The 144,179-nt window shown below is 43.7% G+C and overlaps 2 protein-coding genes across 5 annotated transcripts; one reads left to right on the top strand and one right to left on the bottom strand.

Moving 5' to 3' along the window:
- The first annotated feature begins 15,795 nt into the window (after positions 1 to 15,795).
- GNG12 (G protein subunit gamma 12) lies at positions 15,796 to 78,028 on the top strand. 4 transcript variants are annotated; one of them, XM_034779178.1, is made up of 6 exons: positions 15,796 to 15,849; positions 24,432 to 24,500; positions 37,846 to 37,904; positions 40,955 to 41,077; positions 72,953 to 73,070; positions 74,247 to 78,028. In XM_034779178.1, the coding sequence occupies exons 5-6, from the start codon at positions 72,975 to 72,977 to the stop codon at positions 74,370 to 74,372; spliced, it is 222 nt and encodes a 73-aa protein (XP_034635069.1). In that variant the 5' UTR covers positions 15,796 to 15,849; positions 24,432 to 24,500; positions 37,846 to 37,904; positions 40,955 to 41,077; positions 72,953 to 72,974; the 3' UTR covers positions 74,373 to 78,028. The 4 variants fall into 4 exon arrangements, with proteins under 4 accessions (XP_034635069.1, XP_034635070.1, XP_034635067.1 ...); XM_034779179.1 differs by lacking the exon at positions 24,432 to 24,500 and adding an exon at positions 52,957 to 53,000; XM_034779176.1 differs by lacking the exon at positions 24,432 to 24,500.
- Positions 78,029 to 91,523: 13,495 nt separating this feature from the next.
- On the bottom strand, positions 91,524 to 95,229 carry GADD45A (growth arrest and DNA damage inducible alpha). The gene is made up of 4 exons (XM_034780114.1): positions 94,913 to 95,229; positions 94,642 to 94,743; positions 93,723 to 93,942; positions 91,524 to 92,282 (listed from the first exon to the last, which is right to left on the bottom strand). The coding sequence occupies exons 1-4, from the start codon at positions 94,954 to 94,956 to the stop codon at positions 92,169 to 92,171; spliced, it is 480 nt and encodes a 159-aa protein (XP_034636005.1). The 5' UTR covers positions 94,957 to 95,229; the 3' UTR covers positions 91,524 to 92,168.
- Positions 95,230 to 144,179: the final 48,950 nt, after the last annotated feature.

Here is a 144,179-nt window from a genome sequence, read left to right on the forward strand (position 1 = left end):
ACATCCATACCACGAATGCATTTGTACTGGTATAAAAATGCCTCATACCAGTATATCTTATTTTCCTTCCTTGAAGGGAATATAAGCACCGTTCTACTGGTATGAGCTGTCAACACTAGGAGAGTTGTATCACTTTAGCTAGACTGGTCTAATTAAAAGCAGTACAACTTTTATGTGTAGATAAGAATTAAATCACGTAGGCACTTTTAAAAACTTTAATTGTGGGCACCTGTCCAGTAGGAATTGCACTGAGGCCACCAGCCAAGCTTTCAGTCAATTGTCTGCTTCCACTTTGTGGAGAAGTGGGACTGAGGGATGCATAACTGTACTTCTCACTGCAGAGGCCACAAATGGTCTTAGGAATAAGGGTTAAATTTTTTATTTCTTAAATCCTGAATATTAGTGATCACCCTGCCTGTTTGCTACCCTCCTTCCTGAAGTTCCAGACAGCCTCCAATGGAAACCTATGTGGGTTTTGTGTCTGAGGCTAACACCTGAGTAAGAGTTTTGGGTTGCCCCATCCCAGCTTCCAGCCACACACGCAAACCTCTGAATGCTTTCAACCTGGGCTAGCTGGCTTGCCTGGGGCTATAGACTAGGGCTGGGTTCCGCTTTAATTCAGGCTGGTAACCCACCCACTTTGCAGTGAGGATGCAGGTTAAACCACTCAAGTGCTGATAATCCTACCATGCCTTCCCACAAATCCCTCTGTGAGCCCAGAAAGAGACACAGGTTCTCCCACCACTTACGTGAGAGAATCATGGAGCGGCTCATCTTACTGCAACACAAAGAGTACATAGGCTATGTCTCCACAGGTCTTAGTGACACACACATGGGAATGCAGCACTGCTCACACTGTGGCTAAGCTAATGTGGGTACTGTGACCCAGGAATCTCTAGGTACCAACTAGAAGAGCGCATGGGGTGCCTAAAGTTTACCAGGGATCCCGTGGGTCACTATATGCATAATAATTCATTATATGGTGGCAGGTGAGGTCTCTACCAAGAGCCCACTGTGAATGTATGTCTGGATAATATGTAAGGAGTTATGTCTATATTGAAAATTATGTTCTTAAATTCAGGTAACCAGGAGGGGACATGTCTCATACAGGTTCCTTTCACTCAGGAGGTAACAGAGCTTCTCTCTGTGTCTGTTCATGTGCATAGTGTATGTCTCACAATGGATGCCTGTTTGCATACTGAGTTGAATGCTAATCAAGAGATTGTGAAATCTTTAAGAGGAAATGTACAGGAAGAAATAAACACAGGAGGGGATCCTCTTTATGAATAAAGACAATGGCTGGGGTATATCGGGCAGGAGGAAGGGGTGCAGAGGTATACCCTGGATCCTTCACTGAGGAGGCACGCTAACAGTGTGTTTGTCTTAGGAATGGAGAGTCACAGCCATGACTGGCTGTAAAACACTGGAAGAAGGTTGAGTTAGCATTGCTCTATAAGACATGAAAGTATCTAGTTAAGTAAGTCTAGGTTCTAGAATGCACTTTATGATTTTATTTTATATGTAACCATTTGTTTCCAATACTTCTACATTAAGTAATTTGAATCGCTATACTTTGTTTAAAAACATTTTTTTACTACTTTTCACTACATGCTGTGTGTTAAGCAGAGTGGTGATCTGAGATGGAACTGCTTCTTTGGAAGCAGCGAACCTGTGAATTCTGTGAGTGTCCAGTGGAACAGGGGTTGGGCACTTCAGTGAGATGCTTAGGAGTTGGAGCGTGCCTATAGCTAACCTGCAGAGAGAGAGAGTAGGGCCTGTGTAGGCCTAGAGTGGAGAGTTTGTGTTGCCCATGGCCGGTGGAGTCAGGGAGCTGACCCCTGACAGGCATGGACAAGGCTTCCTCACGCTAAGGGCAGATGGTAGCAAGGTGTTTCACAACCCTAGGTACCCCTGGAAGTGTCATAGGTGCCAATCACCCACATTAACTCTGCAGTGAAGATATATCTTGAAGATATACCTTGATTTTGGGGGCCAGGAATCCCTGCACTCACTAACTTTGGTCTTGAGCAAATTGCTTATTTGCTTCATTTCCCCATCTGTATAATAGAGGTGATAAATACCACTCTCCCAGGCATGTTGTAAGGATGACTAATTGTTTATGTAGGCAAAGCCCAGGTGCTGTTAAGCATTTCTAACTATTCATTAATAGCAAATCTGTAGAAAAACTCCACATTCAGAAATCCTCTGCTTTGCACTTGTTTCCTGCACTCACTGTCCCCAGAAATCTTCTGTAGGGGAACCTGTGAGCCCTGCTTATTTCATAGGTGATTTTCCCCCTGCCTCGTCTCCTCTCTCCCATGCCCTCCTGCACTGTCTGCCTGGGATACTTCAGCAGGGCTGTGAAAACAGTTCAGCAATCAAACCTCAACCCCACTGAGGAGGTGGAGCAGGAATGGTCATTTGTCCTCAACTTGTCTGAAACCTTTATATAGACCAGATTCAGATTAATTTGCTGAGCTCTGCTCTATTTCACTGACTCAACTACTGTAAATGATAGGTGTAACTGTGGTCATGAATAACACAAGCGAAGCTGTTACTGTCAGGTCAAACGGAATGGGAGACCAGACATGGATTTCCAATGCAGTAGTAGCAGCAAACCCATAATTAAATAAAGCAACAGGTGGTGTATTTTTAATTTTTTAAAACAATTACTTTTTCATGGCTATTGGTTATGTCAGAAGGAAACCTCCCTTGTTCTCCTTCCAGACCTGTCTGAATTCTTTGTGCCAGAACAGTCTCATTTCCCCAGACACTCCACCTACGCCAGTTTTATTTCATGCCTGACTCGCAGAGAATGTTAAAGACTTTGGAACGTCCTGCAGTAAAACAAAGCATCTGATTAACATGCCAAGCTGTACAATCCAGGAAAGAACTTTCACAAGTCTCCAGTAAGAGGCAGTGATGCTTACGAAGGGGAGAGGACACAAGGACTTCCATTTAGTGTGAGCATCCACAATTTGCCCAACTGATGGCAGCACTAGTAATTGGCAGGAGGCCAAGGGCTCTTCATAACTTAAAATGGAGTAGATTGTGGCTGTTCACACCTTTCTAATAAGGAGCAGGCTGCTTGGATTAAAACAGACCTCACTGTAGGCTGAGGGTCTATTGTCTCTGTAGTCAGGCCATCCCTTTTAAAAAATGAGTGATTGCTCTTGACCAAACATTTCTACACTTGAGCCATCTCACTGAGGGATGTCATGATTAGAAATGAGTGTAGCTGGATCTGAAACTCATACACAATCTCAATCCTATTTAGGGTTCAAAAGAGTTTGATTAGCTTTAAAACAATAATTGTACAGCTGAGAGGTCTTTTTCTTGTGTTAGTTCTGAACCTATTAAAACCATGACCTTCTGGGGCTCTCCTCAATGGGGCTGATTTTTTTTTTAAGAGCCTGATGCAGCCTTCTCAACTCCACTTGAATTCAGTGGGAGACTAAGGGCACTTAACATCCCATGGAATTGGATCCTAAAGCAGTTCAGCTATGTTCAAATAAGAATCTTAACCTGGGAATGTCCTAACTAAACTGAATCAGCAAATCTTTTCAGGCTCATTGACTGAATGCACTGTTGCATTGGAATTCATTATAATGCCGACGAAAGGTGACTTAATAGGAAGGGAAGGGGTGAGAATATTGTTGTGTCTGGTGCCCCTCCAACCTGTAAGGCTGGCTTCAAAATAACATTTTTAAAAACTATTTGTATTACGGTAGCTCCTGGTCCCAATCCTAGCTGAGATCCTTGCTCCATTGTGCTAAGTACTGTACCAAAATATAGGAGACAGTGCCTGTCCCAAAATGCTTACCGTCTAAATAGACAAGACTGACGACAGGTGGGAGAAAGGTATAGTAGTGTCCCCATCACTCAGCTAATCCAATCAATCTGTGCTGCTAATCAAAGAACATAGTGTTTTGCAGTGTGGTCATTCTCACTCAAGCTAGTCGAGTTCTAGTGGAGTATCTCAAGTGTAGTGGAACAGCTCAACAGAAGAGACTAACTCTGCCCCAGAATATTAGTCTGGTGGTTAGGTATTCATCATGGAGTCCCAGGTTCAAATTCCCACTCTGGAGCATGGACTTTACTCCCCCTCCAAGTGAGTGCCCTAACCACTAGCTGTTGGGCAGGCTGCCACCACTCCTTTGTGAATCTAGCCTTTCACTTCCAAATTTCCTTTTGCTTTTATTTATTTATTTTTCAAGTTAAAGATGCCCAAAGCTGAAACAAAGAATCTTATAGTGAGTAGAATGAAACACCTTGTTTGACCTGATACTTTATGTCTGAAAAAGTTATTTTGTAACTTTTCAGTTGCTGGAATATTTCCCGCCCCCCCAAAAAAATTATTTTCAGGTTGACCCAAAATTATTATTATTTTTATTTCTTTGGAATTACCAGAGAACTAAAAAAACCCAACTATTAGCATCATATTAGAATTGTATGATCTTTGTATTTCTATTTTTCAGGTTGAGAATACACTTAAAATTAATTCTGCTCTCTATTTTAAAACCGTTGAATCACCTTATTTGTTTGGTTTTCTAGCTAAGGCTGACAGTGAAATCAAATGAAACTATCACCTCCTTCATTAAATAAGAACATAAAAATGGCCATACTGGGTCAGACCAAAGCTCCATCTAGCCCAGGATCCTTTCTTCTGACAGTGGCCAATGCCAGGTGCCCCAGAGGGAATGAACAGAACAAGTAATCATCAAGTGATCCATTCCCTGTCACTCATTCCCAGCTTCTGGCAAACAGAGGCTAGGACACCATCCCTGCCCATCCTGGCTAATAGCCATTGATGCACCTATCCTCCATGAATTTATCTAGTTCTCTTTTGAACCCTATTATAGTCTTGGCCTTCACAACATCCTCTGGCAAAGACTTCCACACATTGACACTGTGTTGTATGAAGAAATACTTCCTTTTGTTTGTTTTAAACCTGCTGCCTATTAATTTCATTTGGTGACCCCTAGTTCTTGTGTTACGATGAGGAAATAATGCTTCCTTATTTACTTTCTCCACACCAGTCATGATTTTATAGACCTCAATCATATCCCCCCCTTAGTTATCTCTTTTCCAAGTTTAAAAGTCCAAGTCTTATTAATCTCTCCTCATACGGAAGCAGTTCTGTACCCCTAATAATTTTTTTGCCCTTTTCTGAATCTTTTCCATTCCAATATATCTTTTTTGAAATGGGGCAACCACATCTGCATGCAGTATTCAAGATGTGGGCATACCATGGATTTATATAGAGGCAATATAATATTTTCTGTCTTATTATCTATCCCTTTCTTAATGATGCCCAACATTCTGTTAGCTTTTTTGACTGCCGCACACATAAAGTAGATGTTTTTAAAGAATTATCCACAATGACTCCACATTTCTTTCTTGAGTGGTAACAGCTAATTTAGACCCTCATCATTTTATATGTATAGTTGGGATTATATTTTGATGTTTGGTGAAGTTTTGATGTTTGCACTAGTGATAAATAGAAAGAATCACTCAGAGATGGAAGTGATGCTATTACAGTACTTTTTGGGAGTTAATGCTGATGCCTTAGTCTTTATTAATATTATAGTAGTGCCCAAAGGCCATGATTAGGATCCTATTGAGCTATGTATTGTACAAACAGTTAGATACTGTCTTAGTCATCTTTTCAAACATCTGGGTTTTATTTCATTTTACCTTTCCAAAAACCATTAACTACCTACTTAGATCATTTGTCAGAAGATATATATTAGAACTGGTCAAACACTGGAAAAAATAGTTGTTCAATACATTTTATTGTTGCTCATCATATTATCCAACTGGTCAGTACTGTATAATTTTTAAAATATTGAATAATATTTGGTCAAGTTTAATAAAATCAGACTTTGACTACAGTTTCCTAAACTTAGAAAATAGTTGGCTCATAGAGGATTTTCCACTTGCCTGTTATGAAACTGGGAATGAGATCATTATCCTCTCATTCCAGTGCTATCCTGTGTAGATTGTTGGCTTTCTATGAGTTCACTGATTTATACTTGGAAATCGTACTGCAAGAGTTGAAGGGAATGGAGCTGGGGAGATTATCACATGTGGGACAATAGATAACACATGCATCTCAGTCTGACTAACAGCCCTGTTTTTTCAGCAGACACAGATTGGGTGCTGGGGACAGATTAATGACAGTGTCATAACCAAGACTTGGAAATGATGTACTGAGAAAGGCAGGCTGGAGGACAACATATTGGGGGGGATAAAGGTAGCCAATTAAGCTGACTTCAGTAGTAAGGTAGCTTGGTGCTGCAATAATTGGAGAAGGTCTAGAAGGTTGGCAGAAGTGGCTGTGCATCTTCCCAAGCCACAATCCCATTTATGGTAAGATCTGTGGAGTACTGTTTTCACTGGCTATGGACAATACTGCAATACTCCCTCCTCTGCTGGAGTGAGTGTCATTGTGACTAAGGGGCTGACTTTAATTGATACACAAGGAATACAGTATCAGTCCCATGTCTCAAGCATAGTAATCTTGGAACACATTTGTGTTCTCCTTACTACTAAAGGGGACTATTGCTTATGAGAGTCCCAGCCAACTACACAGAGAGCCAGCCATGTTTTTCTGTAATTCACCTAAAAACTTTGAGGCACATCTTCAAAGAAAGTAACAGAGACAAATGTGTCAGCAAAAAGTCCTATGAACTTGTTCCAAAAAGAGAGAGATCCAGATTCTCAGATGGTGTCAATGGAGCTAAGCTGATTTACATTAATAGGGTTCAGTTTGGGATGATTGTGATTTATGGAGTCCCAAACTTAATGTTGGGTCTTCTCTAATTTTGTATCTGCGGGTGTGGTGAAGAAGTCAAACTTGAACCTTAAATATATACATAGAGCTTATTACGTTTTAACATTAAGGAGTAAATCTTGTCTTCTGCAAACAACTTAAGTAACAGAGGAGGGAGGAATCTTTCCCTCATGTTACTGATCAGTACCAGCAGAGCTGCTTCAAAGCCACTAATTCAGCCTAATGGATTCAATTACCTCAGTAGATGCTATGCTCTGCCTCTGCAGGATGTAATGGCTAGTGTGTCCACACGGTCAATGTAAGCAATCTGTTGCAGGGGTTGTATGTTTGTAGAGTGCCTACAGAATGGGACACCAACCTGGTTGACACCTCTAGGAGCTTATAACAATTTGAATGTTTTAACAATCCTCAGCCTTCCAACCACCTCCCGAAGCCAGGAGAGCACTGGGACCAAATGCCTGTGATTCACAAGGGAGACCACAGACCTGGAAATCTACTTTCTCATGGACAGTGGAACTGTACAATATCTTCTGTATCCAAAATCCTCTAGATTTGAGGATTTGGCCCCAAATGGCATCTGGCATGTTTTTAGGATATAATTATGTTTTCAGTCTCAGAATAATAATGCATTATTATTTAAATAGCACTATTTAGTTTTGATTAAAAAATTCAAGACTGACATTTTCTGGAAATTGTATTTATTAGCTTTGAAAAACACTCAAGGCAGACAAAAAGACATTCACGGTCTACCTATAAAAACTATCAACCACAGTCTAAACCAGACATAAGTAAAACAATTGATCAGTTTCATTATTTTTACATGAACATGAAGACCTGATGAAACTACATTTTACCTTTTGCGTTTCCCATAAAACTTTCATGGCAACATTTATAATGCAAGGATATGAAACGGAAACAGAAGCATTTTATGCAGAATGTAAAATAGGAGTGGAATCTGGTTTACATATAACCACAAATGTAGAGAAATGTTATGATATCCCTGAAGGAGAGAAACAGACTACACAGTACAGAATCATACTGTAAGCAAAGGTTTGTCTGCTTGTGGACAGAATAACAGATTTCATGTAAGATCTTGTACTGAGACTCCCTCATATTTGGGCTTATGTATTTGTATTACATAATAAAGTCATAATCAGCTCCCAATGTGCTAGGTGCTGTAAAGACACACAGGAGGAATTTACAGTCTAAAAAGATGAATACGGATGGGTGAAAGGAAATATTAATATCCCCATTTTGCAAATAGAGAGCTGAGGTACAGAGAGATGAAGTGACCACCCTCCCCTCTCAACCTTGTGTAATGGGATTGCTAACAAATGTAATTACCAATGTTCATGTTTGCAGGATTAGGGCCTATGCGCTGATCCTGAACTGACTGAGTAGGTGAAATCCTGGCCCACTCGAGTCAACAGCAAAATTCCCATTGGCTTCACCGTCACTTTATTTTCAGACATTCTCTTCAAAATTATATTATGTTGAAAGATTTAGTGACACAGAATGCATGTCATAATAAATCAGCCCATAAATATAAATAGATAATTGGGTATCTGTTTTGTCCACTAGAGAGCAATGCACCTTTCAACCCAAGTGACTAGTTGCTTGAGCTGGTTGGAAAAATGCCAGTTTTTGTGGGAAATTTAGGGGTGGGGATGGGGAAGGGATTCTTCAGAATGTTAAGATTTTTGATGAAACACCTAAGCTAAAAATAAGTGTGTCAACAATTGAAAACCATTTTTTGGCTTAAAAAAAAGTTCAGTTTGTGTAAAACCAAACCCTGAAAAATTTTACTGAAAATATTTCACTTTCTGGTTTTTCATTAAAATCTGAGAATTCTGACCCAAATGGAAGTTTTGTGTGGAAACTTTAATGGAAGTTGAAAGCTATGTTTTTGTTGTTGTTTTTCTGATGGAAAAAACTTCAACCAGCTCCACTAGTTACCCAGTTAGGCTCTGATCTCACAATACTTGAGGGTTTGCTTAATTTTAAGCATGGGGAATTGTCCCATGGAAGGCAGGACTAATGTTATGGCCATTTAAGGGTAACTCAAGTTATTGTGACAAAGAGACAATCAAATCTTTACTTTTTCAAATATTTCCACGCACACATCTCTCTCTCTCCTCCACCCCCACCCCCCAAAATCTTGATACTTTCCATCTGATAAGCATTGCCTCCTGTATTTTAAAAGAGTAAAAAGTAACATGGCTGGCTTTTAGCGATAACTACTTTTAACTGTTCAAAAGATCCTTGTTTGTACATTTGCTAAACTAACCTCCCGTCGGTGGAACAAGCCCTTAGAGATATGGGGACTAAAATGTACTGAAGTTGATCTAGCTGTGGGTGCTCGCAACCTGTGAAAGTTAGGCCAACAGTGTCTGGCATTAACCTTCCAAGGGGGATACAGGCGCTGTCTAGACTAGGCAAAGAGGCTGGGGGTAGAGGACCCAGCAGCTAAAACCTGGGAGGCGTCTGAAAGGGATTGTCTGGAGCACAGAATAGCAGCCCTCAAAACATCTTAAGGGGGCAACTAGGGTTGCCAATTTTGGTTGGATGTATTCCTGGAGATTTCATCACATGACATAATCTTTACTTAAAGGTGAATCTTTAATTCCTGAAGACTCCAGGCCAATCGTGGAGGATTGGCAACCCTAACCTAGACTTAATTGCTATCAGAAGGATGAACTAGAAGAGGCATCACAGTACGAGGTCTAAGAACCCCATAAGGTAAATTTGCCCTTGTACCCCTCTATGGGACTGCTCAGTAGGGGGCTGAGTTAGAAATTACAGGGTTTGTCTTTACTTGTTATTGGCTGAGACTGTACCAAGTGTATCTGCTACCCCTAGCAAATCCTTTCATTTGGGAGGTTAATTTCAATTATTTAAAGAATATGCCCTGGACACGGAATTAGAAATGAATGTGATGGCAGAGTAACCAAAAGAAAACAGCAGTAACTAAAACTAGTAACTTGGTCTGATATTTTTTTTTATCAAATTAAGACTACATTGTATTTGTACTGTACATTTTGTCTTATTATAGAATGCAGCTGCGACTGAATTGCTTCAATATTTGCTGTCAATGTATCTAAAAGCACAAGTGAAGACAGTGCAGACCAAACTTGACAAATATTTGGCACATAGACAATAGAGCCTTGTCTACTCTAGGGTTTTTGGTTTGATCTTTGTTTTTAAATCTCCCATTGGTGCAGTTTTCAGGGTGGTGGTAACAGTAGGAGTGTTAGTGTTGAAAAGCACAGGCAATTTTACCATCATGACATACTCTGAGCAGGGTTAGATGGCATGATAGTAATAATGCTTGTGCCCTCTCTATGCTGGCAATATTATCCATGGAGCTGTACTGGTGAGAGATTTCCTGAGAAATGCTTATATAGACATAGCATTAAGGGCTTGATCCTGCAAATCCTTCATGCATAGAACGCCCTTCGGCTTTAACTGGACTTCTGAACAACAGTCCACAGGACTGGGCTCTAAGCAGGAAATTGCCAAAATTACCTGGTGACAGCTACTAAATTGATCATACTGTTGATCTTGGTCAAAAGGTTCAGAAGAAAAGATCACCTCAGGCCTAGATTCAGCATTCAGGTTTGAGGTAGTCCCCTAATCTCAGGGCTTTTCTACACTGGCAATTTACAGCACGGCTACTTTCTCGCTCAGGGGTGTGAAAAAACACCCCCCCCCCCAAGCGCAGCAAGTTTCAGTACTGTAAATTGCCAGTGTAGACAGTGCACCAGCGCTGGGAACCACACCCCTCGTGGAGGTGGGGTTTTTTTAGAGAGCTGGGAGAGCTCTCCCCCAGTGCTGCGCCGTGACCATGCAAGCCATGTTAAAGTGCCGCGGCAGTGCTTTAGCGTTGCCAGTGTAGACTAGCCCTAACTCTCTAAAGCATCAGTTTTCAGTGTCTGCTGAGCCATTCCCTTAAAGCCCATCACTGCACTCTGACACTTGATCCTATGTTGTTTCACAACTGTCAAACAAATGTTCCCAAGGGTGATTTTTCATGATGACAGTGCCTTCTGGTGGCCAGATGTGTTTATTCCTGATAGCCCTTATCCAGAGAGAAATCTGGTGCCTCTGGGATTCTATTCTTTTCAGAACAGAATAATATTGGAGTGCCTTCCAGTAGTGCAACATGTCTAGCATCTGTCACATGTGGTTCATTCTCTCCCTCTCAAATTCTCCCCAGAAGGAGAATTATGGGTTTTGTAGGGCTTTCTTTTGTTTTGTTTTTTTAATATACACATTGCTGTGTGTTTGTGAGACAAGGCAGATCAATGAAGTTTGCCTTGCACTTGAAGCTGAAGGTGGTGAAGTTTATGATGGTCATTACTTCATGTGGGAGTTCACTCCACAGTCGTGGATCAGTCCCCAAGAAAACTGTCTCTCGTACAATTGAGCTTTACCCTTATGGTAGAAATTTCCATTGTGTCTGAAAAGTGGAGTGTCACGGATTCCCCGGGTGATGCTCTGGAACTGCTCCCCACAAAGCCAGTCAGGACTTTGGGGAGCCTCCTCTCCCTTGGAGCAGACTGTCTTCAGGGCAAGAAGCTTACATGGCTTCACCTCCTGGGTCTCTCCTTGGAGCATTCAGCATATGCCCCTCCGTGCACTTCCCACAGCGAGTCCACCCAGGCGGGGTCCTGGGAAAGCCAGAGGGTCCTGCACGCACCCCCTCTTCGCAGTCAGACGTGACTCTTAGCCAGCCAGTAAAACAGAGGTTTATTAGATGACAGGAACACGGTCTAAAACAGAGCTTGTAGGTACCGAGAACGGGACCCCTCAGCCGGGTCCATTCTGGGGCCCAGTGAGGCAGACATCCCCGTCTGCCCTCACTTCCTGTCCCCAGCCAGCTCCAAACTGAAACCCTCTCCGGCCACTCCTTTCTGGCCTTTGTCTCTTTCCCGGGCCAGGAGGTCACCTGATCTCTTTGTTCACCTTTAGTTATTCCCTTGCAAGGGGGAAGGGCCCTGTCCATTTGTTGCTAGGAGACAGATTGTCAGCCATTTATGCACACTGGAAACTTAAGAAATGCATAGGGGAAACTGAGGCACCCACACAGTATTCAGAGGAAACATTATGAACAGTCCGACTTCGTCATATGGAGTTGTCATCCTTCATTCAGCACCTTGAAGATAAGGCCCAAGATCTTGAATTTGATTCACTGTTCTATGGGAAGTGTGGAGAGCAGAGCATGGGTTTGATGTAGTGGCTGAGGAAACATGCTGCAGCATTCTAGCTGGTGTTTCCTTAGAGCTGATGACTTCATGCCCGAATGCACTGCACTGCTTGTGACACACAGGCCCACTTATGGTTCACTGCTCCATGTTAGCAACTCTTGTCAGGCCTGACATACTCATTACACCTCACGCACTGGTGTCACGATATTTAGTTAAAAGGTGACATGTAATATAATATGTCTAGCTAATGAAATCTAATAACACACTGGCCATTAATGTCACTGTAAAATGTTTGTAACACCTCAGTAGGTGAAATCATGGATACTCTCTGATGATATGTCCAGGAGACTGTAAGCAGACAAAGGTGACAAACAGGTTTTTTCTATATAAAGGGAAAAGAAACTATGGTGGCAGATGCCCTGTCTAGGAAAGAGGGCTCTGACCTACTGCCTCGAAGTCAGTGGATGGCTCCTAGGCTGGGAGCTACAGTGGCAAAGCATTGTGGGGTACTCAGGGTTACAGGGTAAGAAGTAACACAACCCCTCACTGGTCTGGATTGCACCCTGAACTCTCTGACACAGCTGTAGTCCAGACTGGACATGACAAAAATATGAATAACCAAGGTCAGGATGAGCTGGTGTCTCCTAGCCAGCTGAAAATGATAGCATCTATGAGTAATACTTTCTATTACATGAGATCTTAGCATCAGTGAGGAATCCAAGAACAATCCTAAACTACAAACTGAATTGACAAATTATAGGGTGCGTACCTTCAAGCTAAGTGTACTGCACCATAGCTGCAAACTCAAAGTGCTTTCTTCTGCCCACCACAACTAAGGAGTCTATTGATGGATTCATTCTCAGGCAGGTTAGGGACACATTCTGCATTAATTTCATATTTGCCTTTTGGCTAAAATATCTATTTATGTTCTCTAGTGGCAGAGTCTATCCTGCACATGATGTTGTTTTGTAACTACAGGAGCCATTTGTAGTAAAACAAGCTTTTTCTCCTTCACAACTTGTCTGCTCTTTCATCTTACCCATAGTGCCAAATTCCTCCCAATGAAGTTTCATGGGTGCAAATCAGGGCAGAATTTGGCCTATTATACTGAATTTGTGACATCACAATACATTCTGTATGTGGCGATTTCAACTTTAACGTTAGGGACTGTGACATCCCTGCAGGATCTAGCAAAAGGCTTAGTTAGGCCATGAGAGAGCAGCCCTCTTTCAAAACATAAATATCTTTACTAATAGCAAAGTGTAAAAATCAAACTATACATGTTTGGGTGTTCTTTTCAAACTTTTTTTTTTTTTTTCAATTTTGATATAGTATTAAGGAAGGTCCACCTTTAAATACAAAGTTGAATGTGATGTGTTATAACATGTGCCTGCATCTGGCTTGCAAGTGATAACTTTTTGTAAAACTTTAATCAGATGTTCTTTGCTTCTGGAAACAAATGCATTTTTGAGTAACTCATAGCGTCAAAGTAGCTAATCACAAGTAAAGGCAAGTTTTACCAGAATCGGCATAGACAAGTCCTTGCACATTTCAGGCCTAATCTTTAAGGTGCTGATCACTTCCTGTAGGGTGCTGAATTCCATCAACTTTCCTTTAAATTAGTGGGAGTCAGGAGTGCTGAGCGTCTCCTCAGAATTAGGTCCTTCCAAGACAGAGACAAAGACTAATTTGGACTGTGGTTAGTGATTTGGTCGAAAACTAAATTAAAAGCAGCAACTGGATATTTTCCCTTCTGTATTGCTCAACCCTAAATTTGTTTGAACATATGGGGGAAAATAATCCTTGTTCTAACTGCATTGAAAACAATTGAGTTACAGCTCCAATTAATTTGGCTTTATTGAGTGACAGGATTTAGGAAAAGCGCGCTCACTCTCTCTCTCTCTCTCTCTCTCACACACACACACATACACACACACTGGCGGGCAGTCTGACACCCTGGCACCAGGGTGATGTGAGGGCGTGGAGGGGGGTAGAGTGACACCCTGGCATAGGGGTGGTTTGTGTGTGTGTGGGGGAGTGGAGTGACATCCTGGCACTATTATTATTTGGTGTATATAATCTGGTCAAGCCAAGCCACAGCATTCTTATGAACTATGTTCAAGACACAAAGACCTCCAGGAAGTTGAGTCATTTTGTAGTCCTCATGTGTGTCATGGTTTGGGGCTGGCCACATTGACATAGTGGACTGTCTCTGAAACATCACCGAAATTCCGCTGCAGCACAAATTCCATGTCCAGTATGAAACTGGCTCAGAAGGCTCCATTGCCTTAGTGGTAAATCAACCCTGGATTGACATTGAGTGGGGTCTCAGAAAAGATAATTGTCATTTTCTCTGTGGACCAGGAAGCTCACCACTCATCCTCTATCGTAAATCCCTCACCCGGTAAACTTATCCACAATGGGCAACGTGAGGACAGATGCCCATTTGGTGGATTAAACAAGTCTTTATTTAACAGTAGATGTGGCCTATCATGCAATTTCGTCACAAGCTTTGCTATGCTTTCCTCTCTGTAAACACTGGGCAGAGCAATATTGCAGAGAACTGGTAACCATGGTAGAGGAGTAATGCCCCTAGCACTGGGGCAGTGTGAGGGTATAGGGGAGTGGGATGCGTGCTGGCACTGGGGTGGTATGATGGCGTTGGGTGGGACACTTTTATGCCTTGGCATTGGGGCAGTGTGAAGGCATGGTGGTGGGGCTGGTATGACCCCCTGACACTGGGGCAGGGCGTGGGGTGTGGTGGGAGCGGTGGGATGCCCTGGCACAAGAATGGTCTGAGGGTGTGGGGGAGTGGCATGAATCCTGGCACTGAGGCAGTGTGATGGTGCAGTGGGGGTGGTGTGAGGGCATGGTGGAGGGTGGTGGGATGCCCTGGCATTGGGGTGATGTGAGAGGATTGCTGGGGGCAGTGTGACCCACTGGCGCAGTGTATGGGCGTGATGAGAGGCAATGTGCTGTCCTGACACTGGGGTTGTGAGAGCATGTTGTGGGGGAGGTGGAGTGATGCTCCAGCACTGGGGCAGTATGAGGGTATGATGCAGGGCAGTGTGTGGGTGTGGCGGGGGGTGGTGATGGGAAGGGGTGGGGGGGGGCAGAGTGATGCTCAGGGCCGCCTGGGGGGGGGGCAAGTGGGGCAATTTGCTCCAGGCCCCGCAGGGGTCCCCACGAGAATATAGTATTCTATAGTATTGCAACTTTCTTTTAATGGAAGGGGCCCCTGAAATTGCTTTGCCCCAGCCCCCCTGAATCCTCTGGGCAGCCCTGGTGATGCTTTGGCACTGCGGCTGTGTGGGGGCGTGGGAGGGTATGCCCTGGCAGGGGGGGTAGGAGACTTTGGGACGGGGGGCACAATGTGAGGGTGGGGAAGGGGATGACCCCATGGGGCGATCCCTGACACTGGGGCGATGTGAAGGAGTGGGGGAAAGTGCCGTGTGACGCCGCGGGGTATGACGCTGTGGGTGGGATTCCTTGGCCCGGGGGCAGTGCGAGGCTGTGGTGGGGGGCGGTGTGAGCGGTAGGATCTCTGGTACTGGGGCGGTGTGAGGCGGCGGGCAGCGCAGTGTCACCCGGTGACGCTCCCACCCCAGGCTGCCCCAGGGGACCAGCAGGCCGAGCCCCGCCCCCTTGGGCGAGGGGCACAGAGAGGGCGTCCCTCTGCCTGGCTCGGGCGCCGGCAAACTCTGGGTCCTGTGGCGGGCGGGAGAGCTCCGGGCCCGGCCTCCCCCGCCCGGGGCCAGGCGGAGCCAGCAGCGGGAGGAGGAGCGGGTGAGAGGTCGCCCACAGAGGCTGAGTCCCGGGCAGAGAGGGCGGCGGCGGCGCCCGGCGGTGAGTGCGGCGGCCCAGCGGGGCGGAGGGGGGGGAGGCAGCCCCCGCGCCCGCACGCGCTGGGGGGAAATCGCGGCTGGCGGCGCCCAGCAGAACAGTGGCCCGTGCGGCCGCTCTCCGCTGTGGCCCTCCCCGGCGTGCCTGGCTCCTCGGGTGTGGTGACTGAGACCCCGCACCTCCCTCCCGTCCCCACCACTCCTCTGCTGAGGCCGGCCCTGGGGGAAGGTGGCTCCTGAGACCCCAGCGTAGCTGGCCTTGGGGGAGAGCCGAGGTGACTCCTGAGACACCCCCCCCCCCCCCACACACACACACACACGACACGCCTGTCCGCCCGGGCGTGGCTGGCAGTGGGAGAGCGAGGAGTGATATTCACATGCTCCTCCAGTGTGGTTAGCACAGGGCAAATGGTGATTGAACTCCTCTCCCTGCATGGAGTGTGCGCCTGCTTATATGCGTGCCAGAGCTGGAAGTGATGGCAGGGTTCTGGGAGTGACTTATTACAGGAACTTCCCAGCAGGTGTGGACATAGCACCTATCCTGGCTGGCTAGTCTAGTTTTCCACTTGCTGCTACCCCTTCAGCCTCTTCCTTAGATTTGAATCAACCCTGCGCAAACACCTTCTGCCCCATCTTGGTGATACTGCTAAATGTATCAGGTAATAATCTTTGTATCAGAGGGGGTCGCCGTGTTAGTCTGTATCCACAAAAACAACTAGGAGTCCGGTGGCACCTTAAGGTGAGTCCGGTGGCACCTTAAGGTGAGTCCGGTGGCACCTTAAGGTGCCTCCGAATTCCTCGTTGTTTTTGTAATAGTCCTTGATACTGTTACAAATAGGAAAAGGAAATAATTGTTCCCATCAAGGACCAAGATATGACAGGACTTAAAACTATGGTAAAACACATTGTCTAGGGATTGTCTGGTGATAGTTGCCACTTTATTACTGAATATTTACTATTTTTCCCCAGGTGAATAGACTGGCAAAACTAGTCTTAAGGGAAATGTGGTAACAGAAAGAAAGAAGGGAGTTAATTAACGTGTCCTGTCATGTTTAGTGTTTGCCTGTTTGGCTTGTTTGCTGCTGGGAAGGAAACATGCAACTTGTTGAAAATTCCATCTGTTTCTAAACTCTATCATCTTTCTTCTCATCCTTATTACCTCTTTTCCCCTATGCCCCGTGCTGCTTTTGAGGACAGAATGTTTACATTCACTAGTGTAATGACAGTTGTTTCAGAGGCTGGTATACTGCCTACAGAGAATCTTTTAGCTGATGTCAAAAAGTGTATTTGTTTTAAGAAAGAGTTTGGCTCTGCCTTTAACTTGTATTAAACCTTCGAAATATTGCACATCGTCTTATGCTTGTGGGTAGCAGTCTCTGGTGTTTCAGCTGCAGAAGTGAATGGATAAATCAGATGATGACAGATCTAAATCAGCAAACATTTTAGTTAGCAAGTTTGTGTTTTTTTTAACTTCCCCCACAAATTTCATTAAAACAATTTTGCATTAAAGCCACTGATTTTATTTAATTTCAGTTAGTTACATATCCCTACTAAAAACCCCACTCATTTATTAAAAAAATACACTGAGTATGTAGCTATAAAAGTTCTTATTAAACAAAAACATATTTGGAATAAGTATCCTTGTCCATCCATTGTGAATACTGATTAATTTTTATTCAGTATGTCTTTATAGTGTTTGTTAGTGATCTGAGCATGAGGCTGGAGTCAGAAACTGCTGCAATCTAATCCTAGCGTTGACACTGATTTGCTGTATGGCCATGAACAAATCACTTAAAGCTGTGTGTCATTTTCCACATCTGTAAAGTGGGAATCACAAAATTCCACAAAGGAAAGTTTGTGTTGATTAAGGCCCCTATTTGTGTAGGCAGACAAGGACTTCATTGGGGCTCTGTGCTGGTTGAGTAGTCTGTCTTCATGCAACAAGTTGCAGATTGGGTCTAATTAGTGCATTGAAGTAGAAACATGTTATATTATTAACATTATTAATCAAAATGTGTCTCACCAAAATTTGTTACTTGTCTTATATATAAAATTCATTTTAGTCATTCTTAAACTGCAATATCATATGCCAGGCTAATATTCACGATGTTTCTAATGAGAGAAATTCTTTAACATCCATCTAGATGATGTTTGAATTATATTTTTAGCATTATGTATAGAATAATATTTAAAGTGATTTGTCACATTTTCCCCAATATTGCAATTAATTTAGAGCTAATCATAATAGGTTATTAGCTTGTATTTATGCTAATTGTAGATTAGCTTGAAATAAAACTCCATGAGTAAGTGACCAGTACTGAATAGTAGTAGTATTTTGTGCTGGTCCAACACAAACTAAATGAGATTAAAGGATTAGTATACAGTTAATGACTTCTAAATCCCCTATTTCATCTCTTCCCTCCCCCTGCATTGTATATATTAGAGCAATTTGGGAGCTCTTTAATCAAGTGATAAAGTGTCAGAATACATTTTATGAATTGCTTTCCCTTAGAAATTAAGTAGTGTAATAAAGCAATCTTATCTGGATAATTATAAAGCTAATCAAGGTACATGCATTTAGTAATGAAACACTTCAAAATTGTTTTGAGACTTCTAACTTCAACTCTTTTTTTAGGATACATTGCTGTCTCAGAAATATACATACTTTAATTCTATTTTAGTCTTTTAGCACAGATACTGAGTTATACAAATATACATTTCAGCTACTTGTTTCATTTTAAATAATATGTATAATTCAAATCTGTAATTATGTAGTAACTAATTCTGTGGATACTAAAGGTCTGAATTCTTGGGCCCTGATCCTGCAAAAGCTCAGGACCTTGGAGCCTAACTCATAAACAATGTGTCTGTGGCTCTAAGAGTACAACCTGTGGAATATCTTGGGTGCTGGCTCCACAGCAGGCGTATGTGTTCTTGGGATATTGGGTCTGACTTGAAAGATATTAAACAACATAAGTTTTACAAAAGGCAGTAGCTCAGTTGCTGTACAGGCAAAGCTCCCCAAGTCCTGATTCTTGGTCTGTTGGTTAGGCCCTGCAGTGGAAGCAAACCAATAGGAATTATTCCAGCAGCCTGGTTCTAATGAATTGACCTACCCTATCCCATAATACAAGAACAAACACAGACTAAATGAAATTGACAAATTTTAAAATGAATAAAAAGTACTTTTCATGCAATATAAAATTAACTTGTGAAATTTGCTGCCACTGAAATAAGCAAGTAATTTAAGGATTAGAGCCATCTAGAAATGAAATTAGCATCTGCATTTATAAAATAAAGAATAAAAATGACAATCAGCCCTCTTGCTTTAATGTATAAAGGACCAATGGCCTGAACCTGCTTAAACTGAAATCAATAATAAAATGTATTAACTTCAATGAGAGCAAGGAGCAGGATCTTTCCCCATATCCTGAGTTGGGCTGAGGACTTGCAATTCCCAGTGAAACCAAACTGGCAGGTTGTTTGGTGTCTCTCTGGATTTGGTCCAGTTTTATTACTGCTGGACTCAGGCAGCTTTTTTCCCTCAATGTGGTGATATTGCATGGACTAGACCTAATCTCTCTAAGGACTTGTCTACACATGAAAATTAATCCAGAATAATTTAGGAATTTAAAGTGGATTAACTATCCATGTGAGGATGATTTTATTCTAGAATAAATCAGAAATAGCTATACTGGAATAACTCCCTATGTAGACAAGTCCTAGCCTGAGTAGCAAAATGGTATTTCAGATGAACCATAGGATAATTCTGCAACTGATGTGGCAATTCCTCTGTTCCTAACTATAAACCAGTGTGTACATGTGACTGGATGTGTAAATCAGTGGGGGAAGGTTTGTTTGAGAAGTGAACATTTTTAGTGTCTGGCTTCCAAGGATTAATAAGAACGATCAGTGAGTTTAAAAGAGGATTAATGAAAATTACCTCGAGTGACTTTCAATAGTAGTAGTAGGGGTGTGTGTGTGTGTGTGTGTGTGTATATATATATATATATATATATATATATATAAGGGTTTCAGGATTTATTTTTTTCCCACAGAAGAGCAACTATGTTAGTTGGAGGGGACAGTGTAGTTTCTTTTCTAAGTGTGAACAAATTGCTTTGTTTCATGATGACAGTTGGAAACGAAATGGCAAATTTAGGCAGCCCACTTCCAAACTTCGGGGTATAAAATTCTCACTGGAAAAACAATATCAAGAAAGTGGTGAAGGGAGGCAATGCTTATAGACTGTTGTTATGGTCTGTCTTTCCATGTCTGTCTCTGCTTTCCTCTATAATAGGCAGATTTCCCCCCCCTCCGTTTTGGATGTGCAGAAGATCCAGAATGCAGTGGAACCCTGTGCAGTCCGCAGTGCCTACCTGTTGCACTTACAGCTCTTTGGGGCTCTATGCTTTCTAGTGCAGGGGTAGGTTTTAAAGATGGGAGAGACAGGTGGACTCATAAATGTTTGGATCCACCTGTCAAACTTGCTAATAGGGATGCTTCATCTTTGAGGCTGCAAAGTCTTGGCTGTGGAGCACTTCCCATTTTGACCCTGTGGAAGGACTACTCTTCCTGATCAGTGTGGACGTACCCAGTTTGGCATGCACACCCATTGGCTGTGCAGTGCCATATGTACTTACTAAAAATGGCAAACTGCGAGAGAGGGAATGTTGCAGGTTCCTGTGCCTCTTCGCTCCATTGTTTACCGAAGACCTCATCTTTGCTTTCAATATATTGTATTAAATCCAGTATGAAACTAATATAATTGTTACATGAATCACTGAATTTTCTTTGTGGATCAGCAGATTTCTCCATCTTGTTTTGTCTTCCAAATGTATAGTCACCACCAACCTGTACCTGTTGAGTGTCTTGCTGAACCAGAGGCGCTGGAACACTTTTTACAGTGGGGGTGCTGAAAGCCAGTGGTCCCCAAACTTTTTACTTTGCACCTCCCTTACCCCATCCGTGCCCCCTCTCCCCAGAGCTGGGGCCAGGACTGGGCCATGGCTCCGGGAGGGTGGGGGGACGCGGACAGGGTAAGGGGCCTGAGGCTGGGACCACAGCTGGGGCTGGGGCCCTGCATAAAACCTGCCGTGCCTATTGGCTGAAGTGGCCTCTCCCTGGGTTTGGTAATCTGTGAATGGTTTCATTATTCACATTAATAGGGGGAATGGTAGGATCATCCACAATCACAGTGGGAAAGGAAACACGGTGACAGTTATTGTTTGGTGGGAATAGAGTCTCTCTAGATCTGCTATTGAAAAGTCCAGAGTTCTTGAAAATTGTAAAATGTCCTAACATTTCAATGTATATGTGCACAGCTGCTCATTTCACATGATAGGCACATATGACTTAGTCCTAAGTAATTACTTTTTCACCACCATGACAATTATTTGTATTATAATAGTGTCTAGGGGCCCCAATTGAAATCAGTGCTCCATGGTGCTAGGTGCTGTATCTACACCTAGTAATAGATTGCATTTAGGGCTGGGTGAACATTTTTGGAAAATGGTAAATTTGCTTAAAAACTGCAGTTTCAGCTGAGTAAAAAATTGAGGATTTTTTTTTAAAGTCAAATTGACAGATTTTTTTTTTTTTTTTATGTTGAGTTAAATTGACCTGAATGATTTCTCCCTTCCCCTCCCCCACCCATTTTCGTGAGGGGAAAAAATGAAAACAAAGCAATTTAGTTTGAAAACTAACACCATTTTTTTGGATTTTTCAGTTCAGCCATTGAACCAAAAAATTATTATTTAGTCTGCTCTAATCATGTTCTAATGTAATAGATATTTGCTTAGGCTATGTCTACACTACACAGCTTTTAATGACATGGCTGTGTCGCTACAGCCGTGCCACTAAAAGTTGTGCAGTGTAGCTGATGTTCATCAGCAGGAGAGAGCTCTCTTGCCGATTTAAACAAAAAAATCCCAAAACAAAACAAAAACTCCAACAAGCGACATTTGTGTTTTCGGCAGGAGAGTGCTCCTGCTGACAATGCACTGTTCACACTGGCATTTGTCACAGCAAAACTTTTGTCTTTTTTTGGGGTAGGGGAAATGGCGTTTTAACCCTCTGAAAGACACAAGTTTTGTAGTTCAATTGCCAGTGTAGACATAACCTTAGTAACATTACATCAATAGGTGATGATATTGTGTCCCTTGGACACAACACCACATATTTCTGCATGTTCCAGGCAGGAATAATAAGTTTAGAAAGGGGACTGTGGAGGGCTGCTGGTAGTCAGAACACAATTGTGCTACTTTGGTAGTGTATACTACTAGTATGCAATGTATGTGTAGGTCAAGAATTTTGTCCCTGCTATTTAGACGTCAGCTTGGCTGCTGTGCAATAGAAAGCAAATTTGTTCTGTTTATACCATCTTTCTTTCCATCCCTTTTCCATATTTTTTAAAACTTGCAGTACAAACATTTCACTTTGACATGATTTAGTTTTAGTCATAAACTTGTTCGTAGCATTATTTTTTTCACTCTGCTTAATGTACAACTGTTCTGTCATACAACATCTGGTAAAAGTTGACAGTTAAAGTGAAGGGTGAGATCCTTGGATGTTTGGAGAATGTAAAACTGAATTTTATCTTGGTGGGTAATGTTTATAGAAAGCCCATTCATTCATATGGGCTGGTATTTAAACATTGACTTCACAGATGCAGAGACTAGTATTTTCAGTTCCTTGCTGAATCGGCCTGTTGCTGTTTGTGACCCACCCTTGTTAAACAGGGAGTTGTAACATGTTAAATGAAGTCCTGCTGGATCTTGCATTCTTAATAGATAGTTATCTGTGAATGCTCATGCAGGTAGGTGTTCTTAGGAAAACAATGTCTGGAACAACTTTTCTCACATGGGTGGAGATTGGGCAGTTTGTATTGAGGCTCAAAGGCAACTGTAAATTTCATTTAACTATTTGAGATTAAATACTCAATGTAATGCAAAATAGCAAAGGTGAGTTTTTCTATTCCTAGTGTTGATATAGGATTAACTACAAACAATAAACCTTAATTAGCCTCTCACTGCTAGAAACTCTACAGAGATGGGGTGGGGGGCACAATTATTATGGTTCTAGAGGAATTGATTTCCTCCAAGCCAGATTCTGATACCTTCACTCCTGCTGAGTAGCACCTTGCTCTGCAAGTAGTCTGATTGAATTGAATAGGACTGCTTGCAGAGTAAATGACTACTCAACATGAGTGAGGGTGTCAGAATCAGGCACGAATGAGGAAATACTAAAATGGTTAAATCAGGGGTCGGCAACCTCTGGCACACGGCTCGCCAGGGTAAGCACCCTGGCGGGCTGGGCCAGTTTGTTTACCTGCCGCGTCGGCAGGTTTGGCCGATTGTGTCTCCCACTGGCCGCGGTTCGCCATCCCAGGCCAATGGGGGCGGTGGGAAACCGCGGCCAGCACATCCCTCGCCGCTTCCCGCAGCCCCCATTGGCCTGGGATGGTGAACCGCGATCAGCGGGAGCCGCGATCGGCTGAACCTGCCGATGCGGCAGGTAAACCAACTGGCCCGGCCCGCCAGGGTGCTTACCCTGGCGAGCAGAGGTTGCCGGCCCCTGGGTTAAATGTAGGCCTTGGCTAAGCGGCAGCTTAGGGGATGTGGAGTCATAACTATCTGCAAGTATTTGAAGGATGTCAATACCAAGGAGGGAAAAGAATTGTTTATTATCATTCAAGGGGCTATAATTAGGAGTAATTGGGTATCATTAGAAAGGGAAAATGCAACCTGAATATCAGGTGGAATTTTATGACCATGAGACTTGTTGCTATATAGAATAGTCATCCAGTGGGAGTGGTAGAAAGCCCGCTTTACAATTAAATTGAACAAAACCAGAAGAAACTGTATTGTGCAATGCATAAGTGTTCTTGTGGGGAAGTATAAAAGTTATATCATCTAGTCTTACTCAATGACTCTTTCTAATTTGGTCCAGGTTGACATTCATCTTTGTGCTTTAATAAAATGGTGGGAGCTAATTGCTTATAAATGAACACTAGTCCACTTCCACCATCCCACATCAATTACATATTCATCTGAGAAGCCAAAAGTGCTTTTCTGGGAGGGTGTGTTATTTTATGAGTATTTTTTGTGTGTGGTTAAGGCACAGAACTGTGCACCTCTTTGCATCTCAGTTTCCTCTCCTGCAAATGAGACCTCCCTAACTCAAAGGAGTGTAGTGCGGCTTGGTTCATTGGTATTCATAGTGCATTGAGGTTCCTGGGTGGAAGTCTCTCTAAAAGTGTAAAGAGTATCCTATCTATTTCTTCCTGGAGGTAACTTTTTTCTTTTTTTAAAGGAACACTGTCAATATCTATAGACTTAAAGATCTAGCAATTTAAAAACATTCACTCCCATCAGAACCTCCTGGTGTCTTACATATAATCACATTTCTTTTAAAAAGTATAAAAATTTTTTGGGTCCACAGCGGCCAAAACAGCCCCCATTTTTTGCTGTGCCCAGTGTTCCCTGCATGAAATAATATAAGACTTGTATGTTATCTTTCATCAAAAGATCTCAACGTGCACTAAGTTTGTGAGGTGTATAAGTTTTATTTTTGTCTGATTTAAAGGTGGAGAAGCTGAGAGATGGGGAAGCTTTGATTTGACCACAAGGTCACCCAGTGAGTTGCAGAGCCAAGGTTAGAATCCAAAATTACTCTGTTCTTTGCCAAAATAGGCGATGCTCCCTTCCTACACAGCACACCGTTGCTGCATATTTATATTTAAAGGGTTGGATCATCTAAAAGTGTTGGTTGGCCTGCAACATCTAGATAAATAGTAGCTGGGAGGCGAGCAATGGTGCAGGGATTGGTTTCCAAAGTACTGTGTACTGTAGCTAATAGCTGAGTCGGAGGGAGAAGGTGACTTGGTGGATAGGTTTTTTTTTTCCTGTTTAAATAGTTTCTTCTTTATTGTAGGATCTGGGGGTGGGTGGGTCACCCCTCCCCCACCTCTGAGGGTGGGGGCCAGCAGGTCGGTCATGGCGTGCACGCCTGGAGTGTCGTCTGTCACCAGAAGGGGGGAGCGGAAGCTGAGACACACACAGCCACGACAGCAGGGGAAGGGGGGCCTGGGCTCCTGGGTTCTTCACGCCCCTCCAGAGGGAGCTCAGCTCTTCTGCAGGCCAGAAGCCTGTAGGCATTGGTGGGAGACAAAACACTGCAGGCCATATCCTGTGAACAAGTTAAATGGAGGCACTATTAGTTGGCAGGTAGTGTTTACAGGATCTTATCCTAATGTGGAACAAACTATCATTTATTTATTTCCCGTTCATGACATCTTGCCTTGCAATCCTAGGCAGGAGACCATCAATCGAATTAGATGTTAGAAATTTTCTTTTTTGCCAAATGCCTATTTGTTTTTAATAGCAGACAGGAATTCAGTCATTTAAATCAATTGTAAATTTTATATTTAAAAATTAAATGCACTGTAGGAAGTCTCCAGAAATGTTTTCCGTAAACTGCCTATCCCTAATAGGATATGTTTAGATTTCTGTTCTGTGTAGTTATGTTTTCATGCTTAAATTTTCTTAACAGTTGGTTGAATATACAGTTACATGCTATTTGAACTGTCTGTGTTTATGAATTTAAATCCTTAAAACTGGCTTGTTGCTTTAAGTCATTAATCATTTCAATAAGTAATGAAGCTTTTCAGGAAGAAAATTTCCATTCTGTATTTTTTTTTTAAAGTCAAGTTTACATAAACAGGAATTCACAATTTATTAGACTTCAGTGTCTCAGTGGAATAAATTAAATTCTATTGCAGAGCAATCCATATCAGTTTGAATTGAAAGAATAAGCATTTGTGGAAGATGATCTTTTGCAATGATATTGTGTATGTTTTTAGGATGTTTGCAAAGAAACTTTAGCTATAGTAAGTGTGGCAGGTATTTTATCCTGATATATGCTATCAGTTTGTATGTCTCTTAACTTCTCAAACATAACTATGTTAACTGCGATTGACAGCCCTAATAAATATATAGACTGAATTCATATGCGTAAACTTACCTTGTACGTATGTATATGAATTTTTGTTATAAAATTTCACACATACAACAGCAGTTCAATAATTTGCATTAATGATTGGGAAGACCATTGCAAATCCCTGAATTTTATGAATCAGGAAAGGAACAAATGATATAAAGGAAGGCTAATGCTAAAGACACAATGTGCTTTATTCATTTATTTTGACAATTATAGTTTAAGGTACATCTACACAGAAAAATAAATAAAACACTGCCGCAAGTCTCACATGAATATGTACACTGCTATTTTTAGCCCTGTGACCCTGAGTCAGTTGACTCGAACTCTGAGGGTAGTTCTGACTGCAGCTAGACACCTGCGGCTGGCCTGTGCCAGCTGGCTCGTACTCGTGAGGATCGGGCTCGGGCTGTTTAATTGTGGTGTAGATGTTCAGGCTTGGGCTTTCAAGCTTTGCAAGGTCCTAGAGCCCAGCCTGAGCCAGAATGTCTACACCGCAATTAAACAACTTTTTAGCCTGAGCCACATGCGCCTAAGTCAGCTGGCATGGGCCAGCAGCGGGTTTTTAATTGCAGTGTAGACATATCCTGAGACTTTGCACCACAGGTATTTTGCAGCATAGACATACCTCTAGAGTACCATTTTAAAATGGTAGTGCAGTATAGTTCTTAAAGATAATAAAGATTTAGCAAAATAAGAATTCACTTTATTATAGGGCTTGAACATTTAACCTTTAAGCTAGGAGATATTAGGTAAGTCTAGCCAGGGTGAAAAATACGCTGCTAAACACCCTGCAACTAATATCAGTCAACTCTCTATTTAAAACATTAAAAAAAAAAAATGAAAAAAAACCCTTGCTCTGTCCCTCTTGCTTTTGTTATGCCTGCTTTCCTTTCCTGTCTTGATGGCACTTTTTCTTTCTTTAAGTTGGTCTCTTCCTTAAAACTGCCAACAAGATTGATACAAGCTTGTCTTCACTAGAATATTTGGTTGTACCAGGATACAACCTTGAGGAGCCTAGGCATGATTTTGCTGTCCGTGTAGATGAGGACACATGATTTTGCTGTCAGTGTAGATGAGGACAAGTAGTGTTTAACACTTGACTCACAATCAAGCGACAATTTTAAACATTGTTTGCCCCCATTGTTAATGAATGCAAAGTCAAATTTACCATTGCAGTGTTGCCTGCTCTATTATTTGAGTCTTGTGATATTTGGTGTTTTTCTTTAAGCTACAGCTGCTTCAACTAAAGGTATGTTTACTATGGCAGAGTAACATCACTGGCAGTTATAGCGCTGCTCAAAAAGCGCCGAAGAGAAACCGCTGTTGTGTGTTCACACTGTGAGCTGCCTGCGCAATAGCATGTTCACACTTGCGGCCCTTGCAGCAATATTCAGAGCAGTGCACTCCGGGCAGCTATCCCGCATAGCACCTCTTCCGCCACTAAGAGTTGTGGGAAAGTGGAGGGAGTCGCGGGGCATCCTGGGTCCTGTTCCAGTACCCTGTGATCCATTGCTTCGCATCCCAGCAATCCCTGTGCTTGTGTCCGCATTTGATGCCATCTTTCAATGGTTTGTGTACTGTGCGCTCTGTCTCTTTGGTCTGCAAGAATGGATCCCACGCTGCTGACCAATATGCTGCTCGCTTTCACTAACACTTCATGAGTGGCAGTGGAATTATTCCTTAAACTACAAAGGCAAGAGAAGTTTGACATTGATCTTGCCACACATAGTAGCTATGACACGAGATTGCTTGTGGCATTCACGGAGGAGCTGACCACAGTGGAACGCCGCTTTTGGGCTCGGGAAACAAGCACTGAGTGGTGAGATCACATTGTGATGCACGTCTGGGATGACAAGCAGTGGCTGCGGAACTTTTGGATGAGGAAAGCCAGATTCACGGGATTGTGTGGTGAGCTCGCTACAGCCTTGTGGCACAAGGACACAAGAATGAGAGCTGCCCTGCCATTGGAGAAGCATGTGACGATTACACAGTAGAAGCTGACTACTCCAGACTGCTATCGATTGGTCGCTAACCAGTTCAGAGTGGGAAAGTCGACCGATGGACTTGTGTTGATAGAAGTGTGCAGGGCCATTAATCGCATCCTGCTCTGAAAGACCATGACTCTGGGCAACATGTGTGACATTGTGCACAAATGGGCTTCCTTAACTGCAGAGGGGTGATAGATGGCACACATGTTCCAATTCTGGCACCAGATCACCTACCTACAGAGTACATTAATCGGAAGGGGTATTTCTCTATGGTTCTCCAGACGCTTGTGGATTACCGTGGGCATTTCACGGACATTTACGCAAGCTGGTCCGGAAAGGTGCATGATGCACGCATCTTTTGGAACACTGGCCTGTTCAGAAAGCTTCAAGCAGGGACTTTCTTCCTGGACCCAAAGATCACTGTAGGGGAAGTCAAAATGCCCATCGTGATCCTGGGAGACCTCGCCTACCCGTTAATGCCATGGCTTATGAAGCCAGGCATGGGGAACCTTGAGAGCAGCAAGGAGTGATTCAACAACAGGCTGAGCAAGTGCAGAATGACTGAGTGTGCTTTTGGACATTTAAAGGCCCGCTGGCGCTGTCTATGACAATACTCCTATGCTTATAGCCGTGTACTGTACGCTCCATAATATTTGTGAAGGGAAGGGTGAAAGTTTCACTCAGGGCTGGACCACTGAGGCTCAGCACCTGGAGCCTGAATTTGAACAGCCAGAGACCAGGGCTACTAGAGGGATGCCTTGAGGCAGCAATTTTAAGCTGAAAGCCACTAATATTTGTTGCTGTGCTTGGGATGTTAGGAGGTGATTGTGATTGGTGCAGACAGTGCACTATGAAGGTTTAAGAAAATTGCCTGTTGCTTTGCAGGGGTCTTTTTGCTTTCAATTAAGGGACTAAAGATTGCTTTCAAACCAAAACAATTCTTTTATTTAAAAAACAACAACCAGAGGAGAGAGACAAACAAAAAAACACATCAGCACTGTGGATGATATGTGGGGGAGGGAGAGTCCCAGGAGGAGGTGAGGCCCTGGGACGGTTAAAGATTTGTGTTTGTCCAGGAATCATATCCAACATTGTCCTTTGGAGTACAGTGCAGCGGTTACTGTACTTCAGCAGGGCCAAACTGCAGAGGGATGGGTGTTGAGTGCAGTGAATAGTGGGAGTCTGCAGGGCTGGACTGTGACGGGGCACGAGTGGAATGCAGCGGGTACAGACTGGAGCCAGGAGGTTGATAAGAGTGTGTTGGCGGTGTCTGGGGGGGTGCATGGGAAAGAATTGTGCGACAGTGGCTGCAGAGGAGGCCGGACATGGAGCTGCTCGGTTTGCAGTGCTTGGAACATGTCCGCTTGGCGCTCCATAATATTTAAGAGACGCTCCGTGGCTTCATTCTGGCGAGCTCCGTTCTCCTTTTGGTCCCTCTTCTTGCTGTCCTGCTACTCCTTCAATTCCTGTTTTTTGGCTGCAGCGTCATCATGACATCACACAGAAAGTCCTCTTTAGTTCTTCGTGTCCGCTTTATAATTCTGCGCAGCTGTTCAGCCAGCGATAAAGAGGGAGGCTGGGCTCCCGAGATCATATTTGTGAAGCCAAAATGCAACATTTTACAGAAGCAGTATTGTTTGAATCAGTGGTCTGTGTGTTGCAGTGATTTAAAACACTGCCACTATTCACATACCTGTCACTAACTGGCTGATCCCAGGCAAGCACACATGAGCCACAAGACCCCCAAAATGGTGAGTAACCGCAGGGGAAATCAGTGTTCCAGGACCATATGTACACTGGGCATGTGGCTCTTGGGGAGAGCCAGCACTGTAGGGGAGGCCTTATAATCCTTACTGTCCCCACATTTTCCAAAGGCTGTGTTCATTATGGAAGATATCTCTTTGCTGAGGGTGAGCAGGGAATCAAGGGAGGGTCTTCTCCAAGGCTGAGGCGTCCGCCCTGGCCCTTTTTTTGCAGGTCGCCTATGTGCAGTGACGGCAGAGGGGCGCGGGGAAGTTAAATCATGTGGTGGTTTTAAACAAGTAAACAAAACAAAAAAAACCTTTTAGTCACTAGAAACTTGGGCTGGTTTTGAACTGCTGACTTAAAGGCAAAAAGTTTTGTGCACCATTAATCAATTCCTCAGTCAATCCCTTTTAATTCATTTTAAGTTAAAATTTTCACCTGTGATGTGAAACACGACAGACATACTTTCCATTTAATTGTTCTCACTGTTTCTCTTTCCCATTTACTTTATATATTCCTTTCTTTCTTTTTCTGTTTGTGTTCTCTACCTCCTTCCCTGTATTTTCTGTTCCACTCTTCCCCGTCTCCAAAATAATCTCTGTGCTCTACTTCTCTTTTCTTTCTTATCCCATTAATCTATACCATCTACAATCATCCCATGTACTCAATCATCAACCTCTTTTATGCAAAGGACTTTCAAAATGTAGCAGAACACCTAACAGCACAACAGCGCGAGGACTAAACTGAGGGGTGAGGGGCTATTATCCAGGGACAAAGCTCAGGTGAGAAGCCAAGGGTAGTTAGATTCATACCAAGGTGCTATCCCTGAGTCCTCTGAACAGAATCCTGTTTTGTAGCTTCTGACTAGCAAGTGTTGAATAAATAGATTCAAAACCCTTCCCTATGCACAAACCTGGCTGCTGAAAAAAAGAGAAAATGCTTATATTCGTATTTTTCCCCCTTCCACTTACTCCAGAAGTTCCTGGGTACAACATAGGTGGAGGGAAATAAAGAGAAATCTCTTCTTCCTCTCTGACTGCATTTTTAAGTCCTTCTTGCCAGTGAATAGATCCAGTGTCTGTCTCTGCTATTGCTCATAGCCTTCTTCAGCAGCAGCAGCATGAAATTCACTGCGCTGGGTAAAGGAGTCTTTTGTTCCCATTTTCCGTTTTACTCCTGCTAAGTTTTTGTTTGTTTTTTGTTTTAAACCAGTTCCCCTTCCACTTATTTGCAATGAAACCCTCTCTCGTTATGGGAAGGTGGTTTCTGCCATTAGGATGATCCAGTTGGCTGTCAGTCAGGGCATGAGGCATGTCATGTCATTCTGATGCCAGGCTAATGTGGTTTAAAATAACCCTGACCAGCCCTTTAAACCTGGTTCTGAAGTACCATATTGATGGGATGTAGGGCAGCAATTTGGCTAATACAGACATGCAAGTAACAGAGCAAGATAAATATTGGATTATATGATGTTTGCCACCACTTACAGTATTTAATGTTTGTGTGGTGAGCCAGGTCATTTGAGGGCATCTTGCTCATGTACCACTACATCTGGGGACACGGTAAGAATATGGGGCCCAAAAATAGAAGGGAGGAGGCTGGAGCATTACAGGGACAACAGAAGCCCATGCCTGCACCTCTGGGATCTGCATTGCCTCATTGCCCTAGATGATGTGCTGTTCAGGGGTCAGCCCCCTGTTGTGACCTGATAGTTTTTGCTTGATAGGAAACAAGTCCCAGACACTGAGGAGTGCCTCTTTGTGAAACAAACAGCTACAAATCCTGATCCGCCTGGGACAGTTTTTAAAATGGCTAAGCTTTTGGGAGGCCCCTGAGTTACTGGCTGTGGCGGCTGATAGAGCCGTGCAGGCTCCTGGGGAACAGGTTTGTGCAGTGCCAGGTAGCAGCTCCATACCTGGGGTTCCCAGTGGTGCCCTGCTTCCCCCAAGTGAGGTGAGTCCACTGGCTTCAGATCCCGCATTCCATGGTGGTGATACTGAGTCTCAGCCTCAGGCTGTTCCACTGCCTACTCCTCTGAGGATGGATCTGATTGATGTGCCCGCTACTTCTCCTATGCCTCATCCCTTTTTGAATGGGGATGCTGCAGCAGGAGCCCAATATTCTTCTGTGTTAGTGGAGTCCAAGGGAGATGAAGAAGATGATGATGTCTCTGACTTCTTGCTGGTCCCTGATGTTCTCACCAGTCAGCTGGACAGGAAGGGTGGTACAGCATGCAGGAGGTGAGTGACTTTTGAGATGACACTGAAGGGAAATGGGGAATTGAGGTTGAGGCCTGTTTCCTTGATCTGCAGTGCTTTGTTCATCTGGCCGCTCTTGTTTTGAGCGATACCTCATTTGATAGCAGGAAATGTTTCCATCTCAAGAAGTAGGTAGGCAAGGTCAGAAAGCCGGGACTGTTCAGGGCGATAAAACTCCCTTGTGGCTCACGTATCTCTGGGTCCTCCCACTCTGCATTGTTTCTCTCTGCTCTCTATCTTTATCCTTCTAACTTCTATGGTGCTGCTCAACCCCAGCTCTCTGAATATTAATGGGTACCAGGGTGGTTGTTGAAGGGCACAAGTTCTTGAGCTTCTCTGATAAAACCTGGCCAGTCTTTTTTGCAAGAGATTTGTTTTGATCCTGATGACCAGAAAGCTATCTGAATGAAGGGGAAGGTTGTTTGAGCCATGGCTGTGATGTCAGTGCTAGGGTGTCTGTACTTTTCTCCCAGAGTGCAGCTTTCCTTTGTGAAGGAGATTGTGCAAGGTCAGATCCTCCAGATGGAGGTGTGCATTGGTGCTGTGGTGCTTAGTTTTTTTTACTGTCTGTGCCCATACTATGGGGCAGGACCATGTTTCCTTTTTGCAGGTACCCAGTTCCTACTTGGCTGTGGTCCTCAATGCTACTATTGTCTGCAGGGGTGGGGATGATGACTTCATCTGTACTGTATATTGTTTTAGACAGGAGCCCTCCGGAGCCACATCCTCAGCTGGCCAAGGAGCTGTATTGTCTCGTGTAGAATTTTGGGTTAGTGGATGACTGGAGGTTCTCTCATGCCACTGTTAGGCAATACTTAGGCTCAAAGGCCACCCCAACCACATCTCTGGGGCTAGGCTGGATTTCTTTTATGCTGTAAAGTCCAGCATGATTGTTCGTTCAGTTCTGCTTGTCTCCCACTCACTTGGCTGACCATCACTATGTCTCTGTCAGTGTTTCTCTCCCCTATCCTGCCTGTGCTTCCTGCTGGTGTTTTTATCACCAAATTGTTTCAGGGCCTGAATTTCACCCAGGCATTAGCTGTGTTTTGGGAGCATTGGCGGCAGTAGCAGAAGTCCTTCTAGGAGTCCTTGAGACAGCGGCAGAACATGAGAGGTCCAAATGCAATTGTTTTGCCAATGTTACACCCAGGCTGCTGTAAGGGCCTTGTGTCATGCTGAGTACCCTGGAATGGGACATCGTGGATCTTCATGGCAGCCTTGATGTTGGGAACCTGATATCAAATATGAGCCTCCAGAGCGCTTGCTGGAGGAGAACATTGCAGGGAGCTCTGGTTTGGGCCCATTTCCCTCAGCTGCATGACATGAGAAATTTCTTTGGTTTGGAGAGGAACACTGTGGACTGTCAGCAGATTCACTGTCTCCAGCTGCCCAGGGCATGTCCAACATCTGATTCTGTGGAAATCCAGAAAGCATCTGTATCCTTCTGTAGTGCTTTGTACTCACTTGAGTCCTGTGACATGCTGGCAGTGGTGGAGCTGCACCATGGGTTGCCCTGTCTCGCTAGTGAGGAACAACAATGTCTGGAGCCCTTCTGTCCTTGCAGGAGCTCTATTGTGGTCCAGCAGCTCTCTACAGGCAAAGCCTCAGGAATAGATGGGCTGTTGTCTACATTTTAGGATCTTATTGGTCCTGATATTTTTCTGAGTGGTTTCTGGAGTGCTTCCAGAGGAAGGAGCTGTCCCTCAGTTGTCACGGGGCAGTGATTACCCTGCTGCCCAAGAAATGGGACCTCTATGATGTGCGGAACTGGAGACCTATTTCCCTTCTCTGTCCCAATTACAAGATCCTATTCTATCCTATTTGGATGCAGTGTTTCATTTTTTTCCTCAATTGTTCCCATTTGATTAATCTCTTTGGGTTTTTGCGGTAGCTTTTCAGTTGCTGGGAACTGTTTTCCTCCAAACTTGAGTTTATTCTGGGAGTGCAATACACAGCCTGTTTGTGTGTGTGTGTGTGCTGGTGTTACTGTATCAGGCCAAACTGGTCATTCTGAACTTTCCCAAGGACAAAGTGACAAGGGTAAAGGGGTGTGATGTGCTGGAGTTGTTCTGCATGCTGATCGTTGCCTGGCTGTGGGTTTACTTCTTTTTATAAGCTCACTTTGAAGCCTGGATATGTTTTGATTCACCTGATGTATTAATAATGTCTTGAGCAAACTTGATTCTGGTGACGCCATAGTGATCCATCTGTAATGTTTGTTCGGGGTGGGTTTATTGCTATTTATTCCTTTCTTTATGTATATTTAACGTATTTAATGACATTTTGAATATATTTAAATGTAATTTTTTTTTTTTACAGTGAATAAAGGTGTTGTTCACATCTCTCCTCCCCCTCTCCCCTACCCTTCCCGTGCCCCAGACCTAAAGACCTTCCTGAATCCTGACAAACATTTCTTGGAAACTGATTTATGGAGATTAAACTGATACATCTGCACAAAACATTCTGGTTTCAACGAAAACCTATTTTGCTGAAATGACAGTTCTGATTGGCTCTAAGTTCTGAATAGGCACAGAACCTGCCCAGAGGTCTTTCTCACTGGTGCAGTTTATGTGCAGATTTGGCAAAAAAAAAAGCACTGCATTGGTTCACACTCACTTCACATTTGGAAGGTTTTGTTCTTTGCCATAAGTGCTAGGAACTTAATTAAAAAACAATATAAGCTTTCATTTTTTATGAATTGACACTAGCAGTTCATGGGAGAGGTCCTAAACAAGCCATTGTTTCTCTTGGAAGTACAGCAAGACTTCTTGGCAGAGTGAAAAGCACCAGTCATCAATTACATAACTGAGTGGCACAGGGCACATTTTCTTCCTTTTCTTTTAACCATTTCTGAAAACATATTGAAGACGACGGGGGGAAAACCTCTAACCAATCAAAAGGACATAAATGTAGTGGTCAGAATGTGTCCTTCAACCCATGTAAATTTGTTGTATCAACTATCTGATGCCACATCACAGTGAGAACTAAGGTGGCTGCATGAGCTAGAAACGCAGAGCATCGCTTAACATCGTGTCGCTTAAAGTCGCATTTTTCAGGAGCATCACTACAATGTTAAGCGAGGAGTTACTGTATAGATGTCTGGACTTGGGCTGGAGCTTGAGCTCTGGGACCCTCCCCCCCTCACAGGGTCCCACTACCCAGGCTTGGCTGGAGCCCAGACATCTACACTGCAGTTCTATAGCCCCTCAGCCCCGTGAGCTTGCTGATAAGGGCCAGCTGCAGGTGTTTTATTGCAGCATAGACATACCCTAAGGCTTTGTCTACAGTCCAACATTTCTCAAATATGGCTGCATGTGGCCTCCAGGGGCTTTTTGTGTGGCCAAAGATTCCTAGGCAATGATGGGGAGGGAGGCAAAGCAATGTTAACAAACATACAGATATCATTTTTCACAGAAACAGACTTGCTAGCTAGCAAGTTTATAAAAAAAAAAAAAAAAGCATAAGAAGCAACAACAACAAAACAAGAACGTGCAAATCACATTTGTTTCTATTCTGTTTAGATCCAGTAAAGAATAGAGACAACTGTACATTATTTTTATTATTGAGTCTGCAATAATAACCTACATAAATAAATTATGATTTGGATGTGTATATGTGCAAATTTATTTGTTTTTTTTCTTTAAAGTTAATTAAGTATTTTAAGAAAAATTGTCAGAATGGCCACCAGCAAGAGTTGGTGGCTGCACTCTGAGGCCACCAAACAATTTCTTGTGAGACCCCCTGGTCTAGATGAGGATTTAAGGGAACATTGTTAGAAGGTGTTAGCCAGCACCTTTTAATGAACATATTTGAAAGTCTCTAGCATAGACAAAGCATTGCATACTCCTAATATGGGTTAAAATGGCATTAAAACATAGGTTCCCCACTTCAACCTGACCGGTTTAGCATGTGTTACAGGCAGTGTGCCTTGTTTACACTAGGCAGCTAGAATGTGATAGCTAACACCGTCTAACAATGTACTTTTAAATCCTAGGTTAGACAAAGCCAGTAAACCTTCCACCTTCACTAGGAACTCAGCTTTGGGAGCAGTGAGTTTCAGAAAGGACAAATTTTTATGCATCTAAAAATTATGATTTCCTTAAAACGTTGATAGAGGGTTACTACAACTACTACTACTCCTTTAAAAAAATAAAAATAAAAAGTGATAGTGAGTGCAGCAACTTGCCAAAAACATTACACCAAAAGCAAAGGGGGAAGAATTATACCCATGATCCTTAGTTATGATGTGAGAAAACAAAAAATATGTAGAACACTCTAAAAAGGTTTCCCTCCCAATTATTTAAATCATGGTTTTCTCACTGATGATGCCTGAAACCAACCTGTCCCTCTTCCCTGGGATGCCTGAAACTGACCTTTCCCTCTTCCATTGCTTGTGCACTGAGGTTTATTGGCTCTGCTCTGATAGTGCAGAAAAATTATTTCTAGGCTTCTAGCTAGAAGTGTTTCTACTCTGTTCTAGCATACACTTTTATTGTGCACTTATGCATTTTTCTTTGATTTAAAAATAATCTCTCCCAAAATGAAAAATTAATATAATTTTTTTGTTCTACACATTAAACCTTATCAAAATCTTTTAGCTAAAAGCTTAAATTTTTCGCTCATTTTTATCATAATATTTAAAGTGAGACAGAATATGTAAAATGTCAATAATTGTGGTAGGGGAGTGAGTAGCTTGATTGTTGCTAAAGGCCTGATGCTGGGAGGGGCTGAGACTCTCTTTACAATCAGGTTCAATAGTCAATAAATAGGAGCAGGAACAGGGATGAAATCCTGACCCTGTTGTAGTGAATGGGAGTTCGGCCATTGACTTCAATGGGGACCAGGGTTTCAGACACTGAGGCTACGTGTACAACACAGAGCCTATGCTTGCATAGCTGTGTTGGTTAATCCCCTAATATAGATGCAGTGTACACTCAAAGAAGGACTATTTCTACTAGTGCAGGAACACCACTGCCTCAAATGATGTTAGCTACCTTGACAGAAGCAGGGGCGGCTCTATGTATTTTGCCTCCCCAAGCACGACAGTCAGTCGGCTTTCGGTGGCATGCCTACGGGAGGTCCGCCGGTCCTGTGCCTTCGGCGTATCTGCTGCTGAAACCGCGGGACTGGCGGACCTCCCGCAGGCATGCTGCCGAAGGTAGCCTGACTGCTGCCCTCACGGCAACTGGCACGCCGCCCCCCGCGGCTTGCCGCCCAGGCACGCACTTGCTGTGCTGGTGCCTGGAGCCGCCCCTGGACAGAAGCACTCTTCTGTCAACAGAGCTGTGTCTACACTGTGTGTTTTGTGAGCATAGCTGTCAGACAGGGATGTGACTTTTTTCACAACCCTGACTGATGTAGCTATGCCGATATAAATTTTAAAAGTAGACCAAGCTCCAGTTGACTTTTCAAAGAGGCCTGGGTTCAGATCATTTTTCAGAATTATAGAAGTAGTATTATTTTTTATGATTGCTTTAGTGTCTCCTATATGCTAGGCACTTCCCAAACACAAGATGCTGTTCCTGCCCCATAGGGCTCTCAGTTGGAAAAGACAAGGAAAGTATGAAGAGTTGGGAGATAGATAAAACATACGAAGGATTATTTGTTAAGTAGATACCATGTGTGCTCACTGGCCCTCTATTTAGCTATTATCTGTTGGCTAGATAAATCTGTTCTGGTTTCTTGTAGACATAACAGTAGAAGTTGGACTGAAGGAGAGATGTAAAACTGTTCCTCTTGGCGGGTTCTTTGGGAACTTCCTGATTTTTTTCCACTCATCTTTGAGAAAACTTCCTGTGCTGTGGCCATAGCCACATAGGTTTATGCTTTGGGAGGTGAATACAGCGTGTGGTTGTTTGATTTTTGTGTGTTTGTTTTTTATTTTGCCTGTATATAAGGAAACTTTCAAAATATTGTAGTCTTTGTAATAAGAAATGTCAGTGTTTGATTCTAATCTTTGGCTCTCTTATACTATGGGTATATCTATATTTTAATTTTACTGTGTTACAGATTTACTACGCTGATTAAACCTGAACAAGCTGGGACAAGTGGAAAGACCGCTTGTCTAGGTAAGTTTTCAGCACACACCCTTTTCTGTCTTTGATAGCAAAATAGAAAAAGGCACGATATTCAATTTCTCAAACCAAGTTGCCTTAATTTTGCTCTGGAGTAAAATAAAATCAGCATCTATATTTGGCTCTGAATTTGAACATTCTTGTTGCTCTGGAATAGTTTGCATATCCTACTTGGTTGGGAGGCAATAGTAGCGACTGAATCTCTTTTTATTATGAAGAACCTATTATGAGTCATCAGTGTGATGCTGTTGCAAAGAAAGCAAACATGATTCCGGGATGTATTAACAGGTGTGTTGTGAGCAAGACACGAGAAGTCATTCTTCCGCTCTACTCTGCACTGGTTAGGCCTCAACTGGAGTATTGTGCCCAGTTCTGGGCACCGCATTTCAAGAAAGATGTGGAGAAATTGGAGAGGGTCCAGAGAAGAGCAACAAGAATGATTAAAGGTCTGGAGAACATGACCTATGAAGGAAGGCTGAAAGAACTGGGTTTGTTTAGTTTGGAAAAGAGAAGACTGAGAGGGGACATGACAGCAGTTTTCAGGTATCTAAAAGGGTGTCATAAGGAGGAGGGAGAAAACTTGCTCACCTTAGCCTCGAAGGATAGAACAAGAAGCAATGGGCTTAAACTGCAGCAAGGAAGATTTAGGTTGGACATTAGGAAAAAGTTCCTAACTGTCAGGGTGGTTAAACACTGGAATAAATTGCCTAGGGAGGTTGTGGAATCTCCATCTCTGGAGATATTTAAGAGTAGGTTAGATAAATGTCTATCAGGGATGGTCTAGACAGTATTTGGTCCTGCCATGAGGGCAGGGGACTGGACTCGATGACCTCTCGAGGTCCCTTCCAGTCCTAGAATCTATGAATCTATGAAAACCTACTAAACAAATTAAATGTATTGGATGTTCATTCTTTCCTCATATTTTCCATGCTTTTATCTTCTCTAATTTTTCCATTTTCTTCTGTTCATTTCTCATCTGTCTTTTCCCTTGCTTCAGCCTTTTTCATTTTCCTTCTTTAGTTATTCCCTCATGTCTTCCCCCTGCAAAATATCCTCTCACACATCCACTCTCAATCCTTTTTCTCCCTTTTGCTCTGCCACAATCATTCCTAATGCCCAGCAACAGTCCAGTGCTTACAAGGTGCAGGAGAGGTGGTGCAGGGGAGGAGGACAGAAATATGGATGGCACTTCCAAGTCTAGGTCAGTAACTGCCTGCATATGGTAGCATGACAGCCAAGCTTCCTGTAGACTTGCCACTTGCAGCAGCACTCAGAGTCTCAGACTCTGCTCACATCTGATTGTACAGCCTTGTCGGTGCTATGCAAACTTTCTAAAAACTTTCCACTTTAATTAACACTTGTTTAGCTTCACTGGTGTTAGCATATTAGGAGACTTGGTATAGGTGGGCTGCTGGCATCTTTAACATAGTGTCATAACTCTTCTCAGAGCAGCTCTAATCAACACTTGTTTGTTAATAATAATTAATAATAAAAGAATCAGCAGCAGCTGGTATCCCATCATACTAAGACTTCCAGTGATGCTAACACTAGTGGAGCTGAACAGATGTCAGCAATGATGGGAAACTTTAAGAAGATTTCCATAGAATAGGCAAGGGCCTATGTCTGAGGAAGAGCTGGCTCATAGGGTTGCGGATTGTGAGATTTAATTGAGTGGGGATATGATCACTCGGTAAATCTGTGGCTGGTCCCTGAGGTGCGCACATGCTTCCCAGCTCACTGTCAGTTCCAAAAATTCAGTTATCCATCCAGTCTACTGGGGTTTACAAAAATCAAGACTAAACAATGTCTTCTGTAAAACCGACAGGAACTTTGTCAGTTTTCAGGGATACTTGGTTGCTCATTTATTTATAAAACCCTGAAACTGTGTGTTGTTAATTCACATAATTACAGGGTGGGTGTGATCATGGTGGACAAGAGTCAGTTTGTCTGGCTTTCCTAAGGGGAAGTGGGTAGGCAGAAGTTGGCAAACGGTTTTTATAGGTATTATTTTTATTAGGGTACTATCTCGTGTGAAATCAAGCACTCAGATAATACAGTGATGAAGGCCATATAAAAACCTAGATACATTACGCATTATGGACCATACCTCCAAAACCAGCAGTGATGGCTGTTCTGGGGAGGCGGATGAGAGAGAGTAAGAGAGCATGCGCAGAATCAGGCATGTCAGACATCTGATCAATACCAGTTCAGCTTGAATAAAAATGTAGTGACCTGGACCATACTTCATTTTTCTGTGTGCTGCTCTGATGCGTGAATTTCAGGAAACAACGTCCCTGTTCCAGTGTTCTTAATGGTAATTTCTGAGCGTCATCTGCTACTTTGGATGGAGTTCTTCTCCCAATCCGACAAATGATGCTCCTTCTGGTCATAGGCGCCAACTTCTCCTGGCGCTGGTGGGTGCTCGCACCCCCACTCCACACCTGCCCTGCCCCCTTCTGCCCCACCCCCATTCCAATCCCTTCCCCAAAGTCCCCACCCCAACTCTGCCCCTTCCCTGCCCCTATTGGACCCCTTCCCCAAATCCCCCTCACTTCCCCCGAGTGCGCCACATTCCCGCTACTCCCCCCTCCCTCCCACAGCTTGTTACGGCAAGCCTGGGAGGAGAAGCAGGGACGTGGCGCGCTCAGGGGAGGAGGCGGAGGGAGGAAGGGCGGGGAGCTTGGCTGCTGGTCCACCAATTTTTCCCCGTGGGTGCTCCAGCCACGGAGCACCCACGGAGTTGGTGCCTATGCTTCTGGTTTGCTCATTCAGTTTTCTGGCAGTCAGTCAGTTGCAGATGACTTCCTGATTTGTCTGCTAAAATAAATTTATTTTGTTTGACAGTCTTGAAATACAACACTTCTTTCTATATGGGTTTCTCTTCCTTGTCACAGCACCAATAAAATGGTCAAAAGTAAAAGCTTTGATAAATTCATAAAACCTGGACTTTGCATTTATGTAGTGCCTTCCAAACAAGGACCTTGAATACTTGACAAATAGCTTCCCGTCAGCCCTTTCAAGTGGATGTTATCCCTGTTTTACAGGTTAAAGAATTTGCCCAAGGTAACACACCCACAGTGTGGCGGAGCTGGAAACCGAACACAGATCTCCTGACTCCTACTCTGGTGTTTTTTCCACAGGACCATCTCTGCCCTACATGTTGTAAGGTAAGCTATTTTTGATAGAGAGAGAGAGAGACTTATTTATAAATTAAAGTTGTTTATAGGTACTTTTAGAAGACCGGAAAACTTTCCAATTGTCGATTAGGCTGACAGCACCATCTGGAGGTTTAATTGGTATGTTCCTTAGAGAAAGATTTAGAGAAATCTCACTACAATTTGAGGAGTACGAATTGTTCTTATAAATGACATTTTGTTGATATTACCTGAATGAGATAATTTACAGTGGTTTCAAAGTAACCAGGTCTAGGGGTCAACTTTCACTTTGATACTTTTATTTACTGTAATGGTCTGAGTTTTCGGAATGAGATCAGTAAAAATGGAGGGGGAAAAAGACCTAATTTTCTCCACTATTTGCACCTCCACCAAACAGTTGTGCTTGACAGAATTGCACATGCCATTCATCCCCCAGATGTGCTAAAGGACAGCTTGACCTTAAAAAGCCTAAATCACAGAAGTAGCTCCATTAGTCAGTGAGACTACTTGCATAAGAGCTACTCTTGGGAGTAAGGCTTTGAAGAATCCAGTCCTTAACTGAGTATCCAGTATGCTGAATCTTGTTGAGAAAATTGGAAGTAAATACCTTATTCTTTCCTTCACTTCCTTACACCTGAGTAGGGTTTTTTATGCTATTCAGGAATACCGCCAAACTAAAAGACAGGTAAAAATGATGCTTAATTTTTTCAAATGAATAATCACTCTGAATAATCTCTTGAAAGCAAGAATCTGAAATCTGTTTCCTTATAAAAAGGGATCTCTCTCATTGTGCACATGCACTGAACTGATTGACTTTGGAAAAGTTACTGTACCTCTGTGTGCCTCAGATTTTTCAATCTATAACATGGGGAACATGATACTTTTCCTTCATAAGTGTTTTGAGGTCCACAAATGAAAAATGCGATACAAGAGTTAAGTATTGTTGTACTATTTATTATGGAAGTGGTTGTGAAATGTATTAATATACATCAGAATCTAAGCAAGACGTAAACAGGGGTATTCCAGTCCCATGCTTAAACCACTGATTTCAACTCTCTTTTGTATAAAACCATATCTCAGTGCATTTATTTCCATTTCACATTGCATACTGAAATTTACAGTCTCTTATACTGTACAGTACATATTAGACTCAAAATCCTTTTGGGATAATCATAGGACATATGAAAAATATTTTGTGCATTTAAAATTTTTCTATGAAACAGAAAATGGAAAATCTTTAAAAGGTGCAAAACAGCAGGGATTTTGTAGAGCTTTTTTTATTTGACTATAAAAGCTTTACGTTGAAAAGCGTGCATTCAAAAAAAATCGGTCTACTCAATCCCCACTAGTAAACCATTGGCATTATTATTAATAATCCATTGTATTGGTGTAGCACCAAGAGTCTGGGAGGAGGGGTGAGGACAGCCCTGCTCTCACCCTGTTATATGGGGTAAAACAGCTGGAGTGACATGAAGGGGCTGTAGAAGTCCTGGCACAGGCAATGCAGAAGACAGCCAGAAGGCTACCTTCTGAAGACTCCACTGCAAGCTCTGTGTTAGGGTGGGATCACAACATGCAGTGTAGTAGATTCTAGACAGCACTTAAGACAACTAGGGAGGCTTCTGAAACTTAGTCCCTAAGGGCTGTCTTAAATTACTCTCTAGGACCTGTTTCAGAGTAGCAGCCAGGTTAGTCTGTATCCGCAAAAAGAAGAGGAGTACTTGTGGCACCTTAGAGAATTTGTTAGTCTCTAGGGTGCCACAAGTACTTCTGTTCTTTTTTCTCTAGGACCTCTGTCCCCCAAAACAATGCAGGATCAGGAGGGCAGAAAGGTGGCTCAAGGCCACCTTAACTATTCCCTTCCCCAGGGCTGCGTGTTCTGGCACAGCACAGAATCTCACCCTTAAGCTCCATTGTGCTAGGAGCTGTACATTCATATAACAGACAATCCCCTCTCAAATAGCTCATAATCCAAGTGATTGTAAGGCATCTTGTTTTTTAATCCATGTTTTATTTTAGCATCATATCCTGTATTTCTCAATGAGGACAAAACTTTAAGGTTTCTTCTCAACACACAGTTTTTCTATTACACTAATCTCTTTAATGTAACTCAAAATAAAAATATAAAATAAAAGACTACAAATTCCAAGTATCAGTTTTGTTGATAGTCTGATACATCTGACTTATTTGCTATCCACTAGGTGTCACTCTTGTTCTAATATTAGGAAGGCAGTGAAAACCCTTGAGTTTACAAGGAAGTGAAAGAAGTAGAAGCCTATGTACGAGAGAAACTATGTTTTAAGATTTTCTGTCTGCATTCAATATTAGAAATGAGGCTAGCTATGTGACAGCTGAGCAAGCCTGAATCTGATGTTCAACTCTGAAATAACAGAGGTTTCTTTGAGAAGATGCAAGAGATCTGTTAGCTGGGCGGGGAGTCATTATCAAACGTCCATAGCCTACTAAAGACTGTTACACTGGTGACAGCGACTACGGTGGATGATGTCACACCAGGCGTGTGGTGAAGTTGCCAGATAGGAGTCAATCCTGTGAATCCATGAATCTCTGGGGTGGCCCCGTGGGTGGCGCCAGGAAATGTCAGGGCATGCACCACTTCACGTGTTGATGGAGAGTGTGAAAGCATGGTATGCTGGGGTATTTTTGTCCATCCTGGCAACGTGGCTGAAGAGCAAGCAATGCTGCTTTTGGATATAACGAGGGCTTGAAGGAAGGCCAGATATTTGCAAAACTGTGACATTTCACACAAGTTCCAACTACTTTATGCTCAGGATTTGGTGCTGACAGCACATATGGAATGCCTCTAGCTGCTCCAAGTGTGCTTGTAGGAAGTGTGACACTGGAAGACCAGATGTCAGCTCATGCCAAGGCCCCTAGGCCTCACTGAATATTGACAAATGTATAGCTGGAAACCAGTCTGCTCAGCTGTGTGTGAGTACTGTTAAAATAGATTTTAGAGTTATAAGAATGTGGTTAGTCTTTATAAAATGCTTGTAGGATGCTGTATGTAGTTATCTTATAACTGGGATGCAGATATAAGTAAGATAACATTTAAGTGTTCGCAATTGTAAAAATGTTTGCTCAGGCTGTAAACCCCCACAGTCAAGTGAGATACTAGTTTACCACATGAGGTGTCCAGGGCCACCCGGGGGAGGGGGGGGGCAAGTGGGGCAATTTGCCCCAGGCCCTGCAGGGGCCCTCATGAGAATATAGTATTCTATAGTATTGCAACTTTTTTTAATGGAAGGGGCCCCTGAAATTGCTTTGTCCCAGGCCCCCTGAATCCTCTGGGCGGCCCCGGAGGTGTCATCTTCTCCCCAACAAAAGAAGGTCAAACAGACAAGCCATTGTGGAACATCAGTAGACAAAAGACTTTGTTGATTGCTTCCCCCACACCCATGAAGAGGGTATGTGTGTACAAGCCCTCATCCCATCTCTGCTTGAACGCTGGGTGAGGGAATAAAGATCCCTGTCTAGGAGTAATTGTGATGACTATACTGCTTGTAATTTGGAGACAGCAAAATTTTTAAGCATAAGCAAGGGATCCCCAAGCTGCTTGGCTTGGCTGGCCCTAAAGGACATACAGAGCTTGCATATTATACCAGCTAGTATAACCTTTTGGAACTTAAGACTTTATCTTATTTGTGTATATATGTTTACCTGCTTTAACTTTATAAATAATTATCTTACTACTTTTTCTTAATAAATCATTAGTATTATAGGATTGGCTACAAGAGTTGTCTTTGGTTTGAGATCTGAGGTACAATTGACCTTGAGTAACCTGAATATTTTTTTGGAGTAGGAGTCACCTGACTATTATTGTGATTTTTGTTGTAAGGGGCCATCTATCACAACAGCAGACTTGCCTGGGTGGCAAGATAGACCAGAGTGCCCAGGAGGATTGTCTATGACTCCATGTTAAGGGATTATAGTGCTTTAGGAGTTCACGCTTATTACTGGGTTGATGAAATCTAATTATAGAATTTAAAACCAGTTTGGGGTTTGCACCTTGTTCCTTGACAGTCTGCCCTGAGATTGGCATTCATGCTTGTGAGCTACTCAAGATAGCTTGACAGGAAGGTCCAGGGTTCTGACCCATATTGCAATACTGATAATACACAGGTTTGATAGATCCTGGACTTTGTTTCAGTGGAAAGACATTTTTTGCACCCATCTCTCTCACCTCTGCAGAGCAACAGTCTATAGATGCAGTTGTTTGTCCATAAGCCATATCAAGGCCTCCTCTGTTGCACTGTGGATCTCATCCAATTCACCTTTCAATTCATATTTGGGTCACTGCATTATGATGTATTTGATGCTTTGGATGTTCTCACCGCAGTCACACAAAGGGGATTTTCCACTTGTGTATCAAGTAGCCTCATCTTCCATGTTTGTTCAGATGCAGTTCAGTGTGGTCCAAAGTCTGTGAGGCATGTCAAAACCGGGAGGGTGGCTTTGCTGGGTAAGTAGCAATGTGTTTGTTTGAAATGGTTGATGAGGTTCCAGACACTTTGCCATTCCCTGGCCAGATCTAGAGACATGAGGTGGTCATGTGTGGTGCATAGTGGTTTTCATGATTTCAGGTGTTTTGGGGGCATGTTATCCATAACCAGTCGGATCGGAAGTTCTGGGTAGTCTTTGGCACATTTAAGTTCTCATGCTGTGGCTATATCTCAGCAGATAGCTGGATGTTCAATGTTTGCTAATACAGAAAGTCACAGTAGAGGTGTTGATTTTAAAGTTCCCATGATGATTTTGCATGGTCTGATTCAGCTGCTCATTCACAAGTTGGGTATGGCAACTTCTTGTCTACACTTGTGCACAGTACTCTGCAACTCTGCCGAGACCAATGTTCATAGCACTGAGGCAGTTGATTCCCAGCTTGTTCCCACTAACTTCTAAATAATATTGATGCAAGTCTTACCTTTAGAGTCTACTTTCTTGAGGTGGTCATGAAAGGTCAGTGAGCAGTCAAGAATGACACGGAGATATGTTAGTTTTGGGTCATAACAGTTTCACAACAAAACTCAACAGTTAGTGTTTTGTGTGATTGTATTGTCAAGTGGGGAAATAGAAACTACTGATTTGCTTGGATTTGATCTCATCTTCCACCTTTGGAAGTACTCCATTATCTTATCGTCAAATGTTAAGGTCACTTCAAGCTCTTTAAAGCTATGGGCCTAAGTTGCAAGTGCCAAATCATCAGCATACTCAAACTTCTAAGCTATCATTTCAGGTAAATTGCTCGTGTATACATTGAAGAGTGTCGGAGCATGAACGGAGCCTTTTGGTAAATACATATGCTAATTGTTGTGTCTTCAATAAATGCAGCATACTGCCTTTTTCACTTAAAAACAAAAACAAAAAAAAATCTGGTATGCTTTTTATAAGCATAGCACAGGACTTGTTTGCAGCTACGTCTGTGCAGTCAAAAACTAGCTTGCTACTTGGGTAGGCTGGCATCCAGAGGGGCCCAATTCATTTCAGAATTATACACTCCATGTGGTGGTCAAGAAGGAGATTGGCCTATTAACTAGAAGAGTGATCTGCAGGTTTTCCAGGCTTTAGGATTGCAATGACCTTGGCTTCTCTCCACATGTGAGGAATTTCACCAGTCTCCAGGATGTTGGTAAAAAGCTGCATCATCCATTTCCATGTGTGGAACTCCGGATATATACTATCTTTTCCTACTGCTTTTCCTAATTCTATGGCTGCAATGGCTGTGTCAATTTTCTTACTTGTGGATGATCCAGACCGTTGGGATGACAGAGCACATGTGGACATCACCTGCTGAAATTGATGCTGGACTTGTTTACTATGTTTGTCACTGCGTCCGTAAGTGAGAGATGCAGGAGGCAGTGAGACTTATTTGTCAAAGAACGTCCTGTTTGCTGTGACTATTTGAACTATGCTTGCAGCCTAGGTAGATGAACTAGTTGACGGTCTCCACAGTACTTGACCCCTCTTGAATTGTGTGAGGGGAGGAGGGGTCTGATGGCCCACTTCGAGATTCTGGGAAGCGACTGTTAAATTGAAGGAGGAGTTTTTAAATTGGCTAAGTCTACAGGAAAGAAGCAGATAGTCAGTTGAAGGGGGAAATACTGAATTTGGGGTTGTCATCTTAGAATTTTCCAATTCTAAGACTATGCATAGGGCATTGGACTGTCTTTAATAAGGCTGAGATGGATAATTTTGACATTTTTGACTAAACTGGGTATGATAAACTTTGTGACCAGTAGGGTGACCTGACCAGATACAGTAACTCCTTGCTTAACGTTGTAGTTATGTTCCTGAAAAATGCTACTTTAAGCAAAATGATGTTAAGTGAATCCAATTTCCCCATAAGAATTAATGTAAAAAGGGGGGTTAGGTTCCAGGGAAATTTTTTTTCCACCAGATAAGACTATATTATATAATGCACAGTACGCTTTAAACAAACAGTTGAAAACTGTACACAGCAATGATGATTGTGAAGCTTGGTTGAGGTGAGAGTGTCAGAGGGTGGGATATTTCCCAGGGAATGCCTTACTGCTAAATGATGAACTAGCACTCGGCTGAGCTCTCAAGAGTTAACACATTGTTAATGTAGCCTCACACTCTACAAGGCAGCACGACTGGAGGGAGGGGAGACAGCATGGCAGAGAAAGACAGACACAGACACCCTGTGTGTGAGAGAGACGCGCATTGCCCCTTTAAGTATGCTGACACCACTCTAAGTACATTGCCTTTTTAAGTAGATCAGCAAGTTGAGACAGCAGCTGTTGCCAGCAAGCTCCTTCCATCCTGAGCCCTGTTATGTCCCCCAGCTCTGTGGAGATGGGGTTGTGACGGGTTAGATCACAGAACCCCCACTTGGGAGCTGCCACCTGATGTGCCAGGACTACTACTGCTCCTGCTTTCCTGCCCCGTCAGCTTAGGACTTCAGTGCCTTGCCTGGTTTTAGCTAAACTTGCTAGCCTGCTGCAAACCCAGACCCAGGTCTGAATCATGTCCCCTAACAGCTGTAGGCTTACCTGAAAGCAGCTTACAGAAGTGTTCCTGCCTTTAACACTCAGATGCTCAACTCCCAATGGGGTCAAAACCCTAAATAACTTCGTTTTACACTGTATAAAGTTTATACAGGGTAAACTCTAAATTGTTCACCCTCTATAACACTGATTAAGAGATATGCACAGCTGTTTGCCCACCCAGGTATTAACACATACTCCGAGTTAATTAATAAGTAAAGAGTGATTTTATTAAATACAGAAAGTAGGCTATAAGTGGTTCCAAGTAGTAACAGACAGAACAAAGTAAGTCACCAAGCAAAATAAAATAAAACATGCAAATCAATGTCTAATCAAACTGAATACAGATAATCTCACCCTTAGAGATGTTTCAGTAAGTTCCTCAGACTGGACACCTTCCAGGCCTGGGCACATTTCTTTCCCTGGGTACAGCTCTTGTTCCAGCTCAGGTGGTAGCTAGGGGATTCCTCATGATGGCTTCCCCTTTGTTCTGTCCCACCCATTTATATATCTTTTGCATAAGGCGGGAATCCTTTGTCCCTCTCTGGGTTCCCACCCCCTCCTTCTCAATGGAAAGACACCAGTTTAAAGACGGATTCCAGTTCAGGTGACATGATCACATGTCACTGTATGGGCTCGGCTACACTGGTGCTTTTCTGCGCTGCAACTTTCTTGCTCAGGGGTGTGAAAAAACACCCCCATGAGCACAACAAGTTACAGCGCTGTAAAGCGCCAGTGTAAACAGTGCTCCAGCGCTGGGAGCATGCCCAGCGCTGTAAATTAATCCCCTCGTGAAGGTGGAGTACCTGCACTTCAAAGCGCTGTCGTGGGAGCGCTCCCGTGGCAGCGCTCTGAAGTTTTGAGTGTAGCCACGGCCTAAGACTTCAAGCCTTCATTCCTTCCAGCCTGACTCACAGGAAGGCTTGCCTGCAAACAGAGCCATCCACAGTCAATTGTCCTGGTTGATGGGAGCCATCAAGATTCCAAACCACCATTAATGGCCCACACTTTGCATAATTACAATAGGCCCTCAGAGTTATATTTCATATTTCTAGTTTCAGATACAAGAGTGATACATTTATACAAATAGGATGACCACACTCAGTAGATTATAAGCTTTGTAAGGATACCTTACAAGAGACCTTTTGCATGAAGCATATTCCAGTTACATTATATTCACTCATTAGCATATATTTATAAAATCATATAGAGTGCAACGTCACAGGGGTAAAGTAGTGGGGGGCAGCAGCAGGAAGGAGGGGGACATTCTGACATTAGCATCCCTCTTCCCCCTCCCCCCGCACAGCAAGCAAGAGGCTCCCGGGAGCAGCTCCAAGGCAGAGGGCAGGAGCAGCACACGGCAGTGGCGGGAGGGCCGCTGAACTGCCGGGCAATTGATAAGCCTTCTGGGCATCTGCTGCACAGGGAACTTAAGGGAGCGGGGAGCTGATAGTGGGGCTGCTGCTCCACCCTGGTGTAGAGCTGGGGGTGAGCAGTGGGTTTTGATAGCATAGGCAGGTGCCATCCCCTTAGCTCTGCTGTCTTTGTTAGGTCCTGGTGCTGCTTCAACTATGGCAATTACTTTTCTTCCCCTCACTTGTGCTGCTAAGTGTCGTTGTGCCTATTCTGGGCCTAATTACCCCACCTCTCTTTGTTCCTATACATTAGATTATGAAACCTCTTATATTGCAGTGCCTGGGTAGCTAGACTATTTTGTTAAGGAAGCAGACAGCAGTGAGGAGCCTGCCCTCCAGAACCCCAGCCATCCAAAGCAGTGATGATGAGACTGGCTCAGGTAGCTAGCAGTAGGATGCTTGCCCTGTGGATCTCCAGCCCTGGAGCACGGAGAAGGGGAGAGCTAATCATTTGATTGGTATTACAGAGCTTGCATCCCTACCCTAGGGACGGCTGGCATCTTGGCCGACACACCAGGGAGCAAACTGAAGACCTCCAGAACTAAAAGCATGAACTGCTATAGTTTGAGCCAAAAAGCTAAGGCTCTCTAACTGCATCTGTAAATTGACTTGTGTCCTCTGCAGATTGCACTCAGTACGGCAGTGGGTTACACTTGTCAGCAGTGTTCCTCTTCTCCTTAAGGTAGCTGATGTTAAACAAACAAAAAATCAAAGCAATACCATGGAAAAGGCGGGAGTGATTATATCAGATCAGGAAAAATCACATTTTCCATAACCTTCATGACTGCCTGAGACTTTACACAGAGCAAAATAACTTGAACTCTTGTAGTATTTTAATTCTTGTCAATGTTTAAGTGAAACAGAAAAAAGAGCAATCATTTTAATGCATCAAAATGCCATTCACAAATGCACAAAATACTGTGTATCATAGAAGATAATGTATCACACTTTTACTCTCCTTTGTGCTGTAAGTATTTACTAGCTTTGCAATATGCATTATATTTAGTGACATTTTATTTTTGCAGAAATCCTTTAGATAAGTCCTTTTCAATTAGGTCATCAACTTGACCTCACACTATTGTGTTTAAATCCTCAGTGACTTTGAAATTTTAAATAGACCATAAACAAATAAAACCCTTTTTATTCCCATCATTGGAGTTCCTGGTGCATGTTTTTATTTAGTAGGTCTCTTTTAAGGCATGATCCTGCAAACCTGAACATGCTTAACTTTGTGCATATTAGTAGTACCACCAACTTCCCTGGGAGTACTTGTGCATAAAGTTAGGTACATGCATATGTTTTTTCAGTCTTGGGGCCTGCAAACTCAGGGCCTATGACCTCATCTGGCAAGGATTAACTCGGTTTTTGTGTATTGCACAGCATTGAGTCCAGTGTTGGTGTTAAACAAATAAACTCATTCAGAGTTTAGGACCCTTAAGGGAGGATCTGCAGAAGGACTATCACTTCAGGAAGAGCCTCACTGGATCACCACAGGCTGCCTGTATGGAAGCTTATCCATAAAGATGTGTTTTGGGCTTCGAAAGTTCAAGGAGTCTAAACATAGTCCTTTAGGCAAATTTCAGTGCCGGGAACCAGGCAATTCAGTAGGGTGGCAATGTCAGGAATTCTTACAAGTTCCTTCAATGGGTAATTCCCTCAGGAACCTGAAAACAGTCATACTGGATTGTGAAATTTCAGTTATAGAGACATTTAAATACCTGTACATAGCACAGGTTTTATAGGCTGACCAGTTTTGTTGGGTGCTCAATCGCTTTGAAAATCAGGCCATTTATTTTAGGTGCCTAACCGTGGACTTTAGTGCCTAACTTTAGCCGCTCAAGTTTGAAAATTTTGGCTGAGGCCCATTTTTTAAAATAGCAAACCTGGTCTAGAACAACCAGAACCCCCATAGCTAAATTAACCAACCAGCACTCAAGTAACATTTCTCCCTCCCTCCCAACAAACCCCATACCTTTTAAGCCCCCAAATGCCTGAAAAAATAGTTGTCTTGAAGCATGCCTTCCAGGGAATAAACTTGAGCTGTTTCAGACCCAGAGGCTCAGGTGAATTCCAAAGTCCAGGTCCTTTCATAAAAAACATATCGAAGCCCTTCCCATTTTAATCAAGATCCCAGCTCAAGTGCCTCCAACAATTGTAACTGTGGCAGACCCTCAAGAGAAGCAGGTGGCTTTATAGCTCAAAACCAGCATCTGAAAGGAGAAGATGTATTGTAAAACATAGCTTATAAAAATGACACCTCCTAACTCAACAGATCTGCTTTCTCTCAGTATTCAGAAGAAAAACGGATTATTTAAGTGACAGTAAGTTCACTGCTTTTTACTCCTGTTAGCTCTGAAGAGTCAAAGCAGCGAAGGAGTGACTGAGCTAGATTCTGTTCCTCCTTGTGTATCATCTACCAATTTGTCTACAAATTTCCATGTAAGAGAAGTGCGGTTCACATGAGTCACTGAGAGCATAATTAAAAGATAAGGTCATTGCACAGGTATCCCTGAGGGTGCAACTTAAAAATGATGAGGTGGTACATATGTAATTTGCCTGCAGAACCTTTGTTGCTGGTGGTGATAACCATCTGAACCCATACTGGGGAGTTTGCAGAGCTGGCAGTTTGAAAAAACGTTCACTTGTAAAGTGAGCACATTTAATATGAAATCAGAGACCATAAACATGGAACTCTACAATGTCATTTATATAGTCAGTTTTCAGATCAGAAATAGAATGTAATTATCACCTAAAAACTAATAAAGAACTGATGCAGAATTCAGAGTATTGGTGTAATATGCTGCTGATACACTAGGCGGCAGGCAGGTCTACCTGATCTAACTTTGGTTTCTGAATAGTTGCTAGGTACAGTACTATGTAAAGCATAACAATAGTCTAATCTTGAGGTGACAAAGGCAGAGCAGGTGGTAGTGAAATCCACATTCAACAGAAAAGGTGTCTGATTGGATGTGGAGTTCCAAAGTTGTGGTGTTACACACACACACACACAGAGAGAAATGCCATCAAAGAAACAAGAGATACTTTTAAACATCACATCCAATCAATTCCAAAGCTGTCATGTTACAGACAAACAGAGAAATGCCGTTGAGTGTAATGCCAGTCATCTTCATATGGGTATTGTGAGAGTTAATTTAATCATGTTTGCAAAGCACTATGAAATTCTCAGAAGATATTAGTTAAATGCAAAGATTATTATAATTTAGTAGTAGTATAATAAACGTATGCAGTTGTAGGAACCACTAAATATGTCCAAAATATTAGAGGCCATGTTGAGGCCTGTTTAAAAATTGGGTTCTTAAATTCTAACAAAGGTTTGTTTTCATTTGTTTTAATCTTAATTGTATGAATGTTGAAAATGTACTGTGAAAGGTCACTAAATGCATTAAAGAACTGTGGGAAACATCACCTGCTTTGTTGACTTTATTTTCAGGTGAATCACCTTGATGCAGGTGAATCGTTTATGGAAAATCCTACGTAAGTGTGGGGAAAGTGTTATGGCAAAGTGATATTTACATTTAGCTGCCTTGATGGTATGATTAGTAGTTGATAATGCAAAAATGTCAACATTCTGCAAAGCATGTAGCCATATTCAGGCTTAATATTTTTCTATGGAACGGTTAAGAATCATTTCTCTTCTGTTTATGCTTTCATTAGCTCAGAGTGGCTACAGCAGTGAGTACATGCCAGACGATCACATCATGCTGAATAATTTAAGACCTAAAATGGCATGTGGATTACCTTATATGGCATGGCTCAGAGGATGGTTTTAGGTGGGTTTTTGGTTTAAGTTAAAGGTGATCTTCTAATCTAGACTGTAGTTTCTCTCTGGAAAGTTAGATAAGATACATTAAAGATGCATCAGTATATTAGTAAATTCATCCTGTTTGAGATATACTAAAGGTTCACATCCTCACCTCAGTAGCAGGAAAAAATGGACTGTACACATTTTATAAGATGAAGAATTAACAGAAATATGTACTCTGAGAAAGTATGAACAAAGGGAATATATAATACTTTACTGCAGCTCTGTATTTAAAATAGATCTTAAATCCATGTTTCTATGGTAAATCTCCTTTTGAAAGGCTTTTAGTTCAGCTGTTTAATTTACTTTTGACTCCAACAAAGTGGTTTAGCAGGATTGTTTTCTGTGTTACAAAAAAAAAAAAAAGTCTGGCAAGGAACATCATTTGCCTCAGCATTTCTCCCTCTGGTGGTGGGGGCCTGGAGTAAATCAATTCTACTCCAGAGGTTTTTAATTCTTCACTTTGGTTTATTTTTCAGTATTTGCAAGGTGGGCCTCAGGGTAGGCCTGAGTAGTTCTCTTAAGCAAAAAACAAATTCACAACACACAAAAAATACGTATGTGTCCCTGCCTCCTCTCCAGGGCGTTGCCTTATTGTGCTGGCTTCTGGTCACCAATCCTTTCCCCAACAGACATTAACTTGATTGTTTCCCCTATAGAAAGAACAGCCTTCCACCTAGGAGTAGCCTTTTCTCCCTCCTGCAGCTTGTTTTCTCATCCCTCCTCCTCTCTCACCAGAAGAGAGATTTTTAAAGGTCACTCCTGGTGGCCATTAAATTGAACTCAGGTGTGTCTAATTAACCTGAGATGATCTCATTTCAGCTCATGGGGAAAAGGGCCTTCACCATTCAAGGCCTGATATACCAACCTTCCACCATGCTTATAGCTGTCAGTTCTGACTTTGTCACACAGAACAAGTGAAGTATATTGGAATTCCAGTGTTTGGTGTTTTTTCCATTGGTTTTCATTATTGTGATTTAAAGAGAAACTTATTTATGATGTATTAGTATTTATGATGATTGCTCGAATAAATTTGTTAGTCTCTAAGGTGCCACAAGTACTTCTGTTCTTTTTTGCGGATACAGACTAACGAAGCTGCTACTCTGAAACCTATGATGATTGTGTATATAGTATTGAGTGGGTGCATATTTATAAATAAAATGTAAAGTTAATTAAAATATGCTCCCCTTCATTAACATAAACAGCACAATGATGCTTTTTTGCATGCAGAAGGAGACTGTGGGCTCCATAGTTTGTTCCCCATGTCCCATAGAAGCTGCACCACCCTGATTCCACAAGACTGAGGCTCTGTTGTTCAGAAGGTGGTGAATTGGGGGAGCAGCCACTCTTTGGGGCTTGCTCCCTGTAGAAGTGCATAGATCTCTGAGCAAAAGTTAATACTACTCCAATATCACTAACTCCTGTTTTAGGCCTACACCTTTCTCAGTGAGGAGGGATTGCCTACACTTGGGTAGGGGAGCCAACAGCGGCAAGGCCAACTAAGGTTGTGCACTGTCATGGGGAGCCCTGCAGTATCATTGAGGGTTCAGTACACCATGTGGGCATCTTCTTTTTCCCACAGTTCCTGGGATTTGCACAATTTGAAGGCAGTATCCCCTTCCACCGTGCAGTCCCCCAAGTCTCAGTGTATTCAAGGGTGTACTCAAAGGACACCTTCATCCCAGAGCTTCCTTGGCAATTCTGCTGCCCCTGTGGTGCTTCTATAGGAGTGTAGGGTATGGCCTTTAGTTTTACTTTGGGCTGGTATTACTTTTTGTATAAAAACATTACTTAGAAACTTGCGACCACACATAGACTGTGACTTTGGATACCTGTTACAGTTGGCCTCATACTGTGGATTGACACAGTGCATGGTGATAAAATCACCATTAATTGGTGTATTAAGATTACACATGTTAAGTACTGTAATGCTCACTGTGGTTCTATGTTCAGTCTGGTTTATTGCTGGATCCACATTGTTAAGTTAGTCAATTTAAAAGCAGTTCTCTGTCAAAAGAAATAGTGGCAAAATACTCAATATTTTATTCTTAATCTTTATTTAGGTCTTTGTTAGACTAGAATTTTTGATGTATTCTTTTAAAACTAGAGCATCAGCTGAATTTATGCAACTGTAGTGAATAGCAAATTATCTACAAAGGAATGCTGAGATGGAATTCCCTTGTGTACTTTTACAGGAGTGAGTTAATTACACTTCACTCAGCAGGTTGTTCATAAATCCTAGATCTAAGAGTCAGTAAAAAAAAGATAGATTGGCCTTTAACTATCCCAGCTGGAACTCGGCTTTAAGACTGAGCCATATACCTGCTCAGACTGTTGTTTTAAACACTTATAGCACTGTATGTTCGGCATTTAAAGTCTGCAGAAAGAAGCAGGATGATGTATTGAAAATAGTTGTGTGCGTTCTACTTTGGGAGAAAAGTTTTAACTTTGTGTATGTGTTTTTCTGTTATCGCTTGTAAAAGGGAGAATATGCAGAACACACTAAATGCACGTTAAGACACATTTTCCCCCTGTTTGTTAAACCTTTCCTTACCAGGGTAGTGCTCTCCTGGTAGAGGTCATTGTAGATGTGTTTGTTTATTCTCTTGCTAAATGAAGAGCTTTAGCACAGTGGATACTATAGTTTTGAAATATGTAGAAGAGGGCAGGTGATTTTGCTGGTTTCTAGTGCTGATTAATTTTCCTCCACAAATTTTGTTTCTTTTCTGGTTTAGACAATTTATTTTATTTTTCAAAAGTTCTTATTTTTTTAAGGGAAGAACTTTTTTATGGCGGATTGATGCAGATAACTGCAGTGCAAATATGTGACTGTTGTGTGCTGCTTTCTGAACTCATCCATTGATTTGGTTTGTACTCAATCGCTGAGTATGGCTTCATACAAAATCTGTGTGACCAGTATGTCTGTACAGATGTTTCCTGGTGTCCAGGTTTGACCTTAAACATCCAACTGTATGCTCAAAAGGGATTAATATTTCTGTAAATCATGAGCCCTAGGGCAGGTTCTTTTGGAGCAGGGCACTTTTAAAAAAAGGCATTTTCCCAGTGGGTAGTTGATTCCATCGTTCAGCCATAAAGCGAGTGTGGAGGCAATAAGAGAAAACAACTGAGCTGAAGAGACAGCAGGGTAAAAAAGGACAAAAGATGATAGAGAGCGCACAACAAAATAGAAGATGCTGCTCTGGGGAGTAGCTGGAGGATTAAGGCTGTTTAGGATCCATGGCTCAGAAGTAATGGGAGCATCAATTCAACAGAGTGGTGTGAGGGTTCAGATTGTGGGTATATGGTAGTCACAGTTTAAAGAGGCCAACTTGAACGATTTCATTGCTGATTGGTTTGATGTCGATTTGCCCCCCAAAAAGAAATGTTCATCGTCAAATTGGAAGATGAATTGTCTCTAGAGCCCTTTCAGATATCTGAAATGTGCTCTGTCTTTAACACATTTGACAGAAAAGGTTAGACAAACTACAAATAGGCATAAGATAATCAGGTTTATAAGTAAGGCCTGGTCAACGCTAAAAAGTTAGGTTGACCCAGCTACATTTCTCAGGGGTGTGAAAAATTCACACCCCTGAGCGACATAGGTTAGCTGATCTAACCCCTGGTGGTGACCGCACCAGGTCAATAGAAGAATTCTTCAATCAAGTTAGCTACCGCCTCTGAGAGAGGTGGATTACAGCCCTTCACTGATGGGAGAACCCCTCCTATTGCAGTAGTGTGTGTCTACACTGAAGTGCTACAGTGGCGCAGACAAACCCTAAGACAGTTGAGTGTCATGGTAGTGGTTAGCCTGGATTTTTAGGCGGAGCAGGAAGGGGAGGGATGCTTGCACTCCACATCGCCTTCTCCTTGAATCCTTTCTTCTGCTTCCTGTCTCATCACATACGTTCAAGCTCCTCTTCCACAAGGCTCTACGTAATCTTGGCCCTACCTACATCTCTGCTCTCTCTTCCTATTATCCCCATCTCACTCCCTATGCTCTTCCCAAACCTCTCCCTACTCCTCCCTCTGTTCCTGTCTCCCAATCCCAGCTTCATGCCTTCTCTCTTGCAGCCCCAGGAGTGCAACAGTCTCTTTGTTCCCTGCCACCAAGAGTCCTCACTCTCCTTCAAATTCCTCTTTAAATTCCACTTCTTCAGAAAATCCTTCATCTCATCATTAGTAAATACCAGACCCTCCCTCTCTTCAATTGTTGTCCTTAACCTATGGTTAAATAGGTGGCTACTTGGATTACTGCTCCTGACTGGCTAAAACTTGCCCGCATCGTATCATTTTTGTTAACCCCACTCACTTCTTTATCTCATCTGCTTCTTATGCCTAATATTTTAGGTTATGTCTACACTACAGCCTATGTCAGCAAAACTTATGTTGCTCGGGGTGTGAATATTCCACCCCCCTGTGTGATATAAGCTTGTGTGCACAGTGTTATGTCGGCAGGAGAGCTTCTCCCGCTGGCATAGCTTATGCCACTCGTGGAAGTGGGTTTTTTAATGCTGACGGGAGAGCTCTCTCCCATTGGTATAAAACATCTTCACCAGATGTGCTGCAGCTGTATCTGTACAGCTGTGCTGCTGCAGTGATGTATGTATAGACATGGCCTTAAATTGCAAGCTGTTTGGGGCAGGGGCTGTCATTTGCTATATGTTTGCGCAGCATCTAGCAGAATGGGGCTTTACGTGGCTGACATCTAGGTATGAACACAATATTATGTTAAACAATACCTGTCTTGTGTAGTTTGTATACCATGAGGTCTTTGGGCTAGGAAATGTGCCCTACCTATGGTCTGTAAAGTTCTCTCTAATTTTACAGTTGCATGCAGATGTTTTATAATACAGTGATGCCAAAGTTTTCTTGATGAGTAGAAAACAATATGTCCATATTGAAGCAAGCTTTTGAGAATATATTTAACACACCCATTCTTTCCAGTTACACCACGTGCAACCCAAACCACTACCAAGTGCAATACTTAAAATGGGGATCAACTCCCTCCCCCCACTGTAAGGCGAATCTAAGTGTAGCAGGAAATGACAGATCAATGGGTATCCTACTGAGAAAATTACTAGGAAGACTTGGAATCTCCTGATGTTTTTGTCCTTGTACTGTAATGCTCTACCTGCTGATGGGAGTATATGACTGGTAATTGGAAGCATGACCTATTTCTACCTCTTTGAGGAGCTTTTTAAAGAATCATTTGCTTAATAGCCCATTAAGAAAATCCTTCTCCTAAACTTTGAGCACAAATAAATATATAAATTCTTCAGAGTTGTGTTCAAAATGTATATAAAGTTGCGGACAGCTCATCACCATAATCTGAAGTAGAGTGCAAATACTACCATTGAGAATTTTTGTGACCATTTGTGTAGTGTAGATTCCCCTTGACTCTGAAGGAAAAGAAGATTATTGGGTAGTATTTTGGTTGTTTAAAACGCCTCTTAAAATTAGGAATTTATGTAGGCAGCCAGCCCGTCTTTAGAATCACATAGCCAGTCTGTATTCTGTTCAAAAAATCTGCAGAAGAGATCTACTCAGTTTTGGGAGGACTATGTAAAGTAGTGCTGCTTCTTATGTTTATTTGAAGATGAGGGAAGAAATAGTATAGGTTCAGTACCAAATTTGGCAATTTAATTTCCAAAGGGCATGAATGTCTTGTATGTCTGAATTACCAAAAAGCCTAACTATTTAAGAAAATGGACACTGGAACTTATTAATAAGGTCATTATTAGAATTTTCTTTTGTCCAGTACTTTTTAAGGTCAAATTTTACAATGTAAATCCAGCGTAACTCCATTGATTTAAATGGGAGAAACTAGTTTTCAATGAAGCTAATCTGGATTTACATCAGTGAAGCTGAGAGAAAAATTTAGCTCTTAAACTTTTTAGTAGCTGCTCTTTGACATTTTTCTTTTGGCCAAGAAAGATTTAATACAAAAGGTAGAAAAATCATTGTGTGTATTCCATTTTAAGAGAAAATATTTTCCTTTTTTTTCCCCCCTGCAACTTTTTTATTATTTGTATTGTTGTAGCACCTTCGAGCACTAGTCATGGATCAGGATACCATTGTGCTATGCACTGTACAAACACAGGACAAAATTTTATAGTATATTAAGTAAAAATTGAGATGCATGGAACCAAAGTTCGGATTGTATTTATTGGAGTGGATCCGGGCTCTCTGGGAAAGGACTTCACACCACTTAGCAAATACCTCTTTGTTACTCCAAACATTTTTTAAAAAATATACAACCAATTTGCTCTGTTGATAGCCAATAAATCTTTGAATATGAATATAATGTACTTAATATCAAATTCAGTGGCTGTATTGCTTGTCCTATCTAACAGCATGTGTTGCAGGTTAGCAGCTGGAAGTTTTGTCTTAAACAAAAAACAGCATGTTCAAACAAGCACATTGTATTCTTGCAACAAGGGACCATGTTTTGGCTAGGCATTTGCATGGTGCCTAGGACAATGGGGCTGTGGCCCGTGACTGGGACTCCTAGGTGCTATTGTAATACAATTAATAAATAACTGACCTAGAGAATACAACTCTCAATCTGGCTAGATTCTTTAAATTGTTGGGGGAAAAAATCTGCGAGAAGTCCAGTTAGGACCTGAGTTCTCAACCTCAGGCAATGTAGTTGGACCACATTTGAATAGAGGCACACTCCCCTGCCCTTTTACAATCACATAATATCCTTGTGGCAACAACAGCAATTGTTTGTGTAAAAGTTTTATGTTTAACTTGTCCTCAGCAGTATTTCAGTACAGTCCTTACCTTAGGCCTTAGTTCCTCCTGTGCCACTGACACATTGGGTAGTCCAGTTCCTTCACTGATTAGTCACTTGCTAATTGTGGTACTTCCCAAGTGATGCCAGCACACTCAATATCCTATCTCATTGACTTCTGCCAGTTCTTTCTTGGCCTTCCTTGATTTCTCTTTCCTCCCTCGGTACCCAGTTGAGTGCTTGTTTAGCATGTACGCCATATGGAAGATGGAAGACATGTCCCAAATACCTGAGCCTTCTTTCTGTGATGATTTTTTCGAACGTCCTGCTCTCTTAGCCCCCTTACTCTCCCATTTGTTATGTTGTCGTTCAATGAAATGTGTAGCCTCTTCCTCAGCCATCTGTGACGGGCAGCCTCCAATCTCTTTTTGTTAGCGATTGTCATTGGCCAAGTCCCTGCTCCGTACAGTAGCATGCTCAGTACAATGCATTGTATAATCTGACTTTTAGTTTGGTGTGGAGACCTCTGTCTGACCAGATATTGTTTATCCTCCAAAAGTGTTGCTTGCTTTCCCTACTCTCGTATGCCTATTCTTTATCACAGCCACCTTCGAATGTCATCACACTCTCCAGATAGCAGAACTCTTCTACCTGTTCAATTTCTGTTCCACTCACATACACCTTTGCATCTGTTGTCCTACCTTCGTAAATCGGTTTCCTTTACATTTATTTTCAATCCAATTTTTGCTGCTTCCTGTTCTACCTCTGATGCAAGGACAGTCATTCTGTTCCATTTTAGACTTAGTAAAGTAATGTCATCAGCAAAGTCAAGGTTATCTAGTGCATCTCCGTTAACCCAGGTTATAGCATCCATGATGCCTTTTGTTGCCTGCTTCATTATCCAGTCTACTGCTAATCCAAAGAGGATTGGTGGTAACTCATGCCCTCGTCTAACTCCTAGTCATAATATCAAACTACTTTCCAAAGCCTGTGTCCAGTCTTACAGCACAGTTGCTGATTTTATGTGTGCACGCATATTTTTGTTAACCATTCAGCCATTGCATTCTTCACTTCCTTTACAACTTTTGGTTGTACACCAGGTGGTTCTAGTGCTCTTAAATTTATCTGTTTGCTCCAGAGATTTATCTTGAACACCTCAATCTCCATTCAGTTCAAAACATCCACATATGATGTGTATGTTGGGTTTTTTGATTTGCAGACATAGTAGCACATAAAAAATGCATTCTCTGCAATAATTACACTGGTATTGGCCTGTATGACTAGTAATATCAATTGATCTTTTTTAAATGCATTGAGATTGCCTGAAGTGTGAAATACATTTATCCAAATAAATATGTTCTTTGTTAATATTAACTTTTCCCACTTTCTCTTACTGTATGACTTTTACGTTTTCTGATTAAAAACTAAAACCTGGAGAAAATGGCCTTTAATATTCCTTATCATACTTTTTTGCTGAGTTAATTTTCAATGTTGGTCTATTTTTATTTCTACTATCTTCTATGGGTATTATTTCTCTTATTAATAGTATTAACATAAGAGAATCTATTGAATGGGAGTTGGTGGCTTTAAAATTGTCTTACTAATTGATTGCCCTGCAATTAAAGTATTATTTTGAAATTGCACGTGACTACCTCTTGCAGAAAACAGCCTTACTTTCCAGCACAAGAGCTGAGTCATATCTCTCTAGTGCTTCTTTTCTTTCTCTGATTGTCTCACAGTAAGATGAAATAATCTATGTAATGAAGGGGAACACGGCCCTGTAGCAAAAATTTCTATAAAAAATTAATAATGTAAACTCTCCACCCACATAAAAGGAAAATTGATATAATAGCTGTGCCTTTTTGTTCTGCTATGGTTAAGGTTCTGTCAGTATTTCCATGATAAAGTCCTAGTTTTAGGGGCTTCGTCTAAATATAAAAATTCACTGTCAAATTTTACTTGTAACATTTCTAGTGAAGGAGGAATGATTTGTGTAAATTAAAATAAAAGCTTGTTGAGCTCTTTATAACTGCAGAACCAGTAGAAGTGAACAGTTTAAGATTCTTTTTATATTTATAGAAGAAAAATTGCTTTAATTTATAAATAAAAGTCTCATCCTGTGGTCCTTAGGCAAAACTCCTCTTTGAACTCTTTGGGAACTTTGACTCAGTAAAGAATGTAGGTTTAGGCCTGTAAAAGTAAAGCAAGACCTGACAAAAATTGAAAGAAAATTTCAATGCAAACAGTTTTTTTTGATAGCAAAAGTCAGGCTAACTGTAACCCTAATAACGCAAAACTTGTAAAAGCAAAAATTATATAAAACAAATTAAAAAAAACTGTATAAAAAGTTGTTGCGACCTTATCTAAATAAAATAAAATATAAACTAAAGTCTAAATAAATAAATCAATAAAATGTTATCAAAATAACCTATATATAAACAAAATGCAGCTGTTGCTCATTATTGTTTGTAACAAAAGGTATAAATGCTTGCTGTAATTGTTTACCTGTAGAGAGACCTGTCTAAAAGAGGAAGACCCTGTGTCCTAGTGCACTCTCTCCCTCTATGCAATTGCTTAATAAAGTATCTGACTTTGTTGCAAACAACCAAACAGTAAGAACTGTTTTTTTCTCTGACAGGCCTTGATTCGTGTAGTATAAGTTCTAATTGCTTTTTATATGGGGGAAAGAGATATGTATGGGTTTTTGAGCAAGACCTTAACAGAAGTCTTTTCTCTATTTCTTTAAAATTGCATTTTATTTTTAAATTATGTTTTTAAACTTAAACTTGCTGCTGTAAAACCAAAGCAGTTTGTTATTGTACGTGAGTTCTGGCTTTCTAACTCCTCTTTTTTTTAAATAGTTGCGAGTCACTGTCCAGTAATGTTCCAGTCTCCTGGCTCAGTTCACTGGACAGTGGTGTAGCTATGTCATGTGAGTAGTTTTACTGGCAGAGCTGTAAACATGTCAGCTCAGGTGCTGTCTGGAAGATAGTGTCATAAGAACTTTGGTTTGGGCATTGTTGTAAGTTTCTGGTAAGCAATCTCTTAAAGATCATATTGCTCACACATGTCTGGTACAAAACAGCCAGTGCTCTCATGGGACTGGTTTCCCTTTTGTAGTTGCACAACAGGAAATCTGAACTATTATGAGTTCTTTAGACTGCTAACTACAGCTTATTTTGTGATTGTGTGGAACTAAAACGTTTTCACTTAGGCATCAGTAAGTGTAAGATTTTAAACTAGACTAAGCTGTTTTCAGTGTTAAATTATTACTTCCCATTTTAAAAACTCTTCTTCCATATTTGTGATAGACTATATAATACATTCCTGGATGACCAATGTCACTTAAAAATATCCCTTATTGAGCTGGCTATGACTATCTTGTATGTGAAAAATAGCCTGTTTGCTGTGTAAGCCTTTAAATATGGTGAGTCAGCAGATGGTTAATTCACCGCATAATAAACCAAAACAGAAAGTCTCTTGACTTTTTAATTCTCAGCAGTTTTCAGTTAGGATGTATTTTCCAAAAATAAAAAGTGCACCTGAAAACACTTGACCACCACCAAAACCAGACATCCTGCTCAAATAATAGCATGCTGTTTCCCAGCCAAAAAGAAAAAAATATCTACCTTGTGAATATTTTTCATATGCGAATTGTCACTGTGACAGTGTACCCCATAAGGTTTTATGGGGGGGTGCTCATAAATGTATGTTTGATATAACTGGACTAGGGTTTTGCTACAAATGCCATGTAACATATCTATGTAAAGGTTATGATCTACTGGTTATGTTCATCCTAGTTGTATGCAGGCGCCATTTGTGTGTTCAAAGTTATGAACATTGGCTGTATCATTGCTTGATTTCTAAGGAGCCTTAGTTAGAACATTTGGTCACTTCTTGGGAAAGGAATGTGCAAATTAGGTGCTCAATCAGGAAGCACTTCTAGATGCTATTGTATTACAAAAAATAACACGTTTAAACCCTTGAAAACAAACTGTTCCAAAGGAAGCATTATCGCTATTTGGGTTTTTGTCTTGGAAAGATTTTGTGTTGAGGACAGTCAGAGCTGAATAGGTTTCTGTAAAATGGAGTGTTGTAAATTTGAAAAAAGTCTAGGGTCAGGTCAGTGATACAGTAAACTTTGGAGATGAGGGAGCAGCCTGTACTGCAACTAATCAGTTAATAAGTTTTTTTTCCTATCACAGAATTTGGATGACTTCCTTCTGGTAGTGATCTGTGTTTGAAAGGACTGGTAGTGTGTGCTGTCTGCTCTGCCTTCCAACATACAACTGTGAGAGATGCATTTTCTTTCCAAATTGCACCATCTTTTCTCCAGCTCTGCTAAGGAAAGCTGAAATACAGAAACCCTTGATGGAAATACTTTGTGAATTGGATAGTACGCAACCCATGGCCAGTTCAATTCTGAAAATACTGCATGCAGTGTCTGCACTAGAGACTATCCTAATCTTTGAACTGGCATGATGGTTTATAGAAGAACTCCTTCAGTCATATTTGCTGAAAGTCAGCCATTTGGAGTGGTAGCATTGTTTAAATTTATTCTGTTTCATTCTTCTCTAGTCTCCTTTTCCCTGATGGAAATAAGGGAGTTACTAGAAAAGTAGGTCAGTGTTGTGAAAGCAGGTGATTATTTAAATGGCTAGATTCATCTAGATCTGAGAGATTTATGAATGTGTTTATTTTTTAACATGCATGATCCAGGAAATAAGTTTGAAATGATACTTGGAAATCTGTTATTTAATGTCCCTTCTGCCTGCTTTTCAATAGGCAACACTGTCTGTCATTTTCTAATTAAGCTAACCACCAGCATGCTAAGTAGAGTCCTTCCACATTGTGCATTTGGCTTTCTTCCAGCTGGAAAAGCTTTTGTATTGTGTGTAGCTTGTTGAAGGGTGACAGCATTCATTCTAAAGCTCTATACTCTGCTGTTTCGCTTTTCTATCTTCTGCTTATGTGCAGCATACTCCTGCTCCCACTGAAGTTGATGAGAGTTCTGCTACTGACTTCAGTGGGAATGGCAGCAGGCTTTTGATGATCTTTGCATTGTCTCCTGATTCATCATTGTGATTATACAGTAAACGCTGTGTTATCCGGCACTTTACCAGCCGGAAAGCTCTATAAACTGGCATTTCTGATCTTCAATAGGGTTGCCAAGTGTTCTGTTTTCGACTAGAATTCCTGGTTGAAAAAGAACCCTGGCGGATTCGGTCAGCACCTCTGACTGGGCCATTAAAAGTCCAGTTGGCACAGGGTCGGTAGGCTCCCTACCTGACTCCACGTGGCTCCCCGGAAGCGGCGACATCCCTACTGCTCCTAGGCAGAGGAATGGCTCCGGGGGCTCCAATACGCTGCCCCCGCCCTGAGAGCTGGCAGCCGCGGCCAATGGGAGACTCAAGTGAGTCACTGTGTGTAGTCCTTCTCTCAGGTTAGCAAGAGGAGATAGTGAGACCAAGTTTTGAAAAGTCAATTGAAATAGCGATCCCAAGGGAGAAGGGAATCCTGCAAACTCCAAGACCTTATGTACGGTAATGAACCTGATCTCTGAGATGTCAAGTATCTTTCGTCTCCTTTGAATCAATGGAAGTTGAGGGTATTCCTTACTCAGCAGGATCCATCCCAATGTGAGTAACTGTGGGGAGTAGGAATCTATCATCCATATTTGTCAGAGCATTCCTCATTTTAGTGTCTAATTCTACACTTTTTTTCTCCAAACCAGCAGCATAAGAAGCAACCCCTGTTATCCCACATATACACACAACTCCCCCAAGGGTGCAGAGAATAAATTCTAAATAACCAAGCCAAATACAAAATTGGGGGAGTGGTCTGCCAGGTAGATGTGTATGACACAGATAATGTAAGATTCCACTTTGTTCAATCCTCTGAAGTGCACTGCTCCTGATTCATGTATATTTGGCAGAGTGCCAACCATAAGTGCTGACCAAGCAGACCCATCAGTGTGATAGCAAGGGCAATGCCATTACACTGCAGGTGGGAATCCAATGAAATAGCCTCTTCACCTGGCCCATAAAAACAGAGGGACTGGACAAGTTATAAAAAAGTGCCCTGGTCAGAAACCAGGCTGCTTAATCTTGTACCTGATTCAACCAGCGTTCATGGCATTACTGAGTCAAACTGGTAATGGACAGTAGCTTGATTATAAAGACAGCTGTTACCCACAGATATTAGTGCTTATCAGTGATACAGCAGTTCAGGTGGGTGGTAGTAAAACATACTTTTCTAAAGTATATTTAAATGTGATGCATCCTAATGCTGTTAAATGTCTGTTCTCCCCAGCACACACCCAGAACCCCCTTGTCACAGGGTAACTGACCCTCTGATGGGGGTCAGGTCTCCAGCTACCTGTGACAGGCTCCACTAAGGAGAATGAGCCAATCCAGATCCACCTTTGAATAGTTAATTGCCGAGGTGGTGGCAGCGGTTAATAAGCTAAGGAACAGCTGGGCTTAATAAAGGGTTGTGAGGGCTCAGTTAGGAGGTCCCAGAACACAAGAAGCTCTTGAGGAGAGGGATACTTGGGGAAGCTGGTTAGGGAGCTCACCATGAAAGGGAACCTAGGAAAGATACTCTTAGAAGGAAGAAGTTCTGAAGGGGAGAGTTGAGTGCCACACCCTAGAGAGAACTGGCCCCGAGTGCAAGGAACTTACCAGATGTTGGCAGGTGGTCCAGATCACAACAGAACTAACTACACATCACTCCAGAGAAGAGTAGCAGTGGTCTGGGGAGGCTGAGAGTCCAGAGAGGGAACCCTTCCCCAAGTGATAACAGTTAGACTGCTGGTGTGCAGAGGCCACTGCCTGTCATGCTGACCAACGTTGTCTCTGTGTTTCCTTGTAATCCCCATCTGTCTGTATTCATCTGTTGTCTCGTGTCTTATACTCCTTAGAGTACGTCTAACACCTCAAGCAGGACAGCACATGCATAGGTGCCAACTTCTCCTGGCGCCGGTGGGTGCTTGACCCGCCTTCACCCCGCTCTGCCTCCTCCCGCCCCCATTCCAACCCCTTCCTCAAAGTCCCTGCCCCAACTCTGTCCCCTCCCTACCCGTATTGGACTCCTTCTCCAAATCCTCACCCCAGCCCTGCCTCTTCCCTGCCTCCTCCCCTGAGCGTGCTGCATTCCTGCTCCTCCCCCATTTCCCCCCTCTGCTTGTTATGCCGCGAAACAACTGTTTCGCGGCGGCAAGCACTGGGAGGAGAAGCGGGGACACGGCACGCTCAGGGGAGGAGGTGGAAGTGAACTGGGGCGGGGTGGGGAGCTTGGCTGCTGGTGGGTGCAGAGCACCCACCCATTTTCCACCGTGGGTGCTCCAGCCCTAGAGCACCCACGGAGTCGGCGCCTATGAGCATGTGTGTGCATAGTCAAGATAGCTTTGATTGAGAGAACTCACTAAAGATAGCAGAGTAGCTGCTGCAGCGTGGGTTAGCTGACAGAGCACATACCTGGGGTCTGGGCATAATTGTAGTCTGGAGGCTAGCCTGTACTGCTACCACGCTATTTTTAATGAGCTAGGTTGATCAAAGCTAGTTTGGGTATGCCTACATGTGCTGCAGTCATGCCTCCTGAGTGCAGTGCAGACATACCCTTAGATCAGTGGTCCCCAAACTGTGGGGTGTGCCCCCTAAGGTGTTGCGGAGGAATGTTCGGGGGATGCGTGATGGGGCCCAGGCCAGCCCCCACAGGGGGCAGGTAGGGAACACCACCCAGCCCATCTCCGATCCCAGCCAGAGCTCCACTCCACCCCCTGCTCTGCCCCCAACTCATCTCTGCCCTCATTCCCTTTCCACCTCTCGCCCCAGCTCCTCCCCCAGCTGCAGTTCTGTCCCAAGCTCCGCCTTCAGCCCTAGCTCCTCTGTTGAGCCAATTGTGCAGTAATGGAGGGGAGGTGTGGACAGATTCCATTACTGGTAAGGAGTGGGGGGTGCAACAGGAAAAGTTTGGGCATCACTGCCTTAGATTGTAAGTGCTTTGGGGGAAGTGACTGTCCTTTTGTTCTGTGTTTGAGCAGTGCCTTGCAGAGTCAGGTCCTGATCCATGCCTGGGGCTCCCAGGTGCCACGGTAATACAAATAATTACTAAGGGAAATGAAGGCTATGTATGATTATTATAGGCCTGTCTATGGGACTTACTGTAGTATCTATACACCTGAAAAAATAAATTTATATTCATAACACCCCTGTGAGGTCGGAAGTGTTATTACTTAAACTGGGGTGCAGCAAGATTAAGTTACTTGCCCAAAGTCACTCAGGAAGTCCATGGCAGAATAGAATAGAAATCTGATGGTTTCCAGTTCAGTGCCTTAGCCACAAGACCTTCTTTACACTTGTAAAGAGTGTTTTTTCTTTACTAGTGATTATATTTTACTAAACAAGAAGCTATCAAAATATGTGTAAATGAAGGTTAGTTACTTTTGATATTTTCTTTGTACTCATGGCATGAACATAACACACACTCTTTGCTCCTTTTTTGTCACTGGGACCCCTCAGTGTAATTACATCTTTATTATTCATGTTCAGCTAATTATTTATAGTAGAATCTGCTAAATTAGAATGCCACGATAGATGGCCTTTAGTCCTGATTACGTGGAATTCACAGTTAATGGAAAATACTGGATAATTATTCATGTCACTGTCTGGGGAGAGCAGTGACATTAATGAAGAGGCCAAGGGAGTTGGGAGGAGACTGCGCTGGGACAGGATCTGAGCCTGTTGCTTGCCCAGCTTTCACTGTAAGGAGTTCTGAGTGCATATTTGGCAAGAAGCTAGCAGGGAGAGTTTTGAAATACTGTAACTTCATATACTTTCTGCACCTATCACAGTTCTTGTTAATGTATCTAAGTCTTGATATGTCGTAGCTGCTTTGCAATGCAGGACTTTTGATCAAATCTAGAAAAGTACTGGATATGGTTCAAAGTCAGAGAGGGAGAGAATGCTCTATACTATTCTGTGCAAAGAGGGCTTTTTAAAAAGCAAGGTGCTGCTGAACAGGCTGAAAACTACAGTATGTGCAAAAAACGGGGGGGGGGGGATGCTTTTTTTTAGGATAAAAAAATGCCATGCTTGTTTTGGCTGGAAAAGGGAAGGAATAAAGAGGGGGGGAAATGGGGTTAGCTGCACAAAGGTGAGAAATATGAAACTTCCTCTGAAACACTATATTTAGGGTCTTTGAGAGGTGATTTTTTTAATATGTTTGAGTTGTAGTATAAGTGAATTTAAACACAGCACAGCAGTAGTTGATTATTCACCAACATCCATCTGTGGAGAATAAGACTGTCACTGCTGAGTTTGTATATAAATCCTATTAGAGACATGCCAGTATTTTCATAGAAGATTGACATAGTTTAAATTACAGCCTGGCAAAGTGGCTTTGTCCTAACCAGCTCTTTTTTGCTTATCTAGATATAGACGCACCGTAAAGGCATATTCAAAATATTGCCGTAGCACTGCTGAAACAAAGACCTTTTTGTTTTGATTTTGTTCTATTAGCTATGCTCCTCTATCTTAATATTTCCCTGTCCAACCCCCTCCAAACTGCCATCTGCAATGACCCGCAGGGTAAGGTCTTCACTAGGCAGAAGAAATACCATTCGGCTATAAAATCCAGAGCTAAATCTGTGCCTCTCTAAATTCTGGCTTCTTTACTTGTCATCCCTGCCGTGTGAGGGGCTAAACGAAGGAGCTTATTTAAATGCCACTTGTGATCAAGCAAGTATCTTCACAGTGTGACACAAAGCCAACACTTATCTCCTCCAGCAGTCACATAGCAAAGAGCTACTGCTAGGCCACCAGGCTGACCTACAGTATAAAACCTGCTAAAGAGACACCCCCCTCCCCCCCCCCCCCCCGAACGAGTGACTACTTGCAGAGGCCACGGAACACCACCGCTCTCTAGTGTGCAAGCCTGTGGAGAGAGACCACTCTTACAAGCGACCACATTTGCTTACTCCCGTGAGTGGTTGCTCTTGGCAGGTTTTACTGTACTTGTTTTTCTGTTTTCTAGAAGTATTTGTGGAGGGTAAAGTTTACTAGTTTAATCTCTTTGCTGCTGCATAAGGAATTAGTGGAATGACCATATTATTTCAAATTTGATGCTGCAAACTGCTCAAGTTGCCTCTTCTATCCTCATGCTGCTCTCTGATCAGTGCTTGTTTTAGCAGAAATAATTCCTGTTTCTGAAGTGTAGGCTGTACTTTCTACAGAGATGAGAAATAACTTAGATTGCATAGGACAAATGGCACAAATGTTGCTGCCCTAAAATAAATAATAATTATACTTCGCTCTTATGTAGGACACTTACTAGGTGGAGAGTTACATGAGTGGCGTGGTCTAGTGGTTAGAACAGAGAACTAGATGCCAGGACTCATGCAGCCTTACTTTTTGGGAGTGCTACGCAAGCTAGTTCCAACCAAAGTGCAGAGGATCTAACTGTGTTCAACACCTGGAGAACTAGGCCAAGGAGATTTTTCCCCAGCTCTTCCAATAATTCACTTTGAGGCTTCGGGCAAGTCACCTTAGGCCAACATTTTCAATGGGAGCTGCATTTGCTCATCAAGGATAATTTTTTGAACATAAGGGCCAGGATTGTCTTTCTTTGCTATGAGATCCAGTATAGCCCGTTCTACCTTTAGCAAAGCCTCAAAATTTTCTGCTCAAAAAATGAGACTTCAGCCTCAGGAGTGATTAAATCCATCGTGAAATAGGCAAATTCCTTGGACTCGTCTTTCTTGATCTTTTTAAGAGTATCCTTATGCATCCTAGATGTCTCTATTCATCTGTTGTTTAATTTGCCGCATTGTTTTGTGGGTGGTCTTGACTGATGATATGCTTCATTTGCATTTGCCTTTAAAAAAAAAAAAAGTCACAATGTAACAGCAGCTAACTGAGAGTGGATACTGACCCTGGCCATGTAACAGAGGTATAACCTTTTGTGACCATGACCCTAGCCTATGATGGGGGTCAGGAAACAAAGATCCATCTCTTACCAGCACGTCCGTGTTTTGCACCTTTATTACAGTATTATTGTAATAAGGAAGTGATGGTAAATCAAAGATACAGAGGTCTTTTAGAAAGAAGACTTTGCAAAGATTATGCTTCAGCAGGACTTATTGGAGGGTCGGGGGGGGGGGGACGATAGTTGAGCAGTGAAGCCTCCACAATCCTGTAGTCCTCCATGCATGTGTAACAAACTGAAAGTGGCTTGATCACATGATGTCTTTAGAACTTGCTTATTACACAACTTTCAGAGGCCACCCTGTGATTTGATAGATATTGAAGTGTGAATCGTGTAGAATTTGGCAGAATAATGTATCATGAGCAGACAGACATTATGAAATACATGTCTATGGCCATGATAGTGGAATCTTTTGAGAGTCTTTGTAAAGAGACCACCATTATGCCTGCCAGATGAAAACACCAGTCTGAGCAAACAGTTATGCTTAATTATTTACTTTTGCAGCAGTTTTGATTTAGACAGCAGTTTTCTTTCTTTTTTTCTTCTTCATTATCATTGAGTTGGATCTGGCACAGTGACAGCTTTGCTCTCATGCTTGTCGCAGTGTGGCCTTACACAGGGTTCTCGTTAGCTACTTCTTAGGATTTGGTTGTCTGTGATGCTGAGAGCAAATCTGGTATTTCTGTGCATGACTCAGTGAGATGCTCTGATTTAGTGGCACTGGTTTAGTCACAGGCTTGAACTGTCTGTGATCAAAACCTGCATTCTAATCACTCACATGCCTTCACAGAGGCTAACTTTACACACTATAGAGTCAACGTCCAAAAGCTTTGATCAAATTGCAGTCATGTGCTGCTGAGATCAACTGAACACAATGGGTAGTGTCCAAGTGCAGCACTGTTAAAACTGTGTGGCGTGAGTGCTACTTTTCTTCCCAGGATGAGAATTCGAAGCATACTCAGTCTCAAAGTTGCTCACTCTTTTTACCAAAAACACATTTTGAGCCAGCCATACGGGGTGTGTGTGTGTGTGTGTGTGTTGGGAGGGGAATTGGGGTGTGGAGTGGGAGTATTTCTCTAGACTTTGGCAGCTGTTATGTCTGATTCCTGTGAGAAGCTGGAAGATTGTTCTTAAGTCACTACAAAATCCAAACATAACCTTATCTGGGTGTGTGGTAAACGGGGTGGGGGGGGAAAGAAGAGCAGGAGGTGCACAAGTGACATTCTCTCTCCTAATGAGCAAGTGGGCCATTTCTCTGCCCCTTTCCTTCTCTGCTGATCTGCCTGGGGAAAGGATGCTGTGCCACGTAAGGACAGTTGTAAAATACTCCTCCACCTACAAGAGAACCAGAGGCCAGCAGGAGAGAAATGGCATCTATCTCAGACATAGTGCTTCCTGGCACAGTCTAGATTCCACAACCTCCCCTTGCTCGGGGCTGTGCCTAGGGGCAAAGTTCATCCCATGATAATCAGTAATAATACTCTAGCTTTGGAGAGGTATATGTGGCTCTAAAGTTAGTATCTGGCCCAGTATACCACTTTCCATAATCTTCTGTGCAGATGTCTATTTTTAAAATGAGCATAGGAATACTTTTATGAATGTCTTCAACTTTAAGGGACTAAATAGATTAATAAAAAGCTGTTGGGGCAGGAGAATACAAGTAGAGAAACTATTGGTGGAGGCTGTATTTATATTAATGGGCTTGGAATTAGGGAGAAAAAAAGATACATAAAAGCTTCAACGGTGTTCACTTTTTTTTTTTTTTGCTAGTATTTTCTCTGTACAATATCTGATCTGTCAACATTTCACATAAAAGAACTAAAAATCCTTTTTCAGTATATGGCATTGCCTCTATACAGGGAGGGAGTTTTTAGAAAAATAACCAATTGTTTTTCTTAACAGAGTTTGAGAGATTTCATTGAAAATGACTAGCAAAACAACTAGCACAACAAACAATATAGCTCAGGCACGAAGAACTGTACAGCAGTTAAGAATAGAAGCTTCTATCGAAAGAATAAAGGTGAGAAACATTCTTACTGATCTTTCTCTTTTTTTATATGAACCATGTGAATTACAGCAGATATATTTTAGTAAACTCCCAATATATATGTACATATTTTTTTTATTATGCAGTATACCTCACAGGGGTTATCTTTGAATGTGGTAGTTTCACTCATACCTGTGGTACTGAACTTTACAGATTTCCTTATTGTTGCTATAGAAAAAATTGTACCAAGAGTATAATAGGTACTTTATGGACGTGTGAGAAGACCAGATCTTCGCTACTGTGCGTTTATAATCTAAATCTATAATATGGAGTGGGTGGAAGATGAGATGTGATTTAAAGCAGTTTTTTTTTCCAATTGAGCATGTTAGTTTTGGATGTTTAAATTTTACTTTATATATCTTTGCAGGTAGATCAAGGGTTTGTAGCCCTCTTGAAAGAGGAAGAGAGTTGAGACAGGGTGCACCTAAATTATGGTGGACAAGGAGCCCAAACTTCTCCCTTTTTCTCCCTGCCCCACCCAGTGGTTAAGGAATTTGATTAAGCTAAAATATCACCTATTAAGATTTGGCTTTTTGTTGCTGTTCTAACCATACCATTCCTTGCCTTCATTCTCCATTTTATTAATACTCTCTGCAGTCTACCGACTGTCCAAAGGTCAGCAGACTGGTTAATACACCTGACGTAGGTACTTTTCTTACAGTCAGCTAGAGATTAGGAACATGCAATGTCTTGCAAGGAAATGACTGAATCAATTTCCTAGAAACTGTAAGTCAATTGATGACACTTCAGTGATTATTAACAATGATATCTAAAGATATAAAATCTTTTTACTAGAAGCCTGCTTTATTGTTCTGAACCTGCTGTTCAAATCTCAGAAAAATGTAAAGTTACTCATGCCTATCTTCCCAAAGTACCTTTAAAGACACAGCATCCTGGCTTATCCTTGTTTTTGCTTACTTTTTTCCCATTCTACCAACCTCATCAAGGCCAGTCCAAGAAGCAAATCCCAGAAACCTTTGCATTATGCTTGGTGGCCTTAGCTCTGGACCTGAAGATTTTATGGATTTCTCAAACTCTGTTCTTCCATATGCAGAACTAATTCACTGTAGCTATGGATGCATCCCACAGCCCATTCCATCCTATCGCAAATGATCTGGGAATATTTACCATTTTGTGTCTTTTTGCCAGGTGTCAAAAGCATCAGCAGATCTCATGTGCTATTGTGAAGAACATGCCAGGAAAGATCCTTTACTAATGGGCATACCTGCTTCTGAAAACCCTTTCAAGGATAAAAAAACATGCATTATATTGTAGCAGAGCAGTAAGTACCTCCATAGCTTTCCCAAGCAAAACAGACTACAAGCAAATTATTAGAGAAATAATGTTATGGTCACCTGATATCAATGGTGTAAAACAGCAATGTATTTACTATGTGTGTAAACGAATTCTTAAGTTTAAGATTCTTTTTCTTTATAGTATCCTTACTGGGAAGGAAGATTATAAACTAAATTATCCTATTTCTTGTAAAATGGAATGGGGTCTGTGGCATGCAGCTGGTAATTCTCTTGTGTTGGCTTTTATGTCGATATAACTATGTTGCTCAGGATGTGAAAAACCCATGCCTCCCGAGTGACGTAGTTATACCAGCCTAACTCTCGTGTAGACAGCTCTGTCGGCGGGAGAACTTCTCCCGTCGACATTGTTACTGCCTCTCTGAGAGGTGGATTAAGTACGCCCATCAGTATAGGAGCATCTTCACTAAAGCGATCTGCTGCAGCACTGCATGTGAAGACTAGCCCTAAGGAGAGAGGCCTGGATGAGGTGAAGGTCTTTTTAAAAATGTGTAATATCTGCATTTCAGTTTAAGGTATTAGGCTACACAATCAAGACCAAAGTTGCCTGATCTTCACCTACAGATCAGCAAGGTAGACAAGTAATTTGACTCTTAATCAAGATTAATTTACTGTAGCTTTTTAAAAATAGTGTATTTGTATTCAATTAGTGTATTTATGTATTGGTTTTATGTGTGTGTGTGTGTGTATATATATGTGTTTGTGTATATACACATTCCAAAGTGCATTCTCTGACAAGACTCCTTGCAAACAACTGCTGCAATTATTGATAAACTCCATAGTTCATGCCTTTACCTTCAGTTATGTCTTAACTCTTTTTAAAAGTGAAAAATCTGTTTTTGTGTCAAGAATCAATAGATTTCTGATGATTTATGTAATTTTTCATTTTTGAGAAGATCTAATAAAGGAGAATTTTAATCCTTTTATTCTGCCCCTCTAAATTTTCTCCTCAAATTATGATCAATGTAGCTCCTTTAATAGGGCTACATAAGACTCCAACACTTTGGAACTAGCATTTCTCTTGCCCCACTGCTAAGGTGAGGGGGAGGATTCTGTCACTCCAAACCACATGGGTCCCCTGTGCAAGTCTCATTTAGGTTTTGTGCAGTGATCCAGGATTCGGTTCTTTTAATAATTGAGTTCCCCTTTTTTAAGGAAAAAGAAGCCAAATCCTATCCAGATTATGATCAAGCAAATGTAATTGGATGGCCTTTCCATAACATCACTGATTTACAAATAGCCTAATAAAGTTTCTATACAAGTCTTGTGTATTGATGGAATAAGTGAGTGGAAAGAAAACAATATTGACTTCTAATAGGTTACCAATGTGTTTTTGTGTGTGGGGGTGTTTCTCTATAGCCAGCTATACAATACCTAAAATTGTGATCTTCTGTAATGATATTTACAGAAATTATTAACCACTTTTAATTTACTGTTTTATGTTGCATGTGTCTAATTCTGTATTAAATTATATAGACACTGTTAATAATATGTTATGTTTTTAACAAACCTCCTTTCAAAAATCTAAATTTGAGACTTCCTGTAAGAAAAAATAAATGCACAGATTGTTCTGTGCTGACATTCAAATTATTTTTATAATTAGAATATTTTTCTAATAACAATTTCAAAACAATCTAGATTTTCACTGATTTTATTTACCATATTTCAGTCATCATTTTATAATGCATCTTGATAAAAATAGTAATTAACTTAGCTGTATACTTTCATAACTGAGCTACTAGCAGCAGTCCTGCTGTATTTCTTCAGTTCTGTAATATCTTGTTTTTTTTTTCAAAGTAACTTTTTACAACCAAAATATTGCCCTTCTGTTGATCTATTATGGCCCGTGTTGTCAGCAATTTGTGGCTAAATGTTTGAACTGTTTAGAACCCAAATGAATATATGAAAATGTAATATATACAAATATGGTGATACAAAGGTCATTTTGATACCTGGCTCTTTCTCTTTGGCCATTTCTAAGCTATTGGTTTGTGATCTTTCTTACTCATGGAATTTCATGTCAGAAGTATTCAGCTAAATTAGAACTTTACAAACTTGTTTTATAACTACTTAAGTTGCATTAATTTGAGTAATGAGTTTAACTGCACACTTTTTTTAAACTTTCGTTTTAAACTTTTAAATTTTCTTTTGACCTGAATCCATTTTGTTCGGTTACTACTTCCATATCAAATCTATCCAGCATTTTTACAACTGGAGTCATAAGTGCCATGATTGTGGTTTTTAAGTTACTGAATCAAAACATGTAAATGATACATTTTAAAGTATTATCACAAACATGTTGCCATAAAACATACGCTACTGGAAATATTTTCATAAACAACTGGGGCCTGACTCATTTCCCATTGAAGTCAATGAGAATTTTGCCATTGACTTCAGTGGGATTATGAGGAGACTTGGGGTGACTAGCATACTGCACTTGTAACCTGTTGGAAGTGTCTTCATAAATATTAGGATTTTAAATGTTCATAGTGCCACAATGTATGCCTGTTTTTAAAGGATGAGTTAATAGTGATCTATTCACCCCTGTTTAATCTGAAGTATATTTTTCTACTTTTTTCATACACTTTTGACATCTTTACAACGCAAGGACAAAATTTATAGCAGCAGCTGTTTAATTCTTTCTTATACCTATGCATTTAAATAGCAAAAGAGTTTTATTAGAACATAATTGCCCCTTTACCCACATATATATGATTAGAAGTAGAGCAAATAGGGTGCCAACTTCTTTCAGGTGCCTTCTAACTTTTAGCCTAAAACACATGGAAACTATAATAAAACAGTGAAATACAACTTACTGTTTCTGATTACTTTTCTATAGGTTTTAAAATAAACTCTCTGTGTATTGTATTTTAAACACAATATGTAGTGTCATCTGAAGGTTCAAACAGCTACTTATGTTTTTATAATATTACTCTTTAAGTATACAAAATGCAGTATAAAGTAAACCTTTTTGTTTGATGAACTTGTGAAGAGAAGGAGTCATGCAGATTGGGAAGAATTGTGAAGATATATGGACTTTCTAGTTAGTGAGATGAAATAATGAAAACCAAACCACCCCAAATTCATAGCTGTTGGGATATTGGACGTTGCAGGAATGATTTTCAGCCAGGCTAGCTAAGCAGAAAAAGCGGAACCACAATACTGCAACTTACTTGGTGCTCTGAGTGCAGATACCTCAAATGTAAAATCTTTGTGATTGTAAAATGAACCTGATATTATTCCAGAAAATGTTAGGGTTCTTTTTCTTAAACTAAAAGGCCCATTTGCTTGTTTTTTCCCCCCTCTGGGTTTACTAATTTGATTGTTTTAATACTGTGTTATTTTGTATTGTCATTGTAACTTCAGATTCACATGAATGTTATCACAATTATTTGCCTTTGACTTACAAATGGCTTTATGAAATCCTTTTGTTTTCTCTAACATGCTTTTGCCATTCATCAGTGAGCCTCTTAAAGTAGTTCATTGTGGTCTTTGTATGGAAGAGGGCTTCTTATAGAAATGAGAGAAAAAAATGTTAACCAAGAGAACTTGATGGATGGCTAACATGTTCAATATCATGGATATGAAATACGTAATTAAAAATATCTCTGCTTTGTATATTGTTTCAGCTTGTCATTGTAGTTCAGTTCACTTTCCAATGCACAGAGTCTATTGAGGAATTAGACAAATGTCAGCCATCCAGAGGGTCCGAAGGCTTTCAGCACAGTGGTGTTGAACACTGACAAAGACGATGTTCTTGGAAGAAAGACAGACTAGATGTAAATTTGGGGTGGGGATGGGAGGGGAAGGAATGACTCGCTCTGTAGGTAAAATTCGCTAAGCACCAGGGTTTAAATTGGGAGGGTGACTGTGTAGGTGCAGTGTTACTACCAACTGTAATCTTATGTGCCAAATCTTAGCTTCCTCTTTTTTAAAAAGTCTCTCTCACCTTGTGGTTACAAAAAACAAAAAAAAGTCAAAATGTAGCAGATAGAGAGCTCTGCCTGCTCATGCAGAGAACCTGAATTAAAAGCTCTGAGAGGAACTTAAATGGTGACTGCTCATCTCAAAGAAGTGTTAACTTGCTTGCTGAATGAGAATAAATTTAAATGTGAATGTTGTCTTTCACTGTTGATCAAAGCTTGTAGGGAAGGAGAGGGAAGATCATATTATGAAGATCTGCATGGTGAACTTCAAGTGACATAATTTGTGATGCCATTAATTGGTAACATTTGGAAGAGTTGGTCCCTCTCTCCCCCCCAGCTCCACAATCGAGGAGGAGCCAAGCCCATTAGGCTAGCAGAGCCTAACAGGTACCTGATCTGCACAGAGGGAAAACCAAGTCATAGCCCAGCAGAGCATGGAGGACGTATTTGGAACATCTGCACACTCTTCTAGTGAGTGGTATCTCAAGTGGGCAGACCTTGGAAGAATATGATTGTTTTATTTTTCCTGTTCTACTCTTGCAGAGTTCCATTGGGGTCAGTAGAGTTGTGTCAGCCCAGATTCAGCCTTGCATGAGGAACTCTGATTCAAATGCTCCCCTGGCTCAACGGTATTTCTAACTTCCTCAGTATTATCCCTTTGGAGTTATAAGGACCCCTACTTAAATTCTGGTGGGAGACATGTAGTTCAGTGCATGTCTTTCTACAAAACCCAATCATGACTATAAGACACACCCATTGAGATCCTTGAAATTTACCCATTGGGCTTCTTTAAATCTTGTTTCTATTTCCCTAGTGCCCTTTTATTAAGTCTTTCATACAGGAGAACCTCAGAATTACAAATCCCAGAGTTACAAACTGACCAATCAATCACACACCTCATTTGGAACTGGAAGTATGCAGTCAGGCAGCAGCAGAAACCAAAAAAATATATAAACCAAATACAGTACAGTGCTGTTTTAAACATTTTTTTTAAAGGGGGGGAGGCAGTATTTTTCTTCTGCATACTAAAGTTTCAAACTGTATTAAGTCAATGTTCAGTTGTAAACTTTTGAAAGAAACTACTATAATTTTGTTCAGAGTTATGAACATTTCAGAGTTATGCCCAACCTCCGTTCCTGAGGTGTTCGTAACTCTGAGGTTCTACTACAGTTGAAATAGAATTTGAGGCTATAATTTGTATTCCTGATTATCCTGTGTGAGTGTGATCTGTCTCACACTCAATGAGCAGGTTCGTATAAATGTTTTGTTTGGCCCAAGCATTGGGAGCACCAGTGAGCTATGCAAATCATCCCAACTGACTGCCAGTAGTAAAAACTTCATGCCAAACCATCAGGCATTTTGTTAATGCCACATATTTTACTGGAAAATTGGTTGAGATGCTTACTTGTTATTAAAAACCCGTAGTAAGAGTACATACCAATTTTTTAAGTATTATTTTTCATGTCCTTCCAGTTGCAAAACTGGTCTGTCTTAGTCCAGTTGCACAGCCCGCAGAGGCAGAGAGAAATTATAACTAGTACATTTTTAAAATCCATAAAAAATATTAACTTTTAAGGGGTGATATCTCAAAGTCTGCCCAGGCTAGAAATAAGCTCCTTATTCCCATTGGAATAGGGGACTTGGGGAGAATCATTCTCACCTCCCTAAAGGTATGAAGCATTTCTGTCTCCTGAATGCTTACAACCCAGATCTCCCGAGTCCTACCCCGCTGCTACACCATCCTTCCTTCATCCCAAATCCATGTGTCATTCATATATGTTAATAGAAAAAGCTCCTCTAAATTAATGTTCCATCTGGGGCTGCTGTGCTGGTGCCACAGATTGTGCCCATTCCAGAAGGAGGCAACAGCTGCTGAAATTCATTGAACAACTTGGCAGCCACAACACAGCTACCGCTATACAGATGATGATAAACACAGCACTGAGGGGAACTTTCAAGCATGCCCTTCATCAATGAGCACATGCAGAGTACTAAGGCAAGTTACAGGGCCCCCATCTCATAGACTCATAGACTTTAAGGTCAGAAGGGACCATTATGATCTTCTAGTCTGACCTCCTGCACAATGCAGGCCACAGAATCTCACCCACCCACTCCTGTAACAACCTCCTGACCTATGTCTGAGCTATTGAAGTCCTCAGCTTGTGGTTTAAAGACTTCAAGGTGCAGAGAATCCTCCAGCAAGTGACCCATGCCCCAAGCTGCAGAGGAAGGCGAAAACCCCCCAGGGCCTCTGCCAACCTGCCCTGGAGGAAAATTCCCTCCCGACCCCTAATATAGCGATCAGCTAAACCCTGAGCACATGAGCAAGACTCACCAACCAGAAACCCAGGAAAGAATTCTCTGTACTAATTCAGATCCCACCCCATCTAACATCCCATTGCAGGCCATTGGGCATATTTATCGCTAATAGTCAAAGATCAATTAATTGCCAAAATTAGGCTATCCCTTCATACCATCCCTTCCATAAACTTATCGAGCATAGACTTGAAGCCAGATAAGTCTTTTGTCTCCACTGCTCCCCTTGGAAGGCTGTTCCAGAACTTCACTCCTCTGATGGTTAGAAACCTTCATCTAATTTCAAGTCTAAACTTCCTAATGGCCAGTTTATATCCATTTGTTCTTGTGTCCACATCGGTACTGAGCTTAAATAATTCCTTTCCCTCCCTGGTATTTATCCCTCTGATATATTTATAGAAAGCAATCATATCTCCCCTCAGCCGCCTTTTGGTTAGGCTAAACAAGCCGAGCTCTTTGAGTCTCCTTTCATAAGACAGGTTTTCCATTCCTCAGATCATCCTAGGAGCCCTTCTCTGTACCCGTTCCAGTTTGAATTCATCCTTCTTAAACATGGGAGGCCAGAACTGCACACAATATTCCAGATGAGGTCTCACCAGTGCCTTGTATAACAGTACTAATACCTCCTTATCTCTACTGGAAATACCTCGCCTGATGCATCCCAAGACCGCATTAGCTTTTTTCATGGCCATATCACATTGGCGGGTCATAGTCATCCTGTGATCAACCAATACTCCGAGGTCCTTCTCCTCCTCTGTTACTTCCAACTAAACTAGTACGTAAGGGCTACTAATGTTCCTTTACACAGATCCTGCAAAAGCCCCCGTGTGATGCAGCATGCAGAAATGAGACAGCAGAAATTCAAATTGAAAGGAATTCTATTGAGTTAAAATATGATTTTAAAACAAATACTTAGTTTTCTATAGCATTACTGCCCAACGTTATTAAAACTGATTTAAAAAAAAATTCAACTTCACAGTATTTCTGCAGTTTGTTTGCTCCTTGTATTTCACTCAATTTGGACAGTACAGAAGAGTAGTCCCATTTCACTTTAGTTTATAATAATTTTATAGTCTGGTTCTGGTTCTCAGGCACTGGTTCAGTGTTTGAGTTCCAAACTGAGAAGGGGGAGGTTTAAATCCAAACAAAAAGCTGTTTGATTGGATTTTTTTTTTAACATCAAGAAAATGTTTCTGTATGGTAGTTCAGGCCCAGAGAGTCAAAACAATCTGTCAATGTCCCTGAGCATAAGAGATCTGACCTAATGGCCAATCCTGTTTGGACAGGAGTCAATGGTACAGCTACTGTTGACTTCAGTGAGAGCAGGATCAGGCCCTTATCGCAGTGCACTCCTTTTAAACTACTGGTGGCGTGGCACTTGCAAATGCAACATCATTCCACATCATGGCTCATGTGAGCAGATCCCTGCATCTGCAGGGAGTCCCACTAACTTCAGTGGGACTTGTCATGGGCCTGACTGTAGGACTGGGACATATAATGCAATAGGAAATATTTCTACACTTAAGGGGGGGGGGTGTCTACTTACATTACTATTTTCAGAAACTCACTTAGTAATTTATCTGCAGCATTACAAAATGCACATTAGTTGATGCTTACTCTCATCAATTAAAATGATTGGAAATCATCGGTGGGGACACGAAAAGGGTGAAAACCTGGTTCCATTGATGTCAATGGGGTCAGGATGTGTTTATTTTGGCTTTAACTGTGCTGCCCTGTGGTCATTTTGCATATGGGCCCATCTAATGCCTTTGTGAGTCATGGGAAAGTGAGAAATCTTGGCTGCCAAAGGCTTTCATCCAAGTCATAAAGCAATTCCAAGATACTTTCTGAAGTAAGAGCCCTGAGCCTGCCATGAAAGAGTTTAGAATTTCTACTGCTCTCAGCCAAAAGTTTTGGTTTTAGAATTTTGATAAGTGCAAAGTGCTTCACACACACTAAATCCAATAGCACTCATGTAGGAGAAATACATTCATTTCATGCATGGAGGCGGAGCGTGTTTAAGTTCATCATTATAAATAAAAGAAGACTTTAAGATTCTGCAGGAATGATCCAAAATGTCTTACAACAGCTCTTCCTGCCTGCATTCTTACAGTTAATAATAGAAAGTGTCTTGCCCATTATCACATAGTAAGTCAAGGATGGAGCCAGCAAATTGTATCCATGAATACTGACTCCCAGACCTGTGCTCTAATCATTAGATGTCATATAGAAAACTAATAGGCCCACCTGAATGCTTACGTCTTTTTCCATGACATTATTTCACAATGATTGGGAGTGGGGGGCGAGAGGGGAGAATCTGTAATAATTAGTCTGAAACTTCCATCTTGTAATGAATTGGCCTTTGTGTACCACTGACCTGTATGGGGTGGTTCCAAACTATTCAGTTGTGTCATAGGCCATGTACTGCAAACAGATAAAAGAGATTCTCTTTTAGATCATGTACTAGAGATCTGTGATTCTGGAGTGGAAGGATGTGTGTTATAGCCCTACTCTTGCCACAAAGTTCAGAGTAGCTATATTGTGCTGCAAAGTGATAGCAGTGATGTTGCAGGTAGCCACAGCTGTTTTACAATACCTTTCCAGAAAACAGCTTATATTTGTATACATGCTAAAATGCCTTTCAGTGAGAAGGGCCACAAGAACTTTCTGTTCTCTGAGGGATTGTACACATTCATTCTGCTCTTGATGTACACTCGACCTGCACACATCAGAATTTTTTTCCCTCACTGGTACTCTCTGGGGTGGCTCAAGCACCGCCTGCTGCTGCGCACCCCTGCACAACTGGCATAAAGGGCTATGCTGCCCCAAAGCACCCTCAGCTCCTCCTTACCACCCATGACAGTTGTTGGAATTGTTGTGCTTGCTTTAGCAAGTACTGTGTGTGTTCATTATAAATTAACTGTAGATAGTTTCTAGGTTTATAGTGATACCACTTAGTTAATAGTGTAGATAGTATAAGTTTTTCTTTTTTGGTCCCAATTGAAGTGTTTTTCTGGTACTCGGTACTGAGGGATGCTTCAGTCACTGGGCTTCAAGCCCTGCATCCCTTGCCAGGTGGCACCAGAACAGGGGGGACAATGTCCACCCCCGCCCCCATTTTTTACCAGCTGTAAGGGCGAGCGATGGGAGGGGGGGAGAGATGGCACAAGAGCAGGGCCTCAGGGGAAAGGCCAGTGTGAGGGCGGGGCCTGAGGGAGAAGGGGTGGTGTGAGGTTGGGAGAAGGGGCGCGGTGGGGGCAGGGGCTCAGGGTGGCATGGCGGGTGAGACTACAGTTTGGGCACCTGTGGCACCCCCACTTTTAGGGTGCTTCCACTGCTCCTGTATCTTCCGCTAGGCCAATGCCCATAAGCGACCCTCACTCAAACTGCTTGAAGTGTTTAGGGGAAGCTCTCATTCAGGATCATTGCCAGATCTGTGAAGACTTTAAGCCTCAGACAAGGAAAGACAGAGAAGCCAGGCTAAAGTTTTTACTCATGGAGGCAGCCATGAGATGTCTGGTCGCTCAGGCTGAGCAGCAAGTGCCTCGGCATTGTTTAGACGTGTGCCTCCTATGTGGCCTGAGTCCCAACACTGCTCACCCTCCTTAGTGCTTAAGAAGAGGTACAAGACCTGTAAGCAGACCACCAAGAGAGGATGGTCCTTGGTACCAAAGTCATGTAGGCATGGGCATAAGAGTAAAGTGCAGCTGAAACCTAAGCACTCCTCTTCAAGCTGGCACGGGAGCTGGGAAGGGAGTGCCTTCTACATCTACGGCACTGCACCACCCCGAGACCAGCATCGGCCTAGTGGAAGATACAGGAGTGGCGGAAGCACTCTCTAAAAGTAGGGGTGCCACAGGTTCCCAAACCGTGGTCCCACCTGCCAGGCCGAGCCCCAACCTCACACTGGCCTTTCCCCTGAGGCCCCGCCACTGCACCATCTCTTCCCCAGGCCCTGCTCCTGTGCTATCTCTTCAACCGCAAGACCCTGCCCCCTGCTTGCTCCTCTCCGCCCTCTCCTCCCATCACTCGCCCTTACGGCCGGTAAAAAATGGGGGGCATTTGCTGTAGCGAGAGAGCGGCTTAGCCTTTCGGTGCCGATATACCCAGCGATGCAGGAGCCCGTGCACTAAAGACCAGTAGATGCAGGAGGGCAACATCAGTATCGGTGCAGCGTTTGGTACCATGTCAACCTCTGTTGCCTCAAACTGTACGTCCACCAGTACTGTTGAAAGGGAAGCCTGCACTGTTGGTGGCACTACTTCCAACTCTGCACTGACTCCAACATCAGAGGGAGCAGCCCCTTCAGTTAGGGGAGGGAGAGTCACCCTCCTCTGAATTGGAGATTTGGCTCTTATGTTTCCCAACCCTGGAGCTGCTCTCACTACTCTCTGCTAAGGCACTACTCCCCTGCTAGGGAACCTTCGTCAGGAATAGTACCATCAAGTGGATGGCCAGGGGGTCACTGGACCCACTACCAGTCCAGTGGCCTTATTGGAACCTGTGGTTCCCCCCCGGTTTCTAGGTCATACATGAGACGTTCCTGTTTTGTGTCCTCAGAGAGGCATGGGGCACCTACTCACCAGGCTCTTCCTTTTCTATAGCCCGATACCGAGCAGCAAGAGATAGTTCAGGAGGACCCTGCTGGACAGCTAGTGGAGAAAGAGCTGCCTCAGCCTGTGCGGGCCTCTTCATCCTCTCCTGATGAGGCAATCTCCTCAGGGGGCATTTAGCCTCCACCAGAGGACTATACGGCCCACCAGGAGCTGTTAAAGAGGGTAGCCTTAAGCCTGGTGGAGGAGGCTAAAGAATCCTCCCACTGCTTTGTTGACATTTTGGCCACAGCAAGGCCTTCAAGAGTGGCCTTACCTATTAACAAGGCAATTATAGACTCAAGGCTCTCTGGAAGACCCCTTTGTCCCTACTCCCCTCCTCCCCCCGACCTTAAAAAGGGCTGAACATAAATACTATATAGCTTCCCAGGGGGTTGAAATATATGTCTGTGGGAGCTGCTTTCCTGAAGAGACTATGAGTACAGGTCTACCCTTACCTGGACAACTTGCTAGTCAAAGGCTGGTCCAGGGCTCATGTTCGCTCCGATGTTTAACTCATCCAGTCAACCTTCAAAGCTTTAGGTCTACAGATCAGTTTAGACAGTTCTACCCTTTGTCCAGTGCAGAGGATGGAGTTTATAGGAAAAGTGCTAGACTCTACTCAAGCCAGAGTTTTCCTTCCAGACACAAGATATCAAACAATTTGATCTATTGTGGCACATTTTAAGGTCCACCCTCAGCTTTTGCTGACTATGATGATGGATGTGTCTGCCCTGGAATGGGGAGCTCATCTGGGACCCCTCCAAACTCAAGGTCCTGAAGGGATCTCTCTCTGCATATTAATGTCAGAGAGCTAAGGACTGTCTGCCTCTCCTCTTCACATGTTAAAGGGAAAAGCCTGTTTGTTCTCACAGACAACACTCTGGTGATGTTTTACCTCAACGGGCTGAGAGGTGCTCGCTCTTCCCTGCTTTGTCAGGAAACAATTCACCTATGGAACTTTGGTTGAATTGGCAATGCAAATCTCAAAGCCTCTGACCTTCCAGGGGTGCAGAACAAGCTGGCGGACTGCCTAAGCAGATCATTTATGAACCACCATGAGATGTCTCTGCTCCTAAATGTGGCCAGATAAGTTTTTCAACAGTGGGGACTCCCAGCTAGACCTATTTGCAAACAAAGCCAACAGGAACTGCCAAAAATTTTGCACCCTCCAAGGCAACAGTCCCAGTTCCATCACAGAGGCTTTCCTAGATGAACAAGCTCTACTATGCTTTTCCTCCAATCCCACTACTACAGAGAGTGGCTGTAAAGATCAAGTGGGACCAGGCCCGAGTTATATTAATAGCCCCAGCATGGCCATGACAGCACTGTTTCTCACTCTATTGGATCTATCAGTGGCACCTCCAATTTCACTCCTGTTGCACCCAGACTTGATCTCCCAAGATCATGGTTGGCTGTTCCACCAAACCTGTGGGTCCTTCATTTAATGGCCTGGAGGCTCTACGGCTAAATCCTAGGGAGGAGTTTTGCTCGGAGCAAGTTCACCATGTCTTGTTAAATAGTAGAAAGCCCTCCACCAGAACTGCTTCCATATCAAAATGAAGGTGTTTTTCTGTCCGGTCTCCTCAATCCAGGGTCTTGCCAATGCAGTTCTCTACCATACATATCCTGGACTATCTATTGCACCTACAACAGCAGGAATTAGTGATTTCTGCTATCAAGGTCAACCTGGCAGCTTTCCATCCCCATGTGGATAACCATTCTATATTTTCTAATGATATGAGAATCAGATTTGTGAAGGGCTTTAACCTAATTTCGTTGAAGCTCATGGGGCCACCATTTGAGCCTGTATGAATGTGCTCCTTACTACACCTATCTCCGAGGGAGGCTTTTCTGGTAGTTATCACTTTGTCCAGGAGAGTGGCCAAACTGCATATTCTGATATCCAAAATGCTTTCTACGATCTTTTTTAAGGATAACGTGTACTTGCACCTTCATCTGAGATGTCTCTAAAGTGGTATCTCATTTTCATATTAACCAGTCAATTTACTTATGTGCATTTTATCCCAAACCACACGTGAATAGAGAGAAGCAACATCTGCACACCTTAGACATTAGAAGTGTTGGCGTTCTACAGAGACAGGACAGTACAGTTTTGTTTGTCAGACCCAACTATTTGTGGCCTTAGCAAACAGAATGAAGGGTCTCCTGGTCACTTCAAAAAGAATTTCATCCTGGATCATTTCCTGCATTCATGTTTGCTGCTGGGCACACTGATGGCACATTCCACAAGATTGCAAGCAGCCTCGAGGGAAGTCCTTGCACAAGTCCCTATCCAGGACAGTTGTAGTGCAGCAACCTGGTCTTCAGTTCACATCTTCCCATCCCATGAGGCTGTTACTCAGTACTCCAGAGACGATGCTAAATTTGGCCAAGTTGTACTACAGTCTGTGTGCATGTGAATTCCAATCCCTCCTCCTATGTTACGGCTTGTGAGTCACCAGAAGTGGAATGCACATGTGCAATGACTCAGAAGAAAAAGCAGTTACCAACCTTTCGTAGCTGTTGTTCTTTGAGATGTGGTGCACATGCCCATTCCATGTCCCACTCCTCTGCATCAGAGTTGCCTGGCAAGAAGGAACTGAGGAAGATCAGGGGCAATTGGGCCCTTTATGCCGGCACGTAGCAGCAGAGGGTGCTTGAGCCGCCCCCAATGGATACCACAGAGGGAAAAATTTCCAATGGCTGTGCACAGGGCACGCACACACCGTGAGTGGAATGGACGTATGCAGCACATCTTGAAGAATAACAGTTATGGAGGTTAGTAGCCATTTTCTCCATCTCCTCTGCTGAAACACAGCCTTGAGAAGAGTTGGAACAGGGCAACTATTCAGGATCAGCAACACTGCACAAGCTTCAGGTGGTGAAATGAATAACTGCTACAATTGACATTACGTGAGAAATTGAGATTTTTGTTTGTGATTACAAAACAACTAACTTGGACAGTCAACCTATGGAACTCAGTGTCAGGGGATGTTGTGGAGGCCAAAAGTATAACTGGATTCAAAAAAAGAATTTAAAAAGTTCATGGAAGTTCAAGATCCATCTATGACTATTAGCCAAAATGGTCAGGGATGCCACCCCATGCATTGGGTTTTCCTAACCCTCTGACTGCCAGAAGCTGAGACTGGATGACAGGGGATGGATCAGTTGATAAATTGTGCTGTTCTGTTCATTCCCTCTGAAGCAACCACCGGCCACTGCCGGAAGCCAGGATACTGGGCTAGATGGAGCATTGGTCTAACCCACTATGTCCATTCTTATGTTCTAAGTCTGGGGAAAAGTGAATAGACATGGAAACTCTGCTCCTGTGCCCTTCAGATTTGTGACTGGGACAGATCTCACACAGCAGTAAGTTTTAAGATCTGTGCTATTTTATTCTACCTAGGCTTTTATACTGTGCCAATTGCTATGTTGTCTGGGCACTGTTAATGTAAGACTCCAAATATGCTACAAGTCTATCCATGCCCACTCATAGTGGTTTGGCACATTTAGGAGTGTCTGTATTCTAACACACTGTCAGTCTGTGCTGTGCTTCCCTAATAATCTTTTATAACACCACTAACAAAAAAGACAGTGTTAGACCAGGTGGATGCTCCTAACAGTGCTGGACAAATTTCTGCTCACACCATTAGATTGGTTGTGGAGATGGGGCTTTAATCAGGATAAAATGAAGCTACTGGCTTGGGACAGATAGGGATTGTAGCTAATCCTCCAGATACTGATTCCAACATTCGTTACACCATTTACCTTATTGACTCAGGAACTAGCAACAAAAGGAACAAAGCCTGGGACACGGAGTTGAAGAAAGATTAAAGATCTAGTAGCCTCCAATTACATGTTTATAGTCATCCCTTAAATATATGTGATTAAACTGTTTCCTTAATATCTTCAATTCTGCTTCTAAATTACCTCCAGCACAACAGGAAGAGAGGGTATTTTTGATATGGGCATGAGTCGGGGTGGGGTGGGGGGAATCTCTAACACAGTAAGTCTTCAGTGTGTATTTACTTTTGAAATGCTGATAGTAAATTTAAATGCCATGGTAAAGCAGCACATCAGAATTTAAAGAGACACTGTCAAATTAAAAATGTTTTCCAAAAATTCCTTTCCTTTATCACTAATGCTGTCTTAGAATAATTTACTCTTCACCCTTTCTGCTGTAAATTTATCAGTGTCACTTGTGGTTAGAATCACTGTCACATTCTGGTGATCCTGCACTTATGTAATATGTGGGATGCAAACACTGCAGGGGAATGTTTAAACCTGAACTAAAAAACTGTTACTGGCTTTGTTTCAAATGACAAAAAGTTTCTATTAAGTCTGGAAAAAAATTAGTAAATGGGGGCCATAAACATTTCCTTTTAACTTTATTATTTGTATCACTGTAGCCATTAGGACTAGTCATGGCCCACAACCCTGTTTTGCTAGGTGCTGGAAAGACATAGTCCCTGCTCCACAGAACTTACAGTAAAAGTAGAAGACAAAACAACAGATGGGAAGTACGAGGAAACAATGAGACAATATTCGTTAGCATGACAGGTAGTAATCTCAGAACACCCGTGGTCTCAATATTGTCAATTTTTTTGTAGGCATCGGGACAAAGGAGAGTTTTGAGGCGGGATTTGAAAGTGGATTAAGAGGTAGCTTTGCAGATGTTTATAGGGAACTTCTCTGAGGCATGGAGAAAGTATATTCTTTGTAGCAGTAATCAGAAGGGATATTAAGTGGGGCAAGTTAACCCACTGAGGCCTTAATCCTTCAAAAATTTACACATGTACTTTACTCCCAGAAATGGGACTCCTCCCAGGATTAAAGTTAAGTACGTGTGTAATGACATTTGCCGGATCAGGGCTCAAGTTTGCAATTAGCTAAATGCAGCTGTCTTATAGTGCAAGATTCTCACACGCTGAGATAGCAAGTGCATCAAAAAGGGTCTAAAGTTAGGTGTCAGATGTTGTCTCCTACCAAACACTGACCCTAATAGAATATGAACCATCAAATGAAACTTTTGTATTGAATACAGTTTGGCCCTACAATTAGTCTGTGGTTCCCAGAACCAATACAACTTAGAGAATTTTTCACTTGACCACAGCTTATAGAGCTGAGAAGCGAAAATTGGCCATATTCTGCCTTGCCTTACCCATGGTACAAACTCAGTCTGGTCATTGCGGGAACCCACAGGTTAAATGAGGGCAGAATCTGGTTGGTCTGTATGGATTGCCTGTCAGTCTTCTTTTACATGCAGTTAATCTGGACACAAGGCTTGCTGCAGAAAGAATGCCATTTGCAGGGTTATACTGGCTGCCTATGTAACCCCCAGGCCATGTGTCTGAGGTAGATGTCCTGCTGTCCAGAGGTCAAATGTAACTAGGCCTGAAACCAGGTAGAAGCAGCATCTAGAGCATGAGAAGCGAAAATTACACAGTAACTTTTGACCCTGGGCTAGAGTTAAAAAATTACTAAATTGTTCAGGTTTGCCAAAAATCTAGAGCATGAGGAGAGTCTTCCCAGGTAGGAATGCTAAAATGGCAATCCTTCCAGGGTTTCTGGAAAATGACCCTGGCCAAAGATGGATTAGCCTCTAAATTCCTTCTTGGCCTGTAAGGCCTTCAACAGGTCCTGTATAGCTGGGCTGTAAGGAATATGGGTGCATGTTGCTGATGGAGAGATTCTAAATGGCTAACTCACCCACCCCCACTCTTTTATCTTTCTCTGATTTTGATGGCTGCTCCATACCATCTAAGCATAGATTCCTTGTAACAGAACTGGCAGTGTTTGTCCTTATCTCCCCATCCCACTAACAAGTGTTGATCCAGCAGGGAAAGTCTTAAGTGGGTTTTACTGACTCAGAGCAGGTGCCTTGTTACCCTTCTCAAATACAAAGGAGGTAGGAGTTGCTAAGCAGTTCATGGACAAAGGCATGAACTGCTTTTCAGCATAGGAACCTTGGTGTAAAATTCTCAAAAGCACCTAACTCATTGACTTTCAATAGGACCTGGGCTCCTAAGTTACTTGGGTGCTTTACTTGGGTGCTTTTGAAGTGCTTGAATCCCACATAGCAGAACCCACTGTTTTTTTTTTTTTTTTTTTAAAAACTATGACAGGGTTTAGGAATTAAACCCACATCCAGGCTTGGTCCTGTAACTTCTGTGTATATAAGACCTCCTGTGTGCTAAAATGAACTGTAGCTGCAGAATCAGCCCCTAGCATTGCAGAGTATTGAATCTGGCAAGAAAGTAAAAGCTAACACTAGGATTTTTGAGATTTTTAAATTTTTATTTCAGTAAAATAAACACCATCCAGTTTCAAACAAATTTATATTAAATGTAGCTGTTTTAACATTTTATTTAAAAAAAGTGGTGTAGTTGTATACCTGCTGCTTAAGGGTATTCTGGTTCTGAAGTTCATAGCATAAATAAAATCTTCGTCAATATCATAAAATAACTTAGTATATCTTAGAATAAAACCTTGAGCATCAACGTCCCAAAATACAATAAATTTTTTAAAAAGTTTTGATTAACCTTTTTGCTCTTTCGTGTTAAAGGTGTTTTAAACCAGAAACTACTAGTTGCACTTTTAAAACTTCAACGTGTTTGGTGCATTTTGAAAGTAACTCAACCATGCAGCTTCTTAAATCTTCCTGCCTGGTTTTTAGTTCCTTTAGTGACACACTTGCTTAACTCTTTCAGCACAGGTTCTTTTTTCATTCCCATAACTTTCTGGCTGCAAAGTCAACTTCCTTCAGTCCCACACACCATGTTGTTCAATCTCAGTCTACCCACTTGACATCAGTTGTTTGTAATCCGTTCGTCAGGTATAGGGATTTACTTCCTGACCAACTGCTAAAGTATTTCAAAATTTCAGTGCAATTTTGTTCAATTAGTTTTCATCCAAATGCCATCATCGCTCAGGGAGATTAATCACTGGGACCCACTGATCCTTGTAGCGATTTTCCTGGCAAAAGCAAATCAGCTGACTCAGTGCTGGATCCTTCCATTGAGATGCATGGGGATTCTGGAAAAAAATAGAGTTGTTTCAAAACAATACTGAATGGTCTTAAATCACTAGTGCAAAAAGACGGTGCTACTAACTAACATCCAAGTGCAAAGCTAAGCTGGATCCTTGAACTCAGATTGTAGTTTGATACAAATAGTCTCCTCAAGCCCTTTAGAGGTTTTGTGAAATCCTATGCTATATACATGATTTGCAACAGGGATTCAACATTTAAAAGCTGAGTAAGGGCTTCAGAATTTGGCTGTGGTGGAGGTGTGATCTAGTGGTCAGAGCATTTTAAATACATTCCTAGTTTATGTACTGGCATTTTCTTAATGTCTTGAAATTTTGCTTCATTCTAGTGTTAATCTTGCTGAAAACCACACACAAACATTAATAATCTGGCTTCTTATTTGAAAATGCAGGATTATATATGATGGGCCATAACTCCCACTCATTTCAGTGAGAGTTCCATGAGAGTGTCAGGATATTGTAGAGAAGTGGTAGAAAATAGCTTTAACATTATACTGCACCTATACTATTGCATCTAAACCTATAACCCAGAACAGCAAAGTAAACAAGACCACTTAAGATTCCTTTCATGTTTCTTCTGCAGTATGGCATAATGGAAATACTGAACAAGTGTTTTGAGGATTATTTTTAGTATAGGGAAAAATATTAAAATAGGAGCTGCATGAATATAAACTTCCTCTACTTTTTAAACAGAAAATTATTGATCCATTTCCTGCTCTGTCTCTCTAAAGAGCAGATTGAGTTGAATTATTTCCCTATTTTTCTCCAGAGAAATGTACACAGTAACTTTTGACCCTGTGCTAGAGTTAAAAAATTACTAAAGTGTTCAGGCTTGCCAAAAACCTTCAATGAAAATTTCTTCCCACTCCAATAGCTTCTTCTAAAAGCAACTAACCTGTGCTATCTAATCTCTACTCTGAGCCTATTTGTAATAAGGAATAACAAATAGAAGAGGCTGCTGTAGCAAGGTGACTCATGGGGATCTCTCTGCTGCTGGCAGGATCTTGAACATGTTTGAACATGCCCATATGGGGAAAATCTGATTAAATCAGGAACAGCTCTGATCCAATGTCCTTAGTACAGGAAATAACAAAGTAGGGAAAAGGGCATGTCATTCCCCATAACAAGCTAAAGATAGGCCTGATCTAAGTCCCAGATCTGAGCACTCCCAGATCTGGGGGTGGAGGGCGTAAACCCAGATTTGAATACATAATGGGCAGAACCCTAGATCCCAAACTCCATAAAGCTGTGGGTGTGTTCAATATCTTACCCAAATGCATATCTTAGCTCATCTCTAAAGCAAATCCAACTGTAATCAGGTGAGAAACAGGCCTCTGAGACCCAGTTTAAGCAGCAGAAAGGGAGCTCTGTGCCAGTGAGTCTTTTGTGCTCCTGCTACTGGGGAGGGAGGAGGGGATTGTCACTTACTGTGACAAGCACACAGTGCAGGTCTGCAGGCTGCTCAGCTCCCCCACTTGCCCCCAGAAGCAGCAGCTCAGCCAGTCGGCCTGGGTTGCTCACTCGCAGAATGTTAATGTCATTCTCACAGCAGAAAGCCTGGATCAGGGTGAAGTGGATTTGCAAAGCAACATCCCGATCATCCTCCTCATCTGCCGCTAGCAAACAAAGCACCACATTATCCGGATCCCTGAAGGATGAAACAATACAGCCTGATTAGTCACAGCTAACACACAATTACATATTTATCACAGACACACACGGATGAAACAAACAATGTCACAGTTTATACATATGCAGAAGCTACTATGCAGGCTGATGGTGTGTCTCAGCCACGAGCAACCAAATGTACGTATGTTCACAAGGTGAGATCTGTGTACATACAGTGCATACATGTAATCGATACAGATGCATCCCTATTTATCTGCTTTACATGCACACAGGTGTACTTCCCCTGGCCCCGTTCTACCTGCACACTGTACTTCCCACAGCCCCGCACTACACGCACACAGGTGTACTTCCCCCCAGCCCCGCTCTACACGCACACAGGTGTACTTCCCCCAACGTTGTACATGCCCACAGGTGTACTTCCCCCCGGCCCCGCACTACACACACACAGTGTATTTCCCCCAACGTTGTACACGCACACAGGTGTACTTCCCCCCGGCCCCGCTCTACATGCANCCCCCAACGTTGTACATGCACACAGGTGTACTCCCCCCCGGCCCCGCTCTGCACGCACAGAGATGTGCTCTCCGCACACCAGGGGTGGGAGGCGGTTAGCCCAGCACAGCGCAAAGGCTGTGCCCAGGAGCACCTCGCCCCGGGGAACAGGGGATTACCAGACAACAGCAGAAGGCAGCCGGGGGCCTCTGGCCTCCCCACTTACACGTTGAGCAGCTTGGCAGCCTCGTAGACCCCGACGGTGACGCGCCTCTGATTCAGGGCTTTGCTGAGAAGTTCCTCCAGCGCGCTCCCCGGCGTCTCCATCCTGAGAGCAGCAAGAACAAGCCGAGGCTCCCGTCAGCCACCCCCAGGCAGAGTCCTCGCTGCGCCCGCCCCGGCATCCCCTGGTCCCCCCGGCGGTGCGATCGGCTGACAGGCAGCCCCGCAGCGCAGCGCTACAGTCCCGCCGCGAGCAGCCCCCCGCCCCGCCGTACCTGCCCATCGCCTGCTGCTCTCCAGGCAGCTCCTCCAAAGTCATAGTGCAGCCGCGGGTAGCGCCGGAGCGTGCCCCGCCCCGCCCGACACACCGGCGGGGGCCCTGCCGCGACCCTCACACGAACTTGCGCCTCCCCAGCTGCAGCCCCTGCCCCCGCCGCGCCGCCTACACCCGCCAGCAGCGCCGCAGCCTCTGAGGGACAAAGGCGGCCTCGGCCGGGGTTATCCTGCCAACATCCAGCCAACCGTCTCCTTCCTCATTTGCATGCGGCCGCCCCATTGGGCCATGCAAATGTGGTTTCGCGGCCCGCTTGCCCCTTTTGCCCGGGCCCCGCCGGTGAAAGGAGGGGGCTGGGAAGTCGGGCGCGGGACGACAGCGGGCTCCTCTCCTGCCGATTGGCGGGGCAAATGGGTTGGGAGGCGGGGTCTGCGGTGGCAGCGCGCTGTCGATCATCCCTGCAGCCTCTGTGGGCTGCTTCAGCTGTTTTTCTGGTCGGTGCACATTCTCCCCCCTGTGTGTGGGGGAGGGGGCTGCTGGGCAAAGCTGTTGCCGGGGCTTAGTGCTCGCAAAGCACCAGGACAATAGTAGTTGTTAGTAAGCAGGTTAGAAAAGCCAAGTGTAGCTGCTCGCGTGCAGCGCGTTGTCCCTTCCAGCTGCTGTTCATTGAACTCCTGCATTGAATTCAATGGGGGAAGCATTTCAGTAGTGGGGTGTGTGACCTGCCACCCAGATGTCACAGGACATGGGCAGGGGAGGGACCCGGTTTCTGTATCCACCTCGGCTGCTGCATGACTTTGGCATGCATATGGCTCCATTTGGAGAGGTGTTAAGTACCCCCAGCCCCCCCTGGACTTCCCTGTAGCTGTTTACTTGCAATGGGAGCTGGGGGTGCCCAGTGCACCTTTTTAAAAAAAAAAAAAAAATCTGGTTTCTGTGCCTCAGTTTCCCCATCGGAACTCCTCCCAGGGATGTTGTGTGACTTGGTTCATTAATGCTGGTGAAAGTTGTATGAGAACCTCAGATGGAAGGTGCTTAGGAAACACAAAACAGTATTATTGGGCGCGTGGTTATTATGTAGGGTGACCAGACAGCAAGTGTGAAAAATTGGGACGGGGGTGGGGAGTAATAGGAACCTATATAAGAAAAAGACCCAAAAATCGGGACTGTTCCTATAAAATCGGGACATCTGGTCACCCTATTATTATGGCATACCCATTTTTAACATATATTTGAATGCCATTGTAAGTGTTACTAATAGTATTCATTAACATCCGAAGAGAGGTCACCAGTCACTTGTAATATAAGACAGTGATTGTGAAGCAGCTGTAACTAGAAAGTAGGGGCCAGATTCTCAGCTGATATAAATTGGCATAGCTCCATTTAAGTCAAAGTAACTATGTGGATATATACAAGCTCAGGATCTGGCCCTTGACTCCTAAAAATCAGGACTCCATAGGCTTAGTAAGTCAAAAATTGTCTATGCCCACAAATACCCACTGAGGGCTCAATGCTGCAAGGTGCTGAATGCTCTGGCACTAATCCACAAAAGCACTTAATATTTAAGCATGTGCTTTTCTGGGTCAGGGCCAGAATGCTGATATGGTAGAGCCAACCCTTTGCTAGCCCCTTGTTACAGTCAGGGGGAGCTGGGTTACTGGGAATTTTCCAGTTTATGGGACCTGTCTTCCCCTCCTGGTTGGGTTAGTCTCAGTTTCTCTGAGTGAGTACTGGAAGACATGGCTGCCTCATTGGCCTTGTGTGCTGCTCTGGAGCTCCCGAGGGCCATTTCTCAGCCGTGCACTCTGACATCATTTCCTGCCTATGACACAGCAGCTCCATTTCTGTCTCCTGTCTTCAGTTTAGGTCACTTTCCTGCACCCCTCATGTCCAGCCCCATCTATTGTTGAACTCCAGGCATATTTTTAAATTCCTTCTCTCTACCATAGGGCCTCCATTTCTGGCCTCCAACCTTCTCCAGCTACTTCTCTTCTGATTTCTGCCCCTCCCCCTCCCCCTCCCCCTTCCAACAGATCCTTTTTGACTTTCAGGTTCCCCATTTCCCTGGCAAGATGTCTCCCCTCTTTTTTCGCCACCCTGTGATAGAAGTGGGAAGAGAACGAGCAAGGAAAGAGACATTGGAGAGGATAAGTGGGAGACTGAGAAGAAGCTTGAGAGAGAGCTGATGCAAGAGAAGAGGAAAGCTGTGTAAGTAATGCTGGTTGGAGGAAGAGGGAAAGCACAGGGAGCAGAGAACAGAGAGAGAAGATAAAGCACCAAGAACTTGGGGTGACAGAAACTCAGAGCAGCAATAAGGAAGTAAGGTTGGACTAAAATTAAAAAGGGAGCAAAGCCTGCAAGAGGTGGGGCTGAGACTGACTAAAGGGAGCACTGGGATGTAAGGACTGTTTTCTCCCACTTCATCCTTTACTGTAACAGTCCTGGTTTCTCTTCTGGAGGTGGGGCACATGGCTAGCTCTGGAGGGCAGTGTCATAAGTGCCTCTTAATGTCCAGTCAGAGCACTGGCCTCTCCACCCACAACCTACCATGGCAGTTGCCCTGGTTTTCCACTTCAAAAATCTGATCTCCCTAGTTAAGGGTTGGTAACTGGAGGAAAAACAATAGACTGGAAATAAGTAAGTGGTAAGTGCGTATCAGACCAAGTCACTCTAAGTATTCCCATTCATGCACTGAAATGCATTTCTCAACTCTTCCTCACTTCTGTACCACCCAAATCTGTTATCTCACATTTATTACAGTAAGTTAATGACGTAAGATTATGCTGACTCATGCTGTAGAAATGACAGAAAACTGTCTCTAGGCCAGCAGTTCTCAACCTATGGGCCGCATGCAGCCCAATTATCACACAGCTGTGGCCCAGCTGTGTGCTAAAGGCCGCCGGGCCGCACAGCGTGGTCTGGGGCTACCGGCAGGCCCCACACAGCAGGAGTCTGGGGTCCAGGGCTGCCGCCCGGCTCCACACAGCAGAAGTCTGGGGTCACTGCACAGCTCCAGAGGGTCCAGGTCTGAGGCTGCTGGCCAGCCCTGAGGGGTTGGGGTCTGGGCTGCTGCCTGGCAGCCCTACCACCCAGCCCCCTGCGGCGGGGTCCAGCAACTCGGGGCTGCTGCACGGCCCTGCACGGCGGGGTCCGGGGTCCCTGCTGCCTGACCCCACCCAGGGCTCCGCTCCTGTCCCCATTCCGTGGAGGGGTCTCTTGGCAGGTGGTGCTGGGCATAGGGGTCAGTGGGGAGAGGTTCAGGGAGGGGGGAGGTGCTGTTATTGGCTAAAGCAAGAAGATGCCCAAAGGTAAAGTCAGTGACATCTGTGTTGGCAATCGAGGCTGAATCTGTTTTAAAAAATCCTGAAATATGAAGTCATATCACCATTAGAAGTGTGAAGTGACTGAACTTGTACTTTCCTTGAGAGGGGAGCAGTGATAGCTCGTTGACTGAAATCACACTTTAGACTTTGTGCCGCACAATGGGCAGCCCCTGAGAAAAGAAATGACTCTCATATCATTTTAAGGCCCACATTCAATCGTCTACTGGGGATAAATGTACATGCAAGCCAGGTCTAGCCCTTGGCCAATTGCCAATACAGCTCTCAGTGACATTACATTCAGGTGCCTCTGATTTAGCATAGGTACAAAGTTTTCTATCATACCCATTGCATGAATCAGCATTATGTCAATAATTCACTGTGATAAAAGTGAGATAGAAACTATGGGTGGCACGGAGGTGAGTTGGTGCTTAAAATGAGGGAGTTGGGCGCTGCATTTCGCTGCATAATTGGGAATGTTTTAGGCTGAGTTAATTTGGTATGTGCTTAGTACCAGGATCGAGGATGTCACTCTGGTTTCTACTCAGATAACTGAGAGAAACATTTGGCCCAATGATATCACTTTTCCTTCTGTACCAGAATTTCTTAAGTGCAATAGTGCCAACCCCAAGCATTCAAAAATCACAAGCTAGCCCCCCCCCAAATCATAACACTGGCTTAAAAATAATGATTTTTAAAAAAAAAATGGGCTTCTCTTTAATTTGCCATCCTGTTTCTAGGCCTTTAGGGTACACTCAAGTCACATTTTTCAAGTTGTTCTTCACAGCCAGGGGGGCTAGAGACTTATTTTGCTTTTTTTAATGAAAGTTGAGATACTCGGCTCATAATCTGACTCCAACAGCTGGGGCTTTAAAAACAAAGCACAAAATATTGCGGGACTTCCAATACAATACAGAGATCTGGCAACTCTGAAGCGAAAAATGCAGCCACAACTTAATAGGTTTATGTCTGTTTTTCTCCAAGAAGCTGGTAAAGAAATATCCCCTCTGCTTTTTTTAATTTCCCTTAAGTATTTTATCATTTTAATTGTGCAGCAATTCAAATTACTTATACTAATGAAGTGCCAAGAGTGAGTAGAAGAAGGTGGAAGGGACATGGGTGCAGCAGATACTGTATATCCTGATTACACAATGCAGCCTATCCCGCAGCCTTGATGGCTTTCTGAACATCTGGCCTTATTAGGCATTTAAGTGCTGGGGTTAATGTCCTCTCCATACATTGTCCTCAAAAGAATATAGGAGCTTTTGTCAATGACTTTGTGGAACATTTGGGTTTGTTTTTAGGAGCCTACAGGTTTCTCATGTCTATAACTTTTATTATAACATGTATCAGAGGGGTAGCCGGGTTAGTCTGTAGCCACAAAAACAACGAGTCTGGTGGCACCTTAAAGACTAACAGATGTATTTGAGCATAAGCTTTCGTGGGTAAATAGCCCATCTGAAGAAGTGGGGTTTTTTTACCCACGAAAGCTTATGCTCAAATACATCTGTTAGTCTTTAAGGTGCCACCAGACGCCTAGTTGTTATTATAACATGTTTTTTAATTATAAACATGTTAATTGTGTCTTCTTCTGCCATCGCTAAATTCTGCCCTGCACATTCTGTAAGTCATGCACATGCCTGATGTGATCTTTTCACCAAAGATTTTAACTGGAGAAAGCTTCCTGTATTAAACTGTGTGGTAAATCAGATGGTTAGACAGAGAGTCTTGGGGCTCGTGGTCACCCTTAGATGTTTCTCCTAGAAAACATGCTTTCTGTCTTAGACCGTTATTGGATTCAGAATACTTTATTCTCTGATGCACATAAATTTGGATCTGTTGGGCTCTGAAGGGCACAGGGTCCCTAAATATGGCACAGAGTCTTAAAATAACAATACTATCTCTACAAGGGACACCATGGCTACACTTTATATCTGCCCCTTGCTGATAAGGTACCACTGATAACTGTGAAGTGCTGAGAGCCACCTCGAAGGCAAAGTGCACCCTCAGCTCCCATTGGCTTCAGTGTAGGGTGACCATATTTCCCTATGCTGAATATGGGACACCTTGTAAAATTGCTCATATTCAACAGCAATCAATCAGAATTATGCAGTAGCCCCCCAACATGCTATAAAAACTCCAGAGCTCAGCAAGGAAAAGGGGTCCTCAGGGGTCTGGGGGCGGCGGCCTTGGGCATAGGCATAGTAGACTTCTATTTTGGGGGGGCAGGGGCCAGCAGGGCTCAAGCCAGTGCCACATGGCGGGTCTGCGGAGGGAGTGCCACCTTCACCCCCTGACTCACCTCAAGAGGCCACCTAGCCTGTCTTGGTTGTGACGGGAGGGAGGCACAACCAAAAATTATAACTCAAAGGTGTGTGTGGGGGGGGTCAGCTCAAAAAGTCTGAAAACAGCTCAAGGTGCAGCAAAGGGGGTAGCTGGAGGCTGTGTGTGCGGAGGGGGTAGCTCAGGGTGCAGGGAGGGGGGTAGCTAGGGGCTGTGTATGGGCAGGGGGTAGCTCAGGGTGAAGTGAGGGGGTAGCTAGGGGCTGTGTGCAGACACGGGGTAGCTCAGGGTGCTAGGAGCCATTACAGCGGCAAGCCTGGGAAGGAGGAGGAATGCCACATGCTTGGGGAAGAGGCGGGGCCAGGGCGGGGATTTGGGGAGGGAGCCAATGGTGGGAGGAGGAGGCGGAGCCGGGGCAGGGGGTGGGGCGAGAGCCCTTCCGGGAGGGCAAAATTGCTTGTTTGTCCAGTGTGCCGACCGCACATTGGTCGGGACGCAGGACAAACAAGCAAATATCGGGACAGTCCTGATAAGATTGGGACGTCTGGTCCCCTAGCCCCACCCCTACGGCACTTACCAGCTGCATGAGAAAAGGGGGCTGAGAGCTGAGGAGCAGCCAGCAGGAGAGGAGGGAACACCGCACTGCCCAGCTCCAGTTTCCCACCTCTGAACTGGCCAGAGGGCAGAGAGAGAAGGAGGTGTGGGGGGGTGTGGAGCTGCAGTTTGGGGTGGCAACATTCCCGGTGCCTCCCAACTCTGCTCAGGGGGCTTCTGCCCCATGGAGAGCACCGGGGATCCAAGATTCAGCCCCGCGGCTCCTGCATTCAGCCTCACGGCAGGCGCTAGGAATCAGGGCTTCGGTCCCCCCTGCCCCCACACACCTCCCCCGGCTCTGGCTTCAGCCCTGTCGCGGGCACTGGGAATCAGGGTTTTAAACTCCCCACCCCCCCATGGCATCGGCTTCAGCCCCGCGGTGGGCGCTGGGAATCAGGGTTGCAGCCCCATGGGCGGCGCTGGGGCTCAGGCCCTGGGTTTCAGCATCGTCTGCGTTTGCAGACCTTAATTGAGAACCCCTGCTTAAGGTTTCACATGGCGAGGGGTGACACACACCCCTACCCCCTCGCACACGGGGCTACCTGATGTATCATCTTCCCGCCTTTCCACCTGGCCTGAGGCCACCACGTGCTCTCTCTGATGAGCCACCACCTGGCCGCACTCGCTCACCAGCCACAAACAAGACACGGCTGGGGCTGCGCTGACTGACCAGCAGGGGGAGCAGAAAATAAGTGACAATTTGCCTGTTTTTTAAAAAAAGGCGAGACACCTGCAGTAGGGCTTAAATACGGGACTGTCCCGTTAAAAGTGGGACGGATGGTCACCCTACTTCAGTGGGATTTGAGGCTGCTCAGCACGTTCCAGAAGCTTTTAGGGTTAGGCCCTCCTCCTAGCATCATCGCACTTTTTAAATGTATGGTTTAAATAAGCCCAAATAAATAGTAATTCTCACAGGTGGATCCACACTGTCAGACTTGACCTGAATGAGCCCACACAAAAAGCTGCATGGAACCAAACTGATCTATGTTAGAACTGATGGGAGATGAGCATTTCATTCTAGGGAATCTAGTTACTTCAAACTTGAGGCTTGACCCTTCAGGCTATGCTTCTCCCCCAAAGCCAGGTAGTTATTTGCAATCACTGCAATATTAACAAAATAACTTTTCTAAAAGGTACTGTGAGAAGCCTTCCATTTTGTTCAGTGTCTTCTCTCTTTAAGCCCTGGATGGCATCTTTAGTTGCCACATACACATTTTCTGGCACTGCCCCCAAATCCTGCCATTTTGATCAGACTTTACAAAACCTTTGACAGACCAGAGAGATTAATAAAAAATCACAGCCCAGTCCTCAGCTGGTGTAAATCAGTGCAGCTCCACTGACCTTACACTGCTACATTCCCGGAGATACACCCCAAACCTACAAAAAAGCAACAAAAGATATTAACTGAAGCAGCAAAGACTGTGACTCATAGGAAAATTACAACATAGCTAAACGAAATATGAAAAGAGGAAAGAGAATAGATCTCTTCTTAAATCAGACAATCTGTAACTTGTTTGAAGAGCTAACACACAGGAAACAAGTGGCAGTGCCTCAGGGCTAAAGTTCCATTGTACTATCTCTCAAAAAATATCAATCACTGAATAAATTCAACCTGAACACAATGCTGCACAAACCAGCCATGTATCTGTGTATAACAATCTCAAACCTACCCTACCTGTGTATAACCGTGCTGCACTGAATACCTCTGAATATACAATAGTTAAACTCAATAGCTATACACATACGTATGTATAACAATACCACACCAAAACCTACTGTCCCTTTCTGTTCTGCAATATTACGCCAAATATTTACATGTATACTTTACCTTTGGCCTTACCAAGAAGTACTCTTATAAAATGCAAATGAACAGCTAAACAAAAGGCTGCATACAATCTCAGACTTCCCCATTCAAAAGTGGCTTAAAACCAATGTTGTCTCTTCCCCCTCTTGTTCTGCACAGAATATTGCTCAGCTTGGACAGAGATCTGAGGCTCAAGTTTGCATTTCACTTTCTACCTTAGCTAACCTGTTGGGATTTTGTTTTTTTAACCTGGCTTTGAGGAAGGTGCAGGATTACCTTTGAATTATACTTGTATTTTTAACAGGTTGCCACCACCTTTGCCACTTATCTCCCTACAGGAGGGACTGGGATTCATTTTGCTGGTGATTACTGAGCTGTAGAAGAAGCATGTGATTGTTTTCCATTGAAATTCTTGCTCTGATGGAAAGGAGATGGTGGTCTGGGCAATTAGGGGTGAGAAGATTGCCCATCACCCTCTATGCTAGAGTAACTCTTTTATCTATTTTAACTAGTCTTGGTTTGGAAGCTTAGTTTATACATAGCCTTTTATCTGATACTTGCTTATCATAGAGGCGTAGGACTGGAAAGGACCTCGATAGGTTTTTTTCAGTGCACTGAGGCTGGACTAAGTATTATCTAGATCATACCGGACAGTTGTTTGTCTAACCTTTTCTTTAAAACTTCCAATGACGGAGATTCCACAACCACCCTAGGAAATTTGTTCCAGTGATTAACTATCCTTAAAGTTAGGAAGTTTTTCCTAATATTTAACCTAAATCTCCCTTGCTGCAGTTTAAGCCCATTTCTTCTTGTCCTGTCATCAGTTGTTGAGGAGAACAATTTATCCCCCTGGTCTTTATTAATAACCTTTCACATACTTGAAGACTGTTATCATGTCCCCCCTCTGTCTTCTCTTCTCCAGACTAAACAAACTCACTTTTTTCAATCTTTCTTTGTAGGTTATGTTTTTTAGATCTTTAATCTGTTTTGCTGCTTTCCTCTGGACTTTTTCCAATTTGTCCACATCTTTCCTGAAGTGTGTTGCCCGGAACTGGACACAATACTTCCACTGAGGCCTTATCAGTGCTGAGTATGGCAGTAGAATTACTTCTCGTGTCTTGCTTACAACAGATGTGCTAATACATCCTAGAATGATGTTTGGGGTTTTTTTGCAACAGTATTACATTGTTGACTCATATTTAATTTGTGATCCCCCAGATACTTTTCTGGAGTTCTCCTTTCTAGGCAGTCATTTCCCATTTTGTCATTTCCTATTTGTGGACTTGATTTTTTCTTCCTACGTGGAGTACTTTGCATTTATCCATATTGAATTTCATCCTATTTATTTCATACCATTTCTCCATTTTGTAAAGATCATTTTGTCCTCTGAAGTTCTTGCAACCCCTCCTAGCTTGGTATCATCTGAAAACTTTATATGTGTACACTCTATTCCATTATCCAACTGATTTATGAAGATATTGAATAGAACCAGACCCAGGACAGATCCCTGCAGGACCCCACTTGTTATGCCCTTCCAGCTTGACTGTGAACCATTTATAACTATCCTTCAGTTTTCTAACCAGTTGTGCACCCACCTTATAGTAGGTTTGTCTAGGCTTTATTTTCCTAATTTGCTCATGAGAAGGTCATGTGAGACAGTATCAAAACCCTAAAGTTGAGATATATCACATCTACTGCTTTTTCCCCTATCCACAAGTCTTGTTACGCTGTCAAAGAAGGATATTAGGTTGGTTTGACATGATTTGTTTTTGACAAATCATGTTGACTGTTACTTATTACCTTCTAGTTGCTTACCTTCTATGAACACTTTATAACTTAGGGTACATCTATACTACCCGCCGGATCGGCGGGTAGTGTTCTATGTATCAGGGATCGATTTATCGCATCTCGTCTAGAGGCGATAAATCGATCCCCGAATCGATGCCTGTACTCCACCTTGGCAGGAGGAGTAAGCGGAGTCAACGGGGGAGCCACGGCGGTCGACTCGCCGCCGTGAGGACGCCCAGGTAAGTCGAACTAAGATACTTCAACTTCAGCTACACGAATAGCGTAGCTGAAGTTACATATCTTAGTTCGAACCCCCCCACTAGTGTAGCCCAGACCTTAGACTCCTGGAGAAGATAATCCACCACCTTTAGCTAACACAAACTACTTCTATCAGGCCATTCTCTGGCTAGCTACTAGGCCAGGGGTCTGCAACATTTGGCACGCGGCTCCCCAGGGTAAGCACCCTGGCGGGCCGGGCCAGTTTATTTACCTGCTGACACGGCAGGTTCAGCCGATCGTGGCCCCCACTGGCCGTGGATCGCTGTCCCGGGCCAATGGGGGTGGCAGGAAGCCGCGGCCAGCACATCCCTCGCCCACGCCGCTTCCCGCCGCCCCCGGGACAGCGATCCTCGGCCAGTGGGGGCCACGATCGGCTGAACCTGCCACGTCTGCAGGTAAATAAACTGGCCCGGCCTGCCAGGGTGCTTACCCTGGAGAGCCGCGTGCCAAACGTTGCCAACCCCTGTACTAGGCTTTACTCCTGCATTTGGTAAACTACTGGCTTTCTGTAACGTGGTAGATTGTACTTTCAGATTCTACAGTTGACCTGTAAGGCCTTGTAAGGACAGTAGTCAGCCCAGTGCTTCTCTTTGAACTTTTGCTGCCATATGTTCCCATTCACCCTGTAAGACCTACAGGGGAGGGTTTATTATAATCAGAACTATGTCAGAGATCATGCTTTCTCAGCTGCTGCCCCAAGAAGCAAGCCTCCCTTTTCCAGAATTCATTGTACATTATCTACAGAAACACAGAGCTGGAGGGTCAGATCCTCTGCTGGTGTAAAACAGCATAGCTCCCTTGACTTCAACAGACCTCAGCTAAGGATCTGGCCCTGAAAAATCTATTAAAGACTTCTTGGCAATGTGGTTTAATATGGTTTGTTGTTTGTTTTCAGATTTGCTTTTTGCTTGTTATAAATGGCAACTTGGATTTCAGAACATTAAGTCAATCTAGTGTAATGCATGTCTGAAACCCTCTAAAATCATAACTTGAAGCATGCAGCGAAATGAGGTAAAGGTTTATGCTGTATGCTATACATAGAACCATTTATCTGAGCATCTGTTAGTTTCATACTCAGCTCTTACTATCTGCCATAGCACAATATAAAAGGGTAATTAAATACAAAATTTGTGGATCTTTAATTGCTTCTGACATGGGCAAGAAAACAGTTGTGGGCACATTTCACTAGCTTAGCTCAGCCTGCATATTGTATTGTCCTTTTCTCACTTCTAAGGTGGCACTTAGTGTATCAGATGTGACATGACATGACTTAACAATATGTATCACATATGGGGAAAGGGAAAAGCTTCTTTTGCAGTAGGTAGGAGGATGGCAGATGGTAAGACAAGAGCAAAACAGGTGGAACTATTGTTTGATGGTGATCTGAATTAAGTTCGGTTAATTTACTATATCTTTACATATCCCTAGCAACTAAAATCTCAGACTTCATTGCATGAGATTGAGATCAGGTTTAAACTTCGTAGACAAACTGTCAGTGCAAGTCCATCTGTGACTGCTTGTAGAGCCAAATCTGTCTTAAAGTCAACTGCAAAACAAAATGCCGATTTGTCTCTTCTGGGTGTCAGTAACCCCCTGAAGCCAGGACATTAGAAACCCTGTGCAGTGCTGTAAAAATGGGTCTTTTCTCAGGATTTTCATACACAGGGCAATTCCCCACCATTCTCCTTTTACTGATAAGCTCAAAAAAGCTCTGACAATGACACAGATTCATCCTTCTCCACAATAGTCCTACCCTGGCATTTTCAGAATCAGGGCCCCCTCTCATGCTGAGGTTGCTGGCTAGAACTTGGGGGAACTTTTGAGTTGATTTCCAAAACAGATTTACGTAAAGTGGTAAACCAGATGCACCCTTGCCCTCTGTCAAATGGACCATGATCAGCCTAGCTGCTTACTCAATTATTTTTAATCCTGGGTCAAATATTGGCCAGGATAATTCATTTCCCCTTGAAGAGTGTGGCATGTCTTTGTGTACTTAGATGCACTATTTGTTTTGCTGAAAAGACCTCTCTCCCTTCTCCTCTCTTGTATGGACTAAGATCCTTTCAGACCGGCTGATTTGTGAGCAAGGTTTTAGGGAAAGGCGTAGCAATGCATCCCATCTACCGTTGCTCGTATGAAAATTCCCACTTGGTTTTAGAAGTAGACACAGCATAAAGACAGACTGATATGGGGCTGTTAATTCTGCCACAGTAAATAGGTGGTTTCATCTTGTCTTTCTTTATATTCTTTGTATTATTAGGGATGACTAGAGCTGGTCGAAGATTTTCCAGTGGAACATTTCAGAAAATGCTGATTCCACAAAATCAAAACATTTTACAGGAACATATTGAGTTAACGGAAACTTTTGATGAAAAATTATCAGAATGTTTTGCTTTGATAAGGGCAAACCATTTTATTTTGATAAGATCAAAGAGTTTTGTTTTGACTTTATTCTTTCGATTTTTGTATTCTAGGCTATTCTAATTCAAAGTGAAGTGCTTTGATCTTATCGAAAGGAAATGTTTAGATAAGGTCATTTTGATATTTTGGAAACAAAATTTGTCTGAAATGTCATTGTGCAGGAAATTTGAAATTTTACTTGTTTTGTTCTGATTTGGACCAATCTTGAAATGTCAGGATTTCCCACAGAACAGAAATTCAGAGTTTCAACCAGCTTGATGCACTAGATCATTGGGTTCTTTCACCCCTGTGAACGCATGGAGGGCCTATGAGTTACTGTCATTACCTGATTTAATCAATTTCCCTTTAAATGTCTTTCAGCTGGCTCAGTTATTCTGGGATTCCTCTGCTTTATGACCAGCCTATAGATTTATCTTGTAAAAGTGGCTAAGGGAATGGGGGAAGGGTAGGCTTAGTGCTGTCTTAACATCAGCTGGTCAGGATGGAGTGTTTCAAAATTGGTTCTGGCTAAAGTCAGATAAAGGTGATGTGATCCTGACTGTCCTGAAGTGCTGTCTGAGTCAGGCTCCCCCATTATTCCCACCATGATACATTAGAAGATTCAGAGCTTGCCAACAAGCTAGATATCCATATGGATTCAGTTGGCCCTTGAGTCTCATCTGGCAGCTGTCACTAAATCTGCCTTTCATCACCTGCCAAAAAGTGCTGAAGGCGTTTCGCTCTCACACAAACTCTGAGCTTTAATCCCTACTTTCATAATTTGCCAGGTTGATGCTTGTAATTCCCTCTTTATGGATCTCCCTGATAACTCTGTCAAGAAACTGCAATTAGCCTGAGATGCAGCTGCTCGAGTATTTCTCCACACATGCCTCTTGTAGAGAAGCTCCTCTGTGCACCCTTGCACACAGGCCAAGTCTTCAGGTGATGATTTGCTGAAGTCTGCCAGGATGAGGGCGGGTTTGCAGTGCTTCATGGCTCTGCATTCGACTCACTGCTGATGGTAACGCTCCTTTAGTAGCCAAGTGAGGGCTCTTCTGTTTCCAGTTAATTTAATTCCCAGGAAAGGACTACACTGGAATCACGAGTCTTATGTCTTCCCAGAGGTGCACGTACTGCACAGCCAGCAGGAGTGCAAACTTCCTCACACTGCCCCACCAATGTGACTCAGCACTGACCTGGAAGGACCACTCCGTTGAAAAGCTAATAGCAATAATTAGCCCTTTGCCAAGCAAGAATAAATTAATCCTCATAACGCCCATGTCAGGTGGGTAAGTCAGTATTAACATCCCTGTTGTACGGATGAGAAACTGAGAGACAGATTGAGAGGCGGCTGGCTCTGAGCTGGGGTAACTTTTTGCCTTTTTCTAGCCCCTTCATGCTTGTAAATGAGACCTACTAATTCTCCCTTAGATTCACACCCATTTGCTATCACATAACTAACACATCACCTGTGAATTTGGCCCTCTCAGCCTAACAGAATCTAGGACCTTGGCTACACTGTAGGGTTTTGTCGACAAAAGTTATGGCGCTTTAATTAAAGCATTTTAATTAAACCGCTGTTGCATGTCCACACTATGCTCAGAGCGCATCCACACTAGCAGCTCTTGCATCGACACAGAAAGCAGTGCACTGTGGTCAGGGCCGGCTCTAGTTTTTTTGCCGCCTCAGGCAAAAAAAAAATGGCAGCCGCAGGGAGCGCGTGGAGGCTTGCAGGGGGGTGAAGGGAGGCACCCGCCCGCTCTGTCTGCCCGTGGATAGCCCTCCGGCTTTGGGGTGCCTCTCCCAGTCGGGCAGGCGGAGCCCCCGGGGGCTGCAGGAGGTGCTGGCTCAGCCGCTCCTTTAAAGGCAGCTCAGAGCGGCGCAGGAGGCAGAGGCTGGTGCAGGCGGTGGGGAGTGGCGCGTCCCGGGGAGCCCGGCAGCACGGTGAGCGGCGGGGATCGCTAGTTCGTGCCCCTGCAGGGCTGGGCTGGCCACCCCAAAATTGGCCAGAATGCCGCCCCTTACAATGTGCCGCCCCAGGCACGTGCTTTCTCGTCTGGTGCCTGGAGCCGGCCCTGACTGTGGTAGCTATCCCACTGTGCAACTGGTCGCAGGGTGCTTTGGGAAGGGTTTGCAATGCCTCCCCCTGGAGCAGTTACAGAGTCACATGATGCAGGTTTCTCAATCCCATCTATCCATAGGCATTCTACTAGATTGCCAGCCGCTTTTCAACTGACGTATATGTGGGGGAGGAGAAGAGGGAGAGTGTGTAACAGGGAATGTATGTGTTGGGGGAGAGACAGAAACAGGATGTGTGTTGGGAAGAGTGAGTGTGTCGGCGTGCTGTCTCTTTTTCAGATAGCAACCTGAACAACCAATCCTTGGGGGTGGGGGGTGGCATGGGCAAATTAGCAGGTGCTTAGCACCCACCTGCAGCCAAGTTCCCCGCTGGTGGCCCCTGCCCATCAACCCCTCCCTTCCCTCCCAGCGCCTCCTTCACACCGCAGAACAGCTGTTCCCCGGCGTGCAGGAGGCGCTGGGAGGGAGGGGGAGGAGCGGGGATGGGGTGTGCTCGGGGGAGGGGGCAGGAAGAGGTGAGGCGGGGGTGAAGTGGAGGCGGGAAGAGGCAGGGTGGGGGTGGGGTCTTGGGGAAGGGGTGGAGTGGCAGCTAGGAAAATTAGAAGCCGGTGCCTATGGGGAGGAGGACACCCCCTACATCAGCCCTTGGCTCTGCACAGCAGAGCACAGCCAGCAGCGGCTCCAGGCACCAGTGCTTCAGCGGCAGTTCGGCGGCAGGTACGGGTACGCCCTCCCGCAGGCATGCCGCCGAAGGCAGCCTGACTGCCATGCTTGGGGCGGCAAAAAAGCTAGAGCCGCCCCTGAGCACAGCAGTCTTTTCTTCCCTCCACTCTGCATCAGCAGCAGCCTGCCCTACCTGCCTGCCTGTGGTTCTGTGATTGCCTCCAGTTCTCCCACCACCTTCTCAGCTACCGGGAGCGGCATCCTGAGCAGCTCTGTGAGCGCTCTGTGCTGAGGAATGTCAAAGCCTCCTGGAGCTTTGAAAGAGGAGGGCACATGCCTGCAGGGCAGCTGAGTTCAAAAAAGTGAGCACAGCGGTCACGGCGGGATACGGGGGAGGCCAGTTATGTTGACATAATGAACGGCAGCGTCTACACTGGCACTTCGTTCACAAAACTTTTGTGCAAAAAGTCCTATGTCTCTCGTCGAGGTGGTTTTATTCTGTGGCCAAAACTGAAGAGTTTTGTCACCACAAGTGGCATTGCAGTGTGTACTGCACTCCACTGGTTTTTGCCAACAAAACTCTGCAGTGTAGACAAGGCCTCAGCTGGTATAACTCACATGGTACAGCGGGTCCAGAAGAAGATGTAAGTTACATCAGCTTAGGTCTTATCTCTAGGCGAAAGTTGCTAACTAGGGCAATGTTTACACTACAAGCTAGAGGTGTGATTCCCCTGCTCCTGTACACAGACCCCTGCTAACTCAGCAGTGTAGGGCGGTTGCACAGGCATTGGCAGCGGAGACACAGCTCAGCCGTGCTGAGCACAAACCCGCCGATTTCAGGCAGGTTTATACTGGGCACAGCTCTGCCATGCCTCTGCTGCCGTTACCAACACTACCCCAGCTAACCTGCTGTTGATACTTGCACTAGCTCAGTCAGAGCTAGGAACACCCCTAGCTCATCGTTATGTCGTTGCAAAAGGCTGCTTGGACACTCTTGTTTCAGTTTAACTGAAATAAACCTGGTTTAAATCAAAATTAGAGTATTTGCACAGCTTTTAGATTCAATCGGTTTAAAACCACACCTTTGGTTAAACTGCTATAACTTTGTATGAAGTCTCACCTTTTGACTCGCCTCTGAATTTGGCCCAGAGAATTTGAAGGGACATCGTCAGCTTGAAATCTAGTGAGTTTAAAGAGGAGATTCAAAGCAGTTTCAGGAATTACTGTACTCCAGCCCCTGAGTCCCCCTGCCAATGTTTCTGGTTTCACAATCTCACTTTCTTATCTTTGTTTATGTTTTTTCTCCTTTGTTGCTGTGTGAAAGACCCATACAAAGAACAGGGAAAAACAAGGCACTGGAATGGGGAAACTCCTAAATTGACTATACACAATGTACTGTCAAATGCATAATGTAAACAAACTGAAAATACAGAGACATTTCCCCCTTTAATCTCTGTTATTGGTAACTATAGAGCAGGGGTGGCCAAACTGCGGCTTGCAAGCCACATGCAGCTCTTTTACTGTTAAAGTGCAGCTCGCAGAGCCCCTTCCCCATTCTCCACCTACCAGACTGGTGCAGGGGGGAGCTTGGGACCTCTGCCTCTGCCTTGCTGCGGGGTGATGGGGTAGGGGCTTCTGCCCAGTGGGGAGCGGAGGCTGGGCCTCAGCACCGCAGGGTGCACCTGCCAGGGATAGGGGCTTCAGCAGGAGCGAGACTGGTGCACCCTGGCTCTCAAACTGAAGATTGTCGTATGTGGCTTGGAGGGTCAGTAAGTTTGGCTACCCCTGCTATAGATGTTACCAGTAATACTAGTACATGAAAAGTTTTCAGACAACCAAGTGGTTTTAAGCTGACTACGTCCATATAGTGACAAGGGGTAGTCAAGCCTACCCAAAGCATGGAGGTTTTCTCTTTTTGATTACCTATGTCATGGATTACCTCAGCCCATCCCCATGCCACCCTCCACTTTTACACCATATCTTAATTTAAGATAACTGAGTTTTAGAGTCACAGTCTGACTTCCTGAATAACACAGACCATACAACCCACCCAGTAGTTTAGGTATCAAACCCATCATTTCAGTTTGAGCTATCACACATCTTTTGGAAAGATATCCAGTCTTGATTTAAAGACTTCTAGTGACAGAGAATCCACCATGTCCCTAGATAATTTATTCCACTGGTTAATTACCCTCACCAGGGCTGGCCCTAGATCAAATGGCGCCCCAGGTGAGGCGCATCTTTGGCGTCCCTCCCATTTGTTAAACTTCTGAATACCTTATTGGTTATTGCATTTGTAGCCCATTTCACAACTTTGATGCATGATTTGCACACATGATTTTTCCCTGTCATATAAGACTGACTGGCGACGCCCTGCCCTTTATATACCTGTGAGGGCATGACAGACAACATTCTAAGAAGTTTGAGAAAAATGCAGTTCTCAGAAAGTCTGGAAGGTTCCATGAGATTCTACAAAGGTCCAGAACATTCTAGGAGGTTAGGAAAAATGAATCCACATACAGAATACCTGAAACACTTTACTTCAAATATTTTGTTTTCCCTTTTGTCACTAACAATAAAAAACATCATCCCAAGCCGGCACCCCCCACCCCAACCCCCACCCCCCCTCCCAGCACATCAGTTGGTTGCCTTCCCCTAAATCAGGGCCTGACCCCCACCATTACAAATGTATACCTTATTTGTAGACTGAATTTGTCTAGCTTCAGCTTCTAGTTTTTGTTTTATTTAACCAGGGTTCAGTCTTCAGTTCAGCAAGTTTTGACTATATTGATGCATAGAAAAGTTTCAGTAAATGAGTAAATTCTGTGAATGTTGACCTTGTAGGTGACACAGGGCAAATGTGAGAGCTAGTATTAGAACTGCCGAATTCCTGGCCCTACCACAACGTTCAGATGCTTGGGCCTAGGCCAGTGGTTCTCAACCAGGGTCTGGGGCCCTTGGGGGGAGAGGGGGGGCGCTAAGCAGGGCCGGTGTTAGAGTCACTGGGGCCCTGAGTGGAAAGCCAAAGCCCCACTGCATGAGTCTGAAACCTGAGGCCCTGAGTCCCACCACTTGGGGTTGAAGACAAAGCCTGACCAATGTCATGGGGGCCCCCTGTTGCGTGGGGCCCCAGGCAATTGCCCTGTTTGCTACCCCCTAATGCCAGCCCTGACTTTTATATACAGAAAAAACAGTTGTGGCACATGTGGGCCATGGAGTTTTTATAATATTATTTTGGGGGGGGGGGGTTCTGAAAGAAAAAGGTTGAGAACCCCTGGCCTAGGCTATGCTGTCTCTATGGTGATTCACTCTACTTGCCCTTTCAATCTCTGGCTTCAAAACCAGCATGCTACTACAGCCACTGGGAACCAGACTGAAACCACCAACTCATTTCACATAGGTCACCATAGCTGTCAGCTAAGGCTTTCAATCTCTGCTGACCATAACCAGATTCAGCTTTGTGACTCAGAGAGGAGAGGTTTCCAATCCTCATCAACTAAGCCTTGTCAAGCCCATTTAAGACGGAGAAGGGTCCAGTGTATCTGTGACTGATTACACACTGTCCAACTGGGCAGGCACCTGGGCCTTATAAGGGGGAGATAGTAACAAAGGGAGGATGTTTATGTCCTGGTCTCTCTCAAGGGAGGGAAGTGAGGGTGCTGTAAAGGAAGCTGTGGCAGAGCTGCAGGGCAGAAAGGAGACCCTGAGTGGTAACCACAAGAGCAGTAGAGAGGGTTTGTCTGCTGACCTCTCTCAGACGGTGAGAAAGAGATGAAGAAGGCTGAGGCCCAGTGAGGAAAGGCAGGAAGTGGTTGCTTAGTGAGGAGCAGACTTGGAAAGAAGAGCTCTAGGACTGGCTGAAAATGCTAGAGCTAAGTATGAACTCTTGTGTTGTGCTCATGGACTTTATTTTAGGACTTTGGGATTGTTTTTAACGTATGCTATTAAACCAGCCCCAGGCCTGGGGGGGGGAGGGTGGGTGGTAGCTATGAGAGGGCCTGTATGGAATTTATTAAGGAGCCCTGAGAGAAGGGGAAACTGAAGTTGGTCTCCTCAGAGCCAGCAGGGGGTGCTAGAGGGTAGGTATGCCCTTTTACAAGCCTAAACAAAAATCCCCCAATCAAACACTTCCTAACTTTAGGATTTTTTTAAAAGATGGATCAGGGTTTAATTGTAATTAAGTATTTGCTTAAGAGCCACCTCAGTTGCAGAGTGTAGTGTGTAAATACAATAGTCACAGGCACTATTGTGACATCTGTGATAGTGACCCTATACATGCATAACTCCTATAGTCAGCCAGTAATATGAGATTGGGTCGGTCTGACAGCAAAGTTACTGATCTTTAATTAGAATTTATTCCGGTAAAATACCAAATAAAGCATTTTGCAAAATGTGTATTGTATACTTTGCCCTCTTGTTTATACTTGCAAAATGAAGCTCTTCACACAGAGATACAGCTGTATATCTCGGTCATATTTTTCAGAAACCCTTTGATTGTGGACAAAAGCATGCAGACTATGGTGGGGGATGCATTAGCAGTACTAACAGAGAAATGGACACATTATAATTAAGAAATGTAACAGACTTAAAAAAAACAAGAGAAATCCCTCCTAATTTAGGAGCAGATAATTCTCCACCGGTCAAGCTAAAATATTACACCACACCCTGCACGTAAGAACACAGTTCACCTCTTTTAGGAATAAGGCCAAAAATCAAATCCTGCAAGTGGGAATTTGAGCTGTGCTCGTGTCAAATAAACAAGAATAAATCAAACAGAGTCAACTTGCTTCCTCATAGTTAACAAATTTAGGGTTTGGTGGAACAACTAAGCAAGCCTGCCCAGCTGTTTTTGAAATTGTTTGAATCTATTATGCAGGAGGAGTCTAACTTTATTTTCAGTGATTCAGACACTTCCACCACATATAAATTATGTGGCCCATGCGCTAAATGTGTTAACTAGTGAAATTAACTGGCTAGAGCCCACATTACAGGTACAGTGTCTGACTCTGCTCCCAGATCTACTTGTTCCTGAATTTTCTAATTGGAAATGAGCTGAAGCAAAAAATAAGAACAATGTTAAGAATTTATGCATTGCTACATGCTAACTGTGTCTTGAACCCTGTATCATTCTATGTTTCTGGAAGTACCCAACAGACGCTCTTATTCAGCAAAGCACTTAAACATGTGCTTAGGTGCTTTCCTGAATTGAGGTCGCAGTGGCTTGTTGTTTAGTTTTAGAACCAGAAAAATACAATGCTAAATGAAGTAGGTGCATCACAGCATAAATATCAGTGAGGGAGAAGGGCTGAATCCTGCTGGGTTAAATGTATCCTGTACCAGGCATATATTAGAGCAGGGAAAATATTGCAAAAGTTTGAGGGATTATTTGTTTGCCTTTTTAAACACAGTTGCTTTGACTGTGCCCCTTCTGAAATCACTTTCTCTGATTACATTGCTCTACAGCCAAAATGCTTCTGAAATAAATGTAGTCAAACTTTACTAATTATGGGTCACTGAGAACGAAAATGATGCTTAAAATTGTTGATTGGCTCTAGTTTTCAAGATATGCTATAGGATCAGTATATACGACCCTTGACTTGGGAATGGCGGAGGATAAGTGAGTTATAAAGGGAAGGGATCTCAATTTAAACCAGAAATGACTAAAATACATCTTTGACTGGATCTATGAATAAATCTATGACTGGGTTTGGACAGTACTTGCTTTTTAGGCAAAACAATGAATGATGCAATCTGAAGCTGGTATTGCGTCATACATTATATGAATTGCATCATGTTATTCCTAGAAGTCATGGATGATGCAATCATAACGAAGCTTACATCACTCTGCGGAATAAATTGCCCTATATCAGCTCTAGAAATCATACAGTGTCGTGCTCTCTTATTTGTCAGTGTTTGATTTTGCCATCAGTTCCAGTTGGTCATGCAGTCCATATGAAGGAAACCTATGACAACATGAAACAACTTTTGAGGTGCATAAACTATGACCAACATCAGTGGCAGCTTTGTGGCGATTTGAAGGTTGTTGCTCTCTTGCTTGGTCTGCAGACTGGATACACAAAGTACTGCTGTTTTCTCTGCAAATGGGATAGTCGTGCAAGAGATTCCCACTACATCAAGAAAGATTGGCCACTCCGACAGTCATTGGAGCCTGGGAGGAAAAGTCTTCAGCATCCACCACTTGTTGAATCAAGGAAGATTTTGTTACCACCCTTATACATCAAGCTGGGTCTGATGAAGAACTTTGTCAAGGCCATTGACAAAACACAAGCAGCTTTCAAGTACCTCCATGGAAAATTTCCAAGGTTAAGCTAAGATAAAGGAAGGTGTCTTTGTTGGTCCTCAGATTCGTGAACTTCTTCGAGATGATGCATTTGACCATGCACTGCGTGGCAAGGAAAAGACGGCATGGAAAGCCTTCCAGTTAGTGGCAATACATTTTCTCGGAAACAACAAGGCAGACAACTATAGGTTGTTGGTGGAAAACCTCCTCAAGGCATACAAAAGCCTTGGTTGCAACATGTCACTAAAGATACATTTTTTGCACTCTCATCTAGATTTTTTTCCACCAAACTGGGCGACGAGCACGGCGAGCGATTTCACCAGGACATTGCAACAATGGAGAAACGCTATCAGGGCAAATGGAGCCCATCAATGCTTGCAGACTATTGCTGGACAGTGACAAGAGATGCTCCATTTAATGAATACAAGAGACAAGCCAAGAAGTGCCAAGTAGACACTGAATAGGACCAAACTATGTACATAATAGTTTTTTGCCTTTTGTTTCATAATACATTTTATTTATATAACCCTTTTGCTGATTTTTAAAGTGTTACATAAACAGGACAGGTGAAATATTATCATGTAAACACATGAAAAGATCTAGGTTTACAATTTATGATTAAAACTCTACTATCTACACAATATATATAGACATAAAATGTAAAAACTTAAATATCTTAGAAACAGTAGCCAATCAGTTGTTTTAATTGTCATATTTGAATTCAGCACATGAAAATACATAATAAATAGCACGTTTTATCTCTGAAGCAGACGACTTCTCAAAAATTGTAGACCAGTGTTACTCTAGCAGTGGTAGTTTCTGGTAAGAGGCATCAGATCTTAAGTGATTTCCAGAATAGTCACAGGGAAGCATATTTTGAATTTGTAATTGGGAGCATTCACACTGATTCTAAGGGCTGGACTACACACCTGTGCAGGAGAATAAGAACCCTCCTTATACCTGTGCGCTGGCTATATGGGGGTTGGCTGCAGGCATGCAGTGGTAAACAGGGAGTATGTGCTCACTAACTCCTCTCAGACCAGGTGGGCTTGGCCAGTGTAGCTGAGCCAACACAAGAGCTGTTGTAACTTGCTACTGTTATAGGCCAGCAGCAACTGTCTACCCCACCCTACCCCAATACACACACCTGCACAAGGGAAATGCAGAGCAGGATGGAATTGAGCCTTCAGAGTGTGTCTCTGAGCAACAATTCCCCTCTATGCTGCTCCCATGAGTAGCTCCATACACCACATCCCTTGCTCAGAACTGTGCCTAACATCGCAATCTAGCCCTTAAAGTTAAGCTCTTCCAGTCGGGGGGTAGGATGGATACACTGGGACCTATGTGCTCAATCAGATGGTTAAACATTGAGCACTCACAGCAAGCTCTCTATGAAGAAAAATTGTTTGAGAGCATTCAGTAAATCTCAAATAGCAAATAAATTTGAGGAAACAATTTGCTCACAGAAAAAAGAGGAAACTTTTCATTATCCATCCATCTGGAGAGTAGAGAGAGACACATCCAGTTATTGAGAGAAGTTTTTAACACTAGAAAAGTCCTTTTTTTGTATATGAATATCTGATCTGAAACTGGGGGCTGAAGGGAAAGGTAACTTTTAGTTCTTTACTCAGTGAAAAGTAACTATACATTTATTCCAGTGTGGAATGTCCTTTATTTATTTAATTTTTTTTTAAAGCAGCATTTCTTTTCTTCCTACAAAAGAGGACACGGAGGCTGCCTGCATGCCGGCTGCTCCACATTTACTCAATCCCTTGCTGACGTGCTCATTTGGCCCAGTTTCCATCCTACGGTCCAATCTCTGCTCTGTCCTAATGTCATTTGCATTGCCTCCTTCCTGCTGTGGAAATCTGTCACCAGCTGCCTGCTGTTGTTGACTTTATTAGAATCTTTAGTCTGCTTCACTGAGCTTTCCCCTCTGTCATGTTGTTGCTATGTAAAGGCCTTGGATTTGGTTCTCTGGTCAACAATGTACAGAAGTATGTTGTCTGCACCAGTTAGCAGGCTCTCTGGCAGGCAAACATAGCAAAACTTTCAGGTTTGTCTCAGACTCTGGATTGTAATTTTAATTTCCCATTAAATCTGCGAGAGAACCACTAGGGTGATTGCCATTGAAAAGTGAACACGAGCCAGCAGATTCCACAGACCCCTTACAATCCTCTCAGTTACTTCATTTTCCAAGTAGCGCAAGTTCCTGTGAGCTTCCTGAATTAACACACTAAGAATCCGTAGTGAAGTAATTAGCAGTGTTGCTGATATAACAACACTGCCTGGGCATCTACACAAAATTCATGGAAACCACCCAAAATCCTGCTACAGATGCTGCTTGAGCTGAAGGAGCAACTCCATTAGCTAGTAATGGTAAGCTGTTGTCCGCTAGTGGACCAGCCAGTAAAACGGGGGTGACACACACTTTGCCAATGTGCTACTCTTGCACTGATTCTGCCTTTGTTGTATGAGTTTGGAGAAGACTTCCCTCTCCAGGGATATCCATCCAGCACCTTTCACAAGTGCTACATTCACTAGAAGGCCTTGTCTACACTGGCACTTTACAGCGCTGCAAGTTTCTCGCTCAGGGGTGTGAAAAAACACACCCCTGAGCGCTGCAAGTTTCAGCGCTGTAAAGTGGCAGTGTGAGAGAGGCCCGGTGACTGGAGCACCCGTGCTGTGCCGTGTATGAGCTGGGGCTCCGGATCTGCCCTTCTCAAGAGAATATTTACAGCGTTAGTCACTGAACTGCCTCTGACACTATATCCCCAAGTTCAGAAATAATTCTACAGCCTTCCCTTCTGTTCTCTGGTGCAATCTGCGTATAATAGCATTGTGGAGTGGCTATCACTACCATGAAAGCAGCTAGAGTCCAGCAGGCTTTCAACGTGGGTGTCTCATTTTGATGAGAGAACACATTCCACAGAAAAACAGGTGTGGCGGCAGCTGTTGTGATGCTCCCCAGGGGTACCCAGGGTTGGGAAGCACCTTGCTATTCCTTGTCCTTAGCATGAAGGAATCTTGTCTGTGCCTACTGTGGCTCCGCTCCCTAAAACAACCAGCCTATGGCAGCACAAGCCCTGCCTCACAGGCCTCGCTCCCTCTTTCTAGGTCAGTGAACGTCACACACCAGCCCCGTGTCTCTCTGAGCATTCCCAGAAATAGGGGGCTGCTGTTCCCAAAGGAACTGTGCGCACACCAGCTTGTAAGATTCAGCTCAGCAACAGCACTTAGGTATGTTTATAGTGAAAACAAGAATACATTTATGATTAAAGACTAGAGATTCAGGAGATAGAGAGTAAGCATAGTGGAAACAAATGGCTACATATCAAACAAAATCACAATACGCTTTCTACCTAAAGAAGTTTATCTCACCCACAGTCTTCTTCAGTGTTTTCAACCGAGGTTGGCTGAGATGCTGTTTTCATGAATGTAAATGCTCTGTCCATTTACTTCCTACTAAGGTGTATTCTGTGCCTTCTAGAAATAACTAGACAGGATAACTCCCTTGGGAATTGTGGTGTTGTTTTTTGTGTGTGCGCTCCTTCTCTGTTGACTTCACATCTCTTTGTTATGATGGAACCAGGCATCCTTCTAGCTTACAGTGCTTAATTTACAACCAACAGAGGTACACATTTCTTCCCCCCTGTCTGAAGGAAAACCTGGTTTTCACCATTGCTGGTGACTAATACCTTGATACAGACTTTAAGAACATCTTTTCAGTGTATATATACGTAATTCCTTACACCGTATTTCTACATACATTTCACAATGCTATTAATGACCAGTGGGACACTGGCTCTCATTTGAGACTCACATGACATTCTGTGGTGAACTAGAATGTACACACCAGACTTGTGAGATTTCTGCCACGCCTTGCCAGTTGGCAGTATGAGATTCTTGGCTCCCAGCTGTCCTCCACTCTCATTTGCAAAGGGCGCTGGGGACAGAACTCTGCACAGAGAAGCAGGTCTGAACCTCTTCCTTTCATTTCAGAACTCAGTCACCAGCAATGCTGCAAAATAACCAGGTCAAATATAGGTTTTGGTACAATAACTCAAAGAGTAAAAGAGCCTTTAATGTTAAAGGTCAGATTTTCCGCCAGTGGAAATCAAGGAGCAAGGTACCTAGTGGTAGAAAATCTGCACCAAAGAGGGGCTGCATAAAGTGCCCCCTCAACCAGGGGCCCAAAGTGGGCAACCCTTGCCATAGAGAGAGTGGCAATCAGGCTCAGCGGAGATGCTGGCTTCAGTTATTATTTATCCGGATTGTGGTAGAGCCCATGGTATGTTATGTGTTCCAAACCCAGAGACAGACGCAGCCCCTGCTCTGAAGAGCTTTCAGACAAAGAAGGATCTTGGCGTTGTAACACCCAATCACAGTGATAAGGGCCGTGACTGGCACATGTCTTGCTAAATTATAGGTTTGGTGGACGTTATTCATCTGTGGGAGTTTTGAAGATAACACACAAACAACCCTCCCTTCAGGATCCCGCCTACTTCTCTTTCTCCCATGCTGATTCTTTTGTTGTTTCAGTTCCAGTAGCCTTACCCTTCTCTCCATGTCTCTGAGCAGATCACTCCTGAGAGAGACACCGGAAATGGATAAGCTGATGAACTTTCCAGTTGTCTCTTGCTAGAAGTGGGCCCTCAGGTGGGATCTAGATGAAGTGAGGATAATGGCTTTGTGGGTGGCAAAACACAACACTGTCGTAGCCTCTGCCAATGATCCCCACTTAGGGGGAACTAGGCACAGAGAGTTAAGTGACTTGCCCAAGGTTACAGGGAGTCAATGACACAACCATGGATCAGAGCTCAGCAGTTCCTGGCTCCCAGTCCCATGCTCGGGTCGTTAGATCAGTTTGTCTCTCTGAAGTTAAAGACTGAGCCTATTCTCGTTTATGCTGAAGCCCCTTCACATCCCATGGCGCAAGAATTTCACCCTTTATCTCTGAATTGCAGATTCCAGTTGTGCTATACCACATGGGTGACAAATACACATAGGTAGAAGGCTCACACATGGTCCTCCATGCCATGATACCCTTATGGTACCCTACATACAGAGGAAACAACTACACATTGGCTCCCACGATACTGGCATAGAGGGAAGCATTGGGGACAGATGAGGGAGAGACCACTGGATTTATTCACATATGAATCCAGTATCCAGGGACCCTACCAATGGGTTACAGCTCATCGGTGCGGAACGGTCATGGAGGGGCTGCCCATGGCCTGGTTGAGGATTACATCCTCCCCCGCATTCTACAGAGTTCTTAGTACAAAGCCAATTTATTTGGGCTTTTGTATCCAGAGGGTGTATTTCAGCCAACTGCACACCATTCCTGTCACTAAGCATGGGAGTTAGGTGTGTTCATCTGGGAGAGAATATGCCCCTAACCCTTGGAAATTTGTTTCCCGCATTTTTACTTAGAGGTGTTTCTTGATTCTTAATGAAAATAAAAAACAAAGTTCAGCTGAAGCAACTCCCTCTCCTCTGCTGGCTTGCCTGGGTCATTTTTATTGTTTTGGCCAGACATTCAGTGAGTTCATAATGCAGCTGGGAAAATGCAACTCTCTCAATTTGTTTGGCTTCTGAGCCATGTGGGTGCACATCTAGGCATCTGGCCAACAGCCTTCCTAAATGTCAGGGTCAAGGCAGTCCACAAGAAGATGTTTGCATAGTGCTTTTTACATCAAACGAATTACAATTACCTACATGTCTTGCTAATTATTAGCTTTACTTCCTGTTGATGCAGGAGAGATGTGCAGTAAAGGAAACTCACTAATATTGTTGTATACTTAACCTATGTGCTGAGCAATGATAATAGTTCTTCACTGATACTTAGTAGTCTAGTACAGATGCATAAGAGCCTCATTTGAACGCAGCTTGAAAAGGCTACTGAATCCAAGCTTCTGTGTATTAATATCAGTCCTATGCTGAATCTGCAATGATTAGTCCAATGAACAGGCTGACCAAACAGTTTACCAGAAGGGTATTTTAAAATGCTGCAGGTCTGAGAAAAATATGATTTCTCAAACTGCCCAGCAGTTAAAAACATGTTTTAGAAGTTAATGAAGCAAGAACAGGACTTGCTTGGCAGAAGTCAAGCCTTTTTTCCTGGAAGGTGCTGGCTAAGCTGGCTGCATAAAATCTAAACAAAATCCACAATTTCTGAAACACTGTCCATAGCTGCTGGGGTTTTGTTTGTGTAGCTGTAGGTGGCAAGAAGTTAAACTGTAACTGCCAGTTAGTTATTGGCACTTTTTTAACCCTGTGCCACTGGGAGCAAGATTTCACAGTGCTAACCATCAGTAAGAAGAGAATTACTGGGCTAGATTGAAAGCAAGTGTTGGCTCAGAAGGAAATAAATGTTGATGACTGATAAGCTGTGCAAATCAGTCCTTCAATTGCTATGTTTAATGTTGCTCTGGAACTTGTTTCTGTACACAAAAGCCACTTAAAGCTGAAGTTTTGGCTATTTATTTTAGAATAAGGAAAATGAGAGAGAACAAATGTAAAACTTCCATGTGTTTATCACCTCTGTACCAGGCTTCAGAAACTCTGAGTATGTCTAGACTGCAATTAAAAACCCACTGCTGGCCCATGCCAGCAGACTCTGGCAATGGGACTGTTTAATTGTGGCAGGGATGTTCGGACTCAGTCTGGAGCCCAAGCTCTAGTACCCTGTGACGTGGGAGAGTCTCAGAGCTTGGGCTGCAGTCTAAGCCGGAATGTCTACACCGCAATTAAACAGCCCAGCAAACTGGAGCCAGCTGGCACGGGCCAGCCATGAGCATCTGTTTTCAGATATGTCTACACTGCAATTAAAGTGACTCCTGGAGTTAGACAGGTAGAGGTGCTGTAAACAAAGAGCAAGGACGTTACAGTTTTATTGCTGTCTACAGCATAGACCCAAACTGCAAACTGAACTTCCCCAAAGTTTGGGTGTGTTTGGGTGCAGAGAGTTTAGCCTATTTAATTTTAACCCACGTATCATACTGTCAAGGAAAAGTCCCCATGTGCAGATGAGGTGATAAATTGCCACCTATTGCTGTTCTGCTATCTTCATAGAATCAAAGTCTCATAGAAATTAGAGATGGGACTCAGTAGGTTATCTAGCTGATCTCCTGCCAGGGCAGAGTGTATTCAGTTTTGGGGCTGAGCACTGAGCTCCTATATAGTGTGGGTTAAAGAAAAGCAGCTTTACATGAAACTGGGAAAGAATCCACATCCTATAAGTGGTCAGAAACGAATAGTTCTGCTGATTCTCAGTCAGCCTCCTACAACATGCATCTGAAAAACCTCTTTAGTGACAATGTCTTATTTTCAGACTAAAACACACGTCCTGCTGGATTATCAAATCTCAAGGAGAAAACACAAAATGTTGCTAAAGTCCATGGTGGGAACTGAAAACAAAGCTAGAGCAATGTTTTGTCTGGACGTCTTTGAGTTGTGCAAAAAGGAGCACACAGCTGGGCCAAGAATGGTTGTAAGTCTGGCTTGGTGCCTCACTTTGAAAGATAAGCAAATAACCTGCACATGAGTTAAAACCGGAGTTAAATGGAGAATACTGTATTTGCCACTGCTTCTATCCAGTGGCAGCAGGATCAGCGTTAAAGATCCTAGTGTTCCATTCACTGCTATTCGTTTTACTATGGCTCGCTTTTATCCACCTATGTATGTGGGTTTTTTTATTGCACTGCCCAGAGTGTTTATGTAACAATGACAGCATTGAAAACAGGAAATATAAACTGGAATCATTTTATTGTTTCATAATGGCCCTAACTTATTAGATTGTTGTGGTCAGTTTTCTTCTCATCTAAATGGAAAAAAATACCAGTCCATATCTACATAGCCTCAGTAAGGGGAAGGTGATTTGTTCCTTTTCCTGGTAATTGGTTTTTGTTCCAATCAGGGAGTAAGAATTGAAGGATCATGTGAGGATAGTAGCACCTGTTAACTTGAGGCTGCAGAAATCGATGCCACTTAGTGAAGGCTGCAACTTGCTAGAACAGTGGTTTTCAAACTTTTTTTCTGGTGACCCAGTAGAAGAAAATTGTTGATGCCTGCGACCCAACAGAGCTGGGGATGAGGGTTTTGGGGTGTGGGAGGGGCTTGGGGCTGGGGCAGAGGGTTGGGGACAGGGGTGAGGGCTGCGGGGTGGGGCTGGGAATGAGGGGTTCAGGGCATGGGAGGGGTCTCTGGTCTGGGGCAAGGGTTTGGGGTGCAGGAGGAAAGCAGGGCTCTGGGCTTGGGGTGCAGGATCTGGGGTGGGGCCAGGGATGAGAGGTTTGGGGTGCAGGAGCTGCAGCGCGGGGTTGGAACAGGTAGGGACTAGCCTGCCTTAGCCAGGCACCACCGGCGATGGGACTTTTAATGGCCCAGTTGGCGGTGCTGACCAGAGCCGCAGCGACCCAGTGCCTTACATCCCACAACCCAGTACTGGGTTGCAATCCGCAGTTTGAAAACCACTGTGCTAGAAGCCTGTTCTTTATGCTTGTGGCAGCAGGTGCCAGGAATGGAGACTGTGTAAGGCTGCAGGAATGGTCACAGCAATGGGAAGACAAAAGGAGGCTAAACAACAGAAGGAAACTTATGCCCAGGAGGAGACTATATGAACTATGTCACTGGTAGTTTGATAACCCGGCCCTAAGAAGACCATCTCCTCTCAAGGAGAATGCTGGCACATGGAGCGATAAATGACACTTCTGTCTGCCCTCCCAGCCTCAGACATCCCAGGACAGATTCATCCTAATGGAGGGCAGGAGGTTACACCCAGTGTCCCTGCCTCAGAGTTTTCCACTTGCAGAAAGAAGAGCTTTAAGTCTGGCCTCTGCCTAAGACCCCCACCGGCAGGGGCTGGCAAATAGATGTACTGAACTAGTGCATCCCCAGCGGCCCTACCTATGTCAACTCCCTGGCTAACTCTGCCCATTATCTTGGTCTGCACTGGGCTCCTGTAGCCACCCCAAGTGAGGAGAGAGGCTTTTTATCGCCACAGCCTTCTTCCCTAGTGGATTTACTGCTGCTGTGGCATTATGCTGATGCAAACCAGGCTGAATTTAACTATGAGTGTAAGAGACCTCTGAGCTAACTCAGCCCATGCACAGATTAATCCTCTAGCCCTCATGTTCCAACCTTATTTGAGTGGTAAAGGCTGAGGAAGGAAAGGAAATTTGTCTCTCCTGCTGTCCTGTTAAATAATTTTATCCAATATGCAAGTGTCTGTGCCTTTGAGGCTTGGTTCAGGCAGCCTTACTGGTTAGTGTTCGGATGATGGGGATAATTCTATAACATAGAAATGCCACTAGCAATATGTGCAGTATTATTATTTATTATATAGTGCTAAGTGCTTTGCAGGAGACAAAGAGAGGAGACAGGGCCCTGTCCTGAAGAGTGTACAGTCTAGACTGGGACCCTCTTATTCACATTAGTGAACAGTTAGTCACATGAGTCCCACTGAAGTTAACGGGAGTCACAGTGTGGCCCTAAACCTGTGTGCACATCTCTTTTGCCATTCTTGTTCTTTGGGGCAGAAACAAGGCTGGCTTTAATATCTGGGGAGCTGTTACTGAAGTTACTTATGGTGTGGGGGAACCCATTCCTTTGATTTCTTCTTCTCCCTGCAAATTCTCCTTCATAGATCACCCCCCGCCCCGTTACGCCTCACACTGTCTCCTCTCCCCTCCCCCAAACTAAATGTGGGATTTATTTTACAAATCAGAACATATTGGTTTTCCTATAGCGTTTCTTTGGACTTATGGGGGGGAAGGGGGGAGGGTTGCTACCCGTCCGGTTTTCACCCAGATAGTCTGGGTTTCGGCTTGTGTGTCCGGGTGCCATTTGACAAACCCTGATGTCTGGTTTTCTTTATCTGGGGGAAAGAGGCAGAGCAGGAGGCAGGATCATGGGGAAGAGCAGGGGGTGGGGCCTTGGGGGCCCGGTCACCAGCCATTAGAAAGATGACACTCCTTGGGGTGGGTGGGCGATGTGCAGTAGTGAAGGTGGGATATAATGGGATTTACCTATGGAGATGGAAAGCAAAGAAGAGATCTTGGAAAAAGCATCATCAAAATTTGCAAATGGCCTGGATGTATGAAGCAAGGAAGAGGAAGAAATCAAAACTCACCCCCGCATTATGGGTGGTGAGTAACAGGGAGCAAAGTGGTGTTGTCAACAGTGTCAGAGAAGGTGGAAAGTAAGGAGTGTAGTTTCAGCCATGTTCAGGTTAAGCGGATGACAAGACATCGAGGAGCTGTCAGAAGGTCACTGTTGGACGTGGGATTGGATGGGAGGTGCCAGGTCAGGGTTGAAGAGGTGGATTTGTGAATCATCGGCATATTGGTGACAGCTGAAGCCATATGAATAGATGAAATTGCCCAGAGAGAGGGTGTAAGGAGAGAAGAGCAGGGAGCCAAGCACAGAGCCCAGGGGTACCTCCCACAAACAGTAGCAAAGGAGGCCCTGTAAAGAGAGAGAGGCTGAAACAACAGTCAGAGGTAAGAGAGGATGGTAGCATGAAAACCCATTGGGAATAAGATGTCTAAGAGAAGAGGACAGTCGACAGTATCAAAAGCACTAGAGGGGTCAAGGAGCAGAAAAATGGAGTACAGACCCCCCCTGAGAGCTGGGCAAAAAGAAGTAATTAGACTTTTGCTTTGTTAAATGCATACAAGATAATAAGCTGTGGCCAAGAAAAAGTGGGCAGGAAGCAGCAGGTGATGTTAGTTCTGATTCTGACAAGGACATTGAGAAAGAAGGGTGCAAGAATCATTTTTATTTTGAGAACAAAAATGTTCGTCACGTTTCATTCCGGTCTAGTCAGATGGCTGGTTTGATCAGCTTCATTAAAGTGCTGTACACCTGGTTAGGATTCACCCAAGTGTGCAAAGGCCAAGATGTGAGAGCAGTTGGATTATTTTTCGCACAATGAAGCAAACAAGTTCTGCTGCGCTTGTTTTTGACGTCTAGGGAAAGGGCAGGTCTATTTTTGTCCCCACTGGATTTTGGTTTAGGGAGGGCACTGAGGTCTTGTTTGTTATCCTTTTTTACACAATGCAGAGGGAGCTGCTGTGCATTGACAGTGGCACTTCTGTGTTGGAGATTAATATGGAAAAGGGGATTAGTCATTAGTTAACAGGTAGGCAGGAGGTGAGTGTGGCTACAAACTGGGCATGCAGCTAGTCTGTGCTAAAACAGCCTATTATTCTTGTAACCAGCTCTCCCACTCTTGCCACCCATTTGTTTGTTTAACCCATCCTTTATGCCTCATCTGTTTAGGCCTGATGCAACAAAGTCATGCATGTGCTTAACTTTGGGTGCTGGAAGCAGTTCCATTGACTTCCATAGAACCGTTGATAAGTTGTATAGTCAATTGTTTGACCACACTGGATTATGAAATCTATTCAGGAGACTAAATAACCAATATCAGTCAGGTATCAGAGGGGTAGCCGTGTTAGTCTGGATCTGTACAAAGCAACAAAGAGTCCTGTGGCACCTTATAGACTAACAGATGTATTGGCGCATTAGCTTTCGTGGGTGAATACCCACTTCATCAGACGCATGACGAAGTCAGGTTTATTGTTTTAAGCCAATAATAGCATAGTACAGGAAAAAGGTTCAATATGATACCAGTCTCTGGGAAGCTGTCTCACGTGGTGTTACATTTACAGCAGGTGTGCTCCTGAAGTTACATATTTCAGCTGGCAGTATTTATAGAATGATTTTACAAGTTACACATCTCTTTACATGTCACTAAAATACAACCCATCAGTTGTCCCAGTTCCTTAACTTGTTGCTCTGTTCCTTTCCTTGTCTTTGTTTTGGATACTAGCATTCCAGGTACTGATCTGTGCAGGTACCGCCTAGGTTTGTACCAGGGTAGAACAATCATATATCTTGTCCTTTTCCTAGGATGTTCCAGTACTGGCCTGTGAGAATAACTCCCTACCTGTTGCTATGGTAAAATACTTGTGTGTCCTCATCCTGACAGTTTTCCTATCTACTTAATTGAAGTAAGCTTTTGCTGAATGCAAGGGGTTATGGGATACTTAGCATAAATGAGCAGGGTTTTATAAAAAGCATAGGCCAATTTAGGCTGGATAACTAGTACGTGCTTAATATATACCGATTTTTATATGTGTGTGTGATTTATACCAATGTATAGATCTATAATATGCTAGCCCAGCATATAGTGGTCGACACAGTGTGCGTAAAGTTCAGCGCATGCAGAAGCCTTGGCAGAATTGGAGCCTGATATTGTAAGCTCTTTGGGGCAGAGACTGTAATTTACTATATGTTTGTACAGTGCCCAGCACCATGAGACCTCAGCTTGGTTAAGGCCTCTAGGTGCTTCCACAATAAAAATAATTGATCCTTATTAGAAGCTGGATTCTGCTTCCTTTGAAGTCAAAGGAAAAACACTCATTAAGTCAAATTCTGTGTCATTCAGCAGCCTCTCTGAGTGGCTCCAGCAATGCCAACCAACCAGTTAAGATGGGTTTGCCGCTGCTTGGCATTGCCAGAGTGGTGCAAAGCAGCAAAAGCAGACCAGTGAATCTAGTCATTCTCTCACAGAGGGGAAAGTGGTGCTTGAAACTGAGGGCATGTCCACCATGCAAAAAAACAACCCACGGAAGCAAGTCTCGGAGCCCAGGTCTACTGACTCAGGCTTGTGGGCCTCACACTGCAGGACCTTCCCAGTGGGGCTGGAGCCTGGGCTCTGAAACCTGCCTCCCTCGCTGGGTTTCAGAGCCTGAGCTCCAGCCCCACTAGGAATGTCTGCATTGCTATTTTTAGCCTTGCAGCATGAGCCCCACAAGCCCGAGTCAGTTGACCTGGGCTCTGAGACTCGCTACCATGGGTATTTTTGCAGGGTAGATGTACCCTAAGCATTGCAATATCAGCACCTTTCCAGTTGAAGCTCAGTGCCATTTCTCTCCGAGCATATATAAAAATAGGTGTGGTGACAGGATTCGGAACAGAAAATGTTTGAATCAGGGTGTAAAATACTCTGCCAATGCTTTTAGGGCCAATTCTTGGCCTACATTTTTAAAACGTATTCTAATTTGACGGGGGGGGAGGGGAATTACTCAGACACGCCCCCTCCCCCAGCACGATGCTTCATAACTTTACAGTCAGGATCTTTGATTAAAGCCTCTGGACTTATTATATAATGGGATGTTTACTACCTTTAACTACATAATTAACCACTCTCTGTAAGGTGCTTCCTTCGGCAGAACTGCTGTAAGTCAACTTTAAAATATTTGCCATTCTTTATGTCCATTTAGGGCTCAATTCTGCAGAGTGCCTCATGCTCCACTCAAGGATGCTTGTTACCTTGTAGCAGTGCTTAGCACCTTGCAGGACTGAACACTTAGAATTTTAGTATTCTCTTCTCCAAAAATGCTTTTCAAGTGACTGATACTAAATTTGCATGCTAAGTGGGCCATTTTCATGTTTCCATCTCAGCCAACTTTCTAATCGCACACAACTGAATGCCCCTGCCCCACCCCTTCTCCAAGGTCCCGCCCCTCACTCACTCAACCCTCCCTATCACTCGCACACCCCCACCCTCACTCAGTTTCACCAGGCTGGGGCAAGAGGTTGGGGTGTGGGAGGGGGTGAGGGTTCCGGCTGGGGGTGCAGGCTCTGGGGTGAGGCCAGGGACAGGGAGTTTGGTATATGGGAGAGGGCTCTGGGCTGGGGCAGGGGTTTGGGATGTGTGTGTTGGGGGTGTATGGGCTCTGGACTGGGGGTGCAGGTTCCAGGTGGGACCAGAAATGAGGGTTCAGAGTGTGGGAGAGGGCTCCAGGCTGGGACAGAGGGTCGGAGTGCAGCGGGGGTGAGGGCTCCAGCTGGGAGTGTGGGTTCTGGGGTGGGGATGGGGATGAGGGGTTTGGGTTGCAGGAGGGGACTCAGGGCTGGGGCAGGGAGTTGGGGTGTGAGGGGGGTTGCGGGGTGCGGGTTCTGGGAGTGAGTTTGGGTGCGGGAGGGGACTCTGGGCTGTGGCAGGGGGTTGGGGGTGCAGGAGGGAGTGCGGAGTCCCAGCGGCGCTTACCGCAGCTCCCAGGAGGTGGCTGCCAGGTCCCTTCAGCCCCTAGGCGCATGGGTGGCCAGGGAGGTCCCGCACGCTGCTCTCGCGCCCACAGGTGCCGCCCCTGCAGCTCCCATTGGTTGCAGTCCCCCTCAGTGGGAGGGGGATATCCATTTTCAGAGCCAAAATCTAGTGTCACATAAATACTTCTTTCCAGGCACTCTGGGTATGTCTACAATGTAATAGAAGCTGTGACTGCAGCTTAGGTAAATCATCAAGCGCCCAGAGAGGAGAACGTTATCTTTAGCTCACTTCACAAGCCCAGGGTGAATTTTCCCCATGTAAACAATTTCCTCATAACAACTTCAGTAACTGATAATTGGTCCTGGGCCTCTCTGACTTAACTGATTGCAAAGCCAGAGCGCTCTGTACATATTTAAAATATATCCAACTAATTTAACCACTTCTTCTGGCTGACCCATCCTGAACTAACCTCCACTCTGTACAAGGGAGGGACACTGAATGGCATGGGTGGGACTAAGAGGAGGTAGTGGAAGAGAGGATCTTCAGGTATCCTGCTGGAGGAAAAAATGGGGGCATTTCTTTTCCTTCCGTAAATAGAATGGACCCATTTGAAATGAAACAATATAGGTCTCTAAACCAATAAGCTTCTGCAACACAGAGTGGAAACCTGTTCAATATATAACTAAGGTGCTCAGAAAGTCTGTTTTTGTACATGCAGGAAGTATTCATTTAAAAGGGCCCCATTGTGTCAGAATATATGTTTGGCTAGGAGCACAGAAACTGTATTTTTCCATTGTCTTATTAGGTTCATTCCTTCAAAGGTTAACTTGGGAATGTTATTTACCTTCTGTTGTGCAGGAAGGTAAAAAAAATTTTTGCACTTTTCTAAAAAATAGCTCTTTGCTTAGCAAAATTGCTCTGTAATTCCTTCCCTGTGTTTTTCTGGCTGATTGCAAGTCATAATTAGCCAACATATTTATTTAACAATGGAGGCTAAAGGAGCAAGGGGAGAAGTGGCCTGCCATGGACAGCCTTTTCTTTTCAAAGTGCAGTTCTAAAGAGTGAATCTGTCAAAATGGCACGGTGAGTGCCATGTTAATTGACGTGGGCACGGCGGCAAAATGAGGACAGAAACTTGCATGGAATTAAATAGCAGGCCACAACTATTTGCACAAGGAAGGGGCACTATCTGCTGATCACCCACACTCTCCTATACCAAGCATTTAATGCCTTCCAGTGTGGGGGTTACAGGGCTCCTTACCATATAACCCATAGCATGTGGTAGGCCCTCCGCAGCCTGCCCCCCAGGACTCAGTTCTCTTTGAATCCTAGCACTCTCCCTGCTGTGAGGGACAGAGGGTGCAGCATGGTGAGGACCTTGGCCCATGAGGGCCACAAGGTCTGACCTCGGCCTGCAAAGGCCACAAGGTCTCTCCCTATCACATGAGTCCAAGGCCCATCACCAAATTCCCAGGATTTTTGCTTCTGGGAACCATTCATTTTATTCTCTTAACCGCACTGGAAAGGAGCGGGTTCCACATGGCCCCTGCACTGGGCTAAATCCTGGGAGCTGGGGAATGCTGGCCAATCAATACCCCTCTCCCCCACTGGCCAGTGGGTGCCAGAGATTCATGAGAGGAGTTATCTATTGTCCTTTGCCAAGTGCCTCTCTCCTTTGCTACTGGGACTATCCTCCTTTCATCACTGACCCCATCAATTTCCCCCACCTGTTGATGCGGGTGGGTTGCATTGGTGCTTCTGTGATTTCTGATCAAATCACCACAGCCTGGCAAACTCAGCCTGGGATCTGGAAGTCACGCTGTATTCTTTCTGGCTAGTGCATCATCACCAATAGAAATTCTGATACTAGAAGATCATTCATTCTGTTGATGATGCACAAACCAAATACAATCCAATTCTCTCTCCCAGAGCGGAATCAGTGCTGCAGTGTGAACTCAAGTAGTAAAACCAGTAGTAACTTACATGAGGGCCAGATTTTCCTCTGCAATATTTGTGTGCAATTTGAAATGAATTATGATTCACACTAAGCCAGAAAGGTAGTGAAGTGATTACAGCAGAATCAAAGTGAATGATTGTTGCTTACAACTAGGGTGGAATGTGGACCTTAGTCAAAGAAGGGAGCAGAGTTGAATCTGACTCTATTGAACAAGAATGCACCATTGCTACTTGGTTGTTTTCCAGAGCAGAACCAGCCATTTAAGTGGGAAGGTCAGATCATAATGTGCAGTACACTTTGCACTACACTGCTGTCACATGCTGGACCGAAAGTAGGTGTAGTGGTCACAGGAGGACCATTGCAGTGAAGGGAGACTCTCCAATGCCATCAAGACAGGGGGCACAGTCTATGCCCTGCTGATCCTTGGCTGCTATAACATTGGGGTTGTTGGCATCCCCTATAGCTTAGAGCAGCCCTTAGATCACATTTACCTCCTCCCTAGCTGTATTTGTACTCCTCAGCCATACTGATGGTCTGGGCTAGAATATTTTTTATAGTAAAAGAAAAAGAAGGCTAGAGCATGAGAAAATAGAAATGTCACCATCAGCTGGGATCTTGATAGCTGTCAAGATAACTGGTCAGTGCTTGGCTTGGAGACCCTACTGATCCTACAAAGATAAATTAAAGGTGCTGCAGGGAGTGGAATAATTGATTCAGTGGGTGGCATTCTTCCGCGGAGTGAGTACTGAACCAAAGCCCATGCATAGTTGTAAGGTAACCACTTCTGGAGGTGCATCCTTCAAGTGAAGGAGGAGTGTTGCTGTCAGCTGTTAAACAATCACCACATTTTGCCCAAGAGGTGACTGCATTTTAGCAGTGTCAATATATGCACAGCATTGTAATATGTTTTAAGATCCTTTTGGACAAAAGACAGCATATAAGCATTACCGTAGTGTGTAAGAGCCCTAGTCATGTGTGTGTAAGAGCCCATTGTGATAGGCACTGTACAAACCCAACAAAACGATAGTATCTGGCCAAAAGAACTTATCATCTAAGTAACATTGTTCTCAAAGGGGCCTCATCATGGCATATACATTTGCCCAATTCTGCATGTAAAGCCATGCTTCACTGCCACTTATGTCAGCAAAACTATGTCACTCAGGAGTGTGAAAAAACCACACCGCTGAGCAACATAAGTTTCACCAGCATAAGTGGCAGTGTACATAGCACTACATCGGCGGGAGAGTTTTTCCCGCCCACATAGCTGCTGCCACTCATTGTGGGTGGTTTAATTATGTCACCAGGAGAGCTTTTTCCCATTGGCACAGAGCAGCTACACACGAAATCTTACAGCGGCGTAGCTGCATTGGTACAACTGTGCCGCTGTAAGGTCTCTAGCATAGACATAGCCTTTGACTATGATTGCAATTGCCATTTGCACACAAACTCACCGTGTTTGTGTGATCTAAAATGTGAAGGCAGAGAACCTGATTCTCTGTTGCCCTGCCCCTTCTATAGATACTTATGCCAGGCATAGTGCGTGCAAACCATGGGTGGCAGGGGAAGCTTCTCCTTGGGGAGACTAGCCCCCTGCCCTGCCTCTTCCAGCTGAGGCCCTGTCCCAGCTCGCTGCTCCCAGCACACACCCCTGTGGCTCCAGCTGGGGAGGGGGCTGAGAGCTCGGCTGGGACTGCAGCGGAACTCTCTGTCCTGGCTGGAGCTCCGAGCCCAGAGTCCCTCCTCCATTCCGCCTGCGGCCCCATCCCTGGTTTCACCTCTTCCCCCCCGCCCCTGTTCCACCCACAGCCCCATCCCTGTTCCGCCCCCACTCTGCCTCTTCCTCCCCCACTGCAACCCCAAGACCGGAAAAGCTCTGTCCCCCGCCGCGGCCATAGCGGGGGAGATTTTTCAGGTGGCCCCCAAATCTGCCACTGACTCCCACCTCGGTGGCGTGTGGTTTGGGGAGCTTTAGCCTCATTAGGGCCGTGCTTTTCTGATTTGATAGTGCATTACACTCAGGTTGCATTGGTGTAAATGGCTATACAAGCTGCATGGAAATGGAGAATAATGATCAGAGTTTTTTGTCCGGAATTTTAACAGCTACTTTTGAATATCTGTCTCCAGGGCCGGCTCCAGGCACCAGCAAAACAAGCAGGTGCTTGGGGCTGCACATTTCTAGGGACGGCATTCTGGCGCCGGCCATCATAGGCACCGACTCCGGGGCATGGGGAAAAAGTGCTCCCACTGCCCCAGCTCACCGCCCCAGCTCGCCTCCGCTCTGCCTCCACCTGCTCCCCTGAGCGCGCCACCGCCGCTCCACTTCTCCCCCCTCCCTCCTAGGCTTGCTGCGCGCGAACGCGCAGCAAGGCTGGGAGGAAGGGAGGAGAAGCCGAGCAGCGGGCGATCGGGGGAGGCAGCGGTGGTGGAGCGGAGGTGATCTGGAGCGGGGAGCGGTTCTTCCCCCGTTAATTCCTGCACCCCTCCCACCCTAGCTCACCTCCGCTCCGCCTACTCCCCTGAACGTGCCCCTGCTCCACTGCTCCACCCTCCTTCACTTGAGAGGGAGGGGGAGAAGTGGAGTGGCGGCGCGCCCGGGGGGAGCAGGTGGAGCAGAGGTGAGCTTGGGTGGGAGGTCATGGGGAGCCCACAGGAAGCAATGTGGGGCGGAAATGCGGCATGCCCGTGGGAGGAGGCAGGGCTGGGGATTTGGGGAAGAGGTTTGGAAGGGGTGGAGTTGGGGCGGGGGCGGGGGGCAAGAGGGAATGAAAAAAAGGGGGAGGCAAATTTTTTTTTGCTTGGGGCGACAAAAATCCTACAGCCGGCCCTGTCTGTCTCATAAAGCATGACTGTGAGGGGAGATCAGGGGCTCAATAGATTAATGGATCAAGAAACTAAGGGCCTGATTTAATCACTTACACCACTGTCGCTGTGCATGAAGAGCTGTAACTGGTAGTGTTTTACATCCACTTGCATAGATGTAAAAGACTCTACAAGGTCCAAGGCAATGGAAAAATGAGGACTTGAATCTAACAAAACCATTTTGAAGTGAGCAGTTTTCATATGGAACAGTGCCATCGTGTGGCTGCTCCTTTTATTCAATCATATTATACTCCACGTGACTCTAGTTTGCCTTTTTGACTGAAAAATTTATGTTCAATGTTGCACCTGTATTTTAAAGACCATGAGAACTCTACCTTTCGTACCTTTATGATGTTATCCAGTGTGTGTGTGTTTTTAATTGCTTTTGATAGATACTTTCCCACATCTTTTTTCTCTTTTTTTAACCTATTTGATTATATGCACATTTGCCTGCTTCTGGCATGGTCTTTCCTTAAGTGAGGAAGTGTATTTTGTTTTTGCCAGGCTGGTAGTGCATCCAGAAGAAAGTGCCCATTAGAGCTGGGTAGGAAACGGGTTTCCCATCTTATAAACGTTTCTAGATTAAAAAAAAAAATCCCATCCTGAACTGGGTTAAAAATCTCCAAAGTTTATAAACAAACAAAAAAATGGTTTGGGTCAATTGAGACATTTCATTTTTGATAACTTTGAAACATTTCATTAAATTTTGACCATTTAACAAAAATTACTAAATTTCTAAATGAAAAGTAATTTTGAAAATGTCAACATGAAATGTTTGGACAACTTCCAAAGTTTTTGTAAAAAAATGTGTTGAGAAGTTTGTTGAAACCAGTAATTTCCTGGGACATTTCAGCTTCGATGAATCATTTTCTGATTGAAAAAAAGTTTTATAAAAAATCTCAGCTCACTCTCGTGGCCATCTTATAATATTGCTCTTCTCTGAAAAGTGACTCTACGTGTGGCGTTGTGAGGTTCCATGTACTACATCACCTCTCCAGGAGTTCAGGACAAATGTGCTCAGGTTTCAAGTAAAAAGATGATGGGTGGGAAGCTGAGGGAGTGGTTTATCTGCTCACCCTGGGGACAGCCTGGAATCTGCGTCAAGCTGAGTTCTTTCCACGTCACCCCCAGTAGAAAAGACAATGGCTTTACAGGACAAACAGGAGTAAAAAGTAGCGAGCTAAAGTATTCACTGAATACACACAGAGCAGATCTGTTGAGTAAGAACGGTCTGGGGAAATTTCCCCCAGAATTCTAACTGATTTAGAAACTGGTTGGAGCCATAGACTAGGCAGTCTGGATTGTTTTGATTGAACCAGTTTCAAATGTAAATTGGTACACTTTAAGGTGTAAATTTTGACTTATAAAGCTTAGATCTTATATGCCTGGGATCATAGCAAAGTAGGGCTGGAAGGGAGCGCGAGAGCTCATTTAGTCCTCCCCACCCCCTGCCCTCCCCGCCGTGCTGAGGCAGGATTACGTATACCTAGACTATCCCGGAGAGGTGCTTGTTTAACCTGTTCTCAAAAACTTCCAAGGTCAGGGACTCCACAACTTTCCTAGGTGACTCGTTCCAGTGCTTAACTATCCTTATAGGTAGAAAGCATTTCCTCTCTAAGAGCTGAAAGGTACAAATATCAGCTTGAGGAGACATACCTGCACTAGCCTTGATCGAGCTAGCCTGCTAAAAACAGCAGTGTAGCTCCAGCGGGGCTAGCCACCCCAAGTATCTACTTATGGTCTCAGACAGGACTGTACTCGGGATGGCGAGCCTTTCCCATCCCTCGTGCTGCTGCAGCTACACTACTGTGTTTAGCATGCTAGCTCAATCAGAGCTAGTGCAGGTATGTCTCCTCGAGCTGAAATTGATACCTCCCAGCTCTAATGTAGACATACAGACTGTCTCGCCTCTACCATCCTGTCAGAATTGTAGTGAGTGGGTCTGCTCAAGCTGGAACTTCCTCCGTATGGGGAAACAGGGGTGGGCGGTGGGTGGAGGGATGCTAGCAAGGCATTCGTTGCAAGAGCCCTGTCAAATAGCCTGAACCATGGTATGCTGAAAAGCCCATCTAGTCTCTCTGGCTTTTCAAGAAAGGAGAGTCATATGAAGGTTGTGAGCGGTGAGAAACAAGGGAGGGGGACATAGTTCAGTGTCTATTTTTTGCTGGCTGTTGTTGGATAGGGGGTTAGGTGAAACCGAGGGAATTGTGAACTGTAAGAATAGTGGCCAAGAGTGGCTAGTGATTTTTGGGTGCCTCTATCTTTCAGTGGCCAATACCAGAGACACCAGGTAGATGCCTGACTTTCAGAGGGTGGTTGCTCAGCGTTTTCTAAAAATCAGCTAGTACCAAGGGCAGCTAGTGCCTCGGGTAGGCGTTCTGTCTTTTATCTGTTTTTTACACATTGAAATAAAACAGTATTGTTCAGCTCAATAACAATACTGTTCTGACTTGCAGGTGAAAGTGTATGTGGGGAAAGCAAGCAACCCACATCTTAAGAGACCACCCCGAGGTCTGGTATTGACTCAGAGGACAGCCTCCTTCTGATTCACTTATGGAGCTTCAATTACCTCTAATAGGAGGAGTTGCATCAAGGAGGGGATATGTTTGTATCCACTGAGTAAACCATTTATGGACTTACATGCTGAACAAAGGGCGTGAAGAACTTTATAAATTAACAATGCTGATGTAGAAAGAACTCTAAATTACTCTCCAATGAAAACTCTGAGTTAAGAATAAACCTCAAGCTCTTAACAAGAGAAGAGGCAATTAGGAAGATACTGTCAAAGCCAACAGAGGCTCACCATAATGTCTGAGAGGATCAGGTCCGACCAGTAATGATTCCGCACTGTCAGGATTTAAGTTTGAGGAACTGGCACATATCTGTCTACATTCGTCAGCCAAACAATCTGGCCAGACTAGAAACATGGCTAGAGTCAGAGCACATTAAAGCTGTGCATTATGTGCTTATCAGCAGGAACTTGACATATAATAACACGAGAGAAAAAAAAAAAGCAAGGAATAGCCAGACAGGAAGAGGGGCTCTGGAAGCATATGGAATGGAAGTTTGGCCATTTGGTTGTTCAGCGCCAAGTTCTTGTTGAATTGTCCCTTGTTGGCTTATGAAGGTCAAAATCTTGCATTTCTTGGACCTGTGCCTTAGAACAATGATTAATAATAAAGTTTGTTTAAAAGCAGGAGAAATGAATCAAGATGCAACATGTGTAGGGACAGAAAACCATAGCCATGAAAATATGTCCTCCTTGCCATCCCTACTGCCCATTCCCACCCTACCATTAGGATGCTTACTGATCCGTATTCCTTTCTGAGTAATGCAGTTCATTGAGGTCATGATTCATCAGAGCATTCAAGTTCTGTTGAAATCAGTGTGATACACGAACATGTTTAAATGAACGTGCTTAAACGCTTTGCTGAATTGGGGCTGGATTTTCTTTTCTCTTTGGAGAGGTTATTCCCATAAAGTGTATTTTCTTTCTCAGACGTTGCTATGGCCTCAAGGGCTCTCTTCTTTTATAATCTTTCAGTATTTATGAGTGTCGTAGGGTACAGAGGAAAAAAAACAAAAGGCCTAAAAGGTTTTGCAAATGGTTTTGCAGGCTGTGCTCCTTAGCCAAGCCAATGTCTGAGATTCTCAGTGTTCAAGTGGACAAGCTTTTCATTATGACTGATCAGTAGTGGGTCATTGACTCTGTTTGTGCAACATACTTGCCAATTCCGTTCTTGCTTGTTATGTGTGGCTAATGTGATATATATGAAAGAAGATCAGTACAGGTTATAATTTAGCTAATAAATCCCATTTACAAAATATCCACAGACAGTGATGTAGCCAAAATGTCACAGCTATTATTTATTATGGTAGCATCTACACTGCAGCTGGGAACATGCCTCCCAGCCCGGGTAGACAGACTTGCACTAGCTCTTCTTGAGCTAATGCGCTAAAAATAGCTACATGGATGTTGCAGCACAGGCAGCATCTCGGGCTTGCCATCCAAGCCCACCCAACACCCTGGGTCCGAGATCAGGTGGCTAGCCTGAGCCACTGCCCATGCCACAACATCCACGCTGCTATGGTTAGTGTGCTAGCTTGATCAGAGCTAGTGTGAGTCTGTCTACCCTGGCTGGGAGGCATGCTCCCAGCTGCAGTGTAGAGATACCTGCAAGGCCCAGTCATGAAGCAGGACTCCACTGTGCTAGGTACCGACACAGAGCAAAGACTGTCCCTGCCCCAAACAGCTTAGACTCCAGATGTTAACTCCACCATACGTAGCTTGAGTCCTGGGTTTAACCTCTGCTGGGGAGATGCCCAGCCAACACAAAGTAACGATACAGCTTAGCCATAAATCAGCAAGAACACTTGTTCCAAAAAAAAATTTCAAATTCTAAGAGGATTTTTCCAAACAATCAAGCAATTTTTTAATGTTAGATTAAGCCTGAAGCCTGGACTTTGATCTGAAAAAGGCTTCAAGTGGTCAGATTCCATCCTCAGCGATATAACTTCAAAAGGCCTGCGAACCAAATGGCAGCCCCACTGTTTCAGGCTTAAAGTCAATAGAACTTCAATATACCTGCAGTGTTTCAGATTTTAAAATGAAATTGAAATGAATTACGTGGGTGTGGGAAGAGGAATCTTTAAGAGGGATTTGTTTGGTTTTTTTATTTAGTTTTTTATTACTGAGTTCTCTTGGCCATGGACCATTTTGTTCACAGGAATTTTATCCTCGTATAGATAAAGACCCAGCTTCTGCTGTGCTCCCTTTACTCCTGAAGGGCTCAGCACAGAATCTGGACCATAGATTTATTTAGGGCCTGATTCTGATTTCACACTTCTGTAACTTTACTGACTTCAGTGAAGTTATTCCTGATTTTCACCAATCTAAGAGAGAGCAAAATCAGGCCCACGAGTGTGTGTGTGTGTACATGCGCAAACACACACACAACTAGGCCAGTTACAAATATCTTCCCTTGCAGGTCCCTGTTAGGATCTATCGCACCATCTTCCCTCTGTCATACACACCCCAGCATTTGAGGCCATCTTGTCAGATGTTCCATTCACTTTTTGTTGAGCTTTTGGCATGTGTCCAAAGATTAAGCAAACGTTTTCCCAAATGCTATAAAACACTCCAGTGCTTAAATTAAGGGGTAAAATTTCACACCGAGCCATGGAGATACCCTAAAAGGTTGATGTCTCCACATGTGAACTGTTACAGCATGGCTCGTGTCTTGTTGTATTTTACTGTGTAATTGAAGACCATTTTGTTTTACCAACATATATACCAGGACGAACATTCTGTTTCAACAGTGATCTCTTTATTACAGGTGGTAATTATCCTAGCAGTCCTTACGTCTGTGTCAGCATTTCCAGTGCATAATAGTAAGACCAGACTATGCCACTAAGCCACAAGAGCAGCACTGCCCCAGGGGAAGTTCCAGGCACTGTAGTGCCTTCCTAAACTGGCGTATAGAGGTAGCATGCTTGCTACATCAGCCCTTTCTCCTTCCCCTGTAGCCGGTCAGCATTGATGGCTAGTGTGGAAGGTGACAGGCCCATGATGGCCCTCCTTCCTCCAGACCCTTCCCTGCACCTATGGAGCAGTAGCACTGATCAATCCCTACATCCAGGAGAAAACAGGGAAGGCAAGAGAAGGAAAATATCTTTTGCATTGACTATTATACAAATATTGGCTTTCTTTGTCCAATACAAGATATTACCTCACCCACCTTATCTCTCAAATATTGGCTTGAAAGACTGATAGGAGTCTTACCTTACTGAGTATACGTAGAGTTTTGGAAGGGGCAAAACAGAGTGTGATGCTTTGACAAAGCTCACATGAAAAAATCAGCTAGAAGACACTGGAGGCAAGTTTTCTAAGGGCTTCTTACCAGACATCCAAGCGTATACTTGTGCGCCTGCAAAATTGTCCCTGCACATATTCGTGCCCAAACTATGCAGGGATTTGTACCTCCACCATACTTTAAATAGTCTAGCAGCTGCACAGGTGTGTTAGAATTTGCACTTGCAGAATCCATTGGTGGCAGTAGATTGCATAGGTGCAACATTTTAAAACACAGAGGGGTTAGTTTATTGAAAGTGAGTGCACAGGTGTTGGCATCTGTGAAGTGCAAATGCAAAGTCAGAGGCTGGCCTCTGAAATTGTCACCCTTTGTATCACCCGGGCAAAGTTTGTTAGATTCTACTAGTGGATGATTCACATTTAGCAGTTAAGACGGTGAGAAAAGTTTTGTTGCCAGCCCCAAGTGTTCAAAAATCACGAGTGAAGGCTCCAAAAATCTTTGTTTTGTTGTTGTTTGTTTCATAAAAATCAAAAGGTTTTTTAAAAAAAAAACATGTTAAGGATCTTTTATCTGCCTTCTGGCAGTTGAGCCCATAGAGTTCACATTTTCATGTTTCTTTTCACAATAATGAGGATTAGAAATGTACAGCTGAGATTCTCGCATAATCACTTAAGTCCAGGAGCTGGGACTTTAAGACAAATACAAAATATCACAAAACTCGTAATCAAATCCTAATAGTTGGCAACATTGAAAATGGCTTTACTGGTACCTTCTTTGTAGTATGTATATGGTTCAGCTTTGCAGTCCTACAATGCAATTCAAGGGTACATCTTCACTACCCGCCATATCAGCGGGTAGCAATCGATTTATCCGGGATCGATATATTGCGTCTCGTTAAGACGTGATATATCGATCCCCGAACGCGCTCACCGTCGACTCCGGAACTCCATCAGAGTGAGCGGCAGTAGCGCAGTCTACGGGGGAGCCGCAGCCGTCGATCCTGCGCCGTGTGGACCCCAGGTAATTCGATCTTAGATACTTCGACTTCAGCTACGCTATTTGCGTAGCTGAAGTTGCGTATCTTAGATCGATCTCCCCCCTCCCCAGTGTAGAACAGCCCCAACAGTTCAAAAGATAGAGACATCCTATAATAGGCTGATGATATGCCAGGACATTATATAGATGTTTATTGTATAGCTGTTGTTAGAAGTAATGCTTGAAATTCTGTACTGTATGGCCTACTCAGTTGCCTTCATCTTCTTTTAAGAGGGAGAATTCTTTATTTAAAGCTTGTTTAATCTTCTCATGTTAATATGCTGTTTTGGCCAGCAGGTGGCCACTAGGGTGTGTTGGTTTGTGTGTTCAGCTATTAACTGTTGCTGGAACGGTATGCAGCCATGTCATGCCACCTTGCGTTGTGATCCTGTCAGCTCCCACAGGCTAAATAGTAGGGCCATCTCAGACCTTGCACGCATCCTGCTCTTACATGGCCTTAAGTTCCTATCACAGTATGATATTTAAAAAAAATTTGAACTATGTAAACACATTGCACCAAATTCTGCCTCAATAACAATGGGGTTCCATGGATGTTTCTGAGGCAATATATGGCCCAGGAAGTGAAAACTGTTGTTTGTAACTTGAGAAATCTCCATGAATGGCCACAAATCCAGCAGCCTTTCCTTCCATTTAGTGGGGAGATCTAGGCAAAGTGGTCCTGACTGTTTGCTGACCCAAATCAGACTCATTTGTGGATGAACGAAAAGGTGGCTTGGGCTCAAACCTGATTCAGAATCTGGTTTTAGAATATGTCTATACTGTAATGTTATCCCAGGGTTTGAACTCAGGCTCAACCCTAACCTCCCTTCTGTCTACACACAAATCACACTAACCCATGGCTCAGACCCAGAGTCCCAGAACCACATGGAGGTGAAGGGCCTAACCAGAGTCAAGCTGAGACCCCAGGGTTCTAGCCCTGTTGCTTTGTAGTGTAGACACAGCTCCACTGGCCTCATGCTCTGTGAGTCTGCCAAAAGTATCCCATGGGCCAACTTTCTTTGTCCTCTGGACAGTTAAGTTTGTCAGATATTCAAGTTTTCCCACCTTGCACCATGAACAAAGGCCTAGAGTGGCCACGTTTAGGAGGGCTCTAGAAAGTCTGGGATATAGGTGGCTGAGGAGTGGTGCTGATCACATTATGCTTCCATGTCTGCCTCTGCTCACCAGCACTGCTGAGTGTGCTCTCCACTCTGCCTTTGCTGTGTTTTGAGGTTCCGGCACCTAACCCCACTCTTAGTGATTTCACTGGGTCATGGGGAACCTCACTACTGCTGCTGCTTCCTTTGCCTTGTCTTTCACCGCCACATTTGTCCTCACACCAGGTCAAATGCTCGGCACCCTATACCTGCCTGTCAGTGATTTCAGATCTAGTGATCACAGAGAAGAAACAAAGACTCTCAATTGAGTCTGATCAGCTCTGTCTTTAAACACTGAAGAGGAAGGATCAAGTGTCATCTAGGATCCTTAGAGTCTACACCACCAGATTGGAACATCTGTCCCCACCACTCTGCCTCCCTTCACCTCCCTTCACCTCCCCTCACCTCCCCTCACCTCTGTCTTTCAGCCGGTGTTGGCATACTACCCCATGCTTAGTGACTGGGAGCACAGTTAGGGTGCACTCCCTCCCAGAGCCTGCACCCCAATCCCTTACCCCAGACCTCCTCCCCCACCCAAACTCCCTCCCAGAGCCTTACGCAGGTGGGGGGTGGAGTTTTGGGGGGTGGGTTCTGGGAAGCATGAGTGACATTGGCCTGCTGGGAGGATTTGAGGACTAGCACTGGCCCTAAGGTAAATTGAGTTTGAGACCCCTGATCTAAGTGAAGTAGGTATGTCTATCCAAATACTATCTGCTTCTTTTGAGGTCTTCTCCCACAGTTTATCAATAGATGGCAGGAGAGAGATCATTCAGACCACTAGCTTACATTTTTTAAACCATTCAATGGAAATGTATAGCAGAGATATAATTTTCTATTAAGTTTTATAGAATAGTTAGAAAATAGAACATGT

Source organism: Trachemys scripta, chromosome 8 (genome assembly GCF_013100865.1).
Source record: "Trachemys scripta elegans isolate TJP31775 chromosome 8, CAS_Tse_1.0, whole genome shotgun sequence".
NCBI lineage: Eukaryota > Metazoa > Chordata > Testudines > Emydidae > Trachemys > Trachemys scripta.

What these genes read in the sequence shown, in the direction of transcription:
- GNG12 (XM_034779178.1), top strand. Translation starts at nt 72,975, where the DNA reads ATGACTAGCAAAACAACTAGCACAACAAACAATATAGCTCAGGCACGA. An exon ending in CTTCTATCGAAAGAATAAAG is followed by an intron (nt 73,071 to 74,246) that starts GTGAGAAACATT and finishes TCTTTTTGCCAG; the next exon opens with GTGTCAAAAGCATCAGCAGA.
- GADD45A (XM_034780114.1), bottom strand. Translation starts at nt 94,956, where the DNA reads ATGACTTTGGAGGAGCTGCCTGGAGAGCAGCAGGCGATGGGCAG. An exon ending in GAGCAGCAGGCGATGGGCAG is followed by an intron (nt 94,744 to 94,912) that starts GTACGGCGGGGC and finishes TGCTGCTCTCAG; the next exon opens with GATGGAGACGCCGGGGAGCG. An exon ending in TGCACTGTGTGCTTGTCACA is followed by an intron (nt 92,283 to 93,722) that starts GTAAGTGACAAT and finishes ATTTTTTTCCAG; the next exon opens with AATCCCCATGCATCTCAATG.